General features: G+C 44.9%; 2 protein-coding genes across 2 annotated transcripts in view; both read left to right on the top strand.

Annotated features, from left to right (window-relative positions):
* Window positions 1-32,170: 32,170 nt before the first annotated feature.
* LOC136852268 (zinc finger protein 569-like) lies at window positions 32,171-81,646 on the top strand. The gene is made up of 2 exons (XM_067126739.1): window positions 32,171-32,300; window positions 79,320-81,646. The coding sequence occupies exon 2, from the start codon at window positions 79,657-79,659 to the stop codon at window positions 81,295-81,297; it is 1,641 nt and encodes a 546-aa protein (XP_066982840.1). The 5' UTR covers window positions 32,171-32,300; window positions 79,320-79,656; the 3' UTR covers window positions 81,298-81,646.
* A 17,629-nt stretch (window positions 81,647-99,275) lies between these two features.
* LOC136852267 (zinc finger protein 260-like) overlaps window positions 99,276-144,179 on the top strand; it is a 54,219-nt gene continuing 9,315 nt past the window's right edge. The window contains exon 1 of the mRNA XM_067126737.1: window positions 99,276-99,436. The gene's annotated coding sequence lies outside the window, so the exon portion shown is untranslated. The remainder of the gene's footprint in view (window positions 99,437-144,179) is intronic.

Below are 144,179 nucleotides of genomic sequence, written 5' to 3'. Positions count from 1 at the left end.
GAAGATGTAATACAGTAGTTTTGTTTGTGCTTTTTTATTTTCAGGAGTTGCCTTTGTTGATTCCTCGAGTAAATTGCTTGTGTTGATTTGAGGAAATCTCAGAGGTCAGGGAACTCTGGTTTCATCTGTGTACTGTTTCTTGCTAATCCTCTCTGCTGAAGGTGTTCTTGGTCTTGTGAGTTGTTGAGAGTTATGTTACATTCTATTTATGCTGGAAATGTTCTGGGATTCAAAAAGAGGTTGAGATCATTCACGGTTGAAGGATATACAGTAGCGTACATATAGCCTTTGGGTTTGCGAGTGACTCCTCTCAGTATTACAGGTTGATATAAATTTATTAGACACTAGAGCATAAGGAAAGTTTATATGCGTACAAATAATGCATATACTGATGCTACCCTCTATTTAGAGGTAAACTTGGTGGCTGTGTTAGCCGTTTGGCCAAAAGATGTTTAAGATGACTGTCTTGTATCCCCTCTCTTGGATCCTTGTGTTCCCCCTCTTGTTCCAGAGGTATTGTGGAAGTGTCCTCTTGTCCAGTAGAATGCTACGGTCAGCACTGGGCTTTTCAGCCATGTTATGGCTGTGCTGTTTTTTCTTTTTTCATATATTTGCCCAAAATACTTGCCTTCATAAAACGAGAGAGAGAGAGAGAGTGAGAGAGAGAATGTCTCAACAAAAACCCAGTGAGATGCACTTAAAGTTGAAATGAGTAAATTTCTGTCCATGTAAGTCTTGTAAGCATCTACATTTAGCCTCAGTGATTCCTGAATGTCATGATTGTTTAAATGTGTATGTCAGTGGAGTTGGTCTCCCAAAGAGTATCTCTGATACACCTTAGGTGTCCATAATTATGGGACAGTTGTTAACTGATATCACAGAAATATTTGCTGCACTGAGGTAAAAGTCTGCTCTACTCCATGAGGTGTTTGGCCTCACGCAAAAGCACTACTGAGGAATGGAGGACTTCACTATGCTGCAAGGTTGCACTGTCATCAACTTGTCTAGTCATTAATCTGAATGTTCCTGACCACATTACTGACTTCTGTCGGAAGACAAAGGACAGTGCTATACTGTACCAAGTTTTTCAGTAGTAATCTACGCCAGTGGACCAACACAGTATCAGTTCTCCCTTTAGAAGTATAATTGACTGTTTGTGGTACTGGCATGTTTTTCAGGAGCTGGTAGGTTGTCTGGTTCTATCAGTCGTCTGGTGGGCCCATTACCTTCTAGAGAGAGAGAGAGAGAGAGAGAGAGAGAGAGAGAGAGAGAGAGAGAGAGAGAGTGCACTCCAAGGGCCAAGTGTCATCAGTTGAATGTTCCTTTATTTTTCTTGCACCGTAATGGGTCATTTATGCTTCATTACTTTCTTCAGATATAGTTTCACATTAAAGAATTAAAATCATCCCATTTTGCTGCTTATATTTTTTTTCTCAAATTTGCATTTGATTTTAAAATTACTACGAATGATATCAGGTACAGCAACTTGCTCCAATTTGTTGAAGATCCCTCCAGTCTAACTTTTGAGCCTTTGATGAGAATTACATCAACCTGGAAAAGTGTCCCTGGAAACCACATGTCTCCATGTAGCTTCCCTCTCGGAGGTAACCAGTGGGCTTCCTTCAACATTAAGCAACTTTCATGTGTGTGAGTGGCAAAATCTTGGATGTGAATCATTTCTTGGTCATCTGACTCTTCATGATGTTTCATGGCTGAATAGCATCTCCCTTTGTGGTTAGACTTAAGCATGCATTGTTAGATACCTCCTATCTTTGAATGTTTCAGTGTTCAATTAAGTCATTTACCCTACAGTAGATTCTGTTGATTTTTATCTCGACATAGTACCTAAGAGTATGAGCGTAAGCATAGCAATAAATTGCCTGTTCCAAAGAGTGGCATATCTGCAGACTGCAGTAACTACAGACCAATCTCTATTCTTCACGTGCTCTCCAAAGTTGCTGAAAAAACTTATTTTTAAGCCACTTTGTAAGTATGTAGAATCTAAAGGTTTGTTAGCAGATAGTCAATATGCATATAGGAAGCAGTTAGGTACCTGCTCTTTTAGACTTGACATGCCATTTGCAAGAGAACCTTGATAAGGGTTTTGAGTGCAAAGTAATCCAAATAGATTCTAGTGCTGCTTTCAATTTAGTAAATCACTAGCTTCAAAATCTTGGAGTGGGAGGATATGTTTTAGGATTACTTCAAGATTTCCTTACAGGTAGGCAGCAGCTAGTTGCTGTTCATGGGATCTTAAGTGAACCAAGACCTATTGTGTCTGGGGTTCCACAGGGTAGTGTTTTTGTTCACTGTTATTTTTAGTGTATACAAGCGGTATGGTTGATGGCCTGGAAAACAAGATTCAGTATGTGGATGAAGCAACAATTGTGGGTGTAGCAAAGTCTCCACTTTTGAGAAATGAAACTGCCCTCAGCCTCAATCGGGACACGGACCAGACCAGTGAATGGTGTAGTCGGTGGTGTATGAGGATGAACTCCAGTAGAGCAACAACACTATTGATTAGTAGATCTCATCCAGATTTTCCACCCCATCCTCCCCCTCAGACGGATGGGACTCTGCTATTCTGGGTGTAACTTTTGACTCTCATCTTACTTTTGAGAAAAGTTTAATGAAAGTTCCAGCAAATTCCACATGAAAGTTAGGTATTGTTCATAAGGCCGCATATATATATGTTAACAATGGTGATAAAATCAGTGCAGACTGTTTTAGGTCATTTGTCCTTCCTGTATTAGAATACTGTTCTCCAGTGTGGATGTCTGGTTTGTGGTGGTAGGTTTCTGTTTCCTAACATTAGCAGTTATGACTTGGACCATTGATGGGTGGTCTCTTTGTCAATTTTTTACAAGTTGTATTTTAACAAAGATCTTTCACATTCACAATTGATCCTTGGTCCCCTTTTCCTGCGAGAGCAACCAGATTTTCTGAACAGCAGCACCAGTATCAGTAAATGTGCCTCGGTATTGAATTTCTCAGTTCCTGAGGTTCTTTATTCCTCACACCATTGGACTGTGGAACAGCCTCCCAGAGAATGTCGTGCAATTGGAACTTCTGAAGTTCAAGGGAAGATTCAGTGTATTACTACCCTAATACAATTCTCCTTTTATTTAGATAATTCACTTACATTTTTATTTTATTTATTCATTAATTTGTTAATTTATTATATAAATAGTTCTTCACTGGAAGGGTGGGTAGAGCTCTCGGCTAGCACGCTGTTGGCCCAGCGTTCGACTCTCCGACCGACCAATGAAGAATTAGAGGAATTTATTTCTGGTGATAGCAATTCATTTCTCGTCATAATGTGGTTCGGATTCCACAATAAGCTGTAGGTCCCGTTGCTAGGTAACCAGTTGGTTCTTAGCCACGCAAAATAAATCTAATCCTTCGGACCAGCCCTAGGAGAGCTGTTAATCAGCTCAGTGGTCTGGTTACACTAAGATATACTTAACTTAACTTATCTGCTTTAATGATAACTGACCTCTTTCTGTATTTCCCTTGACCTTCTGTTACTTCTTTCGAATGAACATCATATTCTTTGGAAGCTTCAGTTTCAAGTCTATGGCCCCTATTGTGGGTTTGTTCAATATGAACAGGGTTCATCCGAGGCCACCGAGAGTACAAGGCCATTTCACCCTCCGGCCGCATTGTTCTAAGTAGGCTGAGCTGGCTATCAAACACTGGGACGGGCTGGTGACATTGTAAGTCTGTGAGGAACTCATTACCTGAAGGTTTTATGCATTCGCACATACATACATAAAACACATTATATATATATATATATATATATATATATATATATATATATATATATATATATATATATATATATATATATATATAATATATATATAAATATATATATGTATATGTATGTGTGTATGTATGTATATGCTATACGGTATGAGTGAAAAATACTGTAGAAAGAGAGAGAGAGAGAGGGCATATATTCTGCAAAAGTAAATTTTGATGTGAAATAAATGGAAACTACACATTTAACTAGCTAACTTTTCCCCATCACCCCAGAGGTAGTTAGCATGACGCGTTTTTATTTTTATACTGCAGTTCCCCTATAGGCCTAGTCTGCAGTGATTATATATATATATATATATATATATATATATATATATATATATATATATATATATATATATATATATATGTGTGTGTGTGTGTGTGTGTGTGTGTGTGTATGTGTATGTGTGTGTATGGGCCTGACCTCTTACAAAAAACATGTATACATACACACACATATATATACTAAAAACATGCAATAAAATAATAATTATGCAGTTTTCTCTTCTTTTCTTTAGACACCTGTGTTTTTTTGTGCTTGAATAGAGTCATTTACCTTCTGACAATAGTTATTTAAGAGAGAATTCATTGATGACCAGACAATCATCTTTCTATTTTCTCTAAAGGATGACATTGTATCTCACATTCTTCCAAATGGAAATGAGCATCATCTTCCTTTAGAATATCGAGAGTGATATTCATAACAAGCTGCCTCTGGTTTCTTGAAGATTTGAAAGTGTCATTCTGAGTGAGTTTACTTACAATTATGTAGTTGTATCTCACTATATTTATTGTTGCGCTGTCAGGGAAAAACAAGATCCCTCTGCTGACGCCCTTTGTATAATCTAAATTCGAATCATGGTCTTTCTCTTCATTGGTAACTTCAGCTCTTGTTAAGGTCTCTAAGCATTATTTGCATTTCATTTTTTTTATTTACACTGTAACAACAGTAACCTGCTAAATAAGTTATAACAGGAAGAACGCCATTACATCCTTCAATATCATGTTGTGTTATCTTAATATTAATATCAGAAGATTCATCTATTTCAGAGTTATTCATGTTCGCCCAATTTATCTCAATAATTTTTTTTAGTGTGATACCTTTTCCCTGGAATGGTAAAACCATTTTCATTAATGATATTTTTCTAATTTTCTTCTCGCATTCAAACATTTGCCTAACTGATATGTTATAATTTCCCCCAGCAAGTTGTCGATATTCCCCAAACCTGAATTCCAAACGATCTGTTTGAAATTTTCCTGGAAGAATATAATTCAGATTAAGCTCATCTTTACAATATTTGGTTAATTCAACAATTGCATACGTTGTGTGCTTTAATGATGTGAATGTTTCCCTCGTTAATTTTCCTCCTGGAATTTTCTCCCATTTATCTAACCAGTCTAAAAATCTTAACAGAAAATTGTATTTTCTAATTTTCATCACACGTAAGTGGGGTATAGTATTCAATATTAATTCTTTTCCCTTTGAATATTGACTTTACATTAACTATTGACCACCAAATCAAAAAAATCTCTATAAAATTTGCTGTATCATTGTAATTAGGCAATTTTTTCTCTTTTTCAATATTTCGCATGGCTTGAATAATATATTCATTAAAAATTTTTAGGACTAAATTCATGTTTTGTTTTTCAAATGTCGATGGCAGCAATGCTTTTATTGTTAACTTATAAGCTTGTCTTAACAATAATTCTGACTCTACTAAATGCAAATCCTCTAATGATTTCCAGGTTCGCTACAAATTTCGCTGAATGGAAATTTTGGAAACACCATTGTTTTGGATTCATCTTTGAGACCCAACCAGTTATTTCTGACACACTTCAGTATGTGTACTGTGCAGTATCAAACAAGAAAAACAAAGGTCTGCAGTTTGCAGCCGGATGCGGGTAGGCAATTGACAGCTTTGGTGGGGTTGCAAAATGCGACATCGCTTTTCCATTTATCGCATTATTATCGGTAATGACACTGACTACTTTAAATCCAATTTTTTCCAACCCTAGTATTACTTTTTTTATAACATGGAATAGCGTTTCTGCTTTTATAGTTTTTACCGGAATAATATGTACCACATCTCGAAATTTTGATAGAACAGTACCTATCATGAAAGCATATGCAGTGGTTGCTGCTTCATTGCTGTTAAATGCAGATCCTATTACAGCACCTCCCTTATAATCCAAAAAAGGTTTTAAATGTATCTCGTCAATCATTAATGTTTTGTCTGTGAGTTGTAATGATTTTGATTTTTGCCTGATATACGAAAGAAAATGATCATCATATATACTGCTCTATTTCTGGACTAAGTTGCTTAGATATAAAAACCCGCTTGATCGTTGACATACTGGGTAAAATGAACCATCATCTTCTATCCCTAAAGAATCTGTAACCTCGAGGTGAAATATTGCATAGCAAAGATGAAGAAACCAAAAGATCTGTGGAATACTGAATGCTCTTTTGAGTTATCAAGTTTAGTTGCTCAAAGATAAATTTCAAAGTCATTGAATGCTTGAATGGTTGGTCTATTACAGTGATTAGAAAAGTTAAAATTAATTGAATAATAGCAACTGGGTTTATGGAAGAGCTACTTTGTCTGTCATACTTTCTCATTTCCTGTAACATGATTCCATGGTATTTGTATCTTGCACATGAGAAGGAATGATATAGTCGTGCAACTCACGTACGGGTGCATTATCGATATACGCCTGGACAGATTTATCAGGATGTATCTACTGTATCAGTACAGACATCATCATATTAGGAGACGGTGAAAGTGAAATGTGACTAATCAAGAGATAAGATTCTTTGTGAATTACGTCCCAGTACTTCTTATCCAGCTTAAGTTTCCTCGAAAGTTCTTGCAAATCCCTAAATCCAATTTGCGTTTCGTATTCCTTAGCATCCAATATACTGCTTTCAGTTGCTACTTTGATTGCGGTTTCTTCTACTCTCTGTGTCTTTTAGAATCGTGTGACTCTCTTTGATGTCCAGTTAGGTTCAAATATTGAGGATAGTTTGGAAACACTGTGGGAACACCATTTTCTTTGATATATGGATGCTTTAATTTTGTAGTTATTTTCCTTCCAGTTTTTTCATCCACAATAGAAGTTTCCATCACAATATCATCAGGATGAAAATGCTGTTCACAAACCTGGAAGCACAATGATATGCGACAGTGGGAAAACGTATCAACTATTTCATGGTAAAAAATAAATTTTAATTTCTAAGACCATCTATTTTACCGAAGGAAACCGTCACATATTCCAAAAAAAAAACTGTAAAAAATAATACCGAAATTATAACGGTTGTATTAGTTCACCATCATTCTAAAAAAATACTGAAATAAAGTTTTATGCTAGCCTATTACCCATGCATTGCAATTAATTGTATTTGTATCGCTACATATCTTTGCGATTCAAGTACATATTGCTAATAAAATTAATATCATCTGACAAGTAATATCATTGGATATATACATTGGTACAGATAGATTACATCATCATGTGTGTATGTGTAACAATCTTGCCTTCAATGCTAAACCTCATATTTTGTTTACATAGCATAAATAACACTTGGACCAAAAGCATTACCATGAGGAACACCAGTGATTACATTCAGGAATTTCAGTTAAATGATCCAAGTCTATAGTTTTTGCTTAATAAAAGTCAAGCTGAAACACTTTATGAAGTTCCCTCTGTTATTTGAGCTCAAAGTATATAACCCCACAATCGCTGCATCAAGATTCCCACACATTTCCCATTGTTTCAAAGGCATTTATGAGCAATGATAGTTACAGAGTGCTTAACTTAAAACTTAAAAGTAATGATAGAAAAACTTATCCAATCTTTTTAAGATTTTAAACATACATTCACCTCATCTAGCAACACTACCAGTCAAATATTCAGTCTTCTAACTTCATTTTAAAATGTTTTCCACGGTTCTTGGATTTTTTTAAAATTTTCGTGAGCTGGCCTGCCAAGTCCATGAAGAACATAAGTTCTACAAGGGACTTTTTGGGCCAGTAATAACTAAACCTAATTTTTTTTATTTCAGAGTAATATTAAAGTTATTTTATTATTCTGAAGGTATTTACTAGTTAAATACCTGCAGAAAGTTTAGTCAACACCATCCAGCTAATAAACTTGTATGAAGTTTTTAAAGATTTCAAATGAATATTACTCATTGAAACCAATATCAAACTTTGCTTAATAGTCTCAAGAATCAATTGTTACACCAATCTACATCATAAAGGCAATTTTCAGCTAATTTGGTTGATCTTTAGTGAGAAATAATAATGTCAGTCTAGATGCATCTTCATTCTGATTCTAATAATAATAATAATAATAAGGAAATCTGGCTGGACAATAATGAAGATATATACCTTTTAGCACAATGTGCCAATTACGAATCAGTTTCTCAGAAAAAAATGCAAAGGAACAAGATCTTAACAAGACGAAATTCAGAGAGGAAGTTCACAAGACAGAACTGAGGAGAGAACTCATCTCACATCTAAGCAAATAAGAAGAAATCACAATTACTTTGATTATTATTCAGAAGATGAAGATGAACCCTATTCATATGGAACAACAATATATATACAGGGGCCACTGACTTGAGATTAAAGCTTCCAAAGAATATGGTGCTCATTAGGAAGAAGTAAGAGGAGGATCCAGGAAAGGAAAAAAAGAAGAGATCTCATCTATCAAAAGAAAAAATAAATAAATTAATAAATTATACAAATGTATTAAAATGCAAGGAGAACAGCATTTGGGTAGTAATGCATTGCATCATTACCTATGAACTTTGGAGTTCCTGTTGCATGACGTCCTCAGGAGGCTGTCCCACAGTTCAAAGGTGTGAGGAGGAATAAAGGACCTCTGGAACTGAGAAGTTCATAATAATATATATTCGTCCACTACGTTGGTGCTAATATTTAACGATTATCATGATGGGAAACAGAGAACGCTCCAACACCTGGGATGAGCTAAGAGAATATGCAGCAACACTTTGTAACTTCAAAGCTTGAAATCAGTGAAATGGACTGAAGATAAAATAATGTAAAGAGTGCTGTGATACTTTTTCAAGTGCAGAGGCCAAAAAGAGCTTAGTGTGTTGAGCCTGCAAATGTCAATAGACAATGAGCTCAGGGTCCTTATACTGCAAGCCAGAGGAAACAGGATATGAGAGGGAGAGAGAACAAAGGGACAACTCTTAAGAAAGTGTTGATTGCTTTTATAGACGATGGAAGGTTTAGGGCTGTGGAAAACAAAATCACAAGTGAGTTACAAATTAAGGCACTCGTCCTTTCAAAAAGTGAATACATCTGGATCATCAAAAATGCTGGCAGAATTTGTGGTCCATTAGGGACACACACACACACACACACACACACACACACACACCAAAGCTTCTGCAGCAGCTGCTGGGAATGCAAAGAGTAACACCAACACATGGATAAACAGTCTGTACAAGACAGCTCTTCTTAGTGAGCTCAAGGGATTTTTAATTTAAAGGAGATTTTGTAACCACCTCACAATATTCTGATTTTTGAATTAAAGTTGTCTAAAGAAAATGTTGTCGAGTAAGAATATTCCTTAAACTTAATGTCCAAACCTTTTCATTCCTTCCAGTTGCTGTTGAGGCAGCCATCTAAGATACTGTAAATGTTACTGTTAATGTTGTAATGGTTCTCTACAGACAATGGGTCAGGGGGGGGTGGACAGTATGCGAGTGACTGGTGTTGAACTGATGAGCACAATTCTCAGGAAGAGATAACCAAAGATTTTGGACAGTAGTTTTTTATTGCTTTTATGGACCTCTTAGAATTGGCAAAAGAGAGGTTTGGGGGAGGGGATGGGAATTTACAATAATTTTGAAAACATGGACGAATAATCCTGCCACAAAAAGTGATATTTTATAAGGTCCTGACAACAGTTTTCCAACCAACCACCATACATCCCTACACAAAAATACCTGGCAGCAAAAACATCAGAATTTCAAGAAACAATAAAAAACCTCTCACTCTGATATCTAGAGGCAAGTCACGCACAGTGTACCGTAATTTAGTATTTAATGCTAAAACTGTGATAATTACATCAAATTTATAAATAGATTCGCTGAACAGCAGCACCTATATGCATATAAATGTGGCTAATCATGAACTCCTCAGTTTCAGAGGTCCTTTATAAATCACACCACTGGACTGTGGAACAATGTCCCTGAGGATGTATATGGAATTGGAACCCCAAAGTTCAAGCGAGATGCAATGCATTAAGAGCCTAATACTACTATCCTTGTATTTTAATCATTTACTCACATTTTTACTTATTTATTTGCTACTTTACTTTTCTTTTTAATCAGAGTAACTTTCTGTATTTCCTTGCCCACTATCTTTGGAAGATTGATTTCAAGTCAATGGCCCCTGTGGCTTGTTCTATATGAATAGGCTTCAACTTCTGAATAATAATAATAATAATAATAATAATAATAATAATAATAATAATAATAATAATAATAATAATAATAATAATAATTACTCTGAGAGTAAAAATCATACTGGGAAAAGAACATCTCTGGTTAAAAGCCCTTCTATAACTAAGAAGGATATTCAACTAATTTTATAATGATAGTAATAATAACAATAGTCATAATCATAAGAATAAGAATAATAATTCACCAATGATAACATCCAGAGCATTATGGAAATATTAAGTCTCCTAATACGAATATATAAGGAACCAGACTCATGTACTGCATTAGATGCCTTGCAAAAATCAATATGTATTTTTATAATAAAATAACAATTTTTAAAGTAAATTGTATTTTTCCTAACTATACAAACCCGAGGTCCTTTACATTAGGAGATACTTTCATATAGGCTGAAAATATATATTAAACTCTTGAACAAGGTGGTTAGGCAGTAACCTTCCAGGTAGGCGGGATACCTACACCCGGATGTAAACATTCCAGTTTGCCTTTCGGCCCAGGTACAGATTGAGGGTGGCATGAGGTGGGCATACTATATAAGGACCTCGGGTTTGTATAGTTAGGAAAAATACAATTTACTTTTAAAATTATTATTTGTTCGACACAATATACAAACCTCAGGTTCTTTACATTAGGAGACTCACTTATTGGAGGTACATTAATCTGAGAAAGTCTCTCTGAACTGACTGGAGTTCACCACCTTGTCTTCCCTTCCTGGTCGTAGAGCGAGGAAGGAAAAACTACCTCTGACAAAAGATCGGGTTGTAAGAAACGCAGGATCAGTTGTCAGACTTCTGGGTCCCTTTATATGAAAGAGGAAATATCAGTTCATGCAAAGTAGGCTGGGAATAATTTGACGTCGGATGACAATAAGGCAAATACAAGCATTGGGTTGTCTCATAGTCATGGTCTCCTTCCTCCCCTTGCAAGAGGAAGGAGTGGGGTTCTTCTATTAACCTTAACGGAAATAGAACAGGGAGCTCCTGTTATGCGCTTATCTGCCTCGATCGCCCGGTCCAGGATGTAACGGCATTTCCGCTTCCTGCCCGTGGGAAGAGAGCCAGGATGGGGAGAAAGAAGAGAGGCCAGTCATCAACCTCCATTCTCCCCATCACATATATACAACATAGGCGAGATGCAATCCTGTCCATTATAGGGAGCTGGATAAGCTACACAACTTGTTGAGCAGCCACCACAGGACCCAAGGAAAAAGTGTCCAAGGACTTGTGTGCAACATCCCAGAGGTAGAAGGAGGTGAAGGTAGTCTGTTGGGACCACACACCCGCCTTCAGCTCCTGTGGTACCGATATATTCTTCCGAATGCGAGGGATGGATAAGCCATCGACTTTGTGAGCTCGGTGAAAGGTTATATATCGTTGTCATCAGCTGCCATAGTACCTCCTTGATATATTCATAAGTCAGGAGGAAGATGTGCCCTATAGACACTTCTTCCTTGGGAGAGACAGTACTGGAAACGTTGACGACATCCAGGTTAGGAATGTCGAACCTTCGAAAGTACCACAGCTCCCAATAGGACAAAGTAACGAATGATCTGGATCATTATACAAAGTCCAAGGAGGAGGAACAATTAGGACTTAACCCAACAGTCGATGCCAATGGATTTGAGTCCACCTATATAATCCGATAAGGATGATCCCCACCCTGTTCTTCCATCTTCTACGCCATAGGCCAGGGTAAATATGAGAGATGGACCTAAGAGGGCATATCTCTATCCGACAACTCTATAATATATAGTGCAGAGCACGGACAGGAACCCTATTGAGGCAATGCCACCCAGGAAATATTCCTGGGACAGCATGATATGAAGAAGCTTATATATCCGTAGCTAACTCTCGACTAAGGAGACGATAGGCTACTTCAGATAAAGACTATATAAATTATATACATTCTTCAAAACTGAAAGGGAGAGAAGCAGCCCTCGGCGGAGAAGATATATATAAGTACCAGACTTGAATAAGGCGACTCTGACCCGGGAAGAAGTTCCGACAACAACACCACCATATATATAAGACGGATCCAGTCCCTGGGACAGTGTTGCAGAGGACTTCAAGGGATATCCAGCTATATCTGTTGCCGCCATATATAAGCCTGTGCTTATATAGGAAAGCTGGAAAGTCTCCCAGTCCTGAACCCACAGGGATGTACTGCCTCAAGAACCGCTTCTTGTGTAGCTGCACAGGAGGATGGGTCAGCGGAATTCTTCTCAATGCCTCGGCAATCAGTTCCTAAAGGATAAGTCTTCCAGTATTTGTCTGTAACTCGGGTGAGCAATGTTTGTGAACCCCTATATAAACGGATAAATACGGAGGGAAAAACGTTGATATCATAGTTTTCATAAAAGACAGCATGCCTCAACAGATACCCCCTGGTCTGGTATGAGGATATCGAAAACACTACTGACTTGTGTGCAGGGAGGCAACAGAAGGACGGTAGGGATTCTCAGTCAGCAGTCTCTGTATGAGTCTTATATAAAAAGAGTGAGCAGCATGTTCTGTCCCGATACTCAAACCCGAGGCCATATTATATTTATACCAATACATCCCCATATAGGGATGCATCTGGTTAATTGAGCTGTATATAGTGTGCAATAGAACAACACTAGTACCTTCAAATGTCGAGATAAAGCAGGGGAAAAACGATTGCCTCCTGTTTGTATATAAAAAGTCACTATTGTGGTTTTATTGTTCAATGAAACCAGTGAGTATATAAAACCCATCCTGGATTTATGCTGGCCAAAAGGCTGCCCTGAGCCCAGGACGGTGACGGAAGGTACTAATCATCTCGGTATACAAATTCAAGACAAGGTCTTTACCAGTGTGCGCCTATTCTCAACCTGTGAATCTGTGAGTAGACACAAGATTTGAGGGAAATATGAAGGCATATTCGAAGGTTCTATAATCAAGCATTAGCCTAACTCTTTCCTCATACCTCAAGAGGAAAGAATGGGCAAAGGAAGCAGACTTCCATTTTCGACCATGGGGAAGCTTCTGCAAGATGACAGGGAACCGAGACAATTAGCTCTAGCCGGCTGGCATTTATAATCGGGAGCACGGGAGAGGCGATGGAAAAAATTTTAGACCTATAGGGAAATAGATACTTCTCCTGAAGGAATCCATTCCTAGGTCTGTATGAATGTTATATGCCAGCTCAGATATATTCGATATAGCATCATTTTGTCCAGGCATCAGCAGTTGCAATCTTCTTCTGAAGCCTAGGACTTCTTAGCTAAGGAGTTGAGGTGGGCTGGCTTGAACCCAAGGTCGAGTTGAAATGATAAGACCCAAAATTCTTGGCCATTGTCCAAAGGACAATAATAGTGCCCTGGTGGGAACCTTGATTACCATATATATCTGGCAAATCTCAGAAAAGAAAGGCAGAACCAAGTAAAGGTTATATTATCCCAAGGGTATAGCCATATGGGACTTATAAACTGGAGATTATATATATTGACAAAGTCCTTCTTCTTAGCACCAGAATTGCCCAAAAACTGTGGTCAGCAAGACCCTCCGAGGCAAGAAAATTCATATTCTGCCGAGGCAGGGGTGAAGTTTGGTGTTTCGACCTGAATTAACTCCATCAAGAAAAGAATCCATCAGGTCAGAGCGTTTCTCGGAAGACAGGACCGTGGTCGGTCCCTGACATTCTTGGCCCCTCAGAAACTGCAAGGGTTGCAAGTGATGAAGGTTATTCATTGGGGATCCGGTCCTGTCCCAGGAAGAACCAGCAAGAATCATTAAAAAGTTCCCTGAGGAAGGGGGCATCATCTTGAAGAAGTCTCGGCAAGTTCTTAAGGCGGGAAACCCCAGTACTCCTCTCCTTTGGCTGGAGAGCCTGGAGGGAGGAGATCCCATGAAAACCCTTCTCAGATGAAGATGACAACGACAAAGATGAAGACAAAGACAACGCACGCCAGGCGATCTCTTCTTTGACTCTAAAAGAAAATCTTCCTCAGGATCGAGGTCAGGTCCCCAAACCCTCTCGGAGCAGCCAAAGGCACAGGAGCAACCAGGTGGGGAGAAAGAGTAGCCCACCTGTCCTGCCAGAATGATAAGCGGAGATGGACCGTGAGCCATAATTGCCAGGCCAGATACTGCCACATCGGGAAAGGAAGAGCACTTATGCCGTGGCAAAGTGCTTTCCTGGGAAGAGCAAAAAATTCACTCGAACATAGCCCAGAACCTGAATCGAAAGAACCGAGTAGGGTCGAAGCCGAGCCGATCCGATCACGAACGCGATCCAGCTGGTTGGTATGCGGCAGACTGGGAGGCAGGCGGGCGGGCGAGCCAACGAGCCAAGCCAGTCTGGCAAGCCGAGTCGAGCGAGACAGTCTGGCAAGCCGTGACCAGTCGGGCCGAGCCAGTCTGGCAACCAATCGAACCGAGCCAAGCCAGACTCGGAACTGGGCAGGCCGGAACTCATCTACCATGAACAGTTGCTAGTTTCCCCGAACTCTAAACCCTTCGAGGCAGCCAAGGCCCTCGAGAAGAAGGTTCAAAGGGGAATTCTGTGTCTGCTATCTTGCATGCTCGAACCCTAAAGTTCAAGACACAAGAATGAAGCCCAGCAAGCAAGCAGCTGGCGGGCAGAATGGAGACACCTGGCAGTCATCAGACACCTGGGTGTCGGCACCAGACACCTGGGGTCTCGGCACCCAGACACCTGGGTGTCCCGGCACCCAGACATCTGGGTGCCCCAGCAACCAGACACCTGGGTGTCTTGGAACGGCAACCAGACACCTGTGGTGTCTCGGCAACCAGACACCTGGGTGATTCATAAAATTCCCGGCCAGACACCTGGGAGACTCCCACCAAAACCTGGGGTCTCGACTGCTTTGTTTCCTGATGAGATCGAAAGAATGCACAGAACCAGTTCGAGCTACACAGACTTCCAAGACTGGCAATGAGGGCGTGGACTAAGAGGATTGCACTCTAGAACCAGCCCCAAATGCAGACTTCCCACAGGAGAATGTGAGATCGTGCTCTCGCCGCAAGATCCCACAGGAAAAGAGCCAACGAGAGAAACTTGTCTCCCGGAAGAGAGTCAGTCCCTTAGAAGTCCCACAGGACTCCCAAAGGGAATCTCTTCCCTGCTTCTTCTGGTGTTCAAACCGAGATGATCGAGACACCAGGATAGGAACCTGACCAAGCACTGGCAAACACTTGGGGAGCGCTTGCAGTGCTGGCAGGAAGAGCTGAGACACCTGGGTGCCTCGGCCCTTTCTCTCACACTGCTCCCAAACTGGGCCCAGGAAAACCTTTACAGACCAGATCGGGATACTCGATATTCCCGTGGAATCTCGAGCAATAGAGCAAATGCTAAAATGCAACGAGCGCCCGGCAGCCCCCTGTCTTAGAGGCGGAACCTCTACGACTGGGAATAGGATCGCAAACTGAGGTTTGTGCGCTCACAAGCTTCCCAAACACAAAACCCATGGCTATGTGAATCGGGTTTCCTAACCCGATGATCGGGGAAGAGCCAACGAGACCCACTGCCTCCTTGGAAGGAGGCAGTCCCTAAACGTCCAAGGGCATCAAGGGGAAGAAGCAGCCTTCCTCTCCTTTGGCCGACTGAGGTCTGTCCGATTCTCAGGACCCCCTTGGACCTCGGGAGAGGAAGGGAAGATGCAGCAGAAGACGAAACTGAAGATAAGATGAAGAAGACGGCGGCTACTTCCACAGGACAGCTTCCTTCATCTCCACTCCGACATTTTCTACAGGATGGTGGACACAAAACATCGTAACCTCCAGGGCAGTCAGGCAGGAACACAACGGATGCAGCCCAGGACACCACCATCAGATCGAGGGCAGGAGCTACTGCAGGCATGATCAGGACAGCCAATGACATCTTCTACAGGATACGGACATTAGAATCCTCTGGGGCAGTTCAGAAGGCAGGAGCTACTGCAATGGCCAGGAAGCGAATGACTTCCACAAGGCGAGCTTACGGCAAAGGTTCACCTTCACGCCGACATCTTCTACAGGACGGCAGACATCCCTTCGTAACCTCCAGGGCAGCTGGCAGGAACACAAAGGAAGTGGCCCCGGCACGACCACTCAGGGAGAAGAAGCGGGCACAATCAGGACAGCGATGCAGGAGCTATGTAGCTGTTCGGAAGGCAGGAGCTAATGCAACAGACAGAAATGTCATTGAAAGTCACCAGCAGCGACTGGAGCGATCAGGGCGGCTGCAGCAGGAGACCAGGAAGAGCAGCCCACAGACTGTCGTCGAGTTAACAAGAGCAAACACAGGGAACAGCAGGAGCAGATGGACCACAGATACGCCAGAGGCAGTGCATTGCATACAGACATACATGAAGACCAGCAATGACAGCGATCAACTACATGGCGGGGAACAGAGTCAGAGCGATCCCGACGTGGAAATATGTCATCTAATCAGGTATTGTGGTCGATCCCAAAGCAACACTAAATGAAAGTTGGGACTGCTTCATGCAAGATATTCTTGATATATGATATCCAGCCAACTACAGCTGTGTCTGTGATGCTCACTGTCAACCTGAAAGAAAAACAAAGATGATTAGTAGAGGAGGCTCCTCCCGCTACAAGGGGAACAGCCCTATACAGCGAGGAGTTACTCTAGAAAAGGTTGCCCGATCCTCCCCCCTGGTCTTCACCCGACGAGCAAGCAAGAGGGGGAAGGAGAGAGATCTACTAAAGGGGAGAAGGAAGAACCCATGGGAAGAGAAAAAGGACAGAGGGGAGGCCACCAAGGGAGCTGTGGAAGCGGAACTTACAGATGACGCCCGTAACCTCCCACCAGCCCGCAGTTCTCTAAGCGCAGGCAGGAGACAAACACTCAGCAAAAGAAGGAATGAAAGTAGTGATGCCCCTTATACACGGATGGCGGAAGCCCAAGAAGGGAACTAAACTCTCACGTCCCGATGGATAGGGGAAGCAAAGATAAACGTCCCAAACTAAGTCCCGAATGTACAGGGGCGCCTTCAGTATTTGTGTAAAGGGCTGCTGGAAGAGAAGCATTACCACTTGGTTACGCTTCTCCAATTACGCCCTTGGCCATCAAACCCAAGACAGCGCAGGGAACGACGGCTTATGCAAGGTTATCACAAATCGTGAGTTGTATTAATAAATATCAAACACTATATATAAAGAAAAATACAGAAAGATCCCACCGGGATAATAAGAGCTTAACGACAGTCAGGCAGAGAGAACCAAAAACACGTCAGCAACGCATGAGAGCCGAAAGCAAACTGGAATGTTTACATCCGAGCAGGCGGGTATTCCCACCTACCTGGCGGTAGTTACCGCCTAGCCACCTTGCTCAATAGTTTAAAGGCCATTTCCAGCCTACGCCTGAAAGTAATTCCTAATGTAAAGGACCAACGGTTTGTATATCATGTCGGAACAAATGAGGTTTTTTCCTACCTGGTAATTATATTCAGCCTGTGTCTCTGACGTGCCTTCCTGCTCTTGTTTTTATCTTGCTAAAATGGTTTTTTGATACCACTTCCCACCGCCCTCTCAGGTGAGTGAGAGTTTGTTTAACCCAAACTCTTCACATGTTTATGCTATACCTGCCCATGAGAGGGAGGAGGGGCAGCTTTTGATTATCCTCCCCACCCCCAGTGTTAGTATGTACAAAACCTCATGGTTCATTATAAAAATACATTTTTGTAAATATAACCTCCCACCCCCTTATATATATAGCTCCCCATTGGCACCTTGATGGAGGTGGGCCACAGCTAATATGAAAAGTCTAGACAATTGTGAAAATAAAAACCCAATGATGGTTCCTTACCTGTTGAGGTTTGATTTGATGGATACTGCCTCTTAATCTGCTCCAGCCTCAGCTTGCACCAACTAGGTAACATAACCTGAGGGTTAAGTGCTCCAGGGCTACATGCCAGTCGAGGGCTCACCGTGGAATGCATGATAACCCCAAATAAATCCCCTTTACTGTTGAGTACAGTTAAAAACACATAGAACAAGGTGTCACCAATAAAACAAACTAAAAATATTATCAAAATCCTAAGACTGTTGGGTAAAACTAGTCAAAATGTACCCCAGACATCCCAGAAAACAACAAGCTAACCTTAAGCAAGAGAAAGCATTAAGGAAGGATAGTTTCTTTTATACCAACACCAGGCCAGTCTTTACAAACAGTCCCAACTTGGGTACTGCATCCATCATGGATATTGTTCAATCTCGGAAAATACCTTGAGAAGCGAACTGACCTACATTTCCAAAATGTTGCTTGAATGAATTGAATCTGGTGTTGTTTATTGGGGTCAACGAGGTTGATTAACTCTCACTCACCTCATGTGCTTTAACTTTAGAAATTTGGGGAGGCTGCACGTCTAAAAACCTGGTTGTGAGAACAACATGTCTCTCAAAAAGAAGGAAAGAGCATTCTTGCATGCACAAGGCCTACTGGGATCCCTCACAGAACACCAAAGATTAGGAGAAGGACCTCTCACTGCTTGAGTCCCAAATATTTTTAATGCTCTTACAACTGGTTTTTCTTCATCTGGGGATCAAATACGAGAGACCAGGGATGCATGTGTTTGGATCTCGGCCAAGGCTTGGAGTCTCATTCTTTGCCAAAATTTCAAGTAATGAAGAACAGACTGCCTTACCCATAGAAAACAAGTTATTCTCTTATCTGCCGGCGGGAACTGAACTCCTTGAAACAGCCAGAGCTACCAAGAAGATTGTCTTGTGAAGGTCTCTGAAAGAAGCCCTTGTTGGATAATTCAGGTGTTAATTACAGGTTACAAGCCATTTCAAGACCACATCCAAATTGAAACCAATCTTCTCTGGGCAACCAAAATGTTTAAAAAGTCTGTTACAGATCTGACAAGTCCTTGTCATTTGAAATATCCAAAATTTGTGCAATAAGACTAATAATAATAATAATAATTGCTCTGGGCCCTTGATCAAATGAAAAGACAGGTTCTCCACACTCAGATACAGGAGGAAGCCTTATCTCTTCTAAAGTGGTTTTAAGATGATAATTGCCAGTCTTTGATACACCACATTCTATTTTGACCATAGTGATAAACTGCTGGTGGGGACGGTCAAGAAGAAGCGATGGCTCTAGAAGACCTTCCTTGAAAAAGAAGGGCAGCTCTGAGGCGGCAATAACAGTCTGAGGTGTTAGCTATATTAAGATGTAAACCTCCGTGAAATCTTAGTGAGGCTGTCTGGGACATCTAAACATCGGTGGTAAAAGCCTCGGGAAGTGTATTTAATCCACTTATCAAGTCCGGGAACCATTCTTAAGTTATGACAATGGCGACGTGGATGGGACCAGCGTGGATGAAATGCCTGTCCTTGTGGGACAACATTTTTGTTAGAACTGAAACTCAACATCTTGATTGAGGAAATCTGCAGTAAAGGTCCAGACTAATGTGTGAACAGAACATTGCATTGCATTCCTAATGTTAATTGCCGGCAGTTGATTTCAAGTAAAGAGGCAGTTGTAGTTGTCTTCTTAGCCAAACAGGTCTATGAATATGGCAGACATAGATTCCACAGTTTGTGCAAGAGTCACAGATTTAAGATCCACTCTGTTGAGAATTAATGAAAGCTCCTGTTGCTTTCTGCCCTCACATTGAGGTCCTGGAATGAACCTTGTCATCAACGTCGTTTGATCTTTCACATTCCAACTGAATAATTTAAGATATTGTTGCTTTGATTGCAAGAACAGTTGGGTCCCTCCTGGCGAAGTTTTTATAACATGAGAGCTGTTGTATTGTCTGAGAAGACAAATGTCAAACATTTGGTTCCTTACCACAGAAATAAATTAAAAAAGGGCTAAATGAATTCCTTTAATAAGTTAGCTGAACTTTTGATGTGCCACAAGGTTGTTCTCCCTTCCATACAAACTGTTTTCCTTGCTGCTCGTAGTGGCTCCCCATCCTAGATCTTTTGATTACCACACAAGATGACAGTTGGGGTTCTTTGGAACAGTGAAATTCCTTCCTGAAAGTTTCAGGAGCTGGAGGTTCCACCAACTGAGGTCTGTTTATCTCCTCTGAAGAGAAAAATGTAAGGTCTGTGGCCGGATGAACCATTCGGAACGGGACTGTCGTCTTTAAGTAATGGGGCCTTAGATATAGTCTGGCCATGTAGCATCAGTGTGGAAGACAACTTCCACAGTGAAGAGCAGCTCCAGTGACAGGGTGTTCTTGGAAAATCATCGTCACTTTCAGCAAAGAAAGACTCACCCTCTCCAATGACAAAACCTGAAAAACTACTGAAGTTATCTGAACTCCCAAAAGACTAATTCAGTGATGAAGAGTCACTTGATTTACTTTGCCAAATTACCAGAAGTCAAAAGTTCTGTTCAACCTTAGTTGAAGAGTCTTTTGAATCATACACACATTTTTATTTGAGATTGACACCAGTTCAGCTATTTCTAATTAAAATGATGATTTTGATCCCCAACAGATGTAGCCACTACTGAACTGATGAACAAAACTCTGGTTAAAACCTGGGGCCAATTAAAGTATTTGGGAAGGTCAAAGTTTCAAATTTTCAGTACAAACAACAAAATCATTCAGACATTGAATTCACGCATTGTTGAGGTCATGGATACCTCCAAGGATAATTTGATTGGTGGTTTAATAGATAAACTTTGTCTTCTTTACAAACAGGTTCATCAGTTAAATCTAGAACGATTTTGCCTTTGGTACAACAAACTATAATTGTAAATCCTGGGGAGAAAGGGGGAGAACTTGTCAAGCTGATTCTATCTCTAAAAAGTCATGTTCCTTCTTTTTCTAGAGCACAACATTTCTCTGAGTCTAGAGAATAAGCCAGGTTGAGACCACTGGTTCCCTGGACAGAGGAGGGAAAAGAATGGAATTGAATAGCCTTAGAAAGAGTAGAATTTTCAGAGTTCTGCCTCACCTCTTGTTACTGTCCAGGAAGCTGACAGTCTGGATCCCTTAGGGTTTGTGGGGAGTAAAATAAATGAAATTCTTGTGAAGGGTAAATGCCCATTACCTAATATGTCAGAATTAATTTCCAATGTGTCTGGGCATAAGTATTATACCAGACTTGATCTCAAGAATGCTTTCTGCAAATGGAAGTCACTCCAGAAGACCTGGGAAATATCTGGTAATTAACACACATTTGGGTTATATAGAGCAACTTTTGAAGGCAACGGTTTTGGCATTGGTGGACTGTGCCTGCAATCTTTTGTTCATGTTGAAATTAGTTAGCTTCTTATGATACTATTTCCATATCTTGAAAGATTTTTATCCATAGGTGGAGACGAACAAAGCTGAACATGGGATAAACGAGAGACCTTTAGTGGTGAAAGAACACCATTCAGTTCACGTTTCTTGAAAATGTTCTAGGGTAACTTCTGTCAGAGTTCCTTAGCATTTTAATGCTCCTCTAGAGAGGGATAGAGAACAGATGAAGAAAAAGTTAAAGCCATAGTTGATGCTCCAATTCCTCACACTTTTAGTTTCACTTCCAGCTCCAAGTCATTTCTGGGTCTTATTAATTTCCAAAATCATTAAAAGCATTCTTGCTACAGATTGATCAAACCGATGTAGAAAAGAATCTTTGGGTGTTGATTTTAAGATGGTCCCTCCTGGCCAGCATCTACCAAACTAGATAATCTCCTTTGGCACCTTAAAAACAGAAAGATTCTCCAGTGTCACTTAACCACCATTGGATACTCTTGACTAAATTAGTAGTGGAGGAAAACAACCGGTTCTTGGGTGTCTCTCCTGCAAGCCACTCCTCCATTTTTCAATGACTTTGTGTCAAATAGAAAGAACATTTGCAGCCAGCAAAGGAAGTTGACTGTCCTATTATCATGAATTATTCAAATTGACAGAGAAGCTGGGGATACTTGTTTTGCTCTAAATAAGTCCAGAAAATATTTGATTGGCAGACATTTTATAGCTCGATACTGACCATCTTTCTCTGATTGTATTTTTAACCCCGATTAAACCCATCAACTAAAATTGCAAATGCAAGGTTGATAGATGGAGGAAGACTTCTTTTGTCTTTTGATTACAGGATTGAACATATTCCTGGTAATAAGAATCGATGAAGGAGCATTGCTTATCAAGATTACCTCATTGAGGATCACAGTTAAATTTCACAAAGCCAAGAATGAAATTGTTAATTCATTTATGCCAAAACAAATCTTGAAGAACGGAAGAAGGAAGCGGAACAGAACGCAACACTCAAAGAGGTGTTATTTTATCACCAGGAGAAACAATTTTTGGCGATGGCGCCAGGAGGATAAATTAGGGTGGCGTTAATCCGTGATGGAGCCAGTATGAAATGAAGGATACAGCAGGAACGTGGCGCTAGATGCAGCAATTGTTGTTATATCGTAACAGACAGTTAGGCAGAAGTGCATTGAGCTCTTGTTATGAAGCAACTCCATAATGGTCAACACCTACTAGTGCGAATCCACGGAATGCGAAAAACTGTGGTGCTCCTCCAAAAATTGACATGGACCTTGATCTTAGTCACTCTTTCTTGGGAACTGCCAAAGGAGCTTTGCCAAATAGTAGACCTCTTGAATGGTGTTAAACTATCTAGCCAACCTCCAGCAACCCATTCTGACATACAGAAGACATACATGTTGACTGGTGTGCCCATTAGAGGGCTAACATCTTATTTGGGAAGCGGCAACAGGACTGCTATTATTGACTCACCTCAAATTGAAGTTTCTGGATGTCCATCCTCCCTGGTGCTTAAGTTTGATCTAAAGGTCCAGAATTATTAGGAAAAGTGGGTAGAACAGTCTACCTCCACTGCACTATCAGACAAAGACACTGCACTTTATCTCAAAGATTTCAAATCCATTCAGCAAGCATAAACTAAAATCTGTCATCCATCTGCCCCTTAAGATGGCCTCAGTCAAATGGCCTGGCCGAATAAGCTGTTCAGGTTTTAAAAGATTTGTTATCAAGGAATCATCAGGTTATATTAGAAAAAGATTAACATCCTGACTATCACGGGGAGGATAAAGAGGAATTCTAGCTGAAGCTCACCAGCTAGCTTCTCTGTTTGAAGCATTTAGATAAGCATTTGATCACTTAATTCCCCCTCTAACTTCCTGAGAAGGCTAAAAACTTCATTTTAATCCAAATTTCTACACCCCGAACACACAGAATGGGTGATGCAATTTTCTTTAAAAAATTTTGGCAGCCCTGAGTGGTTGCCAAATGTGGCCGAAGTAACCAGTGCTAAAAATGCTAAATAAAAAAGCCGGGGATGAAAATGCTGATTTACAAACAATGTCTGCCAAAGATTCAAATCAAACAATTGTACATCACCAGCAATGTCCAACATTAAAGAATGATAAGAATAATTCTCTCCTAAGTTGAGTTTACTTACCGGTACCACCCGCAGTCTCTAGTAAACATATGAAAAGTTTTTCAGGTTATGGTTCCTCTCACTAAGGACACCAACAAGGGCTGGGAAAGGTATACTGAGATTGCCATTCATTCGAGCCCAAGTGATCTTGATTTTGTGCTTGCATACCTAAAAATACACCACAAAAGGTAACCAGGTGGTCGCGTGTCTAGGGCCCCATTACTGATTGAATTTATAACTCCATATTGAGGCACTTTAAAAAAAAAAAACTCTCTTGATAGTACCCAGTACAAAAATTGTTTCCAGTTTAAATTTCACTATATATTTTTCTGTTTTTTTGCTAATGTACAGTCAATATGTACATTCAAACAACATTATCTTCATTACATCTTCTATTTACAGTATTTTGTAATTATTTGCAATGAGGTTTCTGCAGAGAATAGGACAGAATATAGAATTTGGGAACACAAAAGGGCAGCTAGATGGGGTCATTCAGTGCTGAAATGTAAACTGGCAGTAGAAAGGTTTGTACCAGGTGCAACAAGAGAAGGAAACATGTGGCACTTTGAAGAAGAAGAAGAAGCACCATGAAACAACTGTCAGGAGAAAAGGGTTGAGGAAAGTAAGATGGAATTAAGAGAATCATTAACGTCCAGTCAAAGAATGGATGTGTTGAGCACATATTAGGGGCCTGTGACACATTTCAACCGTTTGGTGTAAGGAGTATTTTTTCTCTAAATCTTCACCTTTCATTACACAGTTGACCAGCCTATTCATGGTTCTGGATGCAAACAAACTCCCCTAGCCACACAGTCCTATAAACACATATTACAGGTTGACATTATTCACGGTATTTTCATTGAGGAATATTCACAAATGAATACTGATATAATTTTTTTTATGACTAAATGCACTTTTGTGATAAGAACTAATATAATACCCAGGAATAAGAATTTTTAGAGGTTATTTATTTGGTGTTCTGAACTATTCAAAATTGAATTAGTTTTTTAATTTCAAATCATTTAAAATAATTAGGTAAATTTTATAAAAATAATGAAAATTAAATAATTACTAAAATTTAATATACAGTTAACTATCTATTCCCAATTTTGGCTTTATATATTTATTTATTTATCTCTTCATGAACACGGAATGTCAAAATAATTTTAACGATCTCAACTGACATTTATCAAACATCTTGATCATAATAAAAAATAAAATACAGGAATGAAGGAATAAAGATGCCATTTTAACTTTAATTCAGTGCTATGTGGGATCTCAAAACTCTGACAAAATACTGCATGATGTCAGAAAACCTAGATTAAACATCTGATCACTTAAAGAATGATATCAGGTCTTGGTGATACTCTCCCAAGACTCTTCCTGAAACATTGATGAATGCCATAAACACAAGACAATGCCAGTAATCAGGTATCTTGGAGGACCTCAGTGGGTGGCAAGTAATCCCAGTATAGACCAGAAATCTGAAACAGATTCAATCGGTTACCTGCGGAATTATCAAGAGCAAAAACATACAGAGTTAAATGGGACAAAAAATATAGAGGGTTTACTATGACTGAGGACAGAACAGTCAACTCTGCTGAGGATGGGACAATATCTGAAAACCAGTGAAGATGAGTTAAGGAGTGCAGATAAGAATGTGCCTGTCCAGTGACTTTACCAATACAATTCAACTTCTATTTTGATATTTTACTTATATTTTATATCATTAATTTGTTACTTTATCTGGACACCAACAATGCTGATCTCTTCCTCTTTCTGTATTTCCCATTTTGTCACCTTCTGTTACTTGATCTTGATTTGAACACCTTGCATAATATTCTTTGGAAGCTCAAAATACAGTCAATGGTAACCAGGTGGGCTCTTGTTCCATATGAATAGAATTTATAACTGAATAATAATAATAATAATAAAAATAAAAATACTCCTAATAATAGTCCAGTGTTATTGTTTAATATGTTATTGTGTAATAATATATGTTTCTGTTTTTGTAATTTTTTTGAAGGAGAAATGGGAAGAAAAATGTAAAAGTAGACGAAGACCCACAAATATACAAAGACAGCAGAATGAAAAAACAGAGCAGAGGAATGGCACAACAAAACCAATGCACGGACAGTGCACATGAGACAGACAAAAGAACTGGCCAGCAATGAAACATGACAATGGCTACAGATGGGGGAGAACTCAAGAAGGAAACAGAAGTAATGCAAACAGCGGCACAAGATCAGGCCCTAAGAACCAGATATATTCAAAGAACAATAGATGGAAATAACATCTCACCCATATGCAGGAACTGCAATATGAAACAAGAGACCATAAACCACATAGTAAGCGAATGTCCGGCACTTGCACAGAACCAGTACAAAAAGAGGCATGATTCAGTAGCAAAAACCCTCCACTGGAACCTGTGCAACAAACACCAGGTAGCTTGTCGAAAACGATCAGGCAAAGATCCTTTGGGACTGTTGTATCAGAACAGATAGGGTGATATGTACCAACAGACCAGACGTGACGTTGATTGATAAAATCAAAAAGGAAGTATCACTCATTGACGTTGCAGTACCATGGGACACCAGAGTAGATGAGAAAGAAAGAAAAAATTTATAAGTATCAGGACCTGAAAATCGAAATAAGGAGGATATCGGATATGCCAGTGGAAATTGTACCCATAATCATAGGAACACTAGGCACGATCCCAAGATCCCTGAGAAGGAATCTGGAAAAACTAGATGTAAGTAGCTCCAGGACTCATGCAGAAGAGTGTGCTACTAGAAACCACGCAGTCGAATAGGATGACTGTGATAGACCAAAATAATAATAATAATAATAATAATAATAATGACTAAAAGGGCATTTCTATTTATTTCTCTCTTTTATATCAAATCTTGGTAAATCTCTTCAAGACTGTAGAGCTCACATTTATCTATTTAGGGTCCTTTTCTATAACTCTATGGACACTGCGCTACCCCCGCTTACTTCGCGTAGCCGCGGCACTCTTCAATGCCCCAGCAGATACGTCGATTAATCAGACGTTACCCACGTCTTGGAGGAGAGTATTGTAAGAGCCTGATGCAGTCTCTTCCAGACACGTGTGTGTTCGTGTGTTCGTCAGTCGTCATCCATCGGAGTGGACAAAACAAAACAAGGGCATCTCGTTTTCTTTCTCTGACGGAACGCGATTTCTACCATACAATATTTCCGTCTGTTTCTCCCTAACCATTGTTGTCTTGATTTATGTACCATCACCACTACTTGCATTGCCATGCAAGCATTCTAATCATGTACTCATAATGTTCCACCGAATCTTCTGTATCAAACTGTATGTGTGTTTCTGTTTGTGAAGACGCCAAACATCTCTCCATTTCATTAATCTGTCTCGAATCTCATGCAATTGGCCATGCGTAGAATTTCCTGGCCTTTCCATTGATGTATGTTTTAACACTATACATTTATTATATACCTTTATTATGTCTCTTGATATTGTAAGAGGTGCAAAAAAACGAGCAGGTAAAAGAGTACTGCTAATTTATTCAAGATCCAGGCGGTTTATATAGCGGCAGACTGGCGTCGTGTTGCGGAATACAATGGGAGCATAAGTGACCTGAGGTCGATAATAATTAACAATAAATACAGCGAACGAGTACACTTTACAATGTGAAAATAGACAGAAATAAAATTGAATACAATCTTGATGCCTGTGAAAGAAGAAATACAAGATCCACAATTGACAACAGGTAAACAATTATATACATAGTTTAAATGATTGAATTAGATGACTTTACAATATCGCCATTCACAGATGCCCGAATCTGTACCTCTGTTTTACTCTGTCTGTGTGTAGATGCTACCTTACCGCTCGCACACGTCAATAACATCTTCGAAGATTCTGTACATTCATCTCAGCGAGGAACTACCAATAAACCAGTCAACACCCAGCCAGTATGTCACTCAATCCACTGTCCTTATAGTCCAGGAGTATTAGCTTTTCACCAGGAACAAATTAGTAACAAGCTGAAATTTTCAGGAAGTACTTAGAAGACCTTTCCTAATAACATACTAAAAGTCCCCAAGAATCCGTTGTGAGGATTTTGAGAAATTCAAGATGGCGTCCAAAATGGCTGCCAATTTTAGATTTTGTCATATTTCAAGCCCCGAACATCATAGAAAGTCAAACAATTAGTCTAAATATATGTTTTTGGGGCAAGGACTGCAATTCTCGAACTATTTTTTTATTATCTGACTTTTAAATGGAATCATTAGCAAAAAGAAAAACAAAATACATGTTTATCAACCTGAACATACACACATTATACAATAAAAGTCATGCCAGTAGCAAGAAACAACACTTAACCATTGCCTTAACTATAGACAAAAAATGCTTAGCTGTAGTCCTAATTATAGACTTTTAATCAGTCAATCAATAAATAAATCAATAAATCAAATCATTTTGACGATGGTCTTGGCATCGTCTTCGTCATCAGTTTCAGGAGAAACTGGTCTTGGTGCTTCAGTTTCTTCATCATCATCAATGAAGGATGGCATTTGTGCTGCATTTTTGCAGGTTTTACCACTGCAATTTGTACACATGGCAGCTCCACAGCTATCTGCTTTGCAGCCACATGAGATCATGTTGAGCAGACAGTCGGGGGCAATGGGGTGGTCAATTTCAACTGGAATTAGGATGTCCTCCAGCTTCCATCCCCAGGCTGTTGGCTGGGAGGGCCTGCCCATCCATTCTTGGACAGTATGATTGATAAGTTCTGAAGGAATGCTGTTTGGCTGCAGCACTTGTCGGAGGCAAACTTGCCAGTTGGAAGGATGAGGACAGAGATACTCTGCTGATTGCCTGTTTGTAGGCAGTGTAGCGGAACTCATCCAGTGACACACCATGAGGTGCACCATACAACTTCAGGAGGAAGCTTTCACCTGCTTCTTGCACTTGTTGGTGAGTGCTTCAAGCATTATAGAATGAATGTCTTGAGCTGGTCATACTCCTTCTTGTTGTGAACCAGGTTGAATGCCTTGCGCTTCCCTTGCCGATACACAGCAGACACTGTGTCACATCCAGTTATGGCGCGTAACACCATCAGATATTTACTGGTCTCACCAAGGCTTTCCTGGATATCACAAACCTTGTACAATGTGGTGGGATTCATACAGCTTAGCATATAAAGATCCATGTCTGCACTTGCTTGGTTCACCAGCATCACCAACAAGTCAGTGTCAGTTGCAACGACAACCACTGGTTCACCAGACTCTGCCAAGGATAGAGCTGTAGAGACAATCAAGGCATCTGCATCAGCACTTGCCTGCTTCACTGCTATGCCTGATTGAGTCATCATGCTAGATAGCATGTCTATGAGACTCTTCTTGTTGTTGCTATTTGCCAGAAATGCTGCCTGTGTAGTGGTGGTATGCATGTGCTGGTCAAACAGGATGTCACTGGATGTGGCCTTCTTTGCCCTGCGCATTTGCTCTGCTGCCTTTGTGGAGATAGTGCTGTAGCCATCAAACAGTGGTACTGCCAGCCCCATAGTGCTTAAGGACATAGGCAATGTAGCCCTGACACACACTTCCATAGGTAGATCGCTGTGGCCAAACTACAGAGTGCAGCAAGTAGCCACCATCCACTACAAACTGACAGTTGTTTGGAAGGCTGTGTTGCATCGGAGCAAATGACTTGAGGACAGTACCCAGAGCACTCTTGGTTGGTTTCCGCATAGCACCATCTTGAAAGAGGGATGGGGGCTGTGGAGCAAGCTCATATGACATGTACTTATCCACGTCAGAACTTGTCTTCAAGATGCAAATGATGCGGTTAAAGAATATAGTGGGATTTACCACTGTGCTCTGCCCCCTGACATTGATGCTGTTCTTTTCTCCCATGGTCTTCACTTTGTCAGTGCGATGCAGGGTGATGTCTGTGAAGCATTTCCCTGTTATCTTAGATGCTGCAGCAAGACCAATCTGCACTGCATTGTCACAATTGACAGATGTATGAGCCACAACACCTGTGGCTATGGATACCAACCGATCAGCTTGGTAGCCTGCAAATGGTGGATGGGCCTTTAGCCACTGGAGAAAGACATTATAGTCATTCTTGTCTTTGACCTGAGGATGAGCGGAGATCCTTGTACTGCTCAGATGGCATGGTGTGAACACCTGTGAACTTTTCTAGGGCATCACACACAGGCATGCAGCGAGGCAGTGCATGTACCCATTTGGTCAAGGTGCTGTTAGTTATGCCCCTGCCATGGGTCATCCCTCCACTAGTTTTCAGCATCCTCATGAGGTACTGCTCAGTTGTCTGGTCGGAGAAGTTTCCAGACCAGAACTCATCAGCTCTACGGATGGACGGATGGTAAAGTACCCCTTGTCTGAGAACAGTGCGAACTCCTCAGGTGGCATGACCTCTTCAATGGAGTTCATTTGCTGCAAGTAGAGTCTGGCTGATTTGGCGTATGGAATATGACCTGCTGCATGGAAATGTGGAATCATCTCCTGCACACAGTGGAGGTGGAGTTTCCAGTTGCCAGTTCTCTCAGCTTTGATGAAGTTGAGCATGAGCAGCACCTGGTTGATGTGCTGGACCCATAGCTTGCCTGTTCTGCTCTGTGTGGCAGCTTCCTCGAGGTGGTGAGTTAGAAGCTGTTGAAACTCATGGAGAGTTTCATCTTCATCAATCTCAGCAGCACCTTTATCTTGATCGACTGCATCCTGGTACAGACTAGCCAGATGATTCTTGTTTGTCTGACTCTCCCAGTCTGCTTTTTCCAGCAAAAAAAAAAAAAAAAAAAAACGTTCTGGCGTTTCAGAATTACTTGTTACATGTGTGAATGCACTTGTAACTCAAAAACATGACACGGGCTCAATTTATCACACATACACTGACATAAATGAATTCCTTGGGTCTGAAAACCTATATTTTCATACTTCATTTGTGTTTCTATCTTGATTGAGACCTGAGATATAACAAAATATGATATCGATGGCCATTTTGGACGCCATCTTGAATTTCTCAAAACCCTCGCGGCGAATTCTTGGGGACTTTTAGTATGTCATTAGGGAAGGTCTCCTGAGCACCTACTGAAAATTTCAGCTTGTTACTAATTTGTTCCGGGTTGAAGCCATATTTGAACTAATGCTCCTGGACTATTACAGATGTAGTTGGAGAAGATCTTAGAGACAAACAATCACAGTCAGAGGACGATGTGTTTGATCGAAGAGCCAGGTGGAGGAAAGCTGTCGGAAACATCGACCCAAACAGAAGTGGGAAAGATGCAGAGAAAGATGATCCTAATTTTCCATTAATGCATATTTTCCACTAATTACCTAATTTTCCATTATATATCTTTATAATTTATTTCATCTCAAAACGTCAACACCTATTTTCCTCTGTCATTAATATCATTAACCCTAATTATCTTATAATTAAGTAAAGTGTCCATATCTTTATATATTATCTGCTAATTATCTACAGTTACCCATTTTTCGTTTCTAAAAGTCAGTTCAAACCATAACCACAAAAGAAAGGTGTTTAGTAGACTACGCCCGAAACGTAACAATTGGCCGATGTTATTATCAGTTTTCCCTAATTTTCACTGAAGTAACTAAATTTTATCAATTATTAACGTATTTTCCACTAATTACCTAAACTTTCATTTGTTTTCATTATAATCTTTATATGTAAACATCTGTTCAAACCAGAACCACAAACGCAACAATATCCGGTATACGACGCCTAAAAACGTCAACAAAGCAATGCCAAAGTCGTTATCCTCCCTTGCCCTAATTTTCCTTTAATTAACTAAATTATCAATGTTTTCAATTCATATTTACACTAATTATATTTAATTGCCCTTTTTATTCATTAGTTTTGAATCCAAACATGAGTTGAAGCCGGAACCATAAACGAAACAGTGTTTAGGAGACGAAGCCTTAGACCGAGATCTCCTTATCATTATTGGTCATCATATTTTGCACTATTATTTTCAGTTAATTATGCATATTATCAACATTTTTATTATTATTCACAAATTACTCCAATCTATCGATTCATTTATTTATAAAACGAAAACGGAGTCTGGTAGACGACGCCTAAACTTGTAAACAAACCGACACGACGCCATCGGCCGAAGTCCTTATCATCATTTAGCTTAATTATTCCTTAATTAAATCAATTTTCTACGTTTTTAATTAATTTTAAATCAATTACATATAACTTTTCCCTTCTTATCGATTAGGTTTGAATCCTAAGCATCAAATTCAAACCTGAACCACAAACGAAGTGTTTAGTAGACGACGCCCAAAACGTATAACTAAACCGCTATTACCAAAATCCATTATTCCCCTTAATTACCATTAAATTATCCAAATAATTAGTTAAGTATCTAAATTTTTCACTATTTTCCCACTGATTACTTACAACCATCCACCTATCGATTTATTATAACAAATGAAAACGATGGAAACGACTTCTAAAGAAAACCACAAACAGAAACACCGTCGAATAGAAGACGTCGAAAAGTATAAACAAATATGATACTCCTCCATTAAATATGACTTCGCCTCCTCCTGTCAGCAAACGTCTGTGAAATATTCTGTGGTTCCCGTCTTAATACGTGAGTTGGTACTGATTATAGACTGTATTTAGACTATACATAGACCGTTAATTGCCTGTAAAGACTGCATACAGACTGTATATTTACTATAGAGCATATAGAAGGGCTGCTGCAGCCTAAGCTTGTAGAGACGATCTCTGCTTCGTGAGTTACAAGTTATAGACTGTATATAGATTGTATATACACTGTATATGGGCTTTATAGACTGTATATAAATTATATTTTGACTGTATATAGACTATATTAACTGTATATAGACTGTACAGGCAGGGCTCCTTTACCCTAAGCTTGTATGGAGTCTGGTACAGTCTTTTATGGGGTCTCATTACTCTTGAGCATACTGAAGACAGTCTAAAGAGATGATATCATAAGATAAGTTAATGATTTGGTCATTCTAAGCCCGCTGTCCGCGGTGAGGTAGCCTATGGCAGTTGACGTTTTTCTATAGAACTTGACCTGCTGAACAAGATTTTCAGGTAATTCTAAGCCGGGTGTCCGCGGTGAGCTAGACTATGGCAATTGACGTTTTCCTATGTTATTTTACTTCCTTTTAGAGGAATTTAAAGTAATATTTTGTCGGCCGGCTGTAACTAAAGCTGTCATTGACCTTTGAAGACTGACTTGTATTACCTAACGTGGGGTAGGTCTAAGCCGGCATTCGCGGCAAGCCCCCACCTCCATAGCTAATACGGCAAAATTGTAACCAGTAAACCCCTAAAAATGCGTGCCCTAGAGGTGTTTACTGGTTACAATTTTGCCATATTAGTATGGAGGGAGGTGGGGGCTTGTCGGGAATGCCGGCTTAGACCTACCCGTTAAATTAGTCGTGTGGTCTTCAAAGGTCAATTACGTGTATATTTGCAGCCGGCGACAAAATATGACTTTAAATTCTTTAAACAAGTAAAATAACATAGAAAAAAACTCTAACTCAAAGCAACTTAGAATTACCAAGAAATTTCAAGTCAAATTTTGTCGGTCAGCTGTAACAAAGTGTAATTGACACTTGAAGACTGCGGTACCGTGGGTCCCCTGCACTGGCGCATACAGCTCAAGGGTAAATTACAGTTCAGCTGCAGCCGGACGGGCAAAATGTTACCCTAAACTCATGCAAAGCAAGCAAAGCAACACTGAAAAACGCGTCAACTGCCACAGGCTACCTCAACTGCACACTAACCGTTGCTTGTGATGGGGTTAAGAAACGTAAACGGTAAACAAATCCGCCATCTTGGGTTACGTAACCACTAGGGAGCCATATGTTCAGCAGGGGGGGTGGGGGAGGATGGGGTACTGCACAAAAGGTACAAGTTGGTAAAGTGACGTAGGACTGTCATGTAGAAACATGGCAGTAAATGACAGTTACCCAAAAAATAATAACACTCCTACGTGAAAAGCACTAAAACCTAATAACACCAAAACACAGGTGACCTAATAATAAAGAAGATAGTTTAGGAACCTTACCTTAAAGGGGTGGAGGATACAATTCAGCCGCCGCCTTTACGAACGCGTGGAGCCTCGTCTTCGGGTCATCGAAGTGGATTTTAAAATAGGCCACTGCCAAGTACCCGACAAAGTTGTACCTCCTACGGCCGTACCTAAGCATCGTCTCACGAAGTTCCCTCCACCTCCTCTCAATAATGTTTGTATGAGCACCAGTTACTGGGTCCACAAAGTTCATGGAGTGGTTGACGGTTAAGTGTATGTAGCCTTCGTCCTTCAGGCAGTCATAAGCTCTCCAGCAATCAGATACAATAGTTGTCCCGGTACAATGTAGTCCTTGATGACAGCAAGCAAAGTCGCGCTAGTTCTATTGTCTACTGGCACCACAAAAAACTGTCGGGTCTGCCTGCAGACACCACCAAAAACCCACTGGCCTTCAATGACCCTGCCTACATTATACTTGGTTACCAAACTTTGCTTCGTCAATCTCAACAGTTGTACGGGGCCACCTATTTTGCGTCTTCTGCGGATACACCAATTTACTATGACCTAAAACCAAAAATTCGGTTAGGGAAGTGAATAAAGGTTGATCACAAAACCATCCACTGAAAAAAATAAAACCAAAAAAACTTACTTCCCTGCAGTAGCTGGACCAGTCATTAATAGCTACGTCACTTAAACCTAGTTCTGTTCTCACAACCCTATAGTTAAAGAAATCACTAACGTAAATGTAAGTGAAGAAGAGGACAGTCTCAACATCCATGAGGGACCCAGAAAACCAGGTGCCCTTAAACAATGAGAGGTAGTAATTGCACCTCCTTCTCTTCTGCTTCTGGCACCTGAAAGTAAGGGAAAAAAAGCAAATTGCTCGTTACAACCCTCAAAAAATGAAAATATAATGAATTTTACACAACCAATGGTATAGCTCTTTAAGGAATATTTTAGCCTACTTTAGTTTTGAAAACTGCATTGCAGTTAGATGTAAAAATCAACAGTTAAGGTGTAACTAATAACCTGAACGCCTTCTTCTGCAGGTCAAGCCTACACTCCTTGCCACAGTGAGGGCAAAAGGTTTGTTTCCTCAAAAGGCCGTGGTCTTGGGAGAATTCTATAAGGCGTTCATAATGCCCTGAGTAATAAGAAGAGAAATCCTTGTAACTAAGGTAGGAATTCGCACAGGTAAGTGGCAAATTCCCCTTGGTTACAGGCTCAGAAGAGCGGGAGGTTCCGGGAGTCACGTCCGCCATCGTGCTGGGTTGAAGGGTGAGTGAACTGTGCCGGTGAACTGCACCGGAACAGGGTAGGAAGGATGAAGTTGGGGGGGGCTAAAAGTGTATTTCTGCTTGCAGTTTTGGGGTGGCGGAACGGCGCTGCGTGCCTTATCCGCAGTTTTTAAAATAATCTGGCAGGCTCGTATGCTCTGGCAAGTGGTAATATTGCGCTGCGCGCGCCAACCACAGGGCTTACAAAATATGTAAAAAAAGGTTTCTGTTAACGTCACTGAGAGAAAGTGGTAGCGAAACGTCCTGTAAGACCCTTCTCCTCCTACCCCATATACATGCTTCAGGTGTCTGCCGACAAATGTAATTTTGTAAGTTATTTATGGTAAAATCATGTTGCGAAGAGACGTCAATATATTTGTGAACGGAAAAGTACTGGAAAAACGTTGTAGGCACAAGCTACAACGAATAGGAAACGGTTATAAAACAGTTGATAAAAAAGGAATACATGTAACTGAGTTTATGTATCCCCAAATTCTCCACCTGGGTGAAACGTAATGTTGGGGTAACGTTGTAACGCGTGATTGGTTGGGTACAGCCACCGCCTAAAAAACCCACCAACTACTTTCTCAGTTGGAGGCATTGGATGAATTAAAGCTCCCCTGTAAGATCGCATTCATGCGTGACATGGCCTGGAATCAGCAGTAGTAGTGATATGTGAAAAGTACCTTTGTAACGGCTCGCGCTATCCATTTATTCCCCCTTATTTTTACGCTTTGTTTTTCGTGTTCCAAATGACATATATAACTGGAAATACAACAATAAGTTGCCCAAACTTTTTCCCAAGTTATTTACCCCACCCAGAACCCCGGATTCCCAACTGGTCCCCCTCACCGTGAGCTATTCTCGAAAGAGTTTTTACCCACCCAGGACCCAGATTCCCAACCGGTCCCCCTTACTGTTGGCTACAGTTCTAAGGTAATTTACAGCTTAATTACAGCCAAGCGACAAAATATTACTTTAAATTCTTGTTCAGCAAGTAAAGTTCTATAGAAAAATGTCAACTTCCATAACCTAGCCCACCGCGGACAGCTGGCTTAGATCTACCAATGATTTAAAGGCTTATGGTAATTTCAAAGGGTCTTCCTTAGGTTCTGTAGGCTACAGGATACAGGCATCCTGCAGCCTCCAGTAATGAGACCCTATAGAAACCTACAGCCTAAAGTTTACATTAGCCTGAGCAAATCACTAAGATATAAAATGTTATTCATTTAGACTGTCTTAGGTTACAGTAGGCCAGGCTAGGATACAGGGTACAATCTACAGGCTGCCTGTAACCTGTTTGTTCCGACATGATATACAAACTGCCGGTCCTTTACATTAGGAATTACTTTCAGTGTAGGCTGGAAATGGCCATTAAACTCTTGAGCAAGGTGGCTAGGCAGTAACTACCGCCAGGTAGGCGGGAATACCCGCCTGCCCAGATGTAAACATTCCAGTTTGCTTTCGGCCATCATGCATTGCAGACGTGTTTGTTCCAACACAATATACAAACCCTCGGTCCTTTACATTAGGGATTGCTTTCAGGCGTAGGCTGGAAACGGCCGTTAAACTCTTGAGGAAGGTGGTTAGACTACTAGTAACCACCTCCAGGTAGGCGGGGATACCCGCCTGCCCAGATGTAAACATTCCAGTTTGCTTTCGGCCGTCATGCGTTGCTGACGTGTTTTCGTTCTCTCTGCCTGACTGTTGTTAAGCTCTTATTATCCCGGTGGGATCTTTCTGTATTTTTGTTTATATATACGTGTGTTTGATATTTGTTAATACAAACCCACTATTTGTGATAACCTTGCGTAAGCTGTCGTTCCCTGCCTGTGTCTTGGGTTTGACGGCCAAGGGCATAACTGGAGTAGCATAACCAAGTGGTAATGCTTCTCTCCAGCGGCCCTTTATATAAATACTGAAGGCGCCCCTGTGCTTTCGGAGATATAGTTTGGGACGCAATATCTTCACTCCCCTATATCCATCGGGACGTAAGAGTTAGTTCCCTTCTTGGGCTTCTGCCCTCCGTGTGTAAGGGGCATCACTAATTTCTTCCTACTTATGCTGAGTGTTACTCGCTGCCTGCGCTTAGAGATTAGCGGGCCGAGTGGGAGGTTACGGGCGTCGTCGATAAGTTCCGCTTCCACGGCGCCCTTGGTGGTCTCCCCTCCGTCTTTTTTTCTCTTCCCGTAGGTTTTTCCTTCTCCCCTTAGTAGATCTCTCTCCTTCGCCCTCTTCGCTCGCTCGTCGGGCGAAGACCGGGCGGGTGGGGAGCGATCGAGCGACCTCGTCTAGAGTACCTCCTCCCGCTGCGTAGGGCTGTTCCCCTTGTAGCGGGAGGAGCCTCCCTCTACTAATTATCTTTGTTTTTCTTTCAGGTTGACAGTGAGCATCGCAGACACAGCAGTAGTTGGCTGGATATATCAAGAAAATATCTTGCATGAAGCAGTCCCGACATTCATTCAGTGTTGCTTCAGGATCGACCACAATACCTGATTAGATGACATATTTCCACGCGGGATCGCTCTGACTCTGTTCCGCCGATGTAGATCGATCGCTGTCATTGCTGGTTTTCATGTATGCTGTTGCAATGCTTCCTGCGTATCTGTGGTCCATCTGCTCCTGCTGCTCCCTGTGTTATGCTCTTGTCAACTCGACGACAGTCTGTGGGCTGCTCTCCTGGTCTCCTGCCGCAGCCGCCCTGATCGCTCCTGTCGCTGCTAGTGACTTTCAAATGACATTCTGTCCATTGCAGTAGCTCCTGCCTTCCGAACCGCTAACGTAGCTCCTGCATCGGATGTCCTGATCGTGCCCGCTTCTTCTCCTAGTGATCATGCCCGGGGCCGCTTCCGTTGTGTTCCTGCCAGCTGCCCTGGAGGTTACGATGTCTGCCATCCTGTAGAAGATGTTGGCGTGAAAGGGAAGGAAGTCGCCTTGTGGAAGTGACGTTCCTGGCCGTTGCATAGCTCCTGCTCTCCGAACCTTTGCCGTAGCTCCTGCATCGGCCGGGGGCCGCTTCCGGCGGTCGTGCCGGGGGCCGCTTCCGTGTGTTCCTGCCAGCTGTCCCAGAGGTTACGATGTTCGCCATCTTGTAGAAGATGTTGGCGTGAAGATGTAGGAAGTCGTCCTGTTGAGGTGATGTTCCTGGCCGTTGCAGTAGCTCCTGGTGGTGGTGGTGTCCTGGCTGCGTCCGTTGTGTTCCTGCCGGACTACCTTGGAGGTTATGATGTTTCGTGTCCACCATCCTGTAGAAGATGTCGGAGTGGAGGTGAAGGAAGCCGTCCTGTGGAAGTAGCAGCCGTCTTCATCTTATCTTCGATTTCGTCTTCTGCTGCGTCTTCCGTTCCTCTCCTGAGGTCGACCGAAGGAAAGGAATGCTGCTTCTTCCCCTTGATGCCCTTGGACGTCTAGGGACTGCCTCCTTCCATGGAGGCAGTGGGTCTCTCGTTGGCTCTTTCCGACCTTCGGGTTAGGAAACCGATTCGCACAGCCGTGGGTTTTGTGTTTCGGAAGCTTGGCGCGCAGACCTCAGTTTGGATCCCGTTCCCTAAGTCTTAGAGGTTCCGCCTCTAAGATGGGGGCTGCCAGGCGCTCGTTCATGAGCCGCTTCAAGTGCTCGAGATTCTATGGAATATCGAGTATCCCGATCTGGTCTGGAGAGATTTTCCTTGGACCAGTTCGGGAGCAGTGCGAGAGAAAGGGCCAAGGCACCCAGGTGTCTTGGCTCCTCTTCCTGCCAGCACCGCAAGTGCTCCCCGAGTGTTTGCCAGTGCTTGGTCGGGTCCCCACCCTGGTGTCTCGATCCTCTCGGTTCGAACACCAGAAGAAGCAGGGAAGAGATTCACCTTGGGAGTCCTGCGGGACTTCTAAGGGACTGACTCTCTTCCGGGAGACAAGTTTCTCTCACTGACCGATTCGCATTCTCCTGTGGGATCTTGCGTTTCGGGGGCCGCGAGAGCGCGGCCTCTTGAGTCCACGCCCTCGTTGCCAGTCTTGGAAGTCTGCGTCTAAGACTGGTTCTGTGCTTGGCTCTTTCGATCTATTAGGAAACAAAGCAGCTGCTCCCGATTTTTGGAAGTCTCGTGGGTAGCTCGAATTTTATAAATCACGAGTGCTGTCCTTACGAGAGGCACAGGACGAGAGAAAGTGCCGAGACACCCAGGCGTCGGGTTGCCGGAACACCCAGGTGTCGGGGTGCCGCGACGCCAGGTGTCTCGATACTGCCCGCCAGCTGCTTCGGCTGCTCGGCCAGGCTTCGTTCTTGTGTCTCGAACTTTAGGGTTCGAGCATGCAAGATAGCAGACACAGAATTCCCCTTTGGACCTTCTTCTCGAGGGGCCTCAGCCTCAAAGGAGTTTAGAGTTCGGGAAACTAGCAATTGTTCACAGCAGACGAGTCCAGCCTGCCCAGTTATGATTGTGTTCGTGCAATTGACTCGGCTCGGCCCCCGGTTGCACTTATGAGACTGACTCGGCTTGCCAGACTGGCTCGGCTTGACTCGACTCGACTCGGTTTGCCAGACTGGCTCGGCTCGGCTCGGCTCGCCCCGCCTGCCTCCCAGTCCGCTGCATACTGACCAGCTGGATCGTGTTCGCGTGATCGGCTTGGCTCGGCTCGGCCCTACTCGGTTTTTTCCGATTTGGGTTCTCGGTTATGTTCGAGTGAACTTTTTTGCTCTTCCCAGGAAAGCGCTTTGCCACGGCACAAGTGCTCTTCTTTCCCCATGTGGCAGTAATCTCCTTCGGTTGATTATCGCTCACGGTCCGCCTCTCCTGCTTATCATACTGGCAGGACAGGTAGGGATACTCTTTTCTCCTCACCTGTTCTCTTCTCCTCTCGGTTGTTCCGAGAGGCGCGAGACGGACAGAGAGAGCTCCGACGAAATTTTCTTTCGGAGTTCGGCTGCCTGGCGTGCTTTGGGTATCGGTCCCCCGATTCTCTCGTATTATAACCAGGTAGCCGAGGAGGGTTTCATGGGATCTGTCAAGGTCTCCCTCCAAGGGTAGAGGTACAGGAGTTTCACGCATCGGAAACAGCGAGGGTCTTCCTCTTCAAGTTACAATCGCCCCCGTGTTCTCGGAGAACTTCGCGCTGATGAATCGGCACGAGGATCCCCGGGACAGGACCGCAGCTCCCTCAATGAATAACCTTCATCACTCGCAACCCTTGCAGTTTCCGAGGGGCCGAGAGTGTCAGGGACCGCCGCGGTCCTGGCTTCCGAGAGCGTTCTCGACCTGACGAATTCTTTTCTTCGAAGGAGTTAATTCAGGTCGAGACACCAAGCTTCCACCCCTGCCTCGACAGAATATTAATTCTTCTTGCCTTGGAGGGTCTTGCCGACTGCAGTTTTTTGGACAATTCTGGTGCTAAGGAGAAGGACTTTGTCCCAATTGGGATCTCCGGTTTCGTGAGTCCCGAGTTAGCTCGACCCTTGGGAACGAACCTTTACTTGGTTCTGCCTTTCTCTTTCAGGGATTTGCCAGATACCCCGGTAATCAAGGTTCCCACCAGGGCACTGACTTGTCCTTTGAACAATGGCCAAGACCTTTGGGTCTTAGTCATCTCAACTCGACCTTGAGTTCAAGCCAGCCCCCCTCCACTCCTTAGCTAAGAAGTCCTAGGCTTCAGAAGAAGATTGCAACTGCTGATGCCTGGACGAAATGATACTTATCGAGTCAACGGAACTGGCAGCGACATTGCCGAGACCTGGGAATGGATTCCTTCAGGAGAAGTATCTATTTCCCTTAGGTCTCGCCAATTCTTTCCATCAAACTTTCATCCCACCACCTCTCCCGTGCTCCCGATTCGGGAAATGCCAGCCGGCTAGAGCTAATTGCCTCGGTACCCTGTCAGCTTGCAGAAGCTTCCCCATGGTGAAAAATGGAAGTCTGCTTCCTTTTCCCCGTTCTTTCCTCTTCGATGTATGAGGAAAGAGTTAGGCTAATGCTTGATTGAAGGAACCTTCGAATATGCTTGTATATTCCCCTCACATCTTGTGTCTACTTACGGATTCACAGATTGAGGAATAGGCATACACTGGTAAGACCTTGTCTTGAATTTGTGTGACCGAGACGATTAGTACCTTCTCGTCACCGTCCTGGGCTAAGGGCAGCCTTTTGGCCGTCCGAGAACTCAGGATGGGTTTTGCGGCACTCACTGGTTTTGTTGAACAACAAAACCACAGTAGTGGCATTTGTCGACAAACAGGAGGCAATCGTTTTTTCCTCCTGTTTCATCTTGACATTTGAAGGTACTCGAGTGTTGTTCTATTGCACACTCGACAGCTCAATTAACCAGATGCATTCCTGGTGGGGATGTATTGGTAGGCAAGCCTGGCCTTGGGTTTGAGTGATCGGGACAGAACATGCTGCTCACTCTTTCTTCACGAAGATTCATGCAGACTGCTGGACTGAGAAATCCCTACCGTCCTTCTGTTGCCTCCCTGCACACAAGTCGGTAGTGTTTTCTCGCTCCCTCATACCAGACCAGGGGCTGCTCTGTTGAGGCATGCTGTCTTTTGGTGAAAACTCGATATCGACGTTTTTTCCCTCCGTATTTGTCCGTTTCGCTAGGAGTTCACGAACATTGCTCACCCCGAGTTACAGACAAATACTTGAAGACTTCGCCTTCATCCGACCTGATTGCCGAGGCATCGAGAAGAATTCCGCTTGACCCCTCCTCCTGTGCAGCTGCACAAGAAGCGGTTCTTGAGGCAGTACATCCCTGTGTGTTCAGGACCGGGAGACTTTCCAGCTTTCCTTGCAAGCACAGGCTTTCTCGCTGAGCGGCAACGGATATAGCTGGATATCCCTTGAAGTCCTCTGCAACACTGTCCCAGGGACTGGATCTGTCTTTGCTGGTGGTGTCGTTGATGGAACTTCTTCTTGGGTCAGAGTCGCTCGTCAAGTCTGGACTTCCTCGTCTTCTCCGCCGAGGGCTGCTTCTCTCCCTTTCATTTGTGAAGAACGTAGGCCCTTGCGACCCAGTCTTCTATCTGAAGTAGCCTTCGTCTCCTCAGTCGAGAGTTAGCTACAGATGACGAAGCTTCTTGGTCTTGCTCTCCCAGGAATTGTTTCCTGGGTGGCATGTGACTCTCGTTTAGGGTTCCTGTCCATGCTCTGCACTCGCCCTACAAGAGTCGTTGGATAGAGATATGCCCTCTTAGGTCCATCTCTCATCTTACCCTGGCCTTGGCATAGAAGATGGAAGAACAGGGATGGGGATTATACCTCGACTCCTTCTCGGATGTCATAGGTGGACTCGAATCCATTGGCATCGACTGTCGGGTTCGAGTCCTTCTTGTTCCCCTCCTCCTTGGACTTTGTATCGATGATCCAGATCATTCGTTACTTTGTCCTATTGGGAGCTGTGGTACTTTCCGAAAGGTTCCACATATCCCTAACCTGGATGTCATCAACGTTTTCCCAACCAGTACTGTCTCTCCTAAGGAAAAAGTGTCTATGGACACATCTTCCTCCTCAGAAGCGATCAAAGGAGGTTTTTGGCAGCTGGGACGCGGCGATACCGGTACCTTTCACCGAGAGCTCCTTAAAGTCGATTTATCCATCCCTCGCATTCCGGAAGAATATTTTGTACCTGGTGCTGAAGGCAAACTGGAATGTGTGGTCCCAACAGACTACCTTCACCTCCTTCTACCTCCAAGATGTTGCTACACAAGTCCTTGGACACTTTTTCCTTGGGTCCTGTGGTGGCTGCTCAACAAGTTGTGTAGTTATCCAGCTCCCCTAATGGGACAGGTTTGCATCTCGCCTATGTTTGAATACAGTTGTGATTGGGAGAATGAATGTTAAGTGACTGGCCTATCTTCTTTCTCCCCATCCTGGCTCTCTTCCCACGGGCAGGAGCGGACATGCCGTTACAAGCTGGACCGGGCAATCGAGGCAGATAAGCACATAACGGAAGTTCAGAGCATTTTGGGGGTGGGTCCCATTCTATTTCCGTTCAGGTTAATAGAAGCAACCCCACTCCTTCCTCTTGCAAGGGAGGAAGGAGACCATGACTATGAGACAAACCCAATGCTTGTATTTGCCTTATTGTCATCTGACGTCAAATTCTTCTAGCCTACTTTGCATGAACTGACGTTTCTCTTTTAACAAAGGGACCCAGAAGTCTGACAACTGATCCTGCATACTATTACAACCCGATCTTTTGTCAGAAGTTTTTTTTTTCCTCTATCGACCAGGAAGGGAAGACAAGGGGTGAACTCCAATCAGTTCAGAGAGACTTTATCAGATTCCTCCCTCCAATCAGTGAGTCTCCTAATGTAAAGGACCGAGTGTTTGTATATTAAGTTCTGGAACAAATAACAAATTTTAAAAGTAAATTGTATTTTTCCTAACTATACAAATGAGGTCCTTTACTTTATGCCCACCTCATGCCACCCCTCAATCTGTACCTGGGCCAAAAGGCAAACTGGAATCTTTACATCCGGGCAGGCGTGGTATCCCCGCCTACCTAAGGTAGTTACTGCCTAACCACCTTGCTCAAGAGTTTGGATACCGTTTCAGCCTTGGAAAGCAATCCCTAATGTAAAGGACCTCGGGTTTGTATAGTTAGGAAAAATACAATTTACTTTTAAAAATTGTTATTTTTGGTTCTCTCTGCCTGACTGTCGTTAAGCTCATGTTATCCCGGTGGGATCTTTCTGTATTTTTGTTTATGTATATGTGTGTTTGATATTTATTAATACAAAGCCACGATTTGTGATAACCTTGCATAAGCCTTCGTTTCCCTGCGCTGTGTCTTGGGTTTGACAGCCAAAGGCGTAATTTGAGAAGCATAACCGAGTGGTAATGCTTCTCTTCTTAAATTATGTAGATACTGAAAGGCCTTCAGATTTACATTCGGAGATATTAGATTGTCGTAATATCTGGGTATTGCTTCAACCTACAGCTTGATCAGGATCAGTATTTTATTGTTTTGTTGACTTAAGATCTGATTCAATTTTGGTCATATTTATTCAAGTTTGTCATATTTTGCTAAACTCTTGCTATAGTAGCGAATTTGCAGTCAAATGGGTTACCTACTGGTAGCATCCAGTTTAACCTTCTTTGGTTAACCTGCAGCTGTGTCATTGGCGTTCATTGCCAAAGTAATATTTATGATAATGGTTTTAAATCTTCAAGTCCAGTTGATGTGTTAGGATTTGCTGAGATATTTCTGTTACTTCATTAGTTTGCGATAAAGGTTTCTTCCTTCCCTACCTATCGGGGCGTAATAAGTCCCTTCTTGGGCTTCCGCCTCCGTCCGACTTTTTGATACTAATTTCTTCCTTCTTATGAAAGTTTCCACTTGGGATGGAGATTTGCGGGCTGGTTGATAGAGAGGCGTGGCTAAATGTTGGCTTCCACCAATTTTGATAGTCCTCTGTCCTTTTTCTCTTCCTGCAGGTTCTTTTCTCCCTTTAGTAGAGTTCTCTCCTTCGCACTCTTGGCAACCCTCATCGGTTGAAGATTCGGGGGCAGAGCTTGGTCATGCACAACCTCTTCTAGAGTACCTCCTCTCACTGCGTACAGCAGTTACCCCAATGTTTGATAGAGGAGTCTCCTCTAGTAATCATCTTTGTTTTTCTTTCAGGTTGACAGTGAGCATGTCAGACACAGCAGTAGTTGGCTGGATACCTCAGGGATAGCATGAAGCAGTCCCGACGTTCATTTAGTGTTGCTTCGGGATCGACCACAGTACCTGGTTAGATGACATATTTCCACATCGGTATTGTTCTGACTCTGTTCCCGCCGATGTGGATCGATCACTGTCATTGCTAGTCTTCATGTATGCTGTTGCACTGCCTCTGGTGTATCTGTGGTCCATCTGCTCCTGCTGTTCCCTGTGTTATGCTCATGTTAACTCGACGATAGTCTGTGGGCTGCTCTTCTTGATCTCCTGCCGCAGCCACCCTGATCGCTGCTGTTGCACCTGGTAATTTTTCATGTGACATTTCTGTCCATTGCAGTAGCTCCCGCCTTCCGAACCTCTCCGTAGCTCCTGCATCGGCTTTCCTGATTTTGCCCGCTGCTTCTCCTAGTGGTTGGGCCCAGGGTTGCTTCCGTTGTGTTCTTGCCAGCTGCCCTGGAGATTACGATGTCCGCCATCCTGTAGAAGATGTCGGCGTGAAAGTGAAGGAAGTTGCCATGTGGACGTGACGTTCCTTGCTGTTGCAGTAGCTCCTGCCTTCTGAACCTCTGCCGTAGCTCCTGTCTCGTCTGTCCTGATCATGCCTGCCGCTTCTCCTGGCTGTCGTGCCCGGGGCCACTTCCGTTGTGTTCCTGCCAGCTGCCCTGGAGGTTACGATGACTGCCATCCTGTAGAAGATGTTGGCGTGAAGGTGAAGAAAGTTGCCATGTGGAAGTGATGTTCCTGGCCGTTGCAGTAGCTCCTGCCTTCCAAACCGTTGCCGTAGCTCCTGCATCGGCTGTCCTGATCATGCCTGCTGCTTCTCCTGATGGTGGTGTCCTGGTCCGTTTCTGTTGTGTTCCTGCCTGACTGCCCTGGAGGGTGCGATGTTTTGTGTCCACTATCCTGTAGAAGATGTCGGAGTGAAGGTGAAGGAAGTCACCCTGTGGAAGTAGCCGCCGTATTCTTCATCTTACCTTTGATTTCGTCTTGTGCTGCCTCTTCCCTTCCTCTCCCAAGGTCCATAGGGGTCCCAGGAATCGGACAGACCTCCGTCGGCCGAAGGAAAGGAAGGCTGCTTCTTCCCCTTGATGCCCTTGGACATCTAGGGACTGCCTCCTTCCATGGAGGCAGTGGGTCTCTCGTTGGCTCTTCCTGACCTTGGGCTTAGGAAACCATTGAGATGTGGGTTTTGTGTTTAAGAGTTTTGGGCCTCAGTTGCGTTCCTGTTCCCAAAGTCTTAGAGGGCGCTCTAAGATTGGACTTCTTTGCTGCAAAAGCTGCCAAAAAGTGCCGCTCAGAGTGCTCGAGATTCTATGGAATATCAGTATCCCAATCTGGTCTGGAGAGATTTTCCTGGGCCCAGTTCGGGAGCAGTGCAGAAGAGAAAGGGCCGAGGCACCCAGGTGTTTCAGCTCTTCCTGCCAGCACCACATGCACTCCCTGAGTGCTTGCCAGTGCTCGGTCGGGTTCCCTGCCTGGTGTCTCAATCCTGTTGGTTTGAACACCAGAAGAAGCAGGGAAGAGGAAGAAATTCCCTTCGGGAGTCCTGAGGGACTTCTAAGGGACTAACTTTCTTCTGGGAGACAAGTTTCTCTCGTTGGCTCTCCCTGCCCTCTGGCGGGAACCGATTCGCATTCTCCAGTGGGGTCTGGCGTTTCGGGGGCCCAGTACAACTGCTCTCGAGGCCATGCCCTCGTTGCCACTCTTGGAAGTCTGGGTCTAAGACTGGTTCTGTGCTTGGCTCTTTCGATTTGTTAGGAAACTGAAAGCAGCCACTCCTGATTTTCAGGAGTCTTGTGGGCAGCTCGAGTTCTGTGAATTACGAGCACTCTCCTGACAAGAGTCGCAGGACGAGAGAAAGTGCCAAGACACCCAGGTGTCTGGGTGCTGAGACGCCAGGTGCCTGGGTGCCGAGACACCAGGTGTCTCGATACTGCCCTCCAGCTGCTTCGGTTGCTCTTCCGGGCTTCATTCTTGTGTCTTGAACCTTAGGGTTTGAGCATGCAGGATAGCAGACACAGAATTCCCCTTTGAACCTTCTTCTCGAGGGGCCTCGGCCTTGAAGGAGTTTAGAGTTCGGGAAACTAGCAGTAGTTCATGGCAGACGAGTTCCGCCCTGCCCAGTTCCAATTGTGTTAGTGCGATCGGCTCGGCTTGGCTTGGCCCCTGGTCGCACTTGCAAGACTGGCTGGCTCTTGACTCGCCCTGCCTGCCTCCCAGTCCACTGCATACCAACCAGGCGGATGAGTTCCGTGTGATTGGCTCGACCGACCAGTGCTGCTCGGCTTTTTTTTCCCTTCTGGCTCGGCCCTACTCGGTTTTTCGATTCGGGTTCGGCTATGTTCGAGTGAACTTTTGCTCTTCCCAGGAAAGCGCTTTGCCACGGCACAAGTGCTCTTCTTCCCCGTGTGGCAGTAATCTCCTTCAGTTGATTATCGCTCACGGTCTGCCTCTCCTGCTTATCAAGAGGCATGGACAGACAAAGATACTCTTTTCTCTTTGGAGTTCTCTTCTCCAGTTGGCATGCAAGATGGTGTCACAAAATTTTGAGTTTGGCTGCCTCTCGTGCTGTTGTACGGTCCCCAGGTAGCTGAGGAGGGTTTCATGGGATCTGTCAAGGTCTCCCTCCAAGGGAGAGGTACAGGAGTTTCACGCATTCAGAAGCAGCGAGGGTCTTCCTCTTCAAGTGGAGTGATCACCCTCGTTTTCAGAGAACTTCCGACTGATTTGTCAGCTTAAAGGATCCCCGGGACAGGACCGCAACTCCCCCAATGAATAATCTTCATCGCTCGTAACCCTTGCAGTTCCCGAGGGGCCGAGAGTGTCGGGGACTGCCGCGGTCCTTGCTTCCAAGAGCGTTCTTGACCGTATGAACTCTTTCTTCGGAGAAGGAGTTCATTCAGGTTGAGTCACCAAGCTTCTCCCCAGCTTTGACAGAATACGAATTCTTCTTGCCTCAGAGGGTCTTGCCGACTTCAGTTCTGTGGGCAATTCTGGTGCTAAGAAGAAGTACTTTGTCCCAATTCGGATCTCCGGTTTCGTAAGTCTCGAGTTGGCTCGACCCTTAGGAATGAACCTTACTTGGTTCTGCCTTTCTCTTGCAGAGATTTGCCAGATACCTCGGTAATCAAGGTTTATACCAGGGCACTGCCTTGTCCTTTGGACACTGGCCAAGACCTTGGGGTCTTAGTCATCTCAACTCGACCTCGAGTTCAAGCCAGCCCCCCCTCAGCTCCTAAGAAGTCCCAGGCTTCGATAGAAGATTGCGGAACATAGCCCTTTCCTACCCTTTTAGGAAAGTGCGCATAACTGTGTCTCTTTCCACCCTTTTTCCCATAAGGGAGGAGGGAAGATGGGAAGAGAGAAAGAAGTATCGACCGGGAAGAAGTTCTCCTTCTGCAGATTCCTGGACGAAATGATACTTATGAAGAGTCTGGAGCTGGCAGCGACATTGCCGAGACCTGGGAATGGATTCCTTCAGGAGAAGTATCTATTTCCCCAGGTCGGCAATTCTTTCTTTTCATCCCTCCCACCACCTCCCTTGCTCCCAATTCAGGAAATGCCAGCCCGGCTAGAGCTAATTGCCTCAGTATCCTGTCATCTTGTATGAGGAAAGAATTAGGCTAATGCTTGATTGAATGGAAGTCTGCTTGCATATTCCCCTCACATTCTGTCTCTTCGGATTCATGAGGATTGAGAATTACATCTGTTAGACTTTGTCTTGAAGGAACCTGACTGAATATTAGTATCTTTTCATCACCATCCTGGGCTCAAGGCAGCCTTCTGGCCTTTCAAGATTTCAGGATGAGTTTTGTGACACTCAGTGGTTGTTGAACAAAAAAAAAAAAAGACCTTTGTTTTGAACCACTAAGCTGATTGCTCTCATAGGGCTGACCAAAGAATTAGATTTATTGTACATGGCTAGGAACCAATTGGTTACCTGGGCTCAGGACCTACAACTTATTGTGGAATCGAATCACGTTAGAACGAGATTCAGGATCACCAGAAATAAATTCCTCTAATTCTTCATTGGCTGGCTGGAGAATCGAATGCGGGCCCAGCACAATGCTAGCCGAGAACGATACCCACCCGTCCAATGAAGTACTGTATATGGTTTGTTGAACAACAAACCACAGTAGTGGCATTTGTCGACAAACAAGAGGGAATCGTTTTTTCCTCCTGTTTCATCTGTCAACATTTGCAGGTACTTGAGTGTTCTATAGCGCACTTGACATCTCAATTAACCAGTGGCATCCCCGGTGGGGGTGGGGGGATGTATTGGCAGGCGAGCTTGCCCTCGGATTTGAGTGATTGGGACGGAACGTGCTGCTCACTCAAAGATTTACAGAGGTTGCTTGACTTTGAGAAATCCCTACCATCTTTCTGTTGCCTCCCTGCACAAGTCGGTAGTTTTTTTCCTCGCTCCTTCATACCAGACCCAGGGCCACTACGGCGAGGCGCGCTGTCTTTCTGGGAAACTTGATATCTACATTTTTCCCTCAGTATTTGCCTGTTTTGGTTGGGGTTCTCAAGCATTGCTCACCCCGAGTTACAGACAAATGCCAGAAGACTTCACCTCTCGCCCGCCCTGGTAGCCAAGGCATCAAGAAGAGTTCTGCTTGACCCAACCTCCTGTAGCAGCTACATAAGAAGCGGTTCTTCAGGCAGTACATCCCGGTGCGTTCAGGACTGGGAGACCTCCCAGCTTCCCTTACAAGCATAGGCTTTCTCACCGAGCAGCAGTGGCTATAGCTGGAAATCTCTTGAAGTCCTTTGCAAGACTCCCAGGGACTGGAGCCGTCTTCGTTGGTGGGCGTCGTTGCAGAACTCCTTCTCGGGTCAGAGTCGCTCTTCAAGTCTGGACTTCCTCGTCTTCTCCGCCGAGGGTTGCTTCTCTCCCTTTCCTTTGTGAAGAACGTAGGCCCTTGCGACCTAGTCTTCTATCTGAAGTAGCCTTCATCTCCTCAGTCGAGAGTTAGCTACGGACAAGAAGCTTCTTCGGTCGTGCTGTCCCAGGGAATTGTTCCCTGGGTGTCATGTGACTCTCGTTTAGGGTTCCTGTCCCTTGCTCTGCACGTGCCCTTACGAGAGTCATCGGATGGAGATATGCCCTCTTGGTGCAGAAGATGGAAGAACAGGGATGGGGGTCAATACCTCAACTCCTTCGCAGATGTTGTCGGTGGATTCTGAATCCATCGGCATCTATTGCCGGGTTCGAGTCCTTCTTGTTCCCCTCCTCCTTGGACTTTGTGTCGATGATCCAGATCGTTTGTTATTTTGTCCTTTAGGGGGCTGTGATCGTTTGTTATTTTGTCCTTTATGGGGCTGTGGTACTTTCCGAAAAGGCTTGACACTCCTAACTTGGATGTCTTCGACATTTTCGCTAGTACTCTCTCTCCCAAGGAAGAAGTGTTTAAGGACACATCTTCCTCCTGGCTTCGTGATCCAATTGAAGGAGGTATTTGGCAGCTGACGACAACGATACTGGTACCTTCCACCCGAGAACTCACGAAGCCTATGGCTTGGCCCATCCCTCGCATTCCAGAAGTTTGTGTTGGTCTGGAAGCAAGACTTGGTCTCATAGACCACACTCTTGTCTTCCTATAGTCTTGCCCACAGGCCCCTTGGAACCTTTTTTCCTTGGCCCTGTGGTGGCTGCTCAACAAGTTGTGTTTTCTTACCTGGCTCCTTCAAGAGGAGGAGTAGAATCTCGCCTAAGGTGTTGGTTCTGAAAGTGAGAAGGATACTGAGAGTGACTGGCCTCTCTCCCTCCTCCTTCCCTGTCCTCCTACTTCTCCCCCTTTGGGATGAGAATAGGACTCGAACCAACACATGCTGGACCTGGTGCAGATGCGGTAAGACTACACATCGAGCACCCGTTCTGTTTTTCTCCTAGAATCATAGAAACAATTCCGCTCCTTCCTCTAGCAAGGGGAGGAAGGAGAGTCTGGCAATAAGGGAAACCCTGTCTCAGCTTTTCATTACTGCTGCCGACTCTAAGATTCTTCCAGCCTATTTCATATGAGTCACGTTTCCTCACTCATGTGAAAAGGTCCAGTATCTGACATTTGATCTTGCAGTTCCTACACTCTGGTCAATATGTCAGAGGCTCAGGTACTCCTCGTCGCTCTTTCGACCAAGAGTAGCCCAGTTGTTCAGAACTCCAGTCAGTTCAGGAGACTCACTCAGATTCCTCCCTCCAACCAGTGAGTCTTCCTAATGTAAAGGACTGACGGTTTGTATATTGTGTCGGAACAAATCATAATTTTTAAAAGTAAATTGTATTTTTCCTAACTATACAAACCTGAGGTCCTTTACATTACATGTTATGCCCACCTCATGCCACCCCTCAATCTGAACCTGGACCGAAAGGCAAACTGGAATGTTTACATCTGGGCAGGCGGATATTCCCGCCTACTTGGCGGTAGTTACTGCCTAACCACCTTGCTCAAGAGTTTAACGGCCTTTTCCAGCCTACGCTTAAGGTACTGTAATTCCTAATGTAAAGGACCTCAGGTTTGTACAGTTAGTAAAAATACAATTTACTTTCAAAAATTGTGAATTTTCCTACCTATACAAACCTGAGGTCCTTTACATTACATATTATGCCCGCCTCATGCCACCCCTCAATCTGAACCTGGACCGAAAGGCAAACTGGAATGTTTACATCCAGGCAGGCAGTTATTCCCGCCTACCTGGCTATAGTTACTGCCTAACCACCTTGCTCAACAGTTTAACCACCGTGTCCAGCTTTGCCGTAAGTAACTCCTAATGTAAAGGACCTCAGGTTTGTATAGTTGGGAAAAATACAATTTACTTCTAAAAATTGTGATTTTTTTCACCGGATGGTTGCTGTTATCCTTCATTTGGTGAGGTACTTTGTTCTTTAGGTAGCGCAATCCCGTTAATTAGCTTAGCTAATTCAGACTTCTCTTTTTTGACTTCCCGATTTTTAGCCTTTCTAGTATAAGGTATTATAGTATGGGTTGTAAGAAATAGTAAAACTTCAGCCAAATACTATTGACATTATCTTAAACTGTTTGTAGTTGTTTCAGGGAACAAGTTTGCTCTCCTGAACTTTGCTGTGACAAGTTTAGAGAAAATAGGGAAGTGGAAGACTCTTTATACATACTTAGACAAGTTACAGCGAGACAGAATTAGGAAAGCTACTGCTAGGGCTGAGGCAAAGGCTTCTGCTAGTCAGGCTTTGTCTCTGGGGGTTGATGTGACTCATTGTTCCTACACAAATACAAACCCTTGGTCCTTTACTTATATGGAGTTACTTTCGGCAAAGCTGAACTGGCCGCTAAAGACTTAACAAGGCAGTGCGGTGGTATAACTACCGGCCGGTTAGTTGGGTGGTTGCAGTGGGGGACCCACGCTACCACCCTCCCGGCGTCACACATCCACTTTATTTTCCGACCTTGTCTGATATGGACGTGTTTTCCTGCTCCCTGCTCGGACCTTCCTGGATGCTAAAGCTTCACCTTTTTCGTGTTGTGTTTGTTCCTGTTTTTTCTTTGTTACTTGAGTATATCTGTGCATGTTTGTAATTATGGATGAATTATTACAAACCCATGACTTGGATAAGCCTGTGTGCCGGGCATGTCCTTGCAAGGATAGAAAATGTGGCATCCTCCGCTGTAGTGCAGACTCGGATCGTCACTCCCTTTGCTTAAAGTGTAGGAAAGGGAGCAAGGACCCTCCTGATTGTACTGTTGGCGAACCTTGCAATGAGTGTAGGCTTTGGTCCCCCGAGCAGTGGGATAGGTATTCTCGGAGGCCTAGGTACAAGCGTAAGGAGACCAAGGCGTTGGAGGTGCTGTCTTCAGCACCTTCGATTCCGTCAGTTGCTAATCCTTCCCAGTCATATCTGAGCCCCGAAAAATTCCCTTGCTGCCAATTCACAGTTCTGAGTCTGTCTCGCTGTCCCTTGTCTGCATCCGCAGTCACAGAGGAGATGAGATTGGTGGACCTAGACTTCACTCCTCTCATTTGTCCTCCTCACCCAGAGTCGCTGATCCCTGGGTTAAGGGGGCCCCCCTACCCGTCTTTGTCTTCCACAGGGTTGGCATCCGTGCCGGGTTTGAGTGAGGCGCGGGAATTGCTCGGGATGGTTGGCAGGCCTGATCTACCATCGCTCCTCGCACACATCAACACTGCTGCGCGGGCGGGAGTACTCCTCCCTCCCCCCACTATCCACATGGTCGACGCTCTCACTACCACTACCATCACCGCTGTGCTGCCGGGGAGCGTGATAACCACCGTCAGAACGCACCATGCATATGGTGCGGTCCCTATTCCAGCCGCTGCCAGTCTCAGTCTGTTGTCCCCCTCCCCACCTGGGCTGGTCTGGGGCCGGTCTGCTCGCCACCTCACCCCCGCCTCCCCACCTGGCTACTGCTCCCTCCCACCTGGCCTCCTGCCTCGCTTCCACCGTTACCCGTGCCTCCCGATTCCGGCCTGCCCAATCCACCCTGTGCTTGTCTCCATCTGCCTGCATCTGCCCTGCATACCACCACATAAGTTCACGGCATGAGTCTCCTGCTGGTCAGTTCTCCTGGGTGAACGGGTTGTTCTCAACTCACCACTCTGTTGGTCCAAGTCCCCATCCCCAGTGAAGAACAAGAGGAATTTGTTTCTGGTGATAGAAATTCATTTCTCGCTATAATGTGGTTCGGATTCCACAATAAGCTGTAGGTCCCCAATTGGTTCTTAGCCACGTAAAAGTAAAATCTAATCCTTCCCCAGCCCTAGGAGAGCTGTTAATCAGCTCAGTGGTCTGGTTAAACTAAGATATACTTAACTTTTTTCTCCTGCTGGTCATTGGACTCTTGTGCCATCTGCTGTTGCTGCCCCCACCCCTGTCGACCCCTGGTCTGTCTTCCTCTTTGTCACATCTTGTCTTCCACTTCATCCTCTCTTCCGTTTTCGTCTTCTACTTCTTCACTCCCTCTTCTAAGACCAATTGGTCTAAGAAGGGGAGGATTGATCCTCCCCCCCCAACAAGAAGACTCGCTCTTCTAAGGGGGTGCAGTCCTCCCCTCGGGGAAGACCGCTGGGTCTCTCGCTGGGAAGGTTACCTCGGTACCCTCCTCAGATGGTTCAGGGGCTTCGTTCTCTCGAACTGATTCCATTTCGGCACTTCATAAGCGAGCGTCGCTGAAGGCATGGTCGCCTAAGGGAGATCGTGTGGACTAGAGCTGCTCCCCTCCTGTAGCGAGCTCGGGCATGGAACGAGAGAAAGGGAAGAGCCTTCGGGCTTCTCCTCCACCTAAACCGTCATCCTTGTCCAAGTCGGACAAAGGATTGTCGGGGAAGGTGTGCAAGGACATCTCTGCTTCAATTCATCTGCTTTAGCATCGAAGAAAGCTGGAACACGCTCGGACGATAGGGACAGCGGTCTCCAATCGGCAGTGTGCCCCTGCGTTGGTCTCCTCTACGCGCTCCAGTGTGGAGGATCGTCCAGCGTCAGTGTGGATCGGCTGTGAGGAGGCCGTCCCCTGATCGTCAAGACGGTCGCTCGCCCAGACGAGTAAGTCAGTCTAGGCCCTCTCGCGATGCTCCACCACAGGTTGGAGATCGTGAGGGGTCTGTGGCTTTCACTGGTTATACCAGCGGACGCGAAAGTAGTTTTCACTCTGCCTCTCCCACCCCCTCAACATCCTCGGGATTCTCCGGGAGGAAACAAGGGGTCGGTAGGATTGCTGGGGCTGAGGCTTTTATGCAATCAGCATCAGGGGCATCTGGTCCTTCCTCACTCCAACCGAGTGAGAGGTCACACGCCTCTGTTGTAAGGGGCAGAGAGACGGGGCCTGTCTCGGGCTCTCCTGCAGGAGGGGCCTTTCTGGAAGACCGTCTCTTGTAAGGTCCTCTTCCAAGAGATCCGGACACTCCAGAAATGCAGAGAGCATTTGTTGAGGTCGTTGCACCAATCCGTCAGCACAACGGTCTGGAGGAACCACTTCCGACTCCCTTGGAAGAACGGTTGTCCAGGTTGGAGGAGTTTTACGCTTCCAAGAAGGAGCTGAAACCCTCCCGTGGACTACCATGGTCTCCCTTGGCGGACAGTGTCCTCAAGCAAGTGAATGACTTGGTCTCCGGACCAGCGTCTTCGCTTCGCTCGACTCACTCCACCAAGCTGTTGCCTCCCCCTCTCCTGAGACAGAAGAAATACTACGTGCCCCCTGAGGGAGCACTGCAGCAGGAGGTAGTGGAACCGGGTCTAGCTCGTCTAGCTCCTGGTGCCACTTCAGCTTAGCTAACTGGGGAGCCTGTGCTTCTCATGCAAGCTGAGCTGAACGCCTTGTAGGGGACAGCTCTGTCTGCTCTTCAGGCGATCTCCTGGCTAGACAACTGGGCCTTCGTGTTGTCGAGGATCGCGTCTTCGTCTGGCTCTCAGAGCGAAGACCCGACCTTCAGGAGTCTTTGCCAGTTGGGTGGAAAAGCCATTTCTTTTATAACCCACCAGGCGGCAAACCTGTGGGCAAACCTGGTGCTGAAGAGATGGGGTGCGGTGTTGTCCTGAATCTACAGATCAGTGGGCGCCGAAGCTGCAGTCTTCCTGTGCAATGGACCAATTCTGGACACCACCTCCCTCTTCCCCAGAGGAGAGGTGGATGCTGCGGTGGGCAAGAGGAAGGCTGATGAGGGCGACCGTCTTGTCCACCAGGCAGCGACAAAAGGTGTTGCGCAGCCTTCTCGTCCTGCGGCCCAGACTGTGAGCCAGGCTAGCACCTCAGCCCCAAAGAAGTCTGGTGCTTCGACGGGCGCTCGGGGGAAAGTTCCAGACCTCTTCTTCTCCCCCACGGAAGGAACCACAGGGTCCCTTTCGCCAACCTGTCCCCCCAAGAGGAAAGGTAAGGCAAAGAAGAAGAGGGGAGGAGCTCACTAGGGACGGCGGGCCCCCTCAGATGCTGTGGTCGGTGGGGGGGTACCTATCATGCCACTGGGCAACTTGGCAGCGATAGGGAGCGGAGACCTGGGTAGTAAATGTCCTTCGGGAGGATATTCTCTACCCTTGAGTCACCACCTCTCCCCTCACCAACACTCTGGTCCAGTTCCCATCTTATCATTCAAGACCCCTGAAGAAAGAGGCCCTTCTTCAGGAGGTTGAAACTATGTTGAGCAAGGGAGCCATCGAAGTCGTCGAGGATCAATCTCCAGGCTTCTACAGCAGGATCTTTTTCGTGGAGAAATCTTCTGGCGGGTGGAGGCCAGTAATCGACCTCTCCCCATGAATCGTTTCGTTCGCCAGACTCAGTTCAAGATGGAGACAGTGCGAATGGTACTGTCAGCCATCAGGGAAGACAACTTCATGCTGATGGTGGACTTAATGGACGCATACTTCCAGGTACCAGTTCATCCATTTTCTCATCGGTACCTTCGCTTTGCCCTTAGTGGAATGGTCTACCAATTCAGGGTACTGTGTTTTAGGCTGTCAACTGCTCCACAGGTGTTCATGTGAGTGTTCACCTTGGTGTCAGTTTGGGCCCATTCACACGGGATACGTCTTTTGAGGTATCGCGACGATTGGTTAGTCCTGGCAAGCTCGCGCTTGCAGTTGCTGCAGGACAGAGATCGCCTCCTCGGGTTGTGTCACGAACTAGGGAAGTCGGATCTCATTCCCAAACAGAGGACTCAATATCTGGGCATGCTGATCGATACGGCAGCAGGCAGTCTTTCCCTCAAAGGCTCGCACCAGCACGTTCAGGAAGGTGGCAAGGCAGTTCTTGTCGAGGCAGGAACAGCCAGCTCAACAGTGGCAGGTTGTGATCGGTCACCTGTCGTCATTGGAGAAACTCGTACCGCATGGTCGGCTCCACCTTCGGTCTCTCCATTGGAGACTGAGGGACTTCTGGGATCAGTCTCAGGATCCCCAGTCGGTTCTCGTTCCCGTCTCTCAGGAGGTGAGGAACGATCTCGCTGGTGGATGGACGACAGGAACCTCTGCATAGGGACACACCTGTCCTCTCGGCCTCCGATCATGCTGCTCTTCACAGATGCATCGAAGGAGGGCTGGGGTGCACACCTGGAGGAGTTGCTGACTTCAGGGATGTGGGACCATCACGACAAGCACCTTCACATCAATGTCCTGGAGATGAAAGCAGCTTTCTTAGCCCTTCAGTGCTTCCAGGACCATCTGATGGGACACTCGGTGGTGTTGATGAGCGACAACACAACCATAGTGGCATACGTCAACAAGCAAGGGGGACTTGTCTCCTGTGCTCTCCACGCGTTGACGGTGCAGGTGCACGAGTGGGCAGTAGCCCACTCTGTGGAGCTGTCAGCCAGATACATCCCAGGCAAGGGGAACGTTCTGGCGGACACGCTCAGCTGTCGGGATCAGGTGGTGGGATCCAAGTGGTCCCTTCACCAGAGCGTGGCGGACAGGCTCTTTGACGTGTGGGGGCATCCATTAGTGGATCTGTTCGCCACCCTGTACAACAGGAAGCTTCCAACCTCCTTCTCCGTCGTACCGGACCCATGGGCAGCTGCAGAAGACGCCTTCCAACACTCATGGGACAACCTCGAGGTGTATGCCTTTCCCCTGTTCTGTCTGATTTGTCCAGTTCTCAGTCGAGTCCTGGCATCGACAAATCTGCGAGTAATCCTGGTGGGTCCCAAGCGTCCCGAGGCCGCTTGGTATCCGGACCTGCTGGCTCTGCTTTCCGAGGCACCGAGAGGGCTTCCTCTCTGGCACAACCTTCAACATGCTCGGTTAAGTTAAGTATAGCTTAGTTTTTTACCAGACCACTGAGCTGATTAACAGTACCACCAGGCCGTGGGATTAGACCTCCTGTCTGGAATTTTCGCCTGGAGGTTATCCACCATCTCTTCATGCCAGCGGAATTGAAGGTCTTTCTCGCTGGGCCAACAAAGGACAGAGATGGCAGGATCACTTCTTGCCTCAGGAATCTCTTCAGCAGACAGGTTTACCAGGAAAAGTGGGCCGTCTTCTGTGGTTGGTGTCGTAGCCGGGGTTAGGCTACTCTCCGGTCGGAGCCACTCTTCAGCAGGTGGCGGACTTTCTCGTCTATCCTCGTCGAGAGAAGCTCCTATCGGCTTCAGTGGTAAAGGGATACAGAGCTGCTTTAGCCCTGGTCCTGAAGTTGAAAGGCACCGATATCTCGTCCTCCCTGGAGATATCGTTGCTGATGAGGAGCTTCAAACGGTCTTGCCCTCCCAGGGAACTCAGGCTCCCTGAGTGGGATGTGTCTCTTGTTTTGTGGAGCCGGACTCATGCCCCATACGAGCCACTACGAGAAGCCACAGACAGGGATCTTACTCTTAAGAACGTCTTCTTGCTTGCCCTGGCATCAGTGAATAGGATTAATGAACTACAGGGACTTTCTTTTGCAGTTAAACACTCGAGGGGGTGGGCATCAGTGACGCTCGAGTTTGTCCCGGAGTTCGTAGTAAAGACACAGAATCCAGCGTCCCTGGCGCTCGATTTGAGTCTTTCACGATTCCATCCCTGCGTGACTTCGTTAATATGACCCTGTCTAGATGCTGCTCTGTCCTGTACGGGCGCTACGGTGCTATCTGAAGAGAACTCGGCGTCTCAGGCCTGAGTGTCGATGACTCTTCGTTAGCACCAGGATCTCTAAGAAGGAGGTGTCCAAGAACACGATCTCCTTCTGGCTTCGTGAGGTCATCAAGAAGGCATACGCAGCAGCTGGAGAGGACGATGCCAGTGCTCTATGTCCATGTGCTCACGAAATCAGAGGGATTGCGCCTACTTTGGCATTCAAGAAGAACCTGTCGGTTCAGCAGGTACTGAAAGGGGGGGTGTGGGTTGCCAGACCACATTCACCTCTTTTTACCTAGGGACGTTACCCATAGGTCCTTGGATACCTTCTCCTTGGGGCCAGTAGTGGCTGCTCAACAAGTTGTGTAACTTCCCCAGCTCCTTTACAGGACAGTGTTGTGTCTCGTCTGTTGTACGTGCATGATTGGGCGTGAAAGGTGAGTGATTGGCTCTCTCTTCTTCCTGTCATCCGACTTTTTCCTTCGGGCAGAGAGTTTGGGCCATTCAAGCTGAACCAGACGTCAAATGCAGGTGAGTTTCATGTCTTGAGTATCCTAGTCTTTGTTGCCTTTCAGGTACACATTAGATGTAATGTCCCCTCCTTCCCTTACAAGGCGGGAAGGGGTTGCAGGCTAATTACCAAACCCATTCTTTATTTTGGTTGTTAGTCCCCAACATCCTCAATCACCTCTTCTGTGGCTGGGAAGGTTCTCTCTGTCTTTCACCTTGCTGTGTGTTTGTTTACCTACTGTAACCTCGTCACAGCAGGGCGGTCTAGTAGACTGGTTGTGACACTTCAGTTCTCATAACAGTGATCACAGTCCAGTGGCTATGTCCTCCTGGCTCTTACCACAGGAGAACATAAGGTGTGGTTGAACTTCCAGTCGTTCAGAGACCTACCCTCAGATTCCTCCCACCGAATCATGAGTCCCCATATAAGTAAAGGACCAAGGGTTTGTATTTGTGTAGGAACAAATTGCATTTTAAAAGTAAAATGCATTTTTCCTAACATACAAACCCAAGGCCCTTTACTCAGGTTACCCACCTCAGCCTCCCCACAATCTGCCCTAGGCCAGAAAGTAAAGTGAAAGCGTGAATCTGGGAGGGTGGTAGCATGGGTCCCCCACTGCAACCACCCAACTACCCGGCCAGTAGTTATACCACCACACTGCTTTGTTAAGTCTTTAGCGGCCCGTTCAGCTTCGCCTGAAAGTAACCCCATATAAGTAAAGGACCTCGGGTTTGTATGTTAGGAAAAATGCATTTTACTTTTAAAAAATGCAATTTTACATATTCCTGCAACACCTGGAACCACTTTTTCCCTTATCTCAAGTCCTCCGACTTTCCCTGCAACTCCGATCCCTGGTTCTCATTCCTTTGATCCCAATGCCATTGCCAGCCTAGAAGTGCGTGTGGGCAAGAAATTTGATTTATTAGTGAACACTGTTTCCCAAATTTGGAATTCAGTGCGTGTCCTCATGGACAAGTTCAGCAATGTGAGTGCTGTGTCAGGTGCAGTTTCAGTGGAGGGGATGGCTACTCGTCCCACTGATGCTCCTAGACCAAGGTCCCTGCTAAACTCCCCTTTCTCACCTGGGAGGAAGTAAACTGGCAGTCCAAGGGAGGTCAGTGGGGTTTCCCCACGAGTAGTTGTCGCCTCATCCGAGCCTGGTGTACGCCCGTCCCAGGTCTTGGAGGATCGCCTTTGGAAAGGCATGCGAATGGACGTACATGTGTTATCTTCCAGTGACTCAGACTCTGGTGCTCGTAAGCTCAATTGGTGATTTGCTAGTGTTTCAAGACTGTTGAAAAGGTCTGGCGCCCTGATGGACGAGGATGTTCCCCCGTCTGGTAAGCGAGCATTGGATAGGACTCGTAGTCCTCTGCCCTCCTGTAGTTTTTTGGAGTCTCCTCAAGCTTCTCGCTCCCTTTCAATGGACATCGAGCACCACAAAATGTGTAAGAAATGTGTTAGTCCAGCGTATGGTTAATGTCCAAACGCCCAGTCTGAGTGTAATGCCTGATTGTGAGAAATCAGTGTCCAAGCGGCATTCATTGGAGCATCCATTGCCCGAGCATTCCAAGAGTGATCGTGTTTTGTCGGAACATTCTGCGCTTGGACATCAAGTGTCCGAGTGTCCATCTTATGGACGCCCAGCTTCCAAGCGTCTTCCCTTTGGGAGCATAGTGTCCGAATTGCAGACTTCAGATCTGTCCGCCGGATCCGTGAGTGGGCATCCAGGGACCGAGCGTCCAGTGTTAGCGGGTGCCAATGTTGATGTTTGTCTGCCTTCCAAGGTCCATCCGGCGCCACAGGTGGGGCCACAGTTGGGGCCACAGGTGGGGCTACAGGTGGGACTTGCTGTCTCTGGTGTGACTCGTGCTGATCCCCTTGCAGTTCAAGATCCTCCTTAGTTCCTGTTCATTGATGTGTAGGTAACATCTTGAACCTGCTGCAGAACCCATCTACAACCACTCAAGCGCCTTCGGATCCTCCGATGTCCCCGATTTCTTCTGAAGAGGAACCTGTAGAGAACAACGTTCCTACATTGAACTATGCGGCCCTGTTGCAGTTCTTCCTGGTATGCTACCCGGACTTCTTTTCTCCAGCCTCCCCTTCTTCTCCGAGCTTGGTTTTTATGATGTGATAACCGTTAGGAGCAGCTAAATTGCCGCATATGGTTCTGTCCTTCTCATCCAGGAAATCTTTCGCACGTATCAACGTATGGTTGTCAGAGAAGAGAGACATTGGTAAAGCTGTGTTCTGTGCACCTCCTTCTCGTCTGATATGTCAGAAGTATTTGTCCTATTATACTGGGGAAGTTCCATCCTTGGGAGTTTCTGCTTCCTCTTAAGGTTTTCGAGGTTCTGAGTTTCCTCAATTGGACCGTTGGTGCATTAGCAAAGAAGATAGAAGACTGCGCATCACTTCAAGAGAATTTTGCTTCGGACTGGCTGGCGGTTCTGTCCTGCACAGATCGTGCAGTGAGGGATGGCGCCCATGAACTAGCCGCCATTTTTACTACTAGTGTACTAAAGAAACGAGACTTCTGGTGCTCGTTCACCTCTAAGGGGATCACTCCTTCTCACTGTTCTTCCCTTCTGTTCGCTCCCTTAGACAGCAACAGCTTATTTCCTCAAGAGACTTTAGAACGGGTGGCAGGAGAATTGCAGAAGAAATCCATCCAGGATTTACTTGCTCAGTCCATCAAGAGGACCAGGATCTTGACATATCCTTCTTCCACTGCAGTTCCTCTGACCAGGACTACTTCTTTCCCTCAGCAACCCTTTCGAGGGAGTAGAGGTCGCGTCCAGTCCTGTCGGAGAACCACATTGCGTCCAGTGCGACTCAACAAACAACCCTTTAACAAAACCACCTCTCGCAAGTGAGCTACCTGTCCTCAGTGTTCCGGTGGGAGCGAGACTACTTCATTTTTGGAACAGATGGGAATCAAGGAAAGCAGATCCTTAGGTGCTTCAAATCTTGAAAGAGGGCTACTCTATCCCCTTCAGGGAGAAACCTCCCTTAGTAACCTCTCCCATCAAATTGACAGCCTATCCTGTAGGCTCAGAGAGGTTTTCAGCCCTGTCTCGAGAAGTTTCGGCTCTGCTCGAGAAACAGGCAGTGGAGGAAGTCAAAGACACGAGCACAGAGAGATTTTACAATATCCTCTTCGAAGTCCCGAAGTCATCTGGGAGATGGAGACCTGTCCTGGACATCAGTGCTCTGAACTTTTGTCCAAACTACGAAGTTCAAGATGGAAATGCATCAATCAGTCCTGTCAGCCATCCATCAGGGGATTGGATGGTGACGATAGATATGGAGGATGCTCATTTCCACATTCCAGTTCACCAGGGTTCCAGGAAGTATTTGAGATTCGTGTTCCAGGACAGGGTTTTCCAGGCTCAGGCCCTGTGCTTCTGCCTCTCCACAGCACCTCAAGTTTTCACCCGAGTTCTCGCTCCTTTAGCGAAGTGGTTACACCTTGTAGGAATCAACTTGTCCTTATACCTGGACAATTGGCTCTTATGTTCCCCTTCAGAAACCCAGTGCACGGACCTTCAGAAGACCCTTCAACTTGCGTAAGACCTAGGATTGCTAATAAACTTCAAGAAATCACAATTAGTCCCCACACAGTTGATTCTTTATTTGGGGATAGTGATAGATTCTCTGAAGTTTCGGGCTTTTCCATCCCAACAAAGGATTCGCAACTGCATTTTGAGGTCGAGAATTCATGTCTCTTCCGTCCTGCTTGGCCAACGCTTGGATGAGCCTTGTGGGAACTCTGTTGTCAGTCGATAAGTTGGTACCTCTGGGCATACTACACATCAGACCCCTTGAGTTCTATCTCAAAGCCAACTGGCGGAGAAAAATATTCCCAGATTCGTTCATCTTCAAAATCACCCCCGAAATCAAGGAGGACCATCAGTGGTGGCTGGTGGAGGATAGATTCGCGACAGGGATATCACTGTCTCCTGCGAACCCCAAACTAATGTTGTACTCTGGGTTGGGGAGCCCTTCTCAACGGCTTGAAAGTATCAGGTTTATGTTCCCCGACCAAAAGAGATTTGCACATAAATGTGAAAGAATTGAGGGCAATACACCTGGCCCTTCAATTTCTTGCAACAGAGACCTTCGGGAAAACAGTTGCAGTACATTCAGACAGCACGACTGCACTGGCCCATATAAAGAAAGAAGGAGGAACCCACTCCTTTTCGCTGTGCGAAGCAGCCAGGGGTACAAAATGTTGAAGCAGAGGTGTTCCTGTCCAACAGGGAATAGCCAGTACCCACTTGCAGAAGCCTCTTAGGGAGAATGTCTCTCTCTCTCTCTCTCTCTCTCTCTCTCTCTCTCTCTCTCTCTCTCTCTCTCTCTCTCTCTCTCAATTCAAGGGTATTGTCTCCGTATGCTTTTCTCTTCAGTTATGTCTCTGGAATCGCTGGGACTTCCACATCAAGAATGCAGGTTTAGTCTGGAGCGATATTGGCTTGTCGGATCTTTTGTGATAGAAGAAGTGCATCTGACATCCGGAAGGTCTATCGTCTCCTCTCTTCCCCATGTTCATCTGCACTCAGATCCCTCATATCAAGGTTGGGGAGCAATCTTGGAGGAACCCAGGCTTCGGGCCTCTGGAGGGATCGGGAACGAGAGGAGTCATAATCTTCGGGAACTCGGCTGCAAAGGAAGCCCTCAGGTATTTTTCAGTCCTAGTGCACAACAGAGTAGTGGGTCTGCTTTGCGACATCGTAACTGCCGTGTCGTATCTGAGAACTGGGGGGGGGGGGGACAAGATCATTAGAACTTTAGAGGTGTATGCTTTCTGCCATTCGGTTTCATTCATCAGGTAATCATGAATTGCGGGAGTGTCAAGACGTCTATGACTCTAGCTTGCTGGCCCTAACGCCCTTGGTTTCAGGAACTCCTAATGCTCCTTAAGGAAGTTCCGATGTTCCTTCTCATGCGGAAGATCTTCTAGACAACCGCATTTTCACTATCATTATCCAAACTCTTGCGTGATGAACCTAGTTGCAGGCAACTGCCGAGCGAACAGCTAGACAGACCGGACTCTTTAAAGCTATTTCTAGACAGTGTTTCTTTCAGCTTGAGAAAGTCAACCCATAAGCTTTACCAGGTCAGCTGGACATGTGGAAGTTGGTGTCGTAAGGAAGGTCATTCCATCTTTAGGCCTGCCATAACCAAATAGCTGATTTTCTCTTATTCCTTCGGAAAGTCAAGAATCTCTCCGTTTTCAGTTATTGCTGGCTACCACTCAACACTTAGTAGTACATTTTTTCCATCTTCCCGAAAATTTCTAGTAGTAAGATCAGCTAAGGTTTATTACGTTCCTTTAAGTTTAACATCCGGTCTTGCCGTCTTGGGCTCCTTCGTGAGCTTTTGTCGGAAGTTCTAATGTTAAGACAACTGATTAGATGTTTTCTTTCTTTCGGCTTTAGCTGCAGATAGAAAGTTGGGCGAGCTTTGGGAAGTTTTCTAGGCTGGTTTCCTAGGCGGAAAATGATATGTATTTCTCTTCTTCCAGAATTTGTGGCGAAGACAGAGTCGGAGGCTAAAACTCTACCTTGTTTGTTTAAGGGTCTTTATCTGCAAGTGTTCGTTTCTGGCGGTCAAATGGGGATGTCTTTATGTCCTGTGTGAATATTAAGTCTATTTATCAAAGGTTAAGAAACTCAGTCTGCTTCTTGTCTCTCCGCGGAATCCTTCCCGTCCGCTGTCAAAGAATGCGATTAGTTACATTCGGAGAGAGGATTCCTGGTTCCTGGTTAATAAGTGCTCACTCCACAAACACAGTTATGGGCACACTGCACTATTCTCATGTAGTGCGAGCTTTATGCCCTTGAAGCACAGTATTTGGAGTATGTCCACTTCATCTTCCTTTCTAAGGAATTGTTCAGTGTCTTCTATTCTGGAGGCAGTTTACTTGGGAGTCCATCTCAGTATTTTCTTCCTTTACTTAAGAGACATTCAATTCACCGCACGCGGATAGCGGCAGTCTCTCCTATCTAGGGTGTGTTCATTTAGCTGAGGTGGTATTTTCTTAGTGTGAAGGCTCGGAAGGTTATTCTCTTAGTCCACGTTTAACGGTGAAGTTTAGTATCTAGGGTGCGGTCATTTAGCTAAGGTGGTATTCACATAGTGCGGTGGCTATTAGGTTAATCAGATAGAGGAATTCCTTTTAGGCTTTAGAATCTTAAGCAACAGTGATAGTATAATCACATGAACTTAAGTTTAGTACGTTTTAGGTAGCCTAGTCTTTGATAGTTTCCCTACGAGAGTCCAAGGGGTTGCTCTCATAGACTAGCCTAGGCTCTTTTGTCGGCGCTGAGATACTTCTTCACTCGTCAGTCGTCGGCTTTTGCCGCAACCTGCAGGGCGGAGGGTCAATGGCTCGGCACACTACCTCATTCCCTCCATACAAGGTAGGCTATGAAAAGCCACTTGGAAGATTCATGTTATTCTCTTATTAGCTGAGGGGGTACTCTCTTAGTGCGGAGGCAGCCACTTGGAAGTCAGTGTCGGTTTTCACTACTTTCTACCTCAGAGTCATTCAGTTTTCTTTGGAGAAAAGTTACTCTCTGGGTCCCTTTGTGGCGACCAACTCGATCTTATAATTACGTAGTAGTGTCAAGGGCTGTGGGGGGGGCAACTTTAGGCAATGAATGTAGTCTAAGGAACTTAGGATTCTCTGTTGGTCGGGATTCATAGTGAGAGTATTAAGTTTGGCGTTAGTACTGTGAAGTTAAGCAGATCCAGTGGATAGGTTTGGTTTCTTCAACCTCTTCTGCATAGACATCGGCAGTAACGGGTGGCGAAGAACTCGAAGATCCTGCACACTTAACTTCTCCTCCATACATGAGAGGCTACAATAGCCACATGGGAGGTTCATCGTACCCCTCCATACATGAGAGTGCTTTGATTAGCCACATGGGATGTTCGTCGTTCTCCACTACTCATGGGAGGCTGTGATTAGCCATTAGCCACATGTTAGGTTGGTTTTTTGCTACTCTCTATCCATGAAGAGGTTTGAATACCACGTGAGAGGTAGCTCGACTCAGACAGTACCTAGACAAGAGACTGATGTCGGGGGTACTTTCTCTCCAGGCATCCTCACCTGCTGAGTGGGATAACCAGGTGAGGATACATTCATTTATACAGAGTAGGCAAATAATGAGTTACCTGCTTTCCCTGTTGGCAGGTTGGGCTGAATTAGATTGATCCCACCTCCTGTAAAATTTTGTTAATCGGGCTAATTCAGGTGTTCAGGGAGTGTATTGCAATATGAAGTTTTCATAATAAAACTAATATTGTAATACTTACCTGAACACCTGAATGATTCCCACCCTCCTCCCCACTTCAATTTGAATAGTGAATAACACAATTAGGGATCTCGGCCTCACTCGGCCAGGACTTGCAGCAGCGTTGCCAGCGGTACTTCAGGTGACTCATTTGACAAGATTTTCCTGTAAGCATTGGTAACGCTGGCAGTTAATTACCCACTTAGTGGGTAAAAGCTATGGGGATGTAGTTCGGGCTGGTAGGTGACCAGGGCTAATTCAGGTGTTCAGATAAGTATTAAAATATTAGTTTTATTATGAAAACTTAATTTTTCCTAACTATACAAACCTAAGGTCCTTTACAAGTTATATGCCCACCTCAGCCACTCCTCATTCTGCTTCTTGGTCCAAAAGGCAAAGTGGGTGTATACCGACTGGGCGTGCAGGACTCCCACCTGTCATCTGTAGTTAACTACGTACTCCATCACCCTGTTTAAAGTTAAATGGCCGTTTCCAGCTGTGCTGAAAGTAATTTCTATTGTAAAGTACCTCAGGTTTGTATAGTCAGGAAAAATACAAGTCACTTTAAAAATTTGTCATATTAGGATACCATGACATTACTAGATTTTAGGAGAGCGGTTACAAGAACTCTTTTGCGGCTCTCTCTGGACTCGGATCCTAAAATTTCAGGACAGCCAAAGGTATTATCTTCAAAAGTAATTCCATAAATTAGATTTTCCTCAGCAGAACACGCTCTTGATTGAACAGAGGGGGAAGCAGTGGAAATACGCTTATTGCAAGAAAAAAGTTGGAAAACAATGCCTAAAATGTAATTTTGGTCTTCACATTGGTGAACATTTTAACAAATGAAATTCAAAGTAATCTGCTGTTCATTTGGATTAGTATATGGAAAAGAAGCATCTTTTGTTATTTATCCTAGGTTTTAAAATCTTTTTACAACCAATTACTGTACTCAATTTTGAGAACCTTCTTCCCTGAACTAAGTACCCCAAGTGTCCATGGTCCTAAAAACAAAAGACCAAAAAGTAAATTGATTTTTTCTTGAGCTATTATGATGAAAATAGAGATATATAAAGAAGTACATTTTGGTGAAAATTTTAAGAAATTAAATTTGGGCACTAATGGGTTAATATAAAGTGCTGCAGGGTAATGATTGGTGTCCCTATTATTACCTCAATATCAGTGACAGCTGGAAACTTATACATTTTAGATTAGACCATTGCTAGCACGACCACGCAGAAACTAAACTTGCCAGGTTAAAAATCAAGAATTATTCCAAGCATTGATGAAATGCTCAATAAATTATCTAAGCATTTGCATCACAGCTTGACGCCAGATTGGTTAAAATTATAAAGGACAAGTACACAGAACAGTAATAATAATTTGTTCCTACTGGACTCCAAACCATTGCCTTTTATGTTGGAGTAATCTTTAGTGCTAGTTGGAATCGGCTGCTGAAACTTGGAAACAATGTACAGTATAGGTAACTAGTGGCCTAGGACCCCTCACCTACCGTCCCTTGTTAAGGTTCTTTGCAGTATTTCTTCAGCCCCTGGTTGCTATAACCCCTTCCATTCCTTTTATTGTACCTCCACTCTTATTCTCTTTCTAGTTCCTCGAACGAGTCGGTAGAGTTCTCGGCTAGCACTCTGTTAGGCCCGAGTTTGAGTCTCCGGCCGGCCAATGAAGGATTAGAGGAATTTATTTTTGGTGATAGAAATTCATTTCTCAGTATAATGTGGTTCGGATTCCACAATAAGCTGTAGGTCCCGTTGCTAGGTAACCAACTGGTTCTTAGCCACGTAAAATAAGTCTAATCCTTCGGGCCAGCCCTCTCTAGGAGAGCTGTAAATCAGCTCAGTGGTCTGGTTAAACTAAGGTATACTTACTTACTTATTCTTTTTCCATCTTACTTTCCTCAACCCTCCTCTGACAGTTGTTGCATAGTGCTTCAACTGCAAAAGGTTTTCCTCTTGTTACACCTTTCAGACCACTTCATTCCTCTCAGTTTCCCGTTCAGCACTGAAGGAACTCATCAGAGGTCTGAGTGCTCGCTTGGCCTTTGGCCTGAATTCTATACTGTATTGTGTTCCATTCCTTTCATTCACCTGTTCACCTGACGACGCTAAGCACTTCTTCTTCGGCCATCATTGAGAGACGATGTTATGCTGTGCTCCTACTAACTGCTAAATTGGTGGTTATTTTATGAGTGTTAGTTCCTACACAAATACAAACCTTCGGTCTTTACATAAGATTTTGCTTGTGATGTGAGCTAAAACAGCCGTTAACTTTCAGACAAGGTTTTAGCTACCAACGGTAGGGGGGAAGCCCCACCCACTCATTGGTCTGCACTCCACTTTGCTTTTGGCCACCGTCATGTGAAGATGTCTGTGCACTTCTGTACCCGACTGCTGTTTGCTTTCCTTTCTCTGGTTGTTTTTTGTGTACAGGCAGTCCCCGGTTATTGGCGGGGTTCCGTTTCTGTGGGTGTGATGATAACCGAAATTCGCCGGTAACCAAAAAGCGATTTTGGCGCTTTTTTGGCGATTTTTGGGGGTTTACCGGCGCCGAAAAGCGCCGATTTTCGATTATCGGCGCCTCTGTTAGGTATGTATCGGCACCAATACCCAATTATCGGCGCCGATAAGCAGAAATCGGTGATTTTCTGCCCCGAAAATTGCCGATTTACGTCGCTAGACAAGCGCCATAAAACCGGATCGCTGTTAACCGAGCCCGCCGTTAACCTGGGACTGCCTGTACTGTATACGAGAGTGTGTATTTGTTTGCTTTATATCTACAGTCGACCCCCTGTATTCTTGGGGGATGCGTACCACAACCCACCGTGAATAGCTAAGAAACGCAAATACTTGACACCCCTCTAAAAACACTTATAATGGCCTATTTGTATATAAGTAACCTACCTAATAATTACATAGCAATTAGTTTCTTTTATTTGCAGTAGCTTAAATTCAAATTTCGCAGTAGTGACACCGATGTTCTGTGTAGGTGATTAGTCTTGTCCCCTAACGAGATAGTTAGGAACATCTTAGCATAGAATCCCCAGTGTTTCTGCAACGTCTGGTGTTAACATCAGGTGTCAGCAGCAGCTTTTTTTTTTTTGTTGGTTATTAACCAGACATCAGTGTTCAAGCCAAAAGTCAAGTAGCTTCAGCCGAAAACTTTCAGGATAATTTTTTCCTTGTTTTGTTGTTACTAAATGGAGTCTGGTATATCAATTTCGTTTTTACAGTGAAAATTGCAGTTAATTGTTTAACTACTTTGCTGAGTAGCGCACTATATTGTCAACATTGCTTCGTTGCCCAACCGACATTTACGTTCGCTACTGAACTGATTTTTTCTAGGCTACAGTAGTGAAATTGCATCTTTGGTTTTACTCACCTGTACGATGAGTAATGTAATAATGTAAAGTGTTGCAGAGTAACGTAATAAAGTAAACTTTGCATTTGCTACAACGAATAATGTAATAATGTAGTGTTGCAGAGTAATCTGATAAAGTAAACTTTGCATTCGATTCCATATAGCCTATACAGTATGGAGTAGCGTAATAAAACGTGAATGTTGCGTTCGCTACAGGGCCGATAATGATATACTGTATCTCCATAAGTCTCAAATAATGTTTGTTAGGAATTGAGATTTGTCTGAATGACGGTACTCTGTGTACTTCAAGAATTAATTAAAATCATGTTATTACACTTTTCTTTGCAGAGAACTGAAAAAGTGTAAGGACAGAACGTAGTAGGAGAGAATTGTGCTTATTTTGGTTGCTCTGGGCTTTCGAAAGAATTGACGTTTTTGACAGGCGAGGATCGGCTCCCAATTCCTTAGCTTACGAGCTACTAGCTCGTTTGATGCCCAGTTGCCTGGCGCCATTTACACCTGGGAGCACCCAGGTGTAAATGGGATCCGAGCGCCCAGCGGATCCAACCTCCCAGTGGATCTGAGTGGCATAGGGATCCAAGTGTAGTCTGGTGCCTACTCCCCATCCAGTTTTCTCTCTTACTACTAGCCCTCTATTTTTTTTTTCATATTGCTCCTGCGCCTGGCTCCCTCGCTTCCTTCCCATGCCATTGCCAGTCTTGTGTCTGGGGTAACAAAAGTTAACCTTGAAATAGTGAAGTGTTGGGCAGAGGAGGAGGTGTCTACTCGTCCCCCGATGCTCCTAGTGGAAAATCCCCGTCAGACTCCCCTAAACCTGGGAGGAGGCATACTAGAAGTCCCAAGGAGGTCGAGGGGTTACACATGGGCAGTCGCCCCTCAGTCGAGCCTGTTGCTGGTCCCAGGTATCAACAGACAGCCACTGGAAAGGCATCTTACTGGATGTGTAGAGGAGGATGTGGCTATCAGGCCCTATCAGATCTCCTAAACCCAGTCCCTGTCAGACTCCCCTAAACCTGGGAGGAGGCATACTGTCGGTCCATGGGGATCTGAAGGGTTTTTTGCCCCTGGGTAGTTACTCAGTCGATCCTGCTGTCCACAGGTCTTGACCATAGGGATGTGCTTTCTTTGTCCTCTAGTGATAACAGATCCCAGTGTGAATAGTTACGGATTCCAATATATGTAAGAAGCATCAACGGTGTTGTTCCAGGATCCTAGTGTGGACAGACATGGATCCCAGTGTAGACGGGGTGTTGATGACATTTTTGGGCGTATCTTGGGCTTTGAATAGGCATATCTTCCAGTTGTGGAGTGCCAGTAATTGGCGCCAGACGCACTTTCAATCTGAGAGCATGCAGTAGCAGTGTCAGAGCGGACGGAGTCCGAGCGCCCAGTGTCCAAAGTGTCCATTAAGATCAAAGCATACAGAGGGATCTGATGGCTTCAAGCATCCAGTGGCGTCTGTTGGATCGAAGCGGCCAGTGGGATCTGATGGATCCAATTGTACAGTGGATCAAGCACCCAGTGGGATCTGATGGATCCAAGTCAAGTGGGATCTGATGGATCCAAGTCGAGTGGGATCCGATGGATCCAAGTGTCGAGTGGGATCCGATGGATCCAAGTGTCGAGTGGGCTCCAATGGATCCAAGTGTTGAGTGGGCTCCGATGGATCCAAGTGTCGAGTGGGCTCCCATTGATCCAAGTGTCGAGTGGGATCCGAGGGATCCAAGTGTCCAGTGGGATTCGAGGGATCCAGGCGCCAACCTGCTGTGCCTGGTGCTAGTTCCTCTTTGGTTCAGCGCCTGAATTTTAAGAACACACTGTTGTCCTGTCTTGTGCACCAGTTCCCATTGACCAGGGACCAAGTCTACCTCCGGACAAGACTTCTGGGTCAGAGTTGTTGAAGGAAGCTCCCTCTTTGGCTATTTCTTCGTCATCCAAGCATCTGTAAAGGTTGGAAAAGTGGCTTTCATTTTTTAAAAGGAACAAGACAGTGTCTTTTGTCTTCCCTCACTCTAGGGCCTTGTCGGACTTAGAGTTCCCTGTTAAGATTGTTAGAAGTCTTATTTTTCTGGACTGACATCAGGAACACTGGCCAGAGTCCTCCTGTCAACTTAAAGAATCTCTCGGATTTTCAAGTTTTTCCGTCTGCTGAAAATCTATGTTTTCAGATGGCCCGAGAGTTTTACCCTCTTTCCCCCCTTTGTGCCCAGTACTTTAGTTCCAAGGTTTTGGGCGAAGATTGAACACCGTGAGCTTCTTGGCTCTTCACTCCGCTGAAGATCTGCAAGTTGACAGTTGCTGTTATATGCTTCCTGTCAACAGTCAAAGCTATCTTCTTCTCACGGTTGTCTTGCAGTTTCGCTCTTGTTGAACGACCTTTCCCGTAAGGTGCCAATTCCCGTTTTCCTGGACCCTTTCCTGAGCACCTGGCGCCACTTCCTAGTACCTGGCGCATTCTTTGAGTGCCCAACACCACTAGAGCGCTCATCAATATATCTCTAGTATTTGGCAGCCATCTCCGTTAGCCTCTCTTAAGCTCACGGGCCCAAGTTCTTATGTCTTTGTTATTGCACGAGGATATCATTGAGTCCATGTTAAGTGTTATCAAGTCCAGTTTTTTGTTGAATCTGCAAGGATTTTGACATTTTCTCCTGGCTTTCATGAAAGTCTGATGGACACAAGCATAAACAGACTGAGGATTCTCTGCTAAGTCGTCCCTAACTATCTCGTTAGGGGGCGAGACTAGTCACCTACACAGAACATCGGTGTCGCTGCTGCAAAATTTAAATTCAAGCTACTGCGAATAAGCGAAACTAATAGCTATGTAATTACTTGGTAAGTATATATAAAACTATTTTATTATAAAAATGTCATTTTGATAGTTCAAACACCAAAAAAAAAAAACCCTCTTAAAAACACCTATACCTGAATTTTTTATAGTTTTATCACAAAAAATGCATTTAGTCACAAAAATGTTATGAAAATAAAATAATTATTGAATATTTCTCCATGAAAAATACTGCAAATACTGTAGGTGAATTTTCCGCGAATAATGTGTACACATATGCGTTCCACAGAAAAATCCACGAATAGGTGAAGCTGCAAACCTGGAACCGCGAATAGGCGGGGGTCCACTGTACAGTATAATGCAAACCTCTAACTTGCAACAGCCTGGGGAGAGGAAACCTTTTATTATAAGGCATTTCCCAGGTAAAAACAAACCTTGCAATCAGTTCCTCTCCTTGTTAGAAATAGACCCTCATACTTTGTGTACATCATGCAGGAAGCATGTCCTTAATCAAAATAGTCTGTGTATTGGGTGTCGAGTCTGGCCTTCCAAACAGTGGGTGAAGTTTGCTCAGAAAAAGGAGAGAGAGAGGAAAGTTTCCCCAGTGTCATCAGAGTGCAATGCTCTGCCAGTGGTGCCGAGGATTCTCTCTGATTCCTTCTTGCCCTCGGCCAAGCTTTCACCTGCTGTTGCTACTCCTGAGGGACCAGTTTTTCCTTCGCGGTCTCCTACGGCTTTGTCAGTAGAAAGCCAGCGTAGGGGAATGGTTGACTGGTTTGACTACTCTCCGGTGGTCTCCGTTCGCTCTCAGGGGGGGCGGGGATTGTCCTTGGGAGAAGAAAAGTTAAGTATACCTTAGTTTCACCAGACCACTGAGCTGATTAACAGCTCTCCTAGGCTGGCCCGAAGGATTAGACTTATTTTACATGACTAAGAACCAATTGGTTACTTAGCAACGGTTCCTTGGAGGACACTCCTTGGGGCGAAGGGAGATGGCCTCACCTAACCCGACTTTTCTTACAGGTGTTGTGGAGCCTTAGGGGCTTAGGGAGTTATGGCCATCCCTAGGCCTCCTGGGGGGAGCCAATTGTTGATGGTTTGATCTCCCACTTGAAGGCCTCCAAAGGCTTTCCAGTAACTGCTTCTACCATAACTGACTACTTTTATCGTTATGGTGTCTACTGGCTCGGGGGTCACCACCACATCAATGATGCCTTCAAACATGTCTCCGATAGTGTGCCCGCAATTGGTACCCTCTGCATTCTCTTCCCTTGGTGTCCGATACTGTGCCTGCAATTGGTACCCTCTGCATTCTCTTCCCTTGGTGTCATCTTTTTTCGCACCCTGATGTCCAAGGCCTGCTGTGATTGGAAGAAGATGAAGAAGAGGAATTGGAGTTCATCATCGTCTTTGTCATGTGCTGTCACCTCCTCCCCTTCTTCCAAAGCTAGTAAGCGGAGGAATAAACAGGCTGCCTCTCCCAGCTGTAAGAAGCCCCATAGGGCTTCTGATGACCAGCCTTCTTCCACAGAGAAGGCTACAGGTTCACTCGCTAGCAGTACTACCAGTACTGCAGCTCCCACTGCCACCGGCACAGGAGCAACCACTGCCCAGGGTTCCATGGACCCCTGGTGCACTGGAATAATTCCTGTAAAGTCACTTCCCAGGCCAGTAAGGGTCCCCAGGCTTAGCTGCTACCTTGCCCCAGCAAGAGATAGCGAGTAGACTCACCCCCTTCCTGTTCTCCTAAGGCGATGGTAAATGGGTCCCGGAAAGGTAAGCCCAGCCTACCGGTCCACTCACCTGAGAAAGGCAAGATTCAGTCTTCTTCTACTGTAGAGGCTTTAGCTTCTAAGAAGACTGTAGCACATCTTTGTGATAGCCTCCGTTCACATTCACGTGAACGGGACCACTCTCCCTGACCTGTTCGGCCATCATTACCATGGGTTGACGACTGCCCACAGCCTTACTCACCTGCTGGGACTTCGGCCCCCAGCAAGTCCGGTAAGGGGTTTCCTGGGAGCTGGACAGGCCTGGGGTTTGGGACTGGGACTGATCACACTCCCATCCCAGCCTGACCACAGAAGCATACACTCCGGGTTTGGTCCTTGGGCCAGACCATTCGCATGCTCAAGAGGTAGAGAGTTCACCAGTGGGGCTCTGGTAAGTGTCCCTATCCCGCAGAGGGAGTAACCCAGGAAGACCGTGACTGAGTTGCAAAGGAGTTTTTTGGAGATCGTCCATTTGATACAGCAGTTTAATGATCTCGAGGAAGAGACCATGGCTTTCCCTGTGAACTGTTCTTCAGCCATCGAGGCTTTCTGGGGACCCCAAAAGGAGCCCTGTCTCAATGGGCTTGCCATGTTCACGACTTCCCGAAAAGGTCTTGGACCAGGTGAATTCTCTTGTGTCTGGGCAGGAGAACTCTCTTGGGTCTAGCCGATCGTGCAAGACACTTCCTCAGTCTCTCACTTGCCAGAGGAGATACTGTAATAAAATCTGGCGGAGAGGCCTTGCTGACCAAACAGGTTGACCCGGACCTGGTTTGTTTGTGTCCGGGCCTGTCGCTGGACTGCCTCTGTGCAGAAGGAGTTTCCATTTTGTAGCAGGAAGCAGCACCAATGGAATCTATCCAGAGTCCTGGATAGATCTCTGGTTCCTTGCAGTGGCAAAGATTGCTTCTTCCTCTTTGGGGTCTTGTACTTCCAAGGAGGAAGCCACATTCAGGAGACTGATGTTATCTGGAGGTAGGGCCATCTCCTACCTAGCTCACCAGACAGCTACCCAGTGGGCAGACCTGGTGCTCAAGAGAAGAGATGCAGTGTTGTCTCAGGTCGCCAGGTTTGTGGGTTCCATGCCAGCATTGGCACTCAGGAACAGACTGGTAATGGATTCCGCTTCCCTCTTCCCTAGAGGAGAAGTGGGTGCCACAGTGGACAGGCTAGGGATCAAAAGCAATGACCTGCTCGTTCACCAGGCAGTGGTCAAGACCTCTGGGTCCTCACATGACACTGCAGCCTGCCTTTCTGGTCAGGCTGGATCTTCCTCTTCAGGTCCTAGGAAGTCCCAGACTTCCAAGGGTCCATGCAGGAACACCTGCTGCCACTGATGAGGGGGGTTACCTGCCGAGCCATTGAGCAACATGGCAGTGATACAGAGTGGAAACCTTCAAGTTCCTTCCACCCCTCAGCAACGTTCCTGTCTGCTTCCAGACTTATGTTCCTGGCTCACCTACAAACCTTGCTCTATGGAAAGAGGTGAAGGCAGTGTTGAAGAAGGGACTGTAGAAGTCGGGACAGATTGGTCTCCGGGGGGGGAGGTTTTTTACAGCTATCTTTTTCTCATAGAAGACAGCAGGTGTGGAGACCGGTCATAGGCCTTCCTCCCCTGAACCAGTTCGTTCACCAGACCCGATTCAAGATGGAAATGGTATGGTCAGTACTCAGTGTCATCAGGGAGTTTGACTTCATGCTTTCAGTGGACTTTAGGATGCATATTTTCGAATACCTATGCCCCAGTTGCTCCATTACAGAGACAGACTTCTCAAATTTTGTCGTGACTTGACAGTCCCATTCAATTTCAAGAAGTCCGATCTCATGCCCAAGCAGAGCATAAGTATCTGGGCATGCTGAAACTAGAGTCTTCCCCTCAGACTCGAGTATCAGCAAGTTCAGAGAGGCAACACAGTTACTTCTGTCTTGACAGGAACTTCCAGCTCGGCAGTGACGACAGACACTTCTACATCAATATTCTGAAGCTCAAGGTGGCATTTTAGCCCAGTAAGTTTCACAATCGAGTGATGGGACACTCCATGGTGTTGATGAACCACAGTACCCCCATCACCATGGTAATAGCATACATCAACAAGCTGGGGGAGGAACTGATTTCCCTTCAGCTCCACATGTTGGCGGTGCAGGTGCACTAGTGGCAGTAGCACACCCGATCGAGCAGTCAGCCAGGCACATTTCCGGGAACCTGAACGTAGTGGCATACAAGCTCAGTCACTAGGGTCAGGTGATAGGGACATAGCCCCTACACCAAGACATTGCGGAAGATTTCCAGTCTTTGAGGCCTCCCAACGATAGATCTCTTTGCAACCAGACACAACAGAAGCTGCTGGGTTCTGTTCTAATATTCCTGAAACATGGGCAGTTATAGAAGACACCTTCCAACACCCATGGGACCATCTTGAGGTCTGTGCCTGTCCTCTGCTTGTCTGATTCATCAGGTGATCAACAGGGTCATGATCACCCAGAATCACAGGATGACCCTGTACATGCAGACCTACTAGCTCTACTCCCTAGTAGTTGCTATTATGCAGGGGATAGCAGACTTCCTCATCCCTCCTTGCAGAGAGAGGCTTCTCTCTATCTCAGCTTGTCCAGATATAGAAGACAGTTGAACATCTCATATGTTGATCTACCCTCACCAAGTCCTCTTTAAGGACATCACTCTCCTTCCTCATGAGAGATCTACATGCTGATGAGAAGCTTCGAACAGTCATGACCTCCCTTACAAGGATCAGCAGACAGGGATCTGACCCTCAAGATTGTGTTCCTGCTTGTCTTCCTTACTTTGCTGTACACGACCAGGAAGAGAGGGCATCAACAAGAGAGTTGGTGAGCTACATGGCCTTCGATGCTAGCACTCGAGGAGTAGGGATCCGTCATGCTCGAATTTGTCCTGGAATTCTTAGCAAAGACTCAGAATCCTTCAGTCCATGACACCAGATTTGAGTCCCTCTCAGTCCCCTCCCTAAAGGACCTGGTTGGTAGTGATCATTACGAGATACTACTGTGCCCAGTTGGAGTGCTGCGGTACCATCGTAAAAGAACTCAACATCTCAAACCTGAGTGTTGACAACTCTTCATTAGTACTGGCCCGACCAAGAAAGAAGTGTTCAAGAACATGATTTCTTTCTGGCTTTGTGAGACAATCAAGCGATCATACTCTGTGTCTGACAAAGTAGAAAGGAGTACGTTCAGAGTAGACTTCATGAGGTTAGGGATATTGGTCCTTGCCATGCATTCAGGAAGAATCTGTCAGTTCCACAGGTACTAAGGGCAGGAGTGTGGTCATGAAAAACCATATTCACATCCTGGGTCCATGGACACTTTTTCCTTGGGTCCTGTGGTGGCTGCTCAAGTTGTGTAGCTCACCCAGCTCCCTTAGAGGGACAGTTAGCATTTTGCCTAAGGTGTTCTGTTGCAAAGAGAGAGTGTGAGTGAGTAACTGACCTCCTCCCTTTCACATTTTATACCCTTCGTAGCTGAGTGCTGTACCCTGTCTATAATCTATAAGGCAGTCAATTGATAGATGCAAGTCCTTTCCCTCCCTCCAGCAGGGGAAGAGAAGGACTGACAATAAAACAAAGCCTGTTGGTTTTATTAGCTTTTTATTGTCTCTGACACTGTGGGTTCATCCAAGCCCATTTCGAATCAGTGATGGTACCGTATACATACCCATTAATTCGAAAGGCCCAGAAGTCTGGCAGTTGAATATCACATAAGCCCAACAGGTCAGAGGCACAGGACCACTTCCTCTGCTCTACTTGACCAAGGAGGAGGCCCAGGTGAGTCGAACAACCAGTCAGTTGAGAGATTTACTCAGAATCCTTCCACCAAGAAGTAAGTCTCCATAATGTAAAGACCGAAGGTTTGTATTCGTGTAGGAACAGACTACAAATTTTTAAAAATTTGTATTTTCCTGACATACAAACATGAAGGTCTATACATATGTGACCCACCTCAAGCCACCCCTCATTCTGGTACCTGGGCCGAAAGGTAAAATTAATGCATAACGATGGGGGTGGGCGGGAGTCCCACCCTACCATCAGTAGTTAACGACCTTGTCTAAAGTTGAACAGCAATTTTCCCAGCTCACGCTGCAAATATATCCATACGTAAAGACCTTCAGGTTTGTATGTTAGGAAAAATACAAGTTGCTGAAAATTTTAGTTTTTCCACCCTTGCAGCATTGAAAACCTGTAGGCTTTTTACTATATTCATTTTATTTATGTATTTATACATTCATGTAGATGTTGGTAGGCTGGAGTTAAATGTGGATAAATCCAAGTTGCAAACAGTGCATATGCAGGAAATACTGTAATATGAAATTTTCTTTGGTATACAAAGCAAAACCTTTTATCATTTCTCTCATCGCAACCATCCCTCTTTGTTCATGAGGCCAAAAGAAGAAGTGCTTGGTGGTGGCATGTGAGTGAGGAGAATTCCCTTATCACTCGTCTTAACCACCAGTTAACCCATTTCCAACTTGCACTGAAAGATACTCCTTCATAAAAAGCTCTGGTTTGTATGGCTCTGAAAAAAATGTGTCATATTTGAGGAAATGCAGCAGCACATACCTTCCAAGACTGTCATCAGTGTTGTTGGTCTTAATAGCCACTCATGTATTGTATCTACGGTGACAATCAGTGAAACTAATTTGAAAACTTTCATCCCTCTGGTAATTACTTCTCTATTCACCCTTACTGTTTTTTCTTCTTATTGTGTAAGGCATCTGTGGATAATATGGTGTTATGTATAACCGGATCACATATAATTAAGCATTTACTGTATACTGTACCCTTCCTGCTGTTACCCCACAAAATTCTTATGCTGCTCTCTCAAATTTTCTGTTCTTGGCCTCTCAGATATGTAAACCTTCTTAGCTTAACATAACAGTATGACTCATGAACATATCCTTATGTTCATGACTCATGTTCATGACTCATGAACATATACTTATGTTCATGAGTCATGAACATAAGGATATGTTCATGAGTCATGTTCATAAGGATATGTTCATGAGTCATGTTCATGACTCATGAACATATCCTTATGTTCATGACTCATGAACATAAGGATATGTTCATGAGTCATACTGTTATGTTAAGCTAAAAAGGTTTACAGATCTGAGAGGGAGGAAGTGAATATTAACTGTTAATCTGTTGTTGCATTGTTGCCTCAGGAATATTTTGATGCTGTGTCTGGACAGCATTTGGTTAGATTGTATTAACATTTGGATAGTATTGTCAAATGCACACCTTGTTGATTGGCCTTAGACTTTTATAGGAACCTGAATTAAATTTATTTTGCTTCAGTTCTGGCATTATGTTTTCTAACTCTGTGTTGCATTTTTTTTTATTTCAGATTCTCCCTCAGAAGAACCCTCCTTCCTATGTCAGTTTTGAGCAGCATCGGAATGCTTGTGTGTTTAATGGTACTACTTGTAACATTACCAATAACTCTAGAAGTGTAAGAGACAACCGTGAATTATGTACTCCTATTTAAAAATTACAACAACAAATAAAATCTGTTCGGAATATTAGATTCATACATCAGCAATGAAATGTGGTTGTAGTCCGTCAAGATATAGTAATTAATTTATAATAGATTTATTGGATAATCATTTGTAAATGGTTTTGTGTTGAAGAGTTGTCAATTGAACACACTGTCATTGCAGAACAGGATAGGACAAAAGACTAAAATGAATCCAGAACATTATTTAGAATTACCTTTGAAAAGTGAAACTGAAGGTGCATTATCACTACCTTCCATTAATCAAGAAAACAGCAGCATGGCTGCCTTTAGCGAAACCAGTGATGGTGACTTTTTGTCTTTGGATCCATTGATGGACATCAAAATAGAGCCAGAGGTATTCTATGAGTCTAATGAAGATGATGAATATTCCTATGAAATGAATTCAGTAGTGAATGAAAAAGATCCACCAGCTTGCAAAAAGGAAGTAAAACAAGAAAGAAGGAATAGTCAGAGTGGAGAGAAGCCTTTCAGATCCACTGACTGTGAGAAAACATTTTACAAGAAAATTAATCTTACAGGTCATATCACAAATCTTACCAGAGAGAAACCATTCATATGCAAGGAATGTGGGAAAGAATTTTCCAAGAAATCACTTCTTATAGTTCATATGGGAATACATACTGGAGAGAGGCCATTTATGTGCAAAGAATGTGGGAAAGCATTTTCCAGGAAATCAGATCTTACAGTTCATATGAGGATGCATTCTGGAGAAAAGCCATTCATGTGCAAGGAATGTGGGAAAGCATTTTCCTGGAAAGTAAGTCTTACAGCTCATATGACAATGCATACTGGAGAGAAGCCATTCATGTGCAAGGTATGTGGGAAAGCATTTTCCCAGAAACGAGATCTTACAGTTCATATGAGAAATCATACTGGAGAGAAGCCATTTACATGCAAGGAATGTGGGAAAGCATTTTCCTGGAAACCAAATCTTATAGTTCATATGCGAAATCACTCTGGAGAGAAGCCATTTATGTGCAAGGAATGTGGGAAAGCATTTTCCCAGAAACCAAATCTTACAGTTCATATGAGAAATCATACTGGAGAGAAACCATTTATGTGCAATGAATGTGGGAAAGCATTTTCCCGGAAACAAAATCTTACAGTTCACATGGGAAATCATACTGGAGAGAAGCCATTCAAATGCAATGAATGTGAGAAAGCATTCTCCCAGAAAGAAGATCTTACAGTTCATATGAGAAAGCATACTGGAGAGAGGCCATTTACATGCAAGGAATGTGGGAAAGCATTTTCCCAGAAACCAAATCTTAAAGTTCATATGAGAATTCATACTGGAGAGAAGCCATTCAAATGCAATGAATGTTGGAAAGCATTTTCCCAGAAACAAGATCTTACAGTTCATATGACAAATCATACTGGAGAGAAGCCATTTATGTGCAATGAATGTGGGAAAGCATTTTCCCGGAAACAAAATCTTACAGTTCACATGAAAAATCATACCGGAGAGAAGCCATTTAAATGCAATGATTGTGAGAAAGCATTCACCCAGAAACAAGATCTTACAGTTCATATGAGAAACCATACTGGAGAGAAGCCATTTACATGCAAGGAATGTGGGAAAGTATTTTCCCAGAAACCAAATCTTAAGATTCATATGAAAATTCATACTGGAGAGAAACCATTCAAATGCAATGAATGTGGGAAAGCATTTTCCCAGAAACAAGATCTTACAGTTCATATGACAAATCATACTGGAGAGAAGCCATTTATGTGCAATGAATGTGGGAAAGCATTTTCCCGGAAACAAAGTCTCACAGTTCATATGAGAATTCATACTGGAGAGTAGCCATTCAAATGCAATGAATGTGGGAAAGCATTTTCCCAGAAACAAGATCTTACAGTTCATATGAGAAATCATACTGGAGAGAAGCCATTCATGTGTAAGGAATGTGGGAAAGCATTTTCCCAGAAACCTCATCTTACACTTCATATGAAAATTCCTACTGGAGAGTAGCCATTTATGTGCAAGGAATGTGGGAAAGCATTTTTCAGGAAACCAAATCTTACAATTCATATGAGATTGCATACTGGAGAGAAGCCATTTATGTGCAAGGAGTGTGGGAAAGCATTTTCCCAGAAACCTAGTCTTACATATCATATGAGGATTCATACTGGAGAGACCCCATAGGGGGTTAGTGCCATCAGTGCACCTCATGTGGTGCAATTTAGGCATTACTTAAGTTTTTGCAGTCCATTCTACCCCTAACTGCAAACCCTTCCATTCCTTTTACTGCACCTCCATTCTTTTTCTCTTTCTTCCATTGTATTTTCCACCCTCTCCTAACAATTGATTCATAGCACTTACTGTCAATTCTGTTTCAGAGCTGAATAACCTCATGGGTCCCATCGCTTGGCCTTTGCCCTGAATTCTATATTTTATTCTATACAGAGAGAAGCCATTCATGTGCAAGGAATGCTGGGAAGCATTTTTTGCTTAAATTGCCCTTACAAGCAATATAAGATTTCATATTTGAAAGCATTTTTAAGGAAACATCATCGTACAAGACATAGATAAGCCATACTGGAGAAAAGCCTTTTAAGTGCAAGGAAATAAGGGAATATTTTTTTCCACTAAAATTACTTGTACAAGACACAGGTATTCATACCTGAGAGAAGCCATTCACATGCAAGAATGTGGAAAAGCATTTTCCTGGAAACATCTTATAATAATTCATATGAGAATTCAAACTGGAAAGTAGCCATTTATAGTAAATCCTCAATTATCTGCTGTAATATATCCAAGGCTGTTGTGGAGATTGGAAATTTGAGGATATGGTAAAAAAAACACTTCATGGTTGTAAAATGTCCCTTATTTGGAATTAATCTTGCCTACCGTTAAAGTTAGCTTATATCTTTGTGCCATTAGGTGCGATTGTCATACAAAATTAAAAAAATAACTCTTGGCTAACCCACTAGGACTGTCTCTGTAATCACCTGTTTCCCGCCAGGTGGAGTTGGAATGTTCACATTCTTGTCAGAATTATTCATGCTGTGTCCTTTTCCAGACAGTGTGAATCGGTGTTAGTAATAGTGTTGATGGCTTATTTTCTCCTGTACGGTATTGGGCTTGTTTTCTACAACAAGCAGAGATGAAAACATTAGGCTGTACAGGAAAGAGTTTGTGAAAACCAAATGTTTTGGTGGTGCATGACCATGTAGCCTATATTTTAACAGCCCGGGTTCGAAGGGCCATCTTCCATTGAGTGTATCTGTTTTTAAGAACAGAATTAGACTTCTCAATTTTCTTGAGACGTCTCTGGTAGCCGTGGCACTTTCTTGGGTCAGCAGATCCCTTCTCTTTTGTCATAAGATTCTCACTAAACATATCTTTACACAAAGGCCTACTGAATTGAGACACTGATATACAAAACTAGACTTTATTGACAAACCTAACGAAAGTAACTCTGCAAAAGCTACGGTCATGAAATAGAGTGACTCACACTCCCTATCAAAGGAACACATTACTAGAGGAAATACTGTTTCACAAACCAGCATAGACATTATTTTATGCCAAGCAATTCTAGTGATTAACACCCTGGTCATCAAACAAAGTAATAAGGTCATAAAGACCACAATAAATGCCATATCGTACTGTAAGATTAAAATACACCACTTCCAAATAATTTGTCCTCCAGGACGATGTTCGATTTCCTGTAGAAAGAAATATATCATTATATTAAAACCTGCAATTGTGAATGTACATACATGTTCAAACAGAAAAATGGCCAAGTTCATTATGTAGACATCATTCAGGTTCACTGCTTTTCAACCGGGTGGTTTTCCTTCTAAAGTCTGGGAAAGAGAAAAATGTCACAGTGCATTTTTTACTTACTTCTATGTCTGTAAATAACGTATCTTCACACTGCCGGGTTCTTTTATCACTACACCAGGTTAAAACACATATCCGCTATTACAGCTCGAGGCAGACTCTCCTTGAGGGTCACTGTTCCTTTCATAAGTAACTCATGAGCGATCACACACACACACACACACACACATGCACATACCCAACCCATCGGAACTGGGCACTTCCAGTGCATGCTGTTTCCATGTGCTCGGACCATGATCAAAAAGTTCTCTGCATCTGACTGAACAAATTCCAATGTCAGCGCAAATCCACCTGCAGCAAAACGCCAGTAACAGGTCATCACATAGTTCTTTCAAAGGTCACCCCTGTGACTGTTACATATATGTTAGCCTAGCTGTTGAGGCACAAGTGTGGTTTTCTTGATGTGAAGATAATGAGTGATCTGATGAGATGGTGAAAATTTTGTGAAGTAACAGAAGATGCTAGAGGCTGATAATTTACGTGGACAATTTGTTAGGGCACACCATAAGCCTGCTCAGTTTTTTCCGTTTGTCTTCCGGTATTGCTTCTCCTTCTCCATTGGCCTACCTGGTAGCCTAGGTTAATTCCTCTGTCACTCCTGTACTCCCTATGTGGTTCGGGGAAAAAATAAGTAATTGAGCTATACTTGTATTTTTTTTATTATGGTTAGAAAAGTGACTGTATATTAGAGTGAAGATAACTTCCCCCCATAGTGATTGACCTTTTTCGTTTTCCCCCACGAGAGAGGTGGTGTCAGAGCCTTGGCGTCTGTCTGTAGCCAGCCCTCTGGACTGCCCTGGATCCGTTGGTCTTCTCTGCAGACATAGAACCATGGCATGTCTTGGAATGGAGGTTTGTGTCCTTCACCACCTCTCTCAGCTGTCTCTCTGATTCGTGTTTGGCGCGCTCTACAGATGAGTTGTTTGGTAGTTTGGCGCTTGCATTTGCTGGCTCACATGTCATCCACTTTGGTGAGAGTAATAGGGATGTGTTTGAACTGTAGAGGTATTTAGGGATACAGACATTTATGTTTGCCTGAGTAGTTCTGAGCCATGTATCGGTTCTATCATCATTTTCTCACCCATTATTGTCCTCTGACCAGACAATAACCCTCCCCTCCTCTTACTCAGTTTTCCCCTCTGTCGCCTTTTGTTCTTCATCTTGTGACAGTTATTCCTTTTCTTAATTGCGGCTCTTCCTCTTCCACTGCTTACTTATCTAAAGTGAATTAGCTTCGTGATAGAACAGCTCTCACTTCTTGGTATTGCCTTTTAATTGTTGTGAAGATGGCACCAACTGTCGTTACATTTATATGGTGACGTCATGCAAGAATCCTCTACCGTCCCCACCCAGATGTCCAGCACCTGTTCACTCCGTCTGGCTCGTACTTATCTAAAATGAATTAGCTTTGTGATAGAACAGCTCTCACTTCTTGGTATCGCCTCTTAATTGTTGTGAAGATGGCACCAACTGTCGTTACATTTATATGGTGACATCGTGCAAGAATCCTCTACTGTTTCCCCACTCAGATGTCCAGCACCTGTTCACTCCGTCCGGCTCTTACTACCAGCATTCTGTGACATCATTGCTGACGTTCCATGGTATGTCACCTTCTCTAGCGTTTTTTTGTCTCACCGGCACCGCCCGTAGATTGCCATTTTCTTAAGGGGTTTCAACCGTGATTTTGTTGATTCTCCTTTAGTATTTAAGTGGTGCATATCTCCCATTGTTCTGTTTTCACTTTATTTTGCTGGAGATGAGACCGTTAACCGACACTCTTTAGTTTACTTTTACCTTGGCTCTGTTAAAACAAGTAATAAGTTAACACAGGTAACAAGTTAACACTGATTATGGAAAGGTGTGTTATCATGAAAGTAGAGCCTCTGGGAAATGGATAAATAGTCGAAAGAGAAATCTAGGAAACTGTTTAGTGTTGAATAGCTCTGCTCCTATCACAAACAGTGTAGTGTCCTCGCAACTGTGTTTGTAGAGTGAGCTCTTGGGAGCCAACCAACCTAGACAATGTGCCGGCATGTCGCTGGCCTAATCTAAACAACAGAGGCGATCTAGGAATTGTATCCTTTAATACTTGTTCTTGGATGGTGCTACATCTGTTTCCAGTGTTTGAAGCTGCTTAAGAGCTGGGTTAGGACTTACATACGATATAAGTTTTTTCACCTTCCTCTGTTCAGCTTGCAAAAAGTTAAGTATACCTTAGTTTTACCAGACCACTGAGCTGATTAACAGCTCTCCTAGGGCTGGCCCGAAGGATTAGACTTATTTTACGTGGCTAAGAACCAATTGGTGACTTAGCAACGGGACCTACAGCTTATTGTGGAATCCGAACCACATTATAGCAAGAAATGAATTTCTATCACCAGAAATAAATTCCTCTAACTCTTCATCAGCCGGCTGGGGGAATTGAACTCCGGCCCATCGAGTGACAGTTTCAAGTTCTTGGACCAAGGAAGTGAAGATTCCTCTGATAGTTAAGGTACTTTGGGCTAATTGTGAGGTGGAAGTACCTGTAAATTTGATATTTCGTTCTTAGCACTACAGCTCAATTACTGCAAGAGTAATACATACTGTATATGTAATTACTGTATATTATATATATACAGTATATATGCATATATGTGGAAAGTAATGTTTATGCATGCATACATAGATATGTATGTATGCATGTAGATACATATAAGAGATAATGATGATGATAATAGTTATAAATATTAGGCCTGAAGAGGCAGTTTCGTGATGATTTGTCAAGAGTTGTAACCTCTCCTTGATAGACCTACCTCTGAGGCTAATGGGAGGAATGTCTTATTCCTTTTGCAACTCAGTTGTAGTAAAGTAAAGGAAACAGTTGTGTACAAATCCTGTAAACTAGCCCTGCTCAGCCATTAGTAGCTGTTTTTGACAGTGTCCCATCATTGTCTCTCTAACCCCTAAGTGTTTAAGGCCATCACCCAAGATGTCTTGAATCAGGAGATTAGAAACTTCTTAGCACCATCTTTGAAGTCTTCCCTCTAGTGTCTTGCCCCTACAGCATTTTTTGCACATAAGTCCTGTATAGAATTTCCCAAACCACTCTCGAGTTCTGCTTCAGTAGTGATCTGGCTCTCATTCTAAGTGGAAAATTGCATTGCATGTGTGACCATAACTGATGTTTTGAACTCCCAGTTCAAGCAGGCTGTGTGGATCCTCAGAGGGCCGTGTATGTGCAGAGTTTCAGAAGTGTCTGGCAAAGCGTCAGGAAGAACCTTTGGTAGTGATGGTTCTCAGGGAAGGATACTTTGCACCTTTTTACCTCTGTCAACTTCTGATATCCCTCTTCCCACACTTTTCACGCAAAGAAGTTGAGAGTTGGGAGGGTAAATTGGATAGTTGTTATGCAAGGAGGCCATGGAGCCATGGGCATTTCCAGCCTCAACCAGTTTGCTTGGTTGAACATTGTTTCTCTGGCCACACTAACCCACCATCCTCATTCAGTGTGGTAGTCAGCTAACTTCAACAGTAGGTAAGATTCATTCCAAATAAGGATAATTTCCATGATCAAATCAGTTATCTGGATACTTACCTGCTGTTAAAGTGGAAACCCAGCCAGCCTCCCCACATCTTAGTGGGCGGTCATGAAGAATGCTGACAAGAAAGTAAACATTCCAATGCCACCTGGTGGGAAACAGGTCATTACAGAGACATTCCTAGCATGTTATCCAAGGATTATTTTTTTTATTTTGTATGCCGATTGCACCTAATGGCATGAAGATATCAGCTAACTTTGACAGTAAATAAGAATCCAAATAATTAATTATAGTATCATGAAAGTTATCATTTTGTACTCAATCTTTTTTGCCTGTTTTGTGACTACAGCACTGTACAGTGTATACTTATAAGCAATACTGAATACTCTACAGTACATCCCAGCCTGAGAAGAACCCTAAAAGGGTTCAGAGGTCTGGTTAAACAAATCATTTATAACTAACTAACTCTACAGTGCTGTACTGTACACATAATGAAAACCAAACTGTACAATATTGTTTACTGAATAAATTTATAAAAAAATTAACATTGAAATTCTCTCTCTCTCTCTCTCTCTCTCTCTCTCTCTCTCTCTCTCTCTCTCTCTCTCTCTCTCTCTCTCTCTCTCTCTCTCTCACATTGCCAGAACTGTTTACATGGGCCAAACTTGAAAAATCTTTTTTTTTTTTTTGTTAAGAATAACCCTTAGGGAGAAAGAGAAATGTGCAGTGCACAGCATTATGATGTATACATGTATGTAAATGCACATGTATTCACATACATGTATATCAACACATGCTTATTTGATATTGAAAGTAGCTGCTATTTTGTATTGCACTTTGTTACCCCAACATTAAAAATCTAATAAACATTTCATTCTGTTATTTATTTGGTGTGACATAAAAAATGTTCTCCTTCCAAAACATCTGAACCTACCAGAGCTTAGGCTATCTTATATTATTGGTTGAAACGACTCTGAAATATGTATTGCACCATATTTACTGAAAACACTGACTGATGCAATGATATTAATTACAGTCCATTAAAGGGTATTGACTTTATCACATACTGTATATCGAGTTCTTACTCTGAATGTGAGCAATTTGTAGAAAGAAGGTGACACATGTGAGTTCTCTAAGGTATGGAAACCAATCCTTGAGTGCTGGCAAAAGTGAGAGAGAGATGCAAGACTGCAAATGGCATTACCTTTGAAGGTTAAAAAGAAAGATTACACTTTACATTTGCCTAAATTGATAAGAAGAGCTTTTGAACCTGCTGAGTGAAGAGAGAGAGAGACTTACAGGTATCACGTACAGTAGTTTCTAAATGTTTACAACTGAATGAACAGCAAACAAGATCTAAATGCAATGACTAATCGTTTTGTTGTGTCTTTGACTTATATGGGTGTGAAGTAACTGTTGCCCCCAACGCATTCTAATTTAACGGTTGGGACTGAACGAAAAGTGGACAAGAACTAAAGCAATACCTAGTCTTTTGTTTGTGTTGTATGGACAGGCAGTACCTGTAAGTACTTTACTATGCAATTAAATTTACATTGTACAAAGTTCAGTTGATTTGTTGATTATATGTAAATTACTCAATTTTTCATTTTTATAATTTCTTTAATGTTAAGTAATGTATTTATTGCCAGTTATCATTTTTATCTTTATCTTGTGTATCTAGATTATGTGTATTGTCATGTTTAGCATTTTATCTCATGTATCCAGATTGTGTGAGTTGAAATAAAGAATACAGTAATATTATTATTACTATTATTATTATTATTTTTACTAAGATCTGACTTAAGGCGTATTCAGCTTGAGTCATTGCCTTTGAATTACTTCACAGCATGTGTTAAGGTAACATGCTCCGTGTGTTTTGTATCAAACCGATTGTATTTTTGTACACGCTCTCCACTGTTGGTCTATCAATAAAAACTACCGTGGACATTTTTGCAACTATTTTTTTACCATTTCAAGTAAATATTGAAGTAGCAGTATCAGTATATGGTGTACTACTATTTACTTATAACTGCCACCATTAAAATGACTTTGTACTGAATAAAAACAAACAGAATTTCCATAACCTGAGAAATAATCTTCTTCAAGAGCTTTTCCTAGAAAGGAACAAAACTACATTTTTCAAAACACAGGAATACTCCTGTCATCTAAAGGATGGACTCAAAAGAGCCAATTTTTATTAAAGTAATTTGCATTTTTCCTAACATACAAACTTGAAGTTCTTTACTTGGGGGATTTAGCTTGCAGACGTGAGCTGGAACGGCTGTTAAACTTTCAGACACGGTCGTTAACTACCAATGGTTAGGGAAGCCCTGCCCACTCGGTGGTCTGTACTCCACTTTGCCTTTTGGCCTACAGTAGGTACCAGAATGAGGAGTGGCTGAGGTGGGCTGTAAATGCAAAGACCTTCAGGTTAGTATGTTATGAAAAATCACAGTTTTTGAAAGTAAATTGTATTTTTCCTAACTATACAAACCTGAGGTCCTTTACATTAGGAATTACTTTCAGCGTAGGCTGGAAACGGGAGTTAAACTCTTGAAGGAGCCAGGTAAGACAACACAATTTGTTGAGCAGCCACCACAGGGCCAAGGAAAAAAGGTTCCAGGGGCCTGTGGGCAAGACCATAGGAAGACAAGAGTGTGGTCTATGAGACCACGTCTTGCTTCCAGACCGACAGAAACTTCTGGAATGTGAGGGATGGACCAAGCCATCGGTTTTGTGAGCTCTTGGGTGGAAAGTACCAGTTTCGTCATCGTCAGCTGCTGAATGTCTCCTTCAATCGGTTCACGAAGCCAGGAGGAAGATGTGTCCTTAGACACATTCCTTGGGAGAAAGAGTACTAGCAAAAATGTTGAACATCCAGGTTAGGAGTGTCAAGCCTTTTTGGAAAGTACCACAGCTCCCTAAAGGGCCAAGTAACGAATGATCTGGATCATCGACACAAAGTCCAAGGAGGAGGGGAACAAGGAGGACTCGAACCCGACAACAGATGCCGAAGGATTCAGAGTCCACCTACGACATCCGAGAAGGAGTCGAGGTATTGATCCCCTTCACCTGTTCTTCCATCTTACATGCCAAGGCCGGAGCAAGGTGAGAGATGGTCCTAAGAGGGCACATCTCTATCTGACGACTCTCGAAAGGATGCGTGCAGCATGGGACAGGAACCCTAAACAAGAGTCACATGCCACACAGGGGACAGTTCCCTGGGACAGCAAGACCGAAGAAGCTTCTTGTCCATAGCTAAATCTTGACTGAGGAGAAGAAAAAGCTGGAAGGTCTCCCAGTCCCGAACACACCGGAATGTACTGCCTGAAGAACCGCTTCTTGTGTAGCTGCTACAGGAGGTTGGGTCAAGCAGAACCCTTCTCCATGCTCCGGCTATCGGGTCGTGCGAGAGGCGAAGTCTTCTGGCATTTGTCTGTAACTCGGGGTGAGCAATGCTTGAGAACCCTAGCGAAACATGCCTCGCCGTAGCGGCCCCTGGGTCTGGTATGAGGGAGCGAGGAAAAAACTACCAACTTGTGCAAGGAGGCAACAGAAAGACGGTAGGGATTTCTCAGTCGAGCAGTTTCTTCGTGAATCTTTGAGTGAGCAGCACATTCCGTCCCGATCACTCAAACCTGAGGCCAAGCTCACTTGCCAATACATCCCCACTGGGGATGCATCTGGCTAATTGAGATTCCCTCTTGTTTGTCGACAAATGCCACTACAGTACTGTGGTTTGTTGATCAACGAACCACTGAGTGTCGCAAAACTCGTCCTGAATTCTCGGAAGGCCAGAAGGCTGCCTTGAGCCCAGGGTGGCGATGAGAAGATACTAATCGTCTTGGTCCCACACCTTCAAGACAAAGTCTTACAGGTGTGCGCCTATTCCTTGATTGGTGAATCCGTAAGTAGACACACAATGTAAGGGCAATATGCAAGCATATTCGAAGGTTCCTTCAATCAAGCATTAGCCTAACTCTTTCCTCACACTTTGAAGAGGAAAGAAGGACTGAGGAATGGAAGCAGACTTCCATTCTCCGCCATGGGAAAGCTTCTGCAAGATGACAGGATACCGAGACAATTAGCTCTAGCCGGGCTGGCATTTCCTAAATTGGGAGCATGGGAAAGGAAGCAGGATGGAAGTTTGATGAAAAGAATTGCCAAGACCTAAGGGAAATAGATACTTCTCCTGAAGGAATCTATTCCCAGGTCTCGGCAATGTTGCTGCCAGCTCCAGAGACTTGATAAGTATCAATTTATCCAGGAATCTGCAGTAGAACTTCTTCCCAGTCGATACTTCTGTCTCTCTTCCCTTCTTCCCTCCTCCCTTATGGGAGAGAGGGTGGAAAGAGACACAGTTATTTACACTTTCCTAGAAGGTAAGAAGAGGGCTATGTTCCGCAATCTTCTATCGAAGCCTGGGACTTCTTAGGAGCTGAGGGGGGGCTGGCTTGAACTTGAGGTCGAGTCAAGATGATTAAGACCCCAAGGTCTTGGCCAGCATCCAAAGGACAAGGCAGTGCCCTGGTACGAACCTTGATTACTGAGGTATCTGGCAAATTTCTGAAAGAGAAAGGCAGAACCAAGTAAAGGTTTGTTCCTAAGGGTCGAGCCAACTTGGGACTTACGAAACCTGAGATCCGAATTTGGACAAAGTCCTTCTTCTTAGCACCAGAATTGCCCACAGAACTGCAGTCAGCAAGACTCTCTGAGGCAAGAAGAATTCGTATTCTTTCAAGGCAGGGGAGAAGCTTGGTGTCTTGACCTGAATGAACTCCTTCCCCGAAGAAAAGTATTCATCTGGTCGAGAATGCTCTCAGAAGCAAGGACCGCAGCGGCCCCCGATACTCTTGCCCCTTGGGAACCGCAAGGGTTGCGAGTGATGAAGATTATTCATTGGGGGAGTCATGGTCCTGTCCCAAGGATCCTCGCGCCGATTCGTCAGCGCAAAGTTCTCCGAAAACACAAGGGCGATCGCAACCTGTAGAGGAAGACCCTTGCTGCTCCTGAAGCATGAAACTCCTGTACCTCTCCCCTTGGAGGGAGCCTTGACAGATCCCATGAAACCCACCTTGGTTACCTGGTTGTACTACGAGAGAATCAGGGGACCGGCACCCAAAGCATGCCAGGAACCTGAACTCCGAAGAGCTCTCTCTGTCCATCTCGAGCCTCTCGGAACAACCAAGAGGAAAAGAGAACAGGTGAGGAGAAAGAGTACCCATACCTGTCCTGCCAGTAAGATGAGCAGGAGAGGCGGACTGTGAGCGATAATCAACCGAAGGAGACTACTGCCACATGGGGGAAGAAGAGCGCTTGTACCATGGCAAAGCGCTTTCCTGGGAAGAGCAGAAAGTTCACTCGAACAAAGCCGAGAACCTGATTCGGAAAAAACCGAGTAGGGCTGAGCCGAGCTGCACCGAACCGAGCAGATCATGCAAATGCAATCGAGCTGGGTGGTATGTGGTGGACTAGGAGGCAGGCGGGGTGAGCCGAGCCAAGATGAGCCAGTCTCGCAAGCGCAACCAGGGGCTGGGTGGGGCAAGCAAGCCGAGCCGAGCCGAGCCAGTCTTGCAAGCGCGACCAGGGGCTGAGCCGAACTGAGCCAATCACACGAACACAATTGGAACTGGACAGGGCAGAACTTGTCTGCTGTGAACTATTGCTGGTTTCCCGAACAATAAACTCCTTCGAGGCCGAGGCCCGTCGAGAAGAAGGTTCAAAGGGGAATTCTGTGTCTGCTATCCTACATGCTCAAACCCTAAGGTTCAAGACACAAGGATGAAACCCGGCCAAGCAACCAAAGCAGCTGGCTGGCAGTATCGAGACACCTGGCATCTCAGCACCCAGACACCTGGGTGTTTGGCACTTTCTCTCGTCCTGTGCCTCTTGTCAGGAGAGCGCTCATGATTCATAGAATTTGAGCTACCCACAAGACTCCCAAAAATCGAGAGCGGTTGCTTTCAGTTTCCTAAGAGATCGAAAGAGCCAAGCACAGAACCAGTCTTAGACGCAGACTTCTTACACTGGCAACGAGGGCGCAGCCTCTCGAGGCCGCGCTCTCGCGGCCCCTGAAACACCAGACCCCACAGGAGAATGCAAATTGGCTTTCGCCCAAGGGCGGGAAGAGCCAACGAGAGAAACGTGTCTACCGGAAGAGAGCAGTCCCTTAGAAGTCCCACAGGATTCCCGAAGGGAATCTCTTCCCTGCTTCTTCTGGTGTTCGAACCGATGGGATCGAGTCACCAGGCTGGGAACCCGACCGAGCACTGGCAAGCACTCGGGGTGCGCTTGTGGTGCTGGCAGGAAGAGCTGAGACACCTGGGTGCCTTGGCCCTTTCTCTCGCACTGCTCCCGAACTGAGCCGAGGAAAATACTCTCCAGACCAGATCGGGATACTCGAGATTCCATAGAATCTCGAGCATTTGGAGCAGCTTGCAAACGAGCGCCTGAAGCAGCCCCTGTCTTAGAGGTGGAACCTCTAGGACTTGGAACGAGATTGCAAACCAAGGTCTGCGCGCCTGTGTCTCCCGAAACACAAAACCCAAGGGTATGCGAATCGGTTTCCTAACCCGAAGGTCGGGAAGAGCCAACGAGAGACCCACTGCTTCCTCGGAAGGAGGCAATCCCTAGACGTCCAAGAGCATCAAGGGAAAAAAGCAGCCTTCCTCTCCTTCGGCCGACAGAGGTCTGTCTGATTCCCGGGACCCCCTTGGACCATGGGAGAGGAAGGGAAGAGGTAGCAGACGATGAAATCGGAGATAAGGTGAAGAAGATGGCGACTACTTCCACAGGGCGACTTCCTTCACCTTCACTCCGACATCTTCTACAGGATGGTGGACACGAAACATGGTAACCTCCAGGGCAGCTTGGCAGGAACACAACGGAAGTGGCCCAGGACACCACCACCAGGAAAAGCAGCAGGCATGATCAGGACAGCCAATGCAGGAGCTACGACAGAGGTTCAGAAGGCAGGAGCTACTGCAACGGCCAGGAGCATCACTTCCACAGGGCGACTTCGTTCACCTTCATGCCGACATCTTCTACAGGATGGCGAACATCGTAACCTCCAGGGCAGCTGGCAGGAACACAACGGAAGCAGCCCCAGGCACAACCACAAGGAGAAGCAGGAGGCATGATCAGGACAGCTGATGCAAGAGCTACGGAAGCGGTTCGGAGGGCAGGAGCTACTGCAACAGCCAGGAACGTCACATGAAAGTCACCAGCAGCGACAGGAACGATCAGGACGGCTGCGGCGGGAGACCAGGAAGAACTGCCCAGACTGTCGTCGAGTTAACAGGAGCATAACACAGGGAACAGCAGGAGCAGATAGACCACAGAGATGCCAGAGGCATTGCTACAGCATACATGAAGGCCGGCAATGACAGCGATCAATCCACATCGGCGGGAACAGAGTCTGAACGATCCCGACGTTGAACTATGTCATCCAGTCCGGTACTGTGGTCAATCCCGAAGCAACACTAAATGAACGTCGGGACTGCTTCATGCGAGATATCCTCCGAGATATCCAACCAACTACTGCTGTGTCTGTGATGATCACTGTCAACCTGAAAGAAAAAGCAAAGATGATTAGAGAGAGACTCCTCTCGCTACGTGGGGAACTGCCCTACGCAGCGAGAGGAGGTACCCAAGACGAGGTCCCCCGATAGCTGGCCCTCCCCTCCCCCCTCGCAGTCTTCACCTGACAAGCGAGCGAAGAGGGCGATGTAGAGATCTCTACCGAAAGAGAGATAAGGAAGAACCTACGGGGAGAGAAAAGGACGGAGGGGAGGCCACCAAGGGCGCTGTGGAAGCGGAACTTACAGATGACGCCTGCAACCTCCCACCCGCCCCGCAACTCTCCAAGTGCAGGTGGCAAAAACAACACTCAGCACAAGTAGGAAGGAAGTAGTCATGCCCTTGTACACGGTGGGAGGGAACCCAAGAAGGGAAGCGAACTCTTACGTCCCGATCAGTGTAGGGGAGCGAAGATATTACGTTCCAATCTAATATCGCTGATTGTACAGGGGAATGCCTTCAGTATCTAACTAAAGGACTACTGGAAGAGAAGCATTACCACTCGGTTATGCTCCTCTAAATACGCCCTTGGCCGTCAAACCCAAGACACAGAGCAGGGGAATGGCGGCTTATACAAGGTTATCACAAATCGTGGATTTGTATTAATAAATATCAAACACGTAATATATACAGAAAAATACACTAAGATCCCACCAGGATAATAAGAGCTTAACGACAGTCAGGCAGAGAGATCTGGAAACACATTTGCAACGCATGACGGCCGAAAGCAAACTGGAATGGTTACATCTGGGCAGGCAGGTATTGCCGCCTACCTGGCGGTAGTTACTGCCTAACCACCTTGCTCAAGAGTTTAACGGTCATTTCCAGCCTACGCTGAAAGTAATTCCTAATGTAAAGGACCCACGGTTTGTATATCGTGTCGGAACAAATAGAAATTACTTAAAAATTTGCTTTTTGTTTCTACTCTAATACAATCCTTCATTCTTTACACAGGGGACTTACCTATTGGTGGGGGATGTCTGGGCAATTCTCTGAACTGACTGGTTGGTTCTACCCACCCGGGAATACCATCCTGTTCTGGAAAAGCTGAGGAATGAATCCCACACCTGTAGATTGCTGGACATCTGGGATGTTGCAACTGCTAGACCTTTGGGCTTAACATAATAAGTTTGCATGATTACCTTGAAGAAGGCTTGTATGAGCCCCATAGTGTCAGAGACAATAAAACTTGCTAGTAAAAATTGGTGGCTTGTTGGGACTGTCAATCCCTCTCCCCCTTGTCACGAGAGATGGGGACATGCATCTAATCATTCTACAAAAAGATGAAAGACAGGGTGGCCCTGTCTTGCACTCACCTGCATAACTCACCTGTCTAGCATGTGATGACTAACCACCTGCCTCTCTGCCCTAAGAGAGAGAAAAGGGAGGAGACCAGTCACTCATCCACATTCTCTTTCGCTTTTGGTGCAAGTGCTGTCTCTCTCTTTGCCACAGAGCTCCGTCAAGACCGACGGCTCCAAAAACGAGGAAGAGGCACCTCTGGTCGCCAGGGAGTCAGTCCAGCAGCAACAAGACTCAGAGGCCAGAGAAGCATTCGCACGTGGAACTGAGCAACAGTGAGCTGGAGAATGGGACTCCCTCCTCATCCTACGAGGATACCAGGAGGAAGAACGGCCACGTCGTGATCACGTCCAAGATAATGGACTCTGATACCAGCAAGTTGAAAGTGGAGATATGGAGCCACTCGGCCGAGTTTAGCGAACTGCTCTGATGGGGAGGGGGAAGTGACTGGACTGTAGACCAGTCTAGTGTTATTCCAGATGTACCTAGTGTTGATAATGTTGTGTTGGACTTGAACTCTGGGGTCAGTAACGTGAGCAACTGTGGTGTCGGTCAGCCTAGAAGTGACTTGGAAATGAACTGTGCAGTTAGTCAGGCCATACCCTTTAGCAGTATATCACTTGACGATAGTGGGTCGTTATCATTCGACACAGACAATAATAATCCTCTCTTGCCAGCATCCTTGCCTGTGCTAAACAGCGTTGAGGACGACTCCATCAGTTCAAACAAAGAGAGGACTATTCAGAACAGGGTGAATTAGCTGCGGAGGTGGAAACTAACGTTCTAGAGACGTCAAACGGAATGGACAGTCTTAACAATGCCAGTTCTAGTAAGAAGGTTCCTTTCACATTCAAGAAACAAGTACAGTATTTTAATGATGTTAGGAATTATAGGAACCACGAGGAAGACCTCAGAAAAAAACATTTATACATTAAAATTGTTTATATGCTCCTGTGTATTTTGTATCTAGTTAACCTCTTTGCATGAAAGATGTTAAGTGGTGTTGAAAGGAAGGTCCTTCTCGAAAAGAAAGGACCTTTTCTAAAAGGAAGGTCCTTTTCTAAAAGGAAGGTCCTTTTCTAAAAGGAAGGTCCTTTTCTAAAAGGAAGGCCCTCTTCTTAAAAGGAAGGCCCTTTTCTAAAAGGAAAGCCCTTCTCTAAAAGGAAGGCCCTTCTCTAAAAGGAAGGCCCCTCTCTAAAAGGAAGGCCCTTCTCTAAAAGGAAGACCCTTCTCTAAAAGGAAGACCCTTCTCTAAAAGGAAGGCCGTTCTCTTAGCAGGTAAAAAACGACGTTTCTGTTTAATGTTTGCAGGACCTATTTGATTGGTTTTATTTATTAATATAATGATTTAATTTTCTCTATGTGTATGAGAGAACTACAGTATATTTTCTGCTTCCCCTGGGACACACTGGCTTCTTCCTTGTGCCAGTCATCACTTCCTTTCAGTCTCTTCTTCATTAGCTGTCTACAACTCTACCTTCTCCAGTTTTCACTTCATTTAAGAACTTAAATCTTTCACTAAAGTTCTCTCAGAATCGGGAAATACGTCTGATAGATCAGACGCACGGATTGACCGCTTATAAGTGACAGCAAACTTATTAAGATTGACTGGTGATGATTATGTTGTTTTGAAGCTGAATACTTTTGAATTTTTATTATTCTCTGAAACTGATAAAGATTGATGCAAGAAATTGCTTATTTCATGTCGGTAAAAGATACCAATTGTTTACTTTCTGTAGTCAAACGAACACAGTAACATCAGATTATTGTTTCCATATTAAAAGGTGCTTTGTTTAACAGAGATCAGAAAGCATGTCCATATCCTGCTTCCTTCCCTCGTATGAACAATGTAACATATCCTGGGGCTAGGTTTTGTGTTCCGTAATAGAGGAGAATCTTCAAAAGCCCAGATAGCTGGAAGCAACACGAATATGAAATTCGTTTACCATACAGAGAAACAATACACGCATTTGTTGGTGTTGCTGGAGACACTGGAAATTATGGACTTGTAGCTGGTACAGTATATGATTTGAATATTTGTTTTATAAGTCAGCATAAGTTCCTGGGAACCTTTTCAAGAATACAGAAATGCCCACTTGTCTGCAAGATGTACTTCCTTATAGGTGTGGTTTGCACATAACTTGTGACCTTCATATCCTGACATGTCATTACGATCATCACCTCTAATGCTGCATGATAAAAGAGCCTCTGTGAAATTCCTTCATCTTTCCCAAACCTCCATTCATCTCCAGCCTCCTCCCATATCTCCCGTATTGGGGTAGCGCCACCAGTGCACCTCGTGCGTTACACTGTAGGCATTACTTTGCAGCGTCCCTTCCATGGCCCCCAGCTGCTGTGACCCCTTTTGTTCCTTTGACTGGGCCACCGTTCATATTCTCTCTCTCTCTCTTCCACCTTACTTTCCTCAACCGTCTCCTCCTAACAATTGTTTCACAGTGCTTCAACTGAAAAAGCTTTTTTCCCTTTCAATGCTCAATGACCTCATCATACAGTAGGTCGCAGCGCTGGGCCTTTGCCGTCAATTTTATATTCAATTCCACGAAAACTTTATTTTAATCCCAGTTAAACTTGTTAAGGCAGTATACATTACAGAACTTTAATACATGGGAAAAAGCACTGTAGTAATGAGAAGTCTTTATACATTTTCCATTGTATTTACCACCATTAAGGTCAGGTCAGGTAGCCCACGCCATCTTTTTGGTCACTATTGCTAAACACAATGCAGGAGGTTGATAAAGAGGTATACATGTCTGTCAGTTTAATACAATGACTGTAAATACTGGTGTATTCACAGTTCGTGAAGTTTATACAGTCTGCAGTTGCTTTCAAAGTCTCCACTGCAATACAGTGTTGCACTTTCCTATATCAGTGACATTTTGGATCAGTAGAGGAACGACCTCATCTGTGTGCGGATCTTGACTTCAGGTAATGCAGTGAATTTGGACCCCTCAGCTGCTGTAGGATGACCGCTTTATTAATTATATTTTGCGATAAAATAACTCAGATTAATATTAAAATAATATATATAAATTATACTTATTACATTTTTATTATTTTAAAATGTTAACATGAAGAATTTAACCCATAATTACCTAAAATAAGAGACCTAAAGGTCACACCGGGAATGCTTTATTAATTATATTTATCCGTAAAGTAACCCGATTTACAATTAAATAATATGATTGAATTGAATTCACTGCTTTTTATCAATGTAACTTGTTAAAATACGTCATTGTTAACCCATAAATAAGTAAAATAAGCTATTATATTTGCGATACACTTTTGCTGTTACTTGAATTATTACGTACGGTAGAAAATAAGTAAATCGTCAAAAAATGCTTCATTAATTACATTCATAAGTACAATAACTCAGTTTTGTATTAAAATAACGTAAGATAATTACATTTATTACCTTTTAATTGATCTAAAATTCTACAAAACTTAATTACTAACCCAAATTGATTCAATTAAGGGCCCTAATCATCTTGGGTGGAAAGTGGCAGAGTGACTCATGATGTAAACAAGTATTGTCGTGCAATTGCATCGCCAAAGAGTCACAGAAATCAATCATTGCGACCGGAAATATTGACTGAGTGATCGAATTGAAGGTCAACCGAGGCAAGTCAATGATTGAGGTTTAAACCGTATTCAACTCACGCTGAAGGTCAATCGAGGTCAGTCAATGATTAAAATTGATTTTTAGAGTAAGGAAAATTGGTTTAAATTCGAGGTTTTAAGTTAAATGTGGTTAAATTAAGATTACGATGGCCGCAAGTCGCTGCTTAGCGGTTGCTTTTGCTTTGGGATTGGTTGTTACAGTGGTATGTAAAGCATGACCAGGCCTATGTAAGGCTAGACTGGGTCAGGCTAGGCTAGGAGTCAGTATTAGCTTTATTATTTTGTGAAACTGGTTTTATTGGAGTTTCTGGGTTTCATTTTTACCAATTTGCGTATGAGTTTGGTAGAACTATATATTAGCTCCGCGGCAGCGACTGCCTTCTAACTTAACTTCTATAGTTTTTTGGTTGCTGATCATGAATTTACCTTTCATTTTTGACGCTCGAGTGTAATTAACCCGTGAAGTCCATCCAACAAGGGTTTTTGAGGAGATTCACCATATCCGAGATACGCAATCTAATCGGCAAGAAATTTTCTAAGTCGTTTGTTTACATCCAGTAGCATACGTCTGTTTTGAACGGTTATCATATATTTTTCCTGTCCGGCAAGTGCAGTAATTGTGCCTTTGTTGTTATGATGCGTTTATGCTGCCATGTCAGTTTTTCAGCTGATGCGTTTTTGTTTTTTGCCTGGGTAAAAATGCCTAATCGCGTTATGAATTATAAGTACCAGTACAAATGCTGAAACCTGATTGGTTGCTTTGATTCAAGAGGATTTTTCCATTTTCAGCTGACAACAAACTTTGAGGCTATTGGTCGTTTCCATGGACATTACAATGGAACACAGGTTGTGAATACCTTTCTTCGTGAACATTTAGTACTACTATCTATTTAAGGTAAGTGAAGTGGTTAACTAAAAAGGGTAACATTGCAGTTTAAACTGAATTTCACCGAAACTGTAACTAGACGTTAGGGATGTAAATTTCAAAGAGTTATCATATTACCGCTTGCCAGAACCCTAAAGTGCATAAGCCGCAGAAAACCAGTTGAAAATCTAATCATTTGCGGTAGAAATAAAAACAGAAAGTACACTATTTAAGCCAGGGAAAATATATCGAAATGTGAATTACCTGAGTTTTGGAGTTCTGGTTTTTAAGCAGAAGGAGTGTAATGTTTCTCAGAAAAACTACCCGAAGGTCTCTTATTGGGCTGGCAAAATTGTGGGTGTTTCTCATCATAAGAAGTGGCTCTGAAAAATATTACATTTTACTTTTAATTTTGGTACTTTAGGAGTTCTTCTGGGTTAGGAGTCATTATTTCCTTTATTTATTTTATTTGTTTAATTGAACTGGTTTTATATAAGTTTCTGGTTTTGATTTTGACCAATTTTCTTTGCAGTTTCTTTGTCAAGGTGAATTTGAGCCTACCCGGGCCTGTCATGGTAGGTTAGGCTTGAGGGTATAGGAGAGGCTTTGGCATTTGCATATTGGTTGTTATAAAAATGGCTCTTATTCAAAATTATGGTAAAATTGAAGACTACCACCGCACCCCTTTTGTTTGGTAATTATCAGTTTTTGTGCAAAATGGGTGCTGCATATTGTACCAGCCCCTTGGTGATGACTGTCAATATAAAAAAAAGACAGTAAATATCATAAGCTTAAACAAAAGACATGAACTTGAACAAAAAGCTGTAAATATTTTGATGACCAACTGGCAGGATTTTGACAAGTTAGACTGCCAGTTTCATTGCAGTTGCTTGTTTGGGCATGGCCTGTCATGCAGTCATTATGGCCCAGGGCATGACTGTGTGAAACTAGGATTTTTTAAGTGAATGAGGAGAAAAACCAGTAAAAGAAAAACATTATGTAAGCTGAAAAAACCTAAGAGTCTTAACTTGATCAAACTAGGTCACCAAGCAAACCTAAACGTCCCAAAACTCCCTAAAAATTAAACCAAAATTATTGTAAATGAGTTTTTTTTCACTCTGGGCAATTTTTCATGTAAAACCGTGTCTGGCTGCTTCAATGTATTTTCATGCTGTAATTTTTAATAAATTAAGAGGTTTTCCATACTGTTTTATACTAACCAAGGGTGCCGAGTCTGCCCTCCCAACCTAACCTGACCCTAAAGGTTTGGATTCCTACTGGGTAAGTCCCCAGTATATGAAATTTGTGAAGCTATTTTAGGGGAGTAACAAAGCGTTTTTATTGCAGTTTGGTAGATTAGTAAAAATCATCTGAAAAACAATCATAATGCCATTGTTCCTACACAATATACAAACCATCGAACTTTACAGTAGGAATTTGCTTCAGAGCAGCTGGAAACTGGTAGTTGTTCCTACACAATATGCAAACCCTCAGTCCTTCACATAAGGAATTAGTTTCACTGAAGCTGGAATGGCCGTTAAACTTTCGAACAAGGTGGTTAAGCGGTTAACTACCGTCTGATAAGTGGGAGTCTCGCTTGCCCAGATGTAAACATTCCAACTTGCTTTTGGCTGTCGTGCTGTGCAGATGTGTGTCCTCGCTCTGCCCTGATCACCATTTTGCTTTTTTCTCTGTGGGATCTTTCTTTTTTCTTTTGTTCCGACACAATATACAAACCCTCGGTCCTTTACATTAGGAATCCCTTCAGCGTAGGCTGGAAACGGCCTTTAAACTCTTGAGCAAGGTGGTTAGGCAGTAACTACCGTCAGGTAGGCGGGAGTACCCACCTGCCCGGATATAAACATTCCAGTTTGCTTTCGTCCGTCATGCGTTGCAGATGTGGTTTCTCTTTGCCTGACTGTCATTAAGCTCTTATTATTCCGGTGGGATCTTAATGTATTTTGTGTTTATATTATGTGCGCTGTGTCTTGGGTTGACGGCCAAGGGCGTATTTAAAGGAGAGTAACCGAGTGGTAATGCTTCTCTCCAGTAGCCCTTTATTTAGATACTGAAGGCGTTCCCCTGTACAATCAGAAATATTAGATTGGGATGTAATATCCTCGCTCCCCTACATTGATCGGGACGTAAGAGTTCGCTTCCCTTCTTGGGCTTCCACCCTCCTTGTACAAGGGCATGACTACTTCCTTCCCACTTGTGCTGCTGAGTGTTGTTTTTGCCGCCTGTGCTTAGAGAGTTGCGGGGCGGGTGGGAGGTTGCGGGCGTCGTCTGTAAGTTCCGTTTCCACGGCGCCCTTGGTGGCCTCCCCTCCGTCCTTCTCTCTCCCTGTAGGTTCTTCCTTTCTCTCCTTCAGTAGAGATCTCCTCCTTTGCCCTCTTCGCTCGCTCATTGGGAGAAGACCTCAGGGGTTTGAAGGGGGGCCTGGTCGGGCGACCTCTTCTAGAGTACCTCCTCTCATTGTGTAGGGCATTCCCTTCGTAGCGAGAGGAGTTTCCCTCTCTAATCATCTTTGCTTTTTCTTTCAGGTTGACAGTGAGCATTGCAGACACAGGAGTAGTTGGTTGGATGTCTCGCATGAAGGAGTCCCGACGTTCATTTAGTGTTGCTTCGAGATCGACCACAGTGCCTGGTTAGATGACATATCTCCACGTCGGGATCGTTCTGACTCTGTTCGTGCCGATGTGGATCAATCGCTGTCATTGCTGGTCTTCATGTATGCAGTGGCACTGCCTCTGGCATATCTGTGGTCCATCTGCTCCTGCTGTTCCCTGTCTGATGCTCTTGTTAACTCAACGTCAGTCTGTGGGCGGCTGTTCCTGGTCTCCTGCCGCAGCCGCCCGATCTTTCCTGTCGCTGCTGGTGACTTTCATGTGACATTTCTGTCTGTTGCAGTAGCTCCTGCCTTCCGAACCGCTTCCATAGCTCCTGCATCGGCTGTCCTGATTGCGCCCGCTGCTTCTCCCAGTGGTCGTGCCCGGGGCTGCTTCCGTTGTGTTCCTGCCAGCTGCCCCAGAGATTACGATGTCCGCCATCCCGTAGATGTCGGCGTGAAGGTAAAGGAAGTCACCCTGTGGAAGTGACGTTCCTGGCCGTTGCAGTAGCTCCTGCCTTCCGAACCTCTGCTGTAGCTCCTGCATTGGCTGTCCTGATCATGCCTGCCGCTTCTCTTGGCGGTCGTGCCCAGGGCCGCTTCCGTTGTGTTCCTGCCAGCTGCCCTGGAGGTTACGATGTCCGCCATCCTGTAGAAGATGTTGGTGTGAAGATGAAGGAAGTTGCCCTGTGGAAGTGATGTTCCTGGCCGTTGCAGTAGCTCCTGCCTTCTGAACCGCTGCCGTAGCTCCTGCATCGACTGTCCTGATCATGCCTGCTGCTTCTCCTTGTGGTGGTGTCGTGGGCCGCTTCCGTTGTGTTCCTGCCTGACTGCCCTGGAGGTTACCATGTTTTGTGTCCACCATCCTGAAGATGTCGGAGTGGAGGTGCAGGAAGTCGCCCTGTGAAAGTAGCTGCTGTCTTCATCTTATCTTCGATTTCGTCTTCTGCTGCGTCTTCCCTTACTCTCCCGAGGTTTGAGGGGTCCTGGGAATTGGACAGACCTCCATTGGCCAAAGGAGAGGAAGGCTGCTTCTTCCCCTTGATGCCCTTGGACGGCTAGGGACTTCCTCCTTCCAAGGAGGCAGTGGGTCTCTCGTTGGCTCTTCCCGACCTTCAGGTTAGGAAACCGGTTCGCATAGCCCTGGGTTTTGTGTTTTGGAAGCCGCGGGCGCACAGACCTCAGTTTGCGATCCCGTTCCCAGTCCTAGAGGTTCCACCTCTAAGACTGGGGCTGCTTCGGGCGCTCGTTCGCGAGCCGCTCCAAGTGCTCAAGATTCCATGGAATATCAAGTATCCTGATCTGGTCTGGCAAGATTTTCCGCGGCCCAGTTCGGGAGCAGTGCGAGAGAAAGGGTCGAGGCTACCAGGTGTCTCAGCTCTTCCTGCCAGCACCACAAGCGCTCTCCGAGTGCTTGCCAGTGCTCGGTCGGGTTCCCAGCCTGGTGTCTTCGAACACCAGAAGAAACAGGGAAGAGATTCCCTTCGGGAGTCCTGTGGGACTTCTAAGAGACTGACTCTCTTCTGGGAGACAAGTTTCTCTCGTTGGCTCTTCCCGCCCTCGGGCAGGAACCGATTGGCATTCTCCTGTTGGGTCTTGCGTTTCGGGGCCCGCGAGAGCACGACCTCTTGAGGCCACGCCCTCATTGCCAGTCTTGGAAATCTGCATTTAAGACTGGTTCTGTGCTTGGCTCTTTCGATCTCTTAGGAAACTGAAAGCAGCCGCTCCCGATTTTTGGGAGTCTCGTGGGTAGCTCAAATTCCATGAATCATGCGCGCTCTCCTGACGAGAGGCACAGGACGAGAGAACGTGCCAAGACACCCAGGCGTCTGGGTGCCGAGACGCCAGGTGTCTCGATACTGCCAGCCAGCTGCTTCGGTTGCTTGGCCAGGCTTCATCCTTGTGTCTTGAACCTTAGGGTTCAAGCATGTAGGACAGCAGACATAGAATTCCCCTTTGAACCTTCTTCTCAAGGGGTCTTGGCCTCAAAGGAGTTTAGAGTTCGGGAAACTAACAATAGTTCACGTCAGACTAGTTCCGCCCTGCCCAGTTCCGATTGTGTTCACGCTATTGGCTCGGCTCGGCTTGGGCCCTGGTTGCGCTTACGAGACTTGCTCGGCTCGACTCGACTTGCGAGACTGGCTCAGCTTGCCCCGCCTGCCTCCTAGTCCACCGCATACCAACCAGCTGGATCTCGTTCACGTGATTGGCTCAGTTCGGTGCAGCTCGGCTTGGCCCTACTTGTTTTTTTCCGATTCGGGTTCTCGGCTATGTTCGAGTGAACTTTTTGCTCTTCCCAGGAAAGCGCTTTGCCATGGCACAAGCGCTCTTCTTCCCCCATGTGGCAGTAATCTCCTTCAGTTGATTATCGCTCATGGTCCGCCTCTCCTGCTTATCTTACTGCCAGGACAGGTAGCGGTACTCTTTCTCCTGACCTGTTCTCTTCTCTTGGTTGTTCCAAGAGGCGTGAGACGGACAGAGAGAGCTCCGACGAACTTATCTTCGGAATTTGGCTGGCTGGTGTACTTTGGGTGTCGGTCCCCCGATTCTCTTGTAGTATAACCAGGTAGCCAAGAAGGGTTTCATGGAATCTGTCAAGGTCTCCCTCCAAGGGGAGAGGCACAGGAGTTTCACACTTCAGAAACAGTGAGGGTCTTCGTCTCCAAGTTGCGATCACCCTCGCATTTTCGGAGAACTTCGCGCCGACCGAATTGGCGTGAGGATCCCTGGGACGGGACTGCGACTCCCCCAATGAATAATCTTCATCACTCACAACCCTTGCAGTTCACGAGGGTCCGAGAGTGTCGGGGACCGCCGCGGTCCTTGCTTCCGAGAGCGTTCTTGACCTGATAAATTCTTTTCTTTGAAGGAGTTAATTCTGGGTGAGACCCAAGCTTCTCCCCTGCCTTGACAGAATATGAATTCTTCTTGCCTCGAAGGGTCTTGCTGACTGCAGTTTTGTGGGCAATTCTGGCGCTAAGAAGGACTTTGTCCCAATTTGGATCTCCAGTTTCGTAAGTCTGGAGTTGGCTTGACCCTTAGGAATGAACCTTTACTTGGTTCTGCCTTTCTCTTTCAGAGATTTACCAGATACTGCGATAATCAAGGTTCTTTCCAGGGCACTGCCTTGTCCTTTGGACAATGGCCAAGACCTTGGGGTCTTAGTCATCTCAGCTCAACCTTGAGTTCAAGCCAGCCCCCTCAACTCCTAAGAAGTCCCAGGCAATCTTCAGAAGAAGATTGCGGAACACATGGCCCTCTTCTTCCCTTCTAGGAAAGTGCGCATAACTATGTGTCTTTACACCCTTTTTTCCATAAGGGAGGAGGGAAGAAGGGAAGAAGAAAGAAGTATTGACCAGGAAGAAGTTTTCCTATTGCTGATTCCTGGATGAAATGATACTTACCGAGTCTGGAGCTGGCAGCAACATTGCCAAGACCTAGGAGTAGATTCTTTCAGGAGAAGTATCTATTTCCCTTAGGTCTCGGCAATTCATTTCATCAAACCTCCATCCCGCTTCCTCTCCTGTGCTCCCGATTTGGGAAGTGCCAGCCTGGCTAGAGCTGATTGTCTCGGTATCCTGTCATCTTGCTTAAGCTTCCCCATGGTGGAGGATGTAGGTTTGCTTCCATTCCTCCATCCTTCTTTCCTCTTTGAAGTATGAGGAAAGAGTTAGGCTAATGCTTGATTGAAGGAACTTTCAAATATGCTTGCATATTCCACTCACATCATGTGTCTGCTTACGGATTCACTGATTGAGGAATAGGCGCACATCTGTAAGACTTATTCTTGAAGGTGTGTGATGGAGATGATTAGTACCTTCTCATCACCATCCTGGGCTCAAGGCAGCCTTTTGTCCTTCCGAGAATTCAGGATGAGTTTTGCAACACTCACTGGTTTCGTTGAACAACAAAATCACAGTACTGTAGTGACATTTGTCGACAAACAAAGAGGGAACCGTTTTTTTCCTCCTGTTTCAACTGTCAGCATTTGCAGGTATTCGGGTGTTCTATAGTGCACTTGACAGCTCAGTTAGCCAGATGCATTCCTGGTGGGGATGTATTGGTAGGTGAGCTTGGCCTCAGGTTTCAGTGATCGGGACATAATGTGCTGCTCACTCTTTTCTTCATGAAGATTCACAAAGAGACTGCTCGACTGAGAAATCCCTACCATCTTTCTGTTGCTGTCTTTTTGGGAAAAACTCAATATCTACGTTTTCCCTCCATATTTGTGTTTCGCTAGGGGTTCACAGGCATTGCTCACCCCTAGTTACAGACAGATGCTGGAAGACTGCCTTTCGCTCGACCCGATAGCCGAGGCATCGAGAAGAGTTCTGCTTGACCCAACCTCCTTTAGCAGCTACATATGTGTGTGTTCAGGACTGGGAGACCTTCCAGCTTTCCTTGCAAGCATAGGCTTTCTCGCCGAGCGGCAACAGATATAGCTGTATATCTCATGCAGTCCTCTGCAACACTGTCCCAGGGACTGGAGCTGTCTTCACTGGTGGGTGTCGTTGATGGAACTTCTTCTCGGTTCAGAGTCGCTCTTCAAGTCTGGACTTCCTCATCTTCTCCGCCAAGGGTTGCTTCTCTCCCTTTCATTTGTGAAGAACATAGACCTTGCAACCTAGTCTTCTATCTGAAGTAACCGTCTTCTCCTCAGTCAAGATTTAGCTACGAATGAGAAGCTTCTTCGGTCTTGCTGTCCCAGGGAACTGTCCCCTGGATGGCTTGTGACTCTCGTTTAAGGTTCCTGTCCCATGTTCTGCACACGCCCTTACGAGAGTCGTCGGATAGAGATGTGCTCTCTTAGGACCATCTCTCATCTTGCTCCAGCCTTGGTGTAGAAGATGTAAGAACAGGTGAAGGGGTTCAGTACCTCAACTCCTTCTCAGATGTCGTGGGTGGACTCCGAATCCATCGGCATCTATTGTTGGGTTTGAGTCCTTCTTGTTCCCCCCCTCCTTGGACTTTGTGTTGATGATCCAGATCATTCATTACTTTGTTGTGGCGGAATTTAAACCCACAAACAAAACAACACTCACCCTGATCTTCGGTTGCTGGAGATGGGTAAAGGTCCACGGTCGCCAATCACAGCACACAAAACCACAAAACAAAATTGCAAACAAACCCTCCACCAACAATGAACGAAAAAAAAGAGACACATGCACCATCAATATCGGTACCGGTATCCAAGACAAAAAAAACCAGATGAACTGCCCGTTCACTTTCAAGGTTGGACCTCAACTACTCAAGACTTCCCCAAAACCGAAAAACTCCCGACAGACAGACAGACAGCGCCGTAAACGAACTCCAACAACCGAACCACTCACAACGACAATTACACTCTCTCTCTCTCTCTCTCTCTCTCACAAAACGTTGGGAAATGCTAGATACAAACAAATTTATTCATCCTCTATAATTCTCCCCCTTTTAGCATTTCCCAACCAACACCTTTCACACTGCATTCAAATCGCTTTACGCAACACCCACGGATGCTCACTAGCAGGTCCTCTAGATCGCGCCATGGGCACGTAATCATTCTCTCAGAATCATTCTCTCTTCTAGCAACATTCAAATTCACATCTTCTCCTCCATTCTCTCTCAGATTCACGCTATCCTCTTCACTATTACCACTCTCAATTTCATCCACAATCTCATCTATACCCTCTAACTCGTTCCCAAATACCTCCCCAATTCTTCAACTAACCCATCCCATTCGCTCATTGACCTTTCCAATTCTTTGCAACGATTCATTCATGCTTTCAATCATTCGTATATTACTGCTACGCTCTCTTACTCTTACACTTTCGCTCACCTCCAACCGTTCACTAACCCCTACACGTTCAGTCAACTCAGTTATATCAAACCCGCATATGCTATAATGTTCTATCCATACCATCCCATTCATCCGTATTACACGCTTTATCACTCATTTCCACTTTGGCACTCACACCCTATCACACAACTTACGACCACTCCAGTTCACTTACGTTCTTCCCTTTCTTACGTTTTTACCATACTCTATCAAAACAAATTGCTGATCCTCCATACACAAGCTCTCATGCATACTTGGTTCACCCACATTCGATTTCAACCATTTATACACCCCATTTCTCTCACATATTCGGTACATCCTTCCATCTACGCAATTGGTTATGATGCGCCGCATTTTCTCACACTACCATCTACACATACTTCCCCTACAACATAACTAAGCCCACTGGGACCAACTTCCAACACTTCATACGGACCCTCAAATTTTTCACGCTGAACTTTATTTACATTCAACCGTCCTTTCTCGATTACTTCTTTCAACACTTTCTCGCCCACCTTGTAACTTTCAAACCTCTCATGCGCCTTCTTCCATACCTCCCTATCATTCTCAGATATACCCAATCTCGGTCTCACTATCTTTTCAAAATTTAATACATATTTACACGGAGACATACCAATACCCTTATGCACGGTGGCGTTGTATACCCACAACGCCGCCCAACATTTACATCCCAATCATTATCACATTCACTCATCATACGTAAGATCTCTGTCAACGTTCTAACCGTTTGTTCCGCCAATCCATTCGCAAGACTGGGCATATATGCGCGAGAGTACACATGCTCTATGCCCCAATCACGCAACATTTGCTCAAACTCCCATCCAACAAATTCAGGCCCATTGTCACTCAACATTCGCGTCGGCTTGCACACACACATTGGCAACATCACTTGACCCACCATTCTCGCCACAGTCTCACTCTTTTTGTTCTGAATCGCCACCGCATATGCAAACTTACTCAAATGATCTACCATTACAACCATTCCCACATGTCCTCTAGCAGTCACAGGCAACGACACACAATCAATCACAACCATCTCAAATAACTCTTTCATCTGCAATCGCAACACAGGTGGATTCGCATGCACACTTTGATACTTACCCTTCTGACAGTCCGCACACGTAATCGCTACATCCGCACAAATTTTACTCAATCCAGGCACATACAATCTCTCTCTCATACATTCCCATAATTTATTTTTCCCCAGATGCCCAAACCTATCATGCACTAATAAACACATACCCACAGCCGTCTTCCGAAAATACTGGCACATACACTTCCCCATCCCATATTCCTTCCTGATGCAAAAAGAAACTATACCTTTACATACAACAAATCTCTTAGCACTTCGCTTATACACTTCTAACTCAGACGGCCAACTTCCTACTCTTACACCCCTAACACACACTCTCTTAACATATTTATTTTCATGCACTGATTTTGCATCTGCTTAATTTCCTCTTCACTCAACAAATCATTTTCACTCCTTGCAATATCTACCATACCTACAAAACTAGTTTTAGACACATCCCCTCCTTTAACCTTCGTTATTTCCCTGCCGCCCTTTCCTAAAATTCCCTCCCAACATCCACACTTATATCATGCATTCTCATAAAATCAATTCCTAATAAAAACATGTTGGCATATCATTCTCATCCATGACTACAAAATTATGTATTATTTCAAATCCCCTAACTGAATTTTTAATTGTACCTCCTCCCATACTAACACACTCCCTTGTCCCAAACCATGTATCCTTAAACTCGTTGATTTTCTTTTATATCCCAATCGCACCTTTCCAATTCACTAACTACTGTACTACTCACTAACGACACTTGTGCTCCCGTGTCTACCAAACTACAATATTCATTCTGATTCACCACTACATTCGTTTACTAATTTACCTTTCGCTTTCATGCATACACGCTCTCACGGCTACATTCACCAGCTTAGCTTCCTCACAACCATCCTCATCACATTCATCTTCAACGATATCCTCAACCCTACCCCTTATTCCTCATTTTCCCCACAATCACCTTTCTTAACCAGCCAGCTACAATTATCCTTTCCACAGTGAACATTTAAAATCACATTCGTACCATTTTCATTCACCCTTCCTTTATACTCCACCGGCCTATTCCATCCAAAGAACAATTGTACTGTAATTTTAAACATTTCAGCCACTACCAGCAACACTTTCACTAACTTTTCCTCCTCATCTAATTCCCTTCCTTCCTCAAGGCACTCCTCCTTCCAGCATCTCATTCATCACCTTTTCACGTAACTCGTTCATGCTTGCAGGTACTCCGTCAATCAACCCATTTGTTTCCAAATTACTCAACCCCCAAACAGACATTCCCACACTCGATTCTCCCTACATACTGTTGCTTTACCACAAATCCTACAGGTACTTGGTCCGGGTCCCAGTCGCTCCTAACCCTATCATCTCGTTCAGTCCACATACGCGACGTAGCATCTGCAACAATATTCTGTCTACCTTGTACATACTCTACCTTAAAACTAAACTCATTCAAATCCTCTATCGTTCTCACAATTCTAGCATTCACACTCTCCTTTTTAACCATATATACTAGCGGTCGATGGTCCATCCAGTATCACAAAATCTACCCCATACAAAAATACTTTCAACGCTTTCACACAAAACCTTATAGCAGCCAATTCCTTTTCAATCACCGAATATTTCAACTCTGCCCTTCTAAACGCCTTGCTCACATACGCAATTACTCTCAATTGTTCTTCCCCATTTGCCTTCTGCATTTGTACCAAGCATCCTCCCATACTATATTTACTTGCATCCGTATACAGTTCTAGTTTATTCGCATTCTCACTATAGTCCGGGAAAGCCAACGTCACGTCTCTTGCAGCCTCCTCTTTCAATCTCTCGAACGCTTCGATCATTCGCTCATCCCATTTCAATCTTGCACAATTTCTCTTCCCCGTCCATTCAGTAAGTGGTTTCCCGATCCCTGAACAATCTTTTATAAACTTCCTTCCAAACTCAATTAAACCTAAAAATCCTTTCAACTCACACACGGTCTGGGGACGTGGAAATTCCCTTACCTTGTTCACGAACTTATCACTCTTCCTTACACCTCTTCCACTCACCATATGCCCTAGGAATTCCACCTCTCCAGCCAACCAAGCACACTTTTCAAGTTTTACTTTTATTCCTACTTCTTCCAACCTTTCTAACACTCGTTCAAGCATTTCCATATTCTCTTCTACAGTCTCACTCGCAGTCAAAATGTCATCTATAAAAACAGTTACCTTCTTGCGATCAAACCCAGCCAGAATCACATTCATTGCCCTTTGGAAGGCAGCAGGCGCATTAGCCAGTCCGAAACTCAATCTTCGGAACTGGTAGTGGCAGGAACCACTAGAAAAGGCCGTAATATGCCTGCTCCCTTCCTCCAGAGGCATCTGGTAATAGCCCCTTACCAGATCTAATTTTGTAAACACTTTCATTCCATTCATCTTGTACACACAATCAGACACCACATTCATCGGGAATCGTTCTTTCACAGTTACTTCATTCACCTTCCGATAATCCACGCACATTCACAAACTTCCATCTGGCTTACGTACCGGTACAATGGGGCTATTCCAGGCGGTCGTACTCCTTTCAATAACTCCCACCCTCTCAAGCTCCTCACACTGCTCCTCTATCTCACGATTGATAGACGGAGAAAAATGTCGGGGGACGCTGATATATGGGGGTGTCGTCTTCCAGAACTATTTTAAATTCGGAAGCTTGATCCCCAAAATCCTCGTCACCACGACTCAATGCCCCCGCCTATCCCACAACATTCTCCTCAATCGTTCTCTTACGTTATCACTTACATTTTCATCTACCTTTACTCTTTCCTTCAACTCCTCATACGTCCAATCATTAACTCCTTTCAAATCACCTGTCATCACCTGCCGTACCTTCACGTACCTCTCGTCATCCACATTCACCAACGTACGTAATATTCCCACGCAATCTCCCTCACATATTCCTCGGACTCGCTTCTTCCTGACACTCGGCAATGACGTTATATATACCCTTGGATCTCCCATGTTCAAAACCCCATCATATACACACACATTTGCCCTGACTAATTTATTTACGTCTATACCCTCAACTACATACTCACAACTATCATCGTTGGCTATCCCAAGGCTATCCGGCCATGCCACTTTCACACTCACAACTTCTCCAATCTCATGTGGCACTTTTACCCTCTCTGTCGCAATTACAGGCACTCTCTTCCACAATTTTTGTTCAACCCTACCATCCTTCCCCAAATACAAATCCCCAAGCATGTCCCCTTTCATACGTAATTCACTTACATTCATATTAGGACGGACCACCATCCCGCATTTTTTAAAAAACTCATCCCAATAAAATATCGTATTTCTCATTCGTACTCTCAATCACACAAAAATCACTTTCATCCATCATTACACCCCCAATTTCTAACTGTTCACACACTCTTCCAATCACTGCTACCCCTAAATTTCCAATCCCTCTTACTTCCCCTGACAGTTCCTAATTTCACACGTATTCCTCAATTTCTCACATCCATTCTTAAATATGACATTCATACTACACCCGGTATCTACTAAGGCAATCAATCTTACTCCCTTACAACACACTTGCACACTCATGCACTCGTCAGTCTTTCCAGCAAAGCCTCCCTCATGCAACAACCCCTCACGTACATGCATCACGCACCGCTTGCATCCTGAAGATCCACCCATTTGAACCCCTTCACACTCAGTTTCCCGAATTCGCTGTCACAGTCACCCTCTTTCGTCTACATACACTTGATACATACCCTTCCATTCCACATTCGACACACTTCGCTCTCGGTTCTGAACACATTCTCGCATAATGCCCATTCTTACCACAGTTGCCACATATTACATTCACTGGTACCCCTACAACCATTAGCAATATGACCCACCTGTCCGCACCTGTAGCATTTAACCCCTATCTTTCGTACACTCCCTTACCAAATGTCCCGATTGCCCACACCGAAACACGCTCCTAAAGCCCGCCTACACTCATTCTTTGTATGTCCTTCCTTTCCACATCTAAAACACTTCGCTCGACTTCCACTCACCGACCTTCCCTTTGTACACTACTATCCCTAACCCATCCAACCCGTTGTTCCCTTACAAACCCACCATTCATCCTCACTGGCACCTCCACATTACTTGCTCTTACACTCCTATCTATTACACTATCTGCCATTCTCATTGGGCCCCTCAACACTGCATCCCTAAAGCTTCCAAACTCTGGCACTCTCTCATCTACCCCAGCCCTTACACTTACACTTCTGCTCTCTTTTATAACCCTGTCAAGCTCATAATCTTCTACAATTTCCAAAATTTCTCCCCAAGTCAACCTTTCATTCGTCCATCTTTTCTTCTCCTTCCGCTTCAAATTCACAAATTCTCTAACTCCATCTGGCACTGTCCCTAACAACTTCCGTACTAACTCCTTACATTCATCTATCCCATCATCCCCAAACTTCTTCCTTGCCAACGTCTCCAGCCTACAAGCATACAGTGACAAGGTTTCCCCAGCTTTCATTCTTGCCTCATCAAATCCATTCTTCCTCTTATACTTAACACCCGCTTTCATACGCCTCGCTTGCTCAACTAGTCTAGCTTTCACCTTGTCATACTCAACATCTCCCACACTCATAATAACCCTATACATATCAAGCAAAAACCCAGTCAAATATTCTCCTAATTCTCGTGCCCACACTCTCTTACTTTCCCCATACTTATCCTGACAAAACCTTTCATACTCCCTAAAGAAATCATGCACATCCCTACTTCCATACTCATTATACCTTTCACACCGGGGTACCTCCCTCACATACATAGCCTTTCTCACTTCTTTCTCACTTTCACTCTCACTTTCGCTACTTTCACTCTGTCCTTTCATACCCTCTTCCGAATACAAAGAGTCCACTTCTGCACTTACATTCATCTTACTCATTACACTCTTCTTCCCCCTCTTTTTATCCACTTTTATCCACTCACCTCCATCCACCTCACTATCACTACTGCCTTCACCCTCTCCCTTCTTTCCTGCCTTTCCCACTTCCTTACCCTTCTTACCAGTTTCCTTTCCTTTTCCCTTCTTCCCTTTTTCTTCCCCTGACTTATCCTTACTTTCCCTCTGTTCCTTCCCTTGCTTTTCATTCCCCTTTTCCTTACCCTGCCTTCCATTCTCTCGTTTCTTACTTCCTATTTCCCCATCACTTTCATCACTCACGCTTCCATTCACTTCTTCCTCCTTTTCTTTCTCTCTTGCCCCTTCACACGTTCCAGAGGACCTGCCTCCAACAGCCCCTTCTCCAAAAACACCCTTGAACATACCTTTCACCATTTCTTCCACACTTTTCATCATTCCCTCCAACTTTTTATCCATCCTCTCTACCATCCTGTCTTCCATTCTCTCTTCTGACTCTTTCATCTCCCCTTTCATTTCTTCTTTTGCACTCCTTAGCATTCCCCATCTCCTCCAACTGACTCCTCAACTCCAAATTCTCACTCCTCAGCCTCCCATTCTCCTCCTCCAGCCTACCCTGGAGTTCCCTAGCCACCCGGAGTTCCTCTCTCAGTTTCTCTGTCTCACTTATCCTGACCTCTTACTCTCACTCTAGCCACCACAAACAATCCTAATAGCAATTATACAACAGCCCCACGTTGGGCGCCAAATATAATGTTGCGGAATTTAAACCCACAAACAAAACAACACTCACCCTGATCTTCGGTTGCTGGAGATGGGTAAAGGTCCACGGTCGCCAATCACAGCACACAAAACCACAAAACAAAATTGCAAACAAACCCTCCACCAACAACGAACGAAAAAAAGAGACACATGCACCATCAACAATCGGACCGGTATCCAAGACAGAAAACCAGACGAACTGCCCGTTCACTTTCAAGGTTGGACCTCAACTACTCAAGATTTCCCCAAAACCGTAAAAAAAAACTCCCGACAGACAGACAGACAGCACCATAAATGAACTCCAACAACCGAACCCTCTTCCTCCACAATTGACAATTACTCTCTCTCTCTCTCTCTCTCTCTCACAAAACGTTGGGAAATGCTAGATACAAACAAATTTATTCATCCCTCTATATTGTCCTATTAGGGAGCTGTGGTACTTTCCGAAAAGGCTCAACATTCCTGACCTGGATGTTGTTGACGTCTTCACTAGTACTCTCTCTCCCAAGGAAGAAATGTCTAAGGACACATCTTCCTCCTGGCTTCGTGAAGCAATTGAAGGAGTACTTGGCAGCTGCAAGACATGATCTCATAGACCACACTCGTCTTCCTGTGGTCTTGCCCACAGGCCCTTGGGGACCTTTTTTCTATTGGCCCTGTGGTGGCTGCTCAACAAGTTGTGCTTTCTTACCCCCAGCTCTTGGTTCTGGAAGTGAGAAGGATACCGAGAGTGACTGGCCTCTCTTCCTCCTCCTTCCCTGTCCTCTTACTTCTCCTCCTGCTGGATCTGGCGCTGATGTGGTAAGACTACACATCTTGCACCTGTTCTTTTTTTCTTCTAGAATCATAGAAGCAATTCCACTCCTTCCTCTAGCAAGGTAACGGTATCTCGGCTTTTCCTCATTGCCTCCGACTCTAGATTCTTCCCAGCCTATTTCGTAGGAATTATGTTTCCTCACTCATGAAAAAGGTCCAGTATCTGACATTTGATCTTGCAGTTCCTACACTCTGATCAATATGTCAGTTTGCAACTCCTCCTAGCTCTTTCGACCAGAGAGTAGCCTAACCACCTTGTTCAAGAGTTTAATGGTAAAGTGTCCAGTTTGTATAATTCCTAAAAAGACAGTTTTATAGTTTAAAAAATGTATTTTTATACATGAACTTACCTGTTGTTTACATATAGCTGTAATTCTCGATCTCGACAGAAAATTCAAAACTGGCGGTCCCGCTAATATATGGTCAGGTGATACGACTACCCCTCCCTCTACCAGGGTACCTGGATCCATTTCCATCAACAACTAATCATATTTTCTCTGTCGGGCCGGCGACTAGTCGTCTGCTCCTCTTCAGAAATTCATCGGTGCTTTTTCGATTTTTCTTTGGTGAAGTACCCACTTTTGTTGACGGTTCTGGCTTGTTTTTGGCTTTGGTTGAGATTTTTCTAGTTATGTCTGATTCAGGATCTCAAATTAGATATTGGGGGGGGGTTGTAAAACTCGAATGTCTCGGTCTAACATAGACCCTCACTCTTCTTGCACTAACTGTAGAGGGAAATTGTGCACAAATCTGGATAGATGTGATGAGTGTTTGTCTTTGTCTGTGCTTGATTGGCAAAAGTTGGCTAAATATCAGGCAAAATTAAGTAAAGATAGGGCACGTAAGGCTTCGGCCAGAAGTTCCTCCCAGAGTAGGAGTAGTATTGCCTCTTGTTCTGTTCCTGTTACCCCTCCTGTTCCTATTCCTGCCCCGGAACCTGTTGTTTCCGAACCCACTACCGTGTCAGACCTTCGGGCAGAATTTGATGGTAAGATTTTGGCTCTTTTCTCTGCGATAGAGAAGATTGGCCAGGATGTGAGTGCGATGTAAAAACATCGAAGTGTTGCGAGTGATAGTGTTGTGGAGGAAGTGACTGTTCGTCCCCCTCGCGCTCCAAGGTCTACGCCTCTGTCCGGCTCCCAGGGCTCAGGGAGAAGACATGCCGAAAGCCGAAGGGAGGCGAGTGGGGTCTGCTCACGAGCAGTTGCTCCCTCTAACAGTCCTGTTGCGTCCCAGGCTGTTGCAGCTCGCCATAGTAAAAGCGATGCGGAAGTGTCTTCTTGTGCTTCTGTTTCGTCGAGGAGGAGTTGGAAGCAGTCAGAGTCTAGTAGGCCACTGGAGAGACGCAGAGCTTCCTCTCCAAGTCAAGTTCCTATCAAGAAACTTTCGGCGCGTTCTCCTCTTCCGTCATGTAGCTTTTGGGATAGCCCAGAGATCTCTTCTTCTTCAGGCAGTCCGGATGTGTGTTCTACGGATCGTAAGCGAGCGCCTGATCCTCCTGTTAGCATGCAAGTAGCGGCTTCCTTCCCGTTGGATCCCAAGTCGGCTTTTATGCCTCCGGTTCCTGCCAACCTTTCACAAGAGGACAAATTGGACAAGATTTTGAGACTTTTCGAAGGTTTTAAAGCACCAGCACTTCAGGATCCTTCTGCAACTGAGGCTCCGGTCTCTGCTCCCGCCACGCACCTGGCACCTGGCACCGCACGCCTGGCTCCGCTCGCGCGCCTGGCACCGCTTCCGATCGCGCTCCTGGCGCCACTTCCGCCCGCACCTGCCACACTCCCGACGCTACTTTGGCGCTTGGCGCCTCTCCACAGCATGTTTCTAAGGCGCACAATGTTTGCGCTTCTGGCGCTACTGTGGTTTTTGGCACCTCTTTGGCTCTCGGATCTTCTAAGGCTCCTGACTCCTCTCAAGCTCATGTTTCGGATACGCTTGACGCGGGTCGGGCACTTGGCGCCTCGGTGACGTTCGCGATACACTCAAGAGGATAACGCAAGTTTGGCTCCCGGAGACGTTTCTATCCACGGTGCTCCAACTGCTTCAGAGATTCTCTCCCCAGTTTCCGATGTTTCGGAAGTAGATGATGGTCTGTCTGCTCCTACGTCCAACTTTAAGCATCTCTTACAACTTTTTGAAGAACATTTTCAAGAAGACTTTGCTCCAGCTACCCCTTCGTCTCCAACTCACGCAGTTTGCCAAGGATTTTAAACCTCCATCCTCTAGATTTCTGAAGCTGGTCCTGTCTGTTTTGTAAAAGAGCTCTCCAAGGCAAGAAGGATGGTTGAGCATGAAAAGATCTCAGGGTAAAACATCTTTCTGTTTCCCCCTCACAACTGTCTTTTAAGTCTCGTTCGTGGTATGAGACTGGGGAAGTCTTTTCCTTGGGAGACTCTGCCTCCTCTCAAGGGATTTCTCCAGCCTTGTGGATTCTGCCCGTCGCTCAGCTTTTTCTTCGTCCAAAGTCGGCTTCTCGTCTTCGGAAATTGACCATCTGGTGAAGAGTTCCTATAGGATCTTGGAGATCTTTTCTTTTATTGATTGGTCTATAGGAGCCTTGAGCAGGAAGGTGAAAGTCTGTGATCTTCCCCCCAAGACTGCTACGGATCTTGATGCTATTTTGGCCTGCCTGGACAAGGCCATCACGGACGGAACGTCAGAAATTGCCTCAGTGACTGCTACAGGCATTTTGAAGAAGAGAGCACATTGGATTTCGTTTGTCGCGAGAGGAGTCTCCAGGAACCAGAAATCTGCTCTACTTTTTGCTCCTTTGTTTAAGGAATCCCTTTTTCCCGCCACGTTAGTTAGGGAAATTTCGGAGGCTCTCTCATGAAGTCTACTCAAGACCTACTGGCTCACTCTTGAAAAGACCCAGGTTTTCGACTTCTCCAGTAGTACCCAAGCCTTCTTTCCCTGTATCCTCTGGGCCTTCTCGGGTACTCCTTCTCGGCCCTTTTCCCGTGCTAGAGGAAGAGGAAAATTCTCTTCTCATCCCCAGAAATCTAGGGGTACCAACCGATGAGTTCAAGGTCCTTCATGCGACGGTCGGAGCCAGACTAAAGACGTTCTGGCAAGTTTGGGAGGCCAAGGGAGCAGAACCCTGGGTGATCAACGTTCTGAGAGAAGGCTACACCATTCCCTTCTCAGAAAGTCCTCCTTTAAAGTCTTCGCCAGTAGATTTCAACGTATCATCCAGGGACTCAGAGAAACTTGTGGTGTTGGAGGAGGAAGTTACTTCCCTCCTTCAGAAGGGAGCCATAGAAACAGTCCTCGAACCTTCATCTCCGGGGTTCTACAACCGTCTGTTTCTGGTTCCAAAATCGTCAGGAGGATGGAGACCAGTCCTCGACGTAAGCGCCCTGAACAAATTTGTGCTTCAAACACCATTCAAGATGGAAACCACACAGTCGGTTATCAATTCCCTGAAGGAAGGAGACTGGATGGTGTCCCTCGATCTCCAGGACGCATACTTTCATGTCCCTATCCATCCGAGATCAAGGAAATTCCTATGGTTTGTGTTCAGAGGCAGGACTTTTCAATTCAGGGCTCTTTGCTTCGGCCTATCAACAGCCCCACAAGTTTTCACAAGGACGATGGCTCCAATTGCGAAATGGCTTCACTTAGAGGGTATTCACATATCCCTTTACCTCGACGACTGGCTGATCTGGTCTCCGTCAAAAGGCCAATGCATGAAGGACCTACAAAGGACCCTTTCTCTTACCGACGAATTGGGACTCATAGTAAATCTTCCAAAGTCACAACTCTCTCCATCTCAAGACTTGACTTATTTGGGAGTTCGGATGAACTCAGTTCTTTTTCAGGTTTTTCCGACGTCACAAAGGATCGAGAAATGCCTGCTGAAAGTGAGATACCTGATGGCAGCCAAGACTTGTTCTGCCAAGGAATGGATGAGCCTTTTAGGCAACCTCTCATCGCTAGAGATGTTTGTCAGTCTGGGGAGGCTACACATGAGACCTCTTCAGTTCTTCCTACAGCAGACCTGGAACAGGAAGAAAGACGCGGATTCGTTTGTTTTTCCTCTATCCACTCGAGTAAAGCAAGACCTGTTGTGGTGGAACGACAGGAGCAAACTAGAACGAGGTTTGTCGTTGAGACAGAGGAACCCAGACCTGATGTTGTTCTCCGACGCTTCAGACGAGGGTTGGGGAGCAACATTGGGGGATCTTCAAGTGTCAGGCAATTGGTCTTCATCCCAACGGGACTGGCACATAAATGCGAAAGAGTTGAAGGCAATACATCTAGCCTTGGAACATTTCGTGCTTCTGGTGGAAAACAAAAAGATAGTAGTTCACTCGGACAACTCCACAGCTCTGGCGTACGTGAAGAAACAAGGAGGCACTCACTCCTTCTCTCTGTTCGAGATCGCAAAAGACCTGCTTTTGTGGGCGGCAACCAAGAACATAGAGCTAGTAACTCACTTCATCCCGGGAGCTCTCAACGTAAGAGCGGATATCCTCAGCAGGTCACTCCAGGTCATTCCGACAGAATGGACCCTCCACCAGAAAGTTTGTCAAGGCCTGTGGAATGTTTGGGGAACTCCCATGCTAGACCTGTTTGCAACGAGGGAAAACCACAGACTACCTCTCTTTTGCTCCCCTGTTCCAGACCCAGAAGCATTAGCGGTGGATGCCATGCTCCTGGACTGGTCGGGTCTCTTCCTTTATGCATTCCCTCCCTTCAGGATGCTGGGAGAAGTCTTGAAAAAGTTTCGAGCACACAAAGGTGTGTCAATGATCCTAATAGCTCCATGGTGGCCAGGAAGATCATGGTTTCCAGAGCTACTGGAGAAAGTAGTGGATTGGCCAAGGAGGTTGCCATTCAGACCAGACCTTCTGTGCCAGTTGCACAGCAGAAAGTTCCACAGGAACCCGTCAGATCTAAATCTGACAGGGTTCAGACTCTCGGCGACTCTACAGGAGGAGAGGCTTCTCTAGAAGAGTGGCGCAGGCAATGGCTAGATCAACCAGGCCCTCGTCTACAAAGGTCTATCAAGCGAAGTGGACGCGCTTCAGGGAGTGGTGCTCCGAGTCTGGAGTGTCTTCCACTTCTACGACTCTAAGCCAGGTGGCTGGATTTTCTTTTGTTTCTGCACAAGGAGAAGAAATTGGCTGTCAGCACGATTAAGGGGTATAGGAGTATGCTGGTGGCAGTTTTCAGGAATAGAGGTATAGACCTTTCCTCGGACAAAGGATATTGCAGAACTCCTTAAATCCTTTGCTACCACTAAAGGCAAATCTCTTCGTGTACCGCATTGGAATTTGGATGTGGTACTAAAGTGGCTTACTTCCAAATCTTTTGAGCCTTTGAGTTCCTGCTCCGTTAGGAATCTAACTAAGAAAACTCTCTTTCTCTTGGCACTGGCCTCGGCAAAGAGAGTAAGTGAGGTTCATGCTTTGGACAAAAGAGTTGGTTTTTGTGCGGATAAGGCTGTAGTTTCCTTCACCTTGGGTTTCCTAGCTAAGAACGAAAACCCTAGTAATCCATGGCCAAGGGAATTTCCCATTGCTAGCCTATCCTCCTTGTGGGGAAGGGAAACGGAGAGACTTCTCTGTCCGGTCAGAGCATTGAGTTTCTATCTGGACAGGACCAGAAGTATAAGAGGAACTCATGATTTTTTATGGTGCTCAACTAAGAACCCCAAGAACCCTCTATCTAAAAATGGGATTGCTTTCCTTTTGAAAGAACTGATACAGGAGGCACACAAGGAATTAAGGGATGTGGATTTCCCCTTAGTTAAAGTGAGGCCTCATGAAATCAGGGCTATTGCAACTTCTTTAGCCTTCAAGAAGAACATGGCTTTAAAGGACATTCTAAGTTCAACTTATTGGAGATGTTCGTCTGTTTTTGCCTCGCATTATCTGAGACAGATCCAAACCACATATGAAGACTGCAGTACGTTGGGCCCCTTTATTGCGTCTGACACGGTGATGGGCAAGGAAACCAGAAGCTCTAGATCCTCTCCTTAGTTTCCTTGGGTGCAGAGGTCTCTTTTTGGTCGACTACTAGAGCCTTAGAGGTTAGGTGGCCTAGTAGGTCTAATTTTAATAGGTTGGTGTGAGTTTTTTATGGTTGGGTGATATGTATTTAAAAAAAAAAAAAAAATGATAGTGTATGATGGTGGATGCTTTGAGTACTGCGCCCTGAGCAGGGGCATTATATGCTTTGGTTGATTGTGTCGAAGACGGCTGGGCCAACAGACCTTTCTCCATATGGCAACCTGCGACTGAGCTACTAGGCCCATGCAGTTGCACTAAGGATAGCAGGTTACAGAGGCAGTAACCGAGAAAGCAGCTTCCTTAGCAGGTAAGGATCCAAAGTAAAGACGTTTTTTCTTAGCCTGATGATCTCAGGTTTTTTCCATTTAACACTTACAGCTGTCCATGCCCACCGCCTCAATGTGGCAATCAGCTATATGTAAACAACAGGTAAGTTCATGTATAAAAATGACATTTTTATAATAAAATAAGATTTTATATCATACTTACCTGTTGTTTACATATAAAACATTCCCACCCGCCTCCCCGCAAGGGACAGGGGACATAGAAAATATGATTAGTTGTTGATGGAAATGGATCCAGGTACCCGGTAGAGGGCGGGTAGTTGTATCACCTGACCATATATTAGCGGAACCGCCAGTTTTGAATTTTCTGTCGAGATCGAGAATTACAGCTATATGTAAACAACAGGTAAGTATGATATAAAATCTTATTTTATTATAAAAATGTATATTTACTTTCAAAAATTGTGATTTTTATATATGTAACTTACCCAGTAATTACTTAGCTAAGAGTTTCTACTCGAATGGCAATTAGAATTCTGAATTTGCGGTAGCGATTCTTTTGTTTGTATAGGTGACTATGCCCCTCCCACTATCAGGGTATGAAAGAGGAACAACACCGCCAACACAACAATTTGTTTCTGCCGCTTGTAGCGTCAACACCTGGTGTTGTTACAGCAGCTCAGAGTTTTGGAATTCGTATAGGCTATGAATTTTCTTCTTTGGTGAAGTATTTGTAGCTGTTACAGCATTTTTTCATTTGTCTTTTCACGGATTAGGCTTTTTTGACTAGTTAGGAAATGTCTAACACTAGTACAGTAGTTCTAGTTTCCGGTATTGCGGTAAGGGCTGCAATACACAGATGACAAAAGCCACCTACGGCTCTCACACCCTGTGTTCCAGTTGCAGAGGTCAGGTTTGTTCAATAGATTTGACTTGTGACAAATGCAGAGATTGGGGGAACAGAAATGGAAGACCTTAAATTCTCATTCAGCGAAGCTAGAAAGAGGAAGAGGAAAGCAGCCACTAAAGCTAGCAGAAAAGTAGCTAGTCAGGCTTTAACTCCCAGATCAGATAAGGCTGACATATCTATTTGTTCTCCAACTATAAACCCTTCACCACCTGCATCAATTAATTATCCTAAACCACCTACTCCTTCTCCAGGCTCCATCACTTCTGAACCCGATCGCTTTGCCAGCCTTGAAAATGAATTTGAGCGATGCTTGAATCTTTATGTACAGTGGCCCAGTTAGGGGCATCAATGCATGTCCTGATGGACAAATTTGAAAATAGTGCAAAAGGGGAAGTGTCAGTGGAGGAGGTGGCTGTTCGTCCCACTGATTCTCTTAGGCGCAGGTCCCTGCCATACTCCCTGCTACCTGGGAGGTGGCATACCGGTAGCCCAAGGGAGGTCAGTGGGGTCTGCCCACGGGCAGTTGTCCCCTCAGTCCAACCTGTTGCATCCCAGGTTGTGACTAGAGACAGCCACTGGAAAGGCATCTCAGAAGTTCATCAGCTTTTTTCTAGTTCTGAGGAGTCATAGCCTCGCAAGAGCCGTCTTCGTAGTTTTCCTGACGAATCTTGCCCTCTGAAGAGACGATTCTCGGGTAAGGATCAGTCCCTGCATCTCCCTTGCAAGAGATTGAGGGAGCCCTCTTTTAGTACTCAGCCGTCGTGCAGCAAGTGGGACACTCCAGAACGTTTCTCCTCTCCTCTGCGCCAGAAATGAGGTTCTAGCCCGATTCTCCTCTCGGGCGGGCAGCGTCAGTCTTCTAGTAAGTGCCCTGTTCCCTCGGCTCATTTAGTATCGATGGAACGTCCTGTTGAGGGCCAGGAAGCAGACAAGCGCCCTGTTGCAGCCAGTTGCACTGATGCGGCCAAGCGCCTTGTTGCAGCCAGTCGCACTGATGCGACCAAGCGCCCTGTTGCAGCCAGTCGCACTGATGCGGCCAAGCGCTCTGATGCTCAGCGCCCTTACACTTTCAGATGCCCTGAAGTGGTCGGACGTTCCCTTTCATCGGAGCGCCCCGAAACTGCCGATCTTCCCATAGCGCTTGAAACCCCTTGAGTCTCCAAGCGTCCTGCAACTTCCGATCAGCCTTCTCCTGTGTTGGACCCCTCTCTTGAACCGTTGCAACGCAAGTTGGATAACATCCTTAACCTTTTGCAGAAGCCTACAGCTCAGCTGCCCCTGATTTAGTTGCGATGACCTCTCCAATCTCTTCGGCGGATGAAGAAGAGTAGCAGGATACATCTTTGACGCCGTATGCGTCTCTCCTCAAGTGCCCTCTTCAGCATTTCTCGGAATTTTTCTCTCCAAGCTCTCCGTCCTCTCCAGATTTGTCTTATTTGATGAGCTCTCAGTCTGTGGATTCGTCTCGACTACCAAAGATGGTTCTCTCCAAATCTTTTAAGAAAGCTCTTCGACTAGTGGAGGACTGGCTTTCCGAGAAGAGGATTCAAGGGAGAGCTTGTTTTAGCATTCCTCCTTCTCGCCTCTCACGTATGAGGTATTTGTCGTACGCAATGGGAGAAGCTCCTTCCCTGGGAGTGGCTGCCTCCTCCCAGGGGGACTTCTCTGCACTCATTGACTCAGCACAGTCAGCTCTCGTGTCAGCAAAAACCTTCTTCTCGGCACAGGAGATGGATCATCTTTTGAAAAGTATTTTTAGGTCTTTGAAGTGTTGAGTTTTCTCGACTGGTGTTTAGGAGTGCTTGCCAAGAAACTTCAAGAACCAGCTCTTTTGTGCAATGAACTCACAGACCTGGATAATTTTCTGTCTTGCACAGATAAAGCTGTTAGAGATGGCTCTCATGAATTAGCTGCACTGTATGCCATGGGCGTCTTAAAGAAGCGTGAACTCTGGGTCTCATTCATTTCGAAGGGTGTGACGGCCTCACAGAAATCAGCTCTACTTTTTTTCTCCTCTGGACAAACAGCATTTGTTTCCTCAGTCCACCGTAAATGAGATTGCAGCGAGCCTGTACCAAAAGTCAATGCAGGATTTGTTGACTCAGTCGACGAAGCGCCAGAAGGATCGACCTGCATTCTCGGCTAAACCATCATCTCCGCTCGAACATCCTAAGCCATTTCGTGGAAGGTTTCAGAGAGCGCGCCCCAGGTCCTGAGGTTCGGTTAGATTTGCTCCCTGAGCGATCAGAAAATCTTCAGTAAGAACACCCTCTCACAAGTGAGGATTTAGTCCTTCATGCTCCAGTAGGGGCCAAGCTTCGTCTCTTTTGGGAGAAATGGAGCAGAAGAGGAGTGGATCAGTGGGTAGTAAAAGTTTTAAAGGAGGGATACTCTATCCCTTTCAAGGAGAATCCGCCATTGACCGACACGCCCGTCGTATTGACAGCCTACTCCATCGGCTCAGAGAAGTATTCGGCTTTGTCGAAGGAAGTGTCATCTCTTCTAAACAAAAAGGCTATAGAAATAGTGAGAAAAGTAAACACAAAAGGATTTTACAATCGCCTTTTTGTAGTTCCCAAAGCTTCAGGAGGTTGGAGACGGGTGCTCGACGTAAGTGCTTTGAACGTCTTCGTAGAGAAAACGAAATTCAACATGGAAACCAACTCAGTTATGGCGTCCATCTTTCAAGAGGATTGGATGGTTTCCCTGGACATGCAGGGCGCTTATTTCCATATTCCGATTCATCTGGATTCGAGGAAATACCTATTTTTCGTTTTTGAGGACCAGATTTTTCAATTTCGAGCACTTTGCTTTGGTCTCTCTACGGCCCCACAAGTTTTCACTCGAGTGTTGGCGCCTTTGGTGGGTTGGCTACATTTAGCGGGAGTGAGTATCTCGTTGTACCTAGACGATTGGCTAATTCATTCGCCCACGAAGATACAATGCATGAAGGACTTAAAGAAAACTCTTCTCTTGACTCAGGATTTAGGACTAACAATCAGCTTCGAGAAGTCACAAATGACTCCCACTCAGAGGACTCTTTATTTGGGAGTTCTGATAGACTCTCTGAGTTTTCGGGCTTTTCCATCACCCAGGAGAGTAGAAGACTGTCTGAGGAAAGTAGGCCTCTTCCTCTCACTTCATTCATGCTCTGCCACCCAGTGGATGAATCTTTTGGGGACGTTAGCTTCTCTAGAATAATTTGTGAGACTAGGAAGACTTCACATGAGACCTCTCCAGTTCTATTTAAGGGCGTGCTGGGATCAAAAATTCATCAGGACCACCACGTCTTTCCAATAACCCCAGAGATAAAGGAGGATCTGCGGTGGTGGAGATCCGCAGACAGACTTTCAGAAGGGAAGTCACTCGCTCCAATGAGCCCCGACCTAGACTTCTTTTCCGACGCGTCGGATGTAGGTTGGGGAGCGCTCCTGGGGAACGTGGAAGTCTCGGGGAAGTGGTCGAAGGCTATACTGTACATCTATGTCTGCAACACTTTGCAATGCAGGTACACAGCAAGATTGTAGCGGTACGTGCGGACAATACCACGGGCCTGGCGTACATCAAACATCAGGGAGGAACACACTCCTTTTAATCTGCTATGTTGGGCTGATCGGAACCAGACACGATTAGTCATCTGGTTCATACAGGGCAAGTGCAGTGTCCTGGCGGATGAGCTGAGTAGTCACAAGCAAATTCTACCCACGGAGTGGACGTTAGATCTTCAAGTCTGTGCCAGCCTTTGGAAACTTTGGGGTCAACCGAGCATAGACCTATTTGCAACTTCCAGGAATTATTGTCTTCCTCTGTTTTGTTCCCCGTTTCCGGATCCTCTAGCTTGGGTGACGGATGCAATGATCCTGGACTGGTCCAACCTAGACCTTTATGCTTTTCCCCTGTTCGAAATGATACGGGAAGTATTAAGGAAGTTTTGCTCTGACCAAAATGTAAAGATGAGTCTTGTGGCACCCTTCTGGCCGCAGAAGGAGTGGTTCCCGGACCTGATCAGTCTACTTGTAGATTTTCCGAGGCTCCTTCCTGAAATTCCAAGTCTGCTCAGACAGCCCCATGTCAGGAGGTCTCATCAAGGACTATCTTCTCTGGCCCTGACAGGACTTCAACTGTCTACAGACTTATTAGAGCGAAAGGCTTTTCTAGAGCAGCAGCAGAAGCTATCGCCAAATGTAGACGCATTTCCTCCAATAACGTCTACCAAGCTAAGTGGGCATGTTTTAGGAGTTGGTGCAGAAGAAATAGTCTCTTCCTCAAAAACTACTATCACTCAGATAGCAGACTTCCTTTTCTATTTGAAATCCTCAAAAGGGTTGTCGGTCGCTATTATAAAGGGTTACAGAGCTATGCTAAGCTCCATTTTTTGTCTCGAACAACCTAGACTTGTCCGATCTGATTAAGTCTTTTAATATCTCCAAGTCCAAGAAAGAGGCTTCCTTCTCTTGGAATCTTGATGTGGTCCTTAAGTGACTTTCCGATCCTTGTTTTGAACCAATGCGCTCTTCTTCTCTAAGGGATTTGACTCGGAAAACTCTCTTTCTGGTGGCCTTAACAACAGCTAAGAGAGTAAGTGAACTGCAAGCTATAAGCAAAAGGATCGGTTTTTCGCAAGGTAATGCAGTCTGCTCCATTTTGCTTGGTTTTCTAGCTAAAAATGAAAATCTGTCACATCCCTGGCCCCATTCTTTTTCAATTCCGAGTTTATCGGGTATCCTAGGTATGGAAGAAGAAGAGAGAGAGCTGTGTCCTGTTCGTGCCTGCCGTTATTATTTACATCGAATGGAGAAGATTAGAGGCCAGTTTAGTAATCTCTGGTGTTTGGTTAAAAACCCTTCTAGACCCCTTTCGAAGAACGCCATATTGTTTTTCTTGAGGGATCTCATAGTTGAGGCTCACTCTCAATTAGCGGAAACAGACTGAACGCTTTTGAAGTTAAAGCACACGAGGTTAGAGCAGTTGGTACTTAGGTAGTGTTCAGACACAATCTTTTGCTCTCAGCCATCCTGGAGGCAACACATTGGAAGTGCAAGTCGGTGTTCGCAATGCACTATTTGCCGGACGTTGAGATGATTTATAACTGCAGTACCCTAGGACCTGTGTCAGTAGCTGGCGTAGTGATGGGTGAGGAAGTGTAGGAAGTCTCCCTTCCCTTCCTTTTTGCTCTTCACCTTGAAAATGGTGTCGAGTTCTTGGGGAACCTAGGAGGGTATGTTTTACCAGGAGTGTCCACTAGTTAATTATGTGTTGGGTAGTGGTCTTTTTTTATTTTTAATCATTGTTTAATTATGGTATAGGTGTCTTTGTTGTTCTGTTTTTTATTATTGTTGTGGTACTGTGCCCAGGGCAGGGGCAACTATTTATGCTTTGGCGGCCTTTGGTGTACACCTTCATTGCAAAGCTTAACCTTATACTTCATCAGCCATCGGCCATCGGAGTACTCCTTCACTGCGAAGTGTCCCACTTAAATAGAGGTGCTTCTGGCCATGCTGCCACGCCGCTACAGGTGAGATGAGCACCACCAGAGGCAGTATCTACCTGCAGCAGCTCTCTCATCAGGTAAGGAACAACTAATTATCTATTGATTTTAAATTAAGATTTTGCCCATGATTCCCCTCCTCCTTTCAATGTGGAATCAACTAAGTAATTACTGGGTAAGTTACATATATAAAAATGACATTTTTATAATAAAATAAAGTTTTATATACGCACCCAGTAATTACGGATGGAGCCCACCTGCCTCCCTGCACATGGACTCTTTTTTGCATAAACAAATTATCGAAAGTGGCGGGGCATAGTCACCTATACATACAAAAGAATCGCTACCGCGAATTCAGAATTCTAACTGCTGTTCGAGTAGAAACTCTTAGCTAAGTAATTACTGGTTAAGTACTGTATATATAAAACTTTATTTTATTAAAAAAATGTCATTTTTATTTCATACAAGTTTTAATTATAATATAAATAAACTACACTATGTAGTCCTGTAATTGACATCGTGCATCAATGACCATAGAAGTCACAACGCCTGATAACTTAAAATCATTCCTTCATTTATCCTCGTGGAAGCAGTGTTCCAGTTCAGGGTACTCTGTTTCAGGCTCTCGACTGCTCCCCAGGTGTTCATGCAAGTGTTCACCCATGTGTCACCTTGGGTCCATTTGCACGGGATACGAACCAGTTGTCGAGATACCTCAAGGTATCTCGACAACTGGCTCGTCCAGGCGAGCTCCCGCTCACAGTTGCTACAAGAAAAGGATCAGCTTCTCGAGTTCTGCTACAGCCTAGGGTTCGTAGTAAATCTCGAGAAGTCTGATCTCATCCCCAAGCAGAGGATATAGTACTTGGGCATGCAGATAGATACAGGTAGCAGCAAGAGTCTTTCCCTCGGACTCTCGTATCAGCAGGTTCAAAGAGCCAGCGCAGCTGTTCCTGTCTCAACGAGAGCAGCCAGCTCGACAATGGCAAGTTGTTATTGGTCACCTGTTGTCATTGGTCCCTCATGGGCGTCTTCACCTTCGTCCGAGACCCTCAGTCCTTTCCCATTCCTCTTTCAGTGCAAGTGAGACAGGATTTAGACTGGTGGATGGATGACAGGAATCTCTTAAAAGTGGGTATACCTGATACTCCCCCTCCCGGCATGCTTCTGTTCTCAGACTCATTGACCGAGGGATGGGGCGCACACCTGGAGGAGTTGCTGACTTCTGGAGTGTAGAACCAAGGTGACAAGCACCTTCACATCAACATCCTGGAACTCAAGGCAGCCTTCTTATCCCTCCACAAGCAGGGGTTCTTGTATCCCTCCCACTGCATCAGTTGACATCGCAGGTGCATGAGTGGGCAGTAGCTCACTCGATAGAGCTGTCAACCAGATACATTCCAGGCAAGAGGAATGTAGTGGCAGACGAGCTCAGCTGCCAGAATCAGGTGATAGGGACAGAGTGGTCTCTTCACTCAGACAGCACAGAGAGGTTGTTAAAGCTGTGGGGGCTTCTGGCAATCGATCTGTTCGCCACCCAGCACAACAGAAAACTTCAGGTCTTCTGCTCCATCATGCCAGACCCATGGGCTGCTACAGAGGATGCATTCCAACACCCGTGGGACAACCTCGATGTTTGCGCCTTCCCCCTGTTTTGTCTGATTCGGAAGGCGATCAGCAGGGTGCTGATCACCCCAAATCTCAGGATGGTCCTGGTGGCTCCCAAATGGCCTGCGGCCAGGTATCTCGACCTGCTAGCTCTGCTGTCCAAGGCACTGAGAGAGATTCCTCTGGCACAACCTTCTGTATCAACCACACGTGGAGCGGTATCATCAGGCAGTGCAGTCCCTGTATCTTCATGGCTGGTGGTTATCCAGCATCTCTTGTGAGCGAGAGGCCTTTCGTGCTGCGCAGCAACAGAGATGCTGGATATCTCAGGCAGTCCTCAGCAGTGGTATACCAGGGGAAATGGGCTGTCTTCTGTGGTTGATGTCATAGACAGGGTCTCTCTCCGGTCGGAGCCACTCTTCAGCGGGTTGCGGACTTCCTCGTCTCCTTCGCCAAGAGAAGCTTCTCTTCATTTCAGCTGTGAAAGGCTATAGGGTGGCACTTGGTCTAGTCTTGTGCCTAAAAGATGTAGACATCTCCTCATTGCAGATTTCACTGCTGACGAGAAGCTTCAAAAGGTCTTGTACTCCTAGGGACCTAGGCCCCTGCATGGGATGTGACTCTCATTTTGAGGAGCCTGACTCGTGCACCGTACAAGCCTTTACGAGAGTCGTCAGACAGGGATCTGACCCTCAAGACCATCTTTCTGCTTGCTCTGGCATCGGCGAAGAGAGGGTACTGTCTAAAGAGGACTCGACATCTCTGGCCTGAGTGTTGACGACTCTACGTTAGTACTGGCTCATCCAAGAAAGAAGTGTCCAAGAACACGATCAGGAGGGCGTACGCTACAGCTGGCAAAGATGACACTGGTACCTTCCTCCCGAGAGCTCACTAAGTCAGGGGCATTGGTCCAACACTAGCTTTCTGGAAGAATCTGTCGGTTCCCCAGGTACTGAAAGCGGGAGTGTTGTCTCAACAGACCATCTCTACATCATTCTGCCTAGGGGACATTTCCCACAAGTCCTCGGACACTTTTTACTTGGGACCTGTAGTGCTCAACAAGTTGTGTAGCTTACCCGGCTCCTCTAAAAGGTCAGGCCTGAAGGAAGAGAAAGAAGGATGACCAGGAAGAAGGAGGAGGAGAGGCCAGTCACTCATGCAATCACTCACTTCCACAACTGAACACCTTAGGAGAGATGCTACCTGTCCTCTCTTCCTGGTCATCCTTCTTTCTCTTCCTTCAGGCAGAGAGTGGGATTCAAACCGACACATGCTGGATTTGGCAGCCAATACAGGTAAGTATACACTTCGAGCATCCATTCTATTTTTCTATTATTAGATTTATAGAGGTAAACCCACTCCTTCCTCTAGTAAGGGGAGGAAGGAGATCCTCAAAATAAGGCAAACCCAATACTCTTATTTGTCTTACTGTTACCGATGTTTTAAGATTCATCCTAGCCTATTTTTGTACGAGGTTACGTTCCCTCACTCATTCAAAAGGCCCAGAAGTCTGGCAATTGATCTTGCAGTTCTTACACTGCATTCAATATGTCAGAGGCACTGTACTCTTCCTCGCTCTATTGACCAGGAATAGAAACCCAGGTGCGGCAAACTCCAGTCAGTTCAGAAACTCACTCAGATTTTTCCCACTAATAAGTGAGTCTTCCTTATGTACATAGTGCAGGAACAAATGACAAATTCTAAAAGTAACTTGTATTTTTCCTAACTGTACAAACCTGAGGTCCTTTACAGTTTTATGCCCACTTCATGCCACCTCATTCTGATACCTTGGCCAAAAGGCAAATTGGAATGTTTACATCTGGGCAGGCAGGACTCCAGCCTACCAAATGGTAGTTAACTGCCTAACCACCTTGTTCAGAACTTTAACAGCTGTTCCAATTTCACTGAAAGTAATTTGTAATGTAAAGGACCTCTTTGGAGTATTGAAAACCAATAAGCTTTTTACTTTATTAACTTTTATTTATGTATGTATACATTCATGCAGATTTTGGTGGGCTGGAATTAAATGTGGATACTGCCGAGGTGTAAACAGTGCATATGCAGATACAGTAATGGAGGAAATACTGTAGTATGAAATTTTCGTAGGTATACAAACCAAAACCTTATATCTCCCATTTCAGTCACCCTTCTTTGTTCATGAGGCCAAAAGAAGAAGTGCTTGGTGATGGCATGTGAGTGAGGGGAATTCCCTTACTCTTCTTAACCACCAGTTAACCCATTTCCAACTTGCACTGAAAGATACTCCTTTATAAAAGGCTTTGGTTTGTATGGCTCTGAAAAAAATTTTTATATTTCAGTAAGTGTAGCAGCACACACCTTCCAAGACTATCATCAGTGTTGCTGGTCGTAATAGCTACTCGTGTATTGTATCTGCAGTAACAGTTGGTGAAACTAATTTGAAAATTTTCATCTCTCTTGAAATTACGATTTTTTCTTCTTATTGTGTACTGCATCTGTGGACAGTATGGTGTTATGTATAACTTGATCACATATAATTAAGCATTTTATATAAGTAACTTACCAAGTAATTACATAACTATTGTTCCCTAACCTACGGCAGCTTAGAAATTCAAAATTCGCGCGGTGGAGCTGTTATCGTTAGTGTGTAGGTGACAATGTCCCGCCACCATCCGGGACTCGTGGAAACAAACCAGCAGACAGCTCAATTCGTTTTCTGCCAGCTTCCGGTTAGCATCAGAAGTCTGCACGCAGCTGCTTCTTTGCCTTTCGGCTTTGCTTTGCATGAATTTGGTGAAGTACTCAGAATTTGTTGCTTTGTGGCTTGCTGCCATTGTTGAATTGTTGTTCGAGTTAACTTTAGTTAATTAGTTAACGATGTCGGATTCCAGTTCATCTAGTATATATTCGCTTTTGTTCCGAGGGTTGTAGAACTAGGCTAACTAAGCTTTCATACAATTCTCATACAAAATGCACTAAATGTAGGGGACAAGAATGTAGTAAGGATAATACTTGCACAGAGTGTCAGGATTGGGAGGATAAGAAATGGAAAACATTGAAATCTCATCTAGACAAATCAGAAAGGGATAAGAAGAGGAAAGGAGCCATTAGGGCTAAAAGTAGGGCTAATGCAGAGTCCATTCCTTTGGAAAATGTAAGGGATGACAGAACTATCGCTCCTCCAATGCCTGTTCCAGGTTTCCATGATTCCGCTCTTAGTGTCACTGCCAACCTCGAATCTAGGTTCGATCAGAAATTTACTATATTATCTAGTACCATTATGGAAATTGGGTCAGCTATTAAATCTCTAATGGAAAAAAATGTAAGTGCTGTCAGTGCAGTGAGAAGTGATAGTGCTGTGAATATTGAGGAGGTGGCTGTCCATCCCACCAGCGCTCCTAGATGAAGGTCACTGTCCCGCTCCCCTGCACCGGGGAGAAGACATACCGAAGGTCCAAGGGAGGCTGGCGGGGTTTACCCACGGGCAGTCACCCCCCCTCTCGAGCCTGTTGTGTGCTCCCAGGCCTCGACCAAACGCCATTGGAAAGGCGTTCTTGTGCATCGACTTTCTGATTCAGAATCTTCCAGTCCGCGCAAATCTTCCAGTCCGCGCAAGAAGCCATATCGCTACTCTTCTTCTTCACGCCCACTCAAGAGACATGTGAATATTAGCGATTCTTCTCCCCTGGCTGCCAAGAGGTATAGAGAGACTAGCCCTCAACCTTCCTGCAGCTTTCAAGTCCAGCCTGATTCTCCTGCTCATCTTCGTTATTTCTTTGAAGACAGTCCTGAGCACTATAAGCGTTCTAAGTGCCCATCTTCTTCCGAGCACCAAGCGCCTGCCGACTTGCGCCAGGCTTCCATTGATGAGTGCCCGGCGACTCACACCAGAATACCGCCAATGAGCGCCAGAATTCCACCAATGAGTCCCCGGCGCCTGCCGATATATGCCAGAATTCCTCCAATGAGCACCAGGCGCCCGCCGTCTCGCGCCAGATTCAGCTCTAGAGTGCCCAGCGCCAACTCCCGAACTTTCAACGCCCACAACCGAATTCCCAGCTTCTTCTTCTGGAACCAATGCACCTTCTTCGGCTATTCTGCCTTCTTCATCGGCCCAGGAAGATTCTTTAGCCCCACTCAAGCACCAGTTAACCGAGCTTGTGGTTCTTTTGAAGAAATCTGCGTCTGCTCCAGAGTTCAAGGATAAATCATTGTCTCCTATCTCTTCGGAGGAGGAAGAGATTATTCAGGATACGGTTCCCTCTTCTTCCTACTCATCTCTCCTGCGTTTCCTCAACACATATTGAAGGATATTCTTTTAGAGTTACAGAGCAAGTCCACCTCTGACTTGTTGACTCAGTCCACTAGACGTCCTAAGGAGCCTGTGCCTTCCTCATGTAGATCATTCTCCCCTCTTCAGTCTCAACCCTTTTGTGGAGGGAGAACTAGGACCCAGCCTCGACCTAGATCAAACTTCCAACCTCCAACGAAGTCCATTAACAGGTCTTTCAAATCCACCCCCAAGAAGTGAGAAGTTAGTCCTCCGTGCCCTGGTAGGAGCCAGACTTCTACTTTTCTGGAAGGAATGGGAGAACAGAGGAGCAGACCCCTGGGTGATCTAGGTTCTCAAGGAGGGCTACTCCATTCCTTTCGTAAAGACTCCTCCCTTAACTACATCTTCAATCGCCTTGACAGTGTACTCAAAAGGTTCCACGAATTTTTTGGCCCTCTTTCAAGAAGTTGAACTCCTTCTTTCCAAAGGAGTAGTGGAAGAAGTGCTAGACCCCCACTCAGAAGGTTTCTACAATCGCCTTTTCGTGGTCCCGAAGGCCTCGGGGGGCTGGAGGCTCATTCTGGATGTAAGCGCTTTGAATGTGTTCACACTGAAGACGAAGTTTCACATGGAGACCGTTCGCTCTGTCATGTCCTCAGTATAACAGGGGGACTGGATGGTCCCCCTGGATATGCAGGATGCGTATTTTCACATTCCTGTTCATCCAGACTCACAGAAATTTCTACGCTTCGTTTTTCAGGACAGGATGGTACAGTTCTGGGCCCTATGCTTCTGCTTATCGACGGCTCCTCAAGTTTTCACACGGATCCTTGCTCCTCTGGGGAATTGGCTTCACCTTCTGGGAGTCAACATCAACTTATATCTAGACGATTGGCTTCTCCGCTCGTCGTCAAAGAAAAAGTGCGCAAAGGACTTGAGAAGAACTCTTCGCCTGACACAGGAGTTAGGCATCCTCATAAACAAAAAGAAATCCCTTCTGATTCCGTCTCAGGAGATTCCCTATTTAGGGATGATACTAAACTCTCAGACTTTTCGGGCTTTTCTGTTGCCCAAGAGAGTCAAGAACTGCCTCCAGACTGTCAGTCAGTTCCTTGCTCTTCCTTCCTGCTCGGCAGTGCAGTGGATGAGTCTTCTGGGGACCCTTGCTTCAGTAGAGCAGTTTGTAAATCTAGGCAGACTGCACATGAGACCACTTCAGTTTTTCCTCAAAGTGAATTGATGCAGAAAAACCCAACCAGACTCTTTCATCTTCCCGATTACGTTGGAAATCAAAGAGGATCTCCAGTGGTGGTCGTGCAGAGAAAGACTTCGGGAAGGGAAGTCTCTTCTCCCAGTGCACCCAGACCTTCAATTTTATTCAGATGCCTCCTACCTAGGCTGGGGCGCGCTTCTGGAAGGTCGGGAAGTCTCCGAAACATGGACTACAGAACAACAGGATGCTCACATCAACATAAAGGAACTGAGAGCAATTCACCTGGGCCTTCAGTATTTCTCGGATCTGGTTCACGGCAAGAAGATTGTAGTACACGCGGACAACACCACAGCTCTTGCATATATTCGCAGACGGGGGCACTCATTCCTTCTCCCTGTACGAGACGGCGAAGGATCCCCTTCTGTGGGTGGAAGAGAACCAAGTCTCTCTTGTCACCCGGTTCATTCAAGGGAGGATGAACATGATTGTGGATGAATTAAGCTGCCTCAAACAGGTCCTTCCAACCAAATGGACCTTAAATCCAGTAGTCTGCAACAACCTTTGGAAACCGGGGCAAACACACAGTGGATCTTTTCGCGACGTCGAGAAACCACCGTCTGCCCCTCTTTTGCTCTCCGATCCCGGATCCTCAAGCATGGAGCACGGACGCCGTGCTTTTGAATTGGACAAACTTAGATGTGTACGCCTTCCCTCCTTTCGGAATGATCAGGGAAGCAGTCAACAAGCTGTCAACGCATCAGAACACCTCCATAACCCTAGTAGCCCCATTTTGGCCGAACAAGGAATGGTTTCCAAACTTGATTCGACTCCTGGTAGACTACCCAAGACTTCTTCCACAAAAACGGTTACTGCTCAGACAACACCACTTCCTCAGATTCCACCAAGGATTATCTGCTCTGGCCCTGACAGGCTTCAGACTGTCAAGCGCCTTGTCAGAGCAAAAGGGTTTTTGAGACAAGCTGCAGAGGCAGTTGTGAAATGCAGACGAACTTCTTCTCCAAAGCTCTGCCAATCAAAATGGACGGTCTTCAGAAGGTGGTGCAGCCGCCATAACGTCTCTTCTTCTGAGACAGCTATAAGCCAAATAGCCGACTTTTTGATATTCCTAAAGTCCATCAGGAGGCTATCGACCTCTACCATCAAAGGATATAGGTCGATGCTCAGCTCAGTTTTTAAGCACAGAGGAATGGACCTCTCTTCTAATCAAGATATCACCGACCTGATCAAATCCTTCAATACGTCCAAGAAAGATAGTTCTTCCAACGTCTCTTGGAACTTAGATGTTGTACTGAAGTGGCTCTCAGGTCCTTAATTCGAACCTCTTCGTTCTGTTGCCCTCAGGAATCTCACAAAAAAAGACTCTCTTTTTAATGGCTCTCGCTACTGCCAAACGTATTAGCGAGTTACAAGCAATAAACAAGAGAATAGGCTTTGCACTAGAGGACGCAGGCTGCCCTCTTTCTCTTGGTTTCCTCGCAAAGAACGAGGACCCTTCGAAACCCTGGCCTAGGTCCTTCATCATCAAGAACCTCAGGTACTATCTTCAGTTCGCCCACTCTCCAAAAATGCCATATCCTTTTTTCTGAGAGAATTAATATTAGAAGCCCACTCTCAGATCCAGGAAGAAGCTTTTCCTCTACTTATGGTTAAGGCTCACGAAATTAGGGCAGTAGCAACTTCCCTCACTTTTAAACAATTTGTCTCTTTCTTCAATCCTACAGTCGACGTTCTGGAGATGCAAGTCCATATTCGCCTCACACTACCTCAAGGACATAGAAACTGTATTTGAAAATTTATCTTTGATAATGGTTGGGTTTTTTGGTTTTATTCTGTGGTGTAGGTGACAGTGTTTTCATTTTGTATTCTGGTCTTCACCCAGGGCAAGGGCATCTTTTAAAAACTTGTCAGCATACGGTGTACTTCCTCCGCTGCAGAGTTTCCCACTAATGTAGTGGCGACTCTTGGCTATACTACCACGTCCACTACAAGTTGAGAGAAGTGCCGACCAGAGGCAGTACCTTCCTGCAGCAGCTCTCTCAACAGGTAAGGAAACAACAAACATTTATTCAATGTTAGCGACCTTTCTAGTTAAAAACTCATTACTTTCTTAATGTTTTGGAGTAGAATATGTCCATGCTCTTTCCCACCTCCTTACAATGTGGAATCAGCTATGTAATTACTTGGTAAGTTACTTATATAAAAGTGACATTTTTATAATAAAGTAAAGTTTCATATATACTTACCAAGTAATTACATGGTCGAAGCCTGCCCTCCTCCCCTTGCATGAACATAAGAGTATAAAACGAATTGAGCTGTCTGCTGGGTTGTACGCTGGGTGAGCGGCTTCCGTTCTCAGCTACCACTCTGTTGGTCGTGAGTTCGAATCTCCGAGCGGCCAGTGAAGAACAAGAGGAATTTGTTTCTGGTGATAGAAATTCATTTCTCGCTATAATGTGGTTCGGATTCCACAATAAGCTGTAGGTCCCATTGCTAGGTAACCAATTGGTTCTTAGCCACTTAAAAATAAATCTAATCCTTCGGGCCAGCCCTAGGAGAGCTGTTAATCAGCTCAGTGGTCTGGTTAAACTAAGATATACTTACTTTGCTGGGTTGTTTCCTCGAGTCCCGGATGGTGGCGAGACGTTATCACCTACACACTGACGATAACAGCGCCACCGCGCGAATTTTGAATTTCTAAGCTGCCGTAGTTTAGGGAACCAATAGGTATGTAATTACTTGGTAAGTATATATAAAACTTTATTTTATCATAAAAATGTCATACTGCAATACGCTCCCTGAACACCTGAATTAGCCCTGGCCACCTACCAGCCCGAATTACATCCCCATAGCTTTTACCCACTAAGTGGGTAATAAACTGTCAGCGTTACCAACGCTTACAGGAAAATCTAGTCAAATGAATTACCTGAAGCACCGTTGGCAACACTGCTGCAAGTCCTGGCTGAGTGAGGCCGAGATACCCCAGTATTAATCAGCTCAGTGGTCTGGTTAAACTAAGATATACTTAACCCCAATTGCTTTTTGTTCGCCACGCTGTGTGGGTGCGTCCCACATCAGGCAAACTTTTGGTCATTTAGCCCGACCCCCATTTAAGAATTTGGACATCAGATCACGATTTGGACTGTTTTCAACGCATTTTCTCCTGGATGGATACTTTATTGATAGGATTTGGAACTTCTCTCCCAAATTTGACTTTGGGATCGGTACTTTGGACTCGTTTGGATAAGTCAAACAACACATCGCCGTCTGCTAGCGCCGATGCTTCCACTTTGTTTACATCTTCAACAACAGAGCCTTCTTCTGCTGGAGATGCTGACGCTCATCGGCCCTACACGTCCTCAAACACGGTCAACATTCTGTTTGTATTTTATGTAGGAAGATATGGTGTCATGGAGAACTGCAAACCTCGTCTAATTTAGGAAGTATTCAGGAAAAGTAGTTGAACGTGGTCTTCTTTGGGTTCAGGTTTGGTTGGGGTCACTTATGTTTAGGTCTCTCATTTAGATCAATCGTTGGTTTTATTTCCTGCTTCGTGCTCTGTGCAACAAAGGTTTTCAGATCCGTGGAGGGTCATTCAGATTTGGTTTCTGATGTATTTGGTTTTGAATTTTTGTTTTCCTTGAATACTCCTTCGAAGGTTCCTTTTCCTTTGGGGGTTTTAAAATTTCTTTCGTCTTGTGATGGTGGTAATTCTGGCGATTGAGTTTTTCCAATATTCATGATCATGTCTTAAAGAATTTTCTGATTTGATAATGTCTATCAAGATTATCAGGGGTGGTGGGGGGAACAGAACCAGTCTATTTTCTTTGAAATCTATGGCCTCTTCGGCTGCTACAGAATTTCCCGTTTTTCCCCTTTTTCTTCTAAGCCTTCTTCCATTGCCCTTCTCAATCTTCTTTTCGGTCCGCTCTTCGGAGGGCTCTCGGGGTCTTTGTTGCACATCCTGTTTTCTTGGCTTTTAACTCAGCAGAGCAAGGCTTTCTTGCTTCAACCCTGTATATTAGAGCTCAGCAGCCCCCCTCTCTCTCTTCGGGGTTAAGGGAAGGGGTACTTTTTACGGATCCATCGTCTTATCACCTTTTGCAAATCCGGTAGTTTCTCAGGCATCTGGTCTAGTTGCTTCTCAGGTGTTTGCGGAGGCGTCAGCAACTCCTTATTTCATTCTTTACGGGTTCCTAACTGTAATGTATCCTCCGCGATTCTTGCGGATGCTACGGCAGTTGGTGATTCGCCTGCGCCAGCATTCAGTGTATCAGCACCGATAGCTTCCTAACTGTAATGTATCCTCCGTGATTCTTGCGGATGCTACGGCAGTCGGCGATTCGCCTGCGCCAGCGTTCAGTGTATCAGCACTGATAGTTTCCACAGCCTTTCCATTCTCCAGGATAGTTGGTAACTACCTTCTTCTGTTACCTTTGGTTCGGTACCATGTAACTTCCCCTTCAATACTCCTTTGAGTTTCGGTCCGGATGGGACCTTCTCCATCTGTCCAACGTCGGCGTTGGGCGCTCCGGTGGAACTTTCCGGCAGGTTTTCTCTGTCCCTCCGTCTAGGCATCCATGTTGGTTCGGGGTTGATTCCGGGTCTTCAGTTCCGGATTCCCATTCTCATGCGGTTTTGATACATCCAGATTTGAGTGGTTCGGGTGTTGCTGCCTCTTCGCTCTCAGGCGTGGGCGTGGTCCGCCCAGGTGTTGCGTCATCCCTGTTGGGTGGTGTGGGGTTTGCGCAACCTATACTTTGGCGCCTCCAGTATGTTCGCGATTGATACGTCAGGTGTCCTTCTCACGCACCCAGGTGTAGCAAGTCCCGGGTTTTCGAGTTCAGCGTTTGCTAGGGATCGGCCTGCCTCTTTCCTGTTCCGGCTTGGTCGGACCAGTCCGACAATCCTCCGGCTTAGTTGGACCAGTCCGAAATCCTCTGGCTCAGTCGAACCAGTCTGACAAGGATTGTTCATTTGAAGAAGAGGATCTGGTACCGGATATTAGTTCTCCTTCAGCCAATGAGAATGAGTATAAGCGGATGGTAGACTTCCTCACTTATCCTCAATCCAAGGTTCGGAGGAGCCTCAGGTTCCTTTGTCAATTGCAGTTTCATCAAGCAACGATGTTCGAGTCGCTATATGCGACAGAACCGGTAGTTGCTCAAACAAGATGATTCTCCCTCCGGTCCGGTACTGCCTGAAATCTCATCACTTCGGTGTCAATAAGGCTGGCATACCAGGTTATCATGTCGCCTGACTGTACAACATTCTTTGGCAGAGGAGGAGGGGCTTCTTTTGAAGCTTCCGCCTCACGGGCGCCTTTTGCGCTCTGGAACAGTCTTTTAGGGAGGAGGATATCTCCTCCATGGTCTATTTCGTGTAGCCGTCGTCAGCAGTAGCGTCACAGCAAGCTATGATTAGTGTGGCCGCTCTGGGTTCAAGGGATGTGGCCAGTATAACGAACTTATTGCTTCTAACTTATGTCTCCAGTGTCGGCAATTATGCATCGTTGAAGTGGAGGTAGAGGGTCCCTGTCTAACAGGGAACAGCCAGTACCCACTTGAAGAAGCCTCTTAGGGAGAATCTCTCTCTCTCTCTCTCTCTCTCTCTCTCTCTCTCTCTCTCTCTCTCTCTCTCCAGGGGTGTCTCCGCATGCTTTCTCTTCAGGTATGTCTCAGGAATCGCTGGGTCTTCCACATCGAGAATGCAGGTAGAATCTGGAACAATTCTCGCATGTCGGATCATCTGTGATTGTCAGAAGCGCATCTGACATCCGGAAGGTCTATAGTCTCCCCTCTTCCCGACGTTCATCTGTACTCAGATGCCTCATATCAAGGTTGGGGAGCAACCTTGGAGGAACCCAGGCTTTGGGCCTCTGGAGGGATCGGGAACGAGAGGAGTCATAACCTTCAGGAACCTCAGGGCTGTAAAGGAAGCCCTCAGGTGTTTCTCAGTCCTAGTGTGCAACACAGTAGTGGGTCTGCTTTGCGACATCGTAACTGCCGTGTCGTATCTGAGAACTCGGGGGGGAACAAGATCATTAGAACTTAGAGGTGTATACTTTCCGCCATTCGATCTCATTCATCAGGTAATCAGGAATTGCGATAGTGTCAAGACGTCTATGACTCTAGCTCCTTGCTGGCTCTAACGCCCTCGGTTCCGGAATTCCTAATGCTCCTTACAGAAGTTCCGATGTTCCTCCTCATGCAGAAGATCTTTTAGACAACTGCATTTTCACTATTATCATCCAAACTCTTACCTGATGAACCTAGTTGTGGGTGACTGCCGAACGAACAGCTAGACAGTCCAGACACTCTAAAGCTATGTCTAGACAGTGTTTCTTTCAGCTTGAGAAGTCAACCCATAAGCTTTACCAGGTCAACTTGAAATGGGGAAGTCTGTGTCGTAAGGAAGGTCATTCCATCTTTAGGCCTGCCATAACCGAAATAGCTGGTATTCTTTTATTACTTCGGAAAGTAAAGATTCTTCCATTTTCTGCTATTGCTGGCTACCGCTCAGCACTTTGCAGTACATTTTTGTATCTTCCCGAAAATTTCTAATAGTAAGATCTTCTTTGACTTGTTACGTTCCCCTGGGCTCTCTCGTGAGATTTGTCGGAAGTTCTAATATTAAGATAATTGGTTAGGTGTTTTATTTCTTTCTTTCAGCTTTAGCTGCAGATAAAAAAATGGGTGAGCTTCGGGAAGTTTCCTAGGTGAGAAATGATAAGTATTTCTCTTCTTCCGGAAGTCGTGGCCGGGGCTAAAACTCTGCTTCGTTCGTTTAAGGGTCTTTATCTGCAAGTGTTCGGTTCCGGCATCAGCGGGGCTGTCTTTATATCCGATGCGAATATTTATCAAAGGTTGATAAACTCTGTCCGCTTCTGTGTACACTTCTTGTCTCACCACGGAATCTTTCCCGTCCGCTGTCAAGGATGCGATTAGTTACTTTTGGAGAAAGGGTTCCTGGTTCCTGGTTCATAAGCGCTCACTACACGAACACAGTTGCGGGTACACTTCACGATTCTCATGTGGTGCGAGCTTTATGCCCTTGAACGCAATTTAATTTGGCATGACATTATATTTAGTATTTAACAGTTTTTTTTTTCATTACCGCACAGTATTTGGAGTAGGCCTATGTTCACTTCATCTTCCTTTCTAAGGAATGGTTCAGAGCTTTCTATTCTGGAAGTAGTTTACTTGCGAGTCTTTGTTTTCTTCCTTTACTTACGAGACGTTCAATTCGCCCCACCGTGTATAGTGGCGAATTCTCCTATCTGGTCTGCGTTCAATTAGCTGAGGTGGTATTCTCTTAGTGCGAAGACTCGGAAGGTTATTCACTTAGTCCATGTTTAACGGCGAAGTCTATTATCTAGGGTGCGCTCATTTAGCTAAGGTAGTATTCACGTAGTGCGGTGATTATTAGGTTAACTAGATAGAGAAATTCCTTCTAGGCTTTAGAATCTTAAGCAATAGTGATAGTATAATCACATGAATGTAAGTTTAGTACATCTTAAGTATCCTAGTCTTTGATAGTTTCCCTACAAGAGTCCAAAGAGGTGCTCTCGTAGGCTAGCCTAGGTTGTTTCATCGACACTGGGATACTTCTGCGCTCGTCAGCCTTTGCCGCAACCTGCAGGGCGGAGGGTCATCGGCTCGGCACACTGCCTCATTCCCTCCTTAATGGGTAGGCTCTGAATAGTCACTTGGGAGATGCATCGTTCTCCTTTTTACATGAAAGTTATTCCCTTAGTCCATATGTAGCCGCTAACCCTTCTGTCGTGGGTGCGTTCATTTAGCTAAGGGGGTACTCTCTCAGTGCGGAGGTTCTTAGAGGCGGCCACCTGGAACTCGGTGTCGGTTTTCACGACTTTCTCCCTAAAAGATGTTCAGTTTTCTTCGAAGAAGAATTTCTTGCTTGGTCCCTTTGCGACGACCAACTCGATCTTATAATTACGTAGTAATGTCAAGGGTGGGGGGAACTCTAGGTAATGAATGTAGTCTGAGGAAATTTGGAATTTTGGATTCTCTGTTAGTCGGGGTTCATAGTGAGAATATTAAGTTTGACGTTAGTGCTGTGAAGATAGGCAGATCCAGTGGACAGGTTTGGTTTCTTCAACCTCTTCTG

The sequence above is a fragment of the Macrobrachium rosenbergii genome, chromosome 25 (assembly GCF_040412425.1).
Source record: "Macrobrachium rosenbergii isolate ZJJX-2024 chromosome 25, ASM4041242v1, whole genome shotgun sequence".
In the NCBI taxonomy this organism is placed as follows: Eukaryota; Metazoa; Arthropoda; class Malacostraca; order Decapoda; family Palaemonidae; genus Macrobrachium; species Macrobrachium rosenbergii.
Note: the sequence above shows the minus strand (reverse complement) of the source record. Positions and strands in the feature narration are given on the sequence as shown.

Bases quoted from the DNA above. Each gene is read 5' to 3' on its own strand.
- LOC136852268 (XM_067126739.1), top strand. From the start codon at position 79,657: ATGAATCCAGAACATTATTTAGAATTACCTTTGAAAAGTGAAACTGAA.